Raw genomic sequence first — 133,311 nt, 5'->3', positions numbered from 1 at the left:
ACGGTTCCTAAGATATTAGCAAAAAATTAAAAAAAAAATTAAAGTTTTGACACCGTGTACCTCGAAAGTGAAAGTCCGGAGAGAAAAATGGAAGAGTAAAATAATGTTTCTTTTTTCAAGAGGAATTTACAGTTTTCCGTTGCGACATTTATTTAGGAACACCCTGTATACCACAAAAATAGTAATTTTTCCCATTTTTAAGGCAAACTTTCCAATCCTTTTGGCAGACAAGTATATTATTGTGTTATACATTTCAATTATTACAGAAAAAAATCAAAACCAGATTGCTGGTTATCACCGACCATGTTGTCGTTAAATCGACATCTTCGGGGCGTCGGACTGTAAAAACTTCTCAAGAATTTTGCCGGACAATAAGATACTTTAATTTCAAATCTTATTACCAAACCCTCCCAGAAAAATCAGCTTGCTGGTTGTCACCAACCATAATGTCACCAAATCGACATATTTGGGGTGGCGGGCAAACTCAAAATACCCAACATTTTTGTGGGACAAATTTTTTGGGGGGGTTTAAAAAGAATATATCTTTCATTTAAACTAAAAAAAGGTGCTGGTCATAACATTCCATGTCTATGCCAGATTGACATGTTTTCCTGAAAATCACGGGAAAACTTACCACTGTTGAATTTTCCTCGTAGTCAAATCTTGGGAGACTCGTCAAACTTAAGCTGCGCGCAAAGTTACAGCTTGCTGGTAATCATTTTTGTCTTTGTACGTGGGCCCGCGGACCCTATTGTATTCTCGAAACCGAGTGTTGCACTAAACCAAATTTGGAGAGGACATAGCTAATACAATGCGAAACATCGCCTTAATGTTAAAAATGTTGTCACCGCCGTTCTTGGGGTTGAAAATTCGAAATATTTGGAATTATTCAATTTTTGTTCATTTATGATTACTCTATCTCATGCTGAATTAATGGCAGTCAAACCGCTTACACCCTATCCCTATACACTACTCAAGGCTAGTAGTAAAGTTGTTATATACTAAGGATAGTAACAAAATTGATCGTAAAGTTAAAGCACCGAATAAGTTAACCGGTGTCTGAAGCTCGGGGGTGTCCAGAATGGATCTCACGGAGGCTCATCGAACATATCCAAACAGCGATACAACTGACGGAATAAGTTGTGGCTTCCGGGTGTACGGGTTATTCCGTTTTCTCCGGATCGGTAGCCATGATGACGGTTGAGCGAACAACAAGAAAATCGCCGCATGAATAACGATATCGGGATACATGTTACAGGTAAGTTTTATGTTGTAAAAATACGTTTTAAGGGGACAAATATGCTAGGATTTATTAATTGAATTAATTGTTTATAAACTTTTAGGTATAACTTGGGAATTTGTCAATGGGAATTTCTGAGAATTAAAACTACATTTATTATTATTATAAACGAATTTAAAGAAATATGTTAAATTTGCAAATCAAATGAAAAATATCGAATTTCCAAAATACTCAAATTAAAGAAAATGTTGAAAAAATTATTGATATAGAAATTTTGTATTTTAAGTACTAGATTTTTTTCTAGAAGTTGCGATTTTACATAGCTACAAGAAATACAAAATTCACTTAAAATCTGAAAAAACATTGTCGTAGGAATTTCATAGTTTTTGGGTCTATGCCTCCTGCTACCTCTAGCAAAATGCAAAATTTTTATGGCAATTATTATGTCATTTTCACAAAAAAAATAAATAAATCAATTAAATTAAATTGGAGGTTGTGGAAGATGTCCAAATTAAATTTTTCTGATGGGAATTAAATTTTGTACTTCTTTTCTGAATTGAAAAAAAAACATATTGTATACCTACCTACCTAATTATATTTAACATAAAAAGGAAGTAAGTAATACTGTTTTATTATCTTTTTATGATTGACTACCTAATAAATTATAAACAGCTGTTTTATTATTTTTTACAAAATTTAAATTTTCCTTAGTTTCTTCATAAATTTTGAAAAGTGAGATGTTTATAGGCATCAAATTAAAATTTACGAAAAAAATTTAAATAAAATAAAAAGACAGTGGCGATAAATTTAAATTGCGTGCAAGTACTTTTCACAAAAATGATTTGTTTTTGTTTTTACTATTGTCTTCTATGAACTGCAAATTTAGCATAGCTACTGGTAAATAATAAATGCAAAACTGTAAAGACAATAAGTAAAAATTAAATAAGTTAGTATATTTCTTACTCTATTTTAAAAATATTATAATTCAAACTCAAACAATTTTTCCTAAAAAAATGTATCAAAGTCAAACAATTTAGGTATTCAAAACGCATCTAAAAAACACTAAAGAAATTATTTACTTGTTTCGGCTCGGCCTATATCAGTAGACACCCCATGGAGTTGTTATAAGCAGTGGCGGCTCGTGGCTTTTTGAGATGGGTGGGCGAAATATTTTTTCTCTCATGTAACTTAATATTATATAATAATTGCAAATCTACGTTAGTCTGTTTACTTTTGAAAGTGTAAAAAACTTAAGAATTATGATAATAGTTAATATAAATATACCTGAAAAGTATATTAGTTATTCCAAAAGTATAATAGTGCAGCAAGAACAAACGAGAATGACATCACAGTGATTTCTTGCCAGGATAGGGGATAAGGCAAGGATTAAGGCATAGAAGGACATAAAAAATAATATAATTCTCTAAACAAATAGTAAAATTCTCTATCACTTTTATAGCAATACATACTGAAATTACTAACGATAAATTATACTAAAATTCTAATAAACCAAATCAATAAGGCGATTTACAATGTCTCTATTTTCGTCCACGATTTTATTATGTTTTAAAATATTCTCACGAAATGCACAATCAAAAGTTTGAATTTTTTGTTTTCCTAATAATTTAAATTTTAACGTTGAATATGTATGCTCCTCCGATCGCTCGTGTTTTTTTAGAGATTCATTTATATGTTTCAGATCTGAATATCCTAGATAATTCCACGGAGTTTTACTTTTTCATTAAACTGTAAGCAATTCCAACAATATAATTTGTTTCTGGATTCAGTACCACTCATATTTATTGTACCAATTTTTACTAAATGATCTGTTACTTCCGCAATTGTTTTTATTTATTAATTTTTTCATGTCAGGCGTAGATTTTAATTTTGAAATAAATAATTTATCATCGAAAGTTACATTACAAAATTTTTTATTTACTAAAAAATTATCCATTGCTACTCACCAATTCGCGATTTTCGTCTTGCCATTTTGCTTTACTCCAAACTATTAAACAATAAAAACTTACCTAAACCACTACTACTAACCCTAACCTAGAACTTACAAACAACCAAATCGTGAAGTACAAGGAATAAAAAATCTCTACCTATGGAATAAAACTAACATCAAACCGAAAATTACACGTAAGTAGTCCGAGTTATTTTATGTAATTATGTATATTCAAAAGATAATTTATTAAAAATCTGATTGAAATAAAAAAACATATTAAATAGAAGTTATTTTATTTTAAATCCAACAGTTTCTTTATAAATAAAAAAATAAATATGTATCGAATTTAAAAGTCCTAAAAATAATTTTCACTTCCATATTTACAAACTCGAATCTATTAAAGTATTGAAAATTTCTCAGCAATCACTATTAATTTAGTTTAACAGTATAACCTTAATAATTATAATTGTCAAAGAACATTTAACATAACAGCATAGATATTTATTTTTAATGCGATTTACAAATTATTATAAAACGGTTTATTTTCTGGAATACCTTTGCAGGGAAAAATTGTTCTAATGTTCAAAAATTCATTTAAAGAACAAAATTACAGCACATAAAAAATATACATATATTTCTAACCGCTGCTGGCTGGCTGTCGAAAAGCCGTCACTGGCCGATACAACGCTCGATGAGTATATGCGGGCTGTGTGCGGGCTCGCCCGACATGGGCCAGATTTTCTAAATTAGCGAACGACTTACGTTTCCGATTACTCTCTAGTCCTAGCCACAAAATATATCGATGCTTTAGTACGAAAACATGCTATCTTATATAACAACATTAACAACTATAACCAATTCCACATACCTTCAGCTGGTAGGGCAGAACTCTATATATTGTTATGATAATGTGTGGATGAATGTTTATGTTAGAGCCAAAAAAAATTTTATTGTGATATCAATTTGGTTTTGGTGTATTGGTGGTTGTATACCTTTGCCCTACCTAGCTCTAGACTCCTCTCAGTAGTCGGTTCTATTCACTATATGCTTTAGCAAGAAACCACACACAATCACAGCTATAAATACAAAAGGTTTATTAACAAATGAATTTATTATTGTTTTGTTATCTATATGTCAAAATTTGTCAATAAGAACTGTTAAACACAATAGTCAATATTTCACACTATTTACAAAACCTTAAACAAGATGTTATATCGATACGACCGTTATAATTAAATTTCATGTATGACTGGTTGTATACATTAAGACATTGACATTTTATCTTATAACTTCTTGTTTAACAAGTGGATATTTTTTTCTAAGATTAATATTTAATTTTACAAAGATTGGCCAATTTTGATTATGTCTGATATAGTTAAATAAATTTGTTTAATATGAAATTAGTGACTTACTAAACTTTTTATATACTAACTTCTTACTTTTGAAAATTTGTATCAATCTATTTCGTATACGAATTTTACTTTTATTATAAAGGTACCTTTTATACGTATTATCGATAATGACTTGTCGACTGATTTCTCTCCTTTACTTTGCTTGATTGTTTTCCTTAATTCTTGTCTATCCTATCTCGCTTCCTTTCAGGAACCTGTCGACTATGCTGCTTTCTTACTGGTCTCCTAGACCCTGCTACTGATATGCGGTTTTCTTACTGCTCTCCTGGATCCTGCTACTGATATTCCGTTTTCTTACTGGCCTCTGGAACCTGCTACTGCTATTCCGCGTTCTTTCTGTCTTCCTGGACCTTGTTTGTTGGTGCTCCGCTTGTCTCGTATTTCTTGGGTCACTTATTTTACCACTTGGTACTTTTAAATTCTTGATTTCTCCAACTTGAATCTTTTTACACTCTCTCGCTTATTAACTGCTTATATTTCTATAGGTTTTCTTTTCTTTCTTCAACAACTGTCGTTTTTCAAAATTATCTCTGTAACTAATCAATAATAATCTATTTTCTTTTTTACTATCTTGATTTTTCTTTTCCTTCTAAAGGCCTTTCCACATATCTTTTAACGTGCCATTTTCCTTTTGTAATTCATTTCACTTCACTTTCTCATTTGCACTTATACACCCTATTCTACTTTCTTTACAATCAATTTTGCCTTATACTTCAAAATATTTCTTATTTTATAATATTATTTGACCTTTCTAGTGACTACTGAATTCCTTGTGGATCCCACTTTAAATTTGACATTTTCTGACATATCCTTTTAATTAATCTACAAATTGTCTTTCGATTTTAATATCTTTTATTAACTCTTATTCTACCTTATTTTTTAACTATTTAATCAAACTGGCATTTTAACTTTTGTTTGCTATCTACCAATTCTGCATTTTAATTAATTTCAACTATATTTTTCTTATAACATCTTGGCATATGCTCCAATTAACTAACCTGATAATCAACTCAATAATAAATTTTGTAATAATCATTTCAACCATTGCCTTTACCGCATTGTCTTTTAAATAAATATTTAATTTAAATTTTACTTTTCTCTCGTTAATCTGATTTCATCTCAATATATTTCTCTTATCTAGGGGTAGAACGCCATCAATAGCGGCACACACCCATTCTTTTCCTAGAAGTAACCTAACCATTTGCATACCGGGAACAGGGAATTGTCCACAAACAATGCACAATAACACACACAATCACTGCACTGTTAGTTAATAAACTACAGTAATTAATTATTCGCAAGTAATACACAAACCATTACCGAAAAATCGACACCAATTCAACAGCAAATTAGTAGTGCAAAGACGCTAACTAGCCTGTATTTTTCAATTGTTTTTACTTCATCCAGTGGTAAGTCGGCTGCCTGCGGGACTTCCATTGGTCAGCGTGACGTCAGGTTCTTGTAGGACAGGTCCATTTTTTTCATTTCGGGTGAGGTAGGTTAGTTTTTAACATTATTTATAAATATTAAATAGATACGAATGAGCATCCATATTGACAAATATTTGAAACTTTCGGGATAATTAGAGACGTAGGTATTTTGTGTATACCTACAAAGACTTTTAACTTAATAACTTTTTCTAAATAGTTAAGTTTTTGTAGATAAATTTAACTGTTGTTTTTTTTTTATATTTGCAACTGACTAGTTCATCATAGTCATTTTTAAAATAGTACAATCAGATTACTTTAAAATATTATTTAGTATTTAAACTGATTCACTATAGATATATTTTACTTCGAAATATACTTTGTTTATTTAGTTTTTACGAAGCTTATTGGTCTTTAATTACTAATAATTTGACAAGTCATACCTATCCCGCTAATTTTGTGAGCTGGACTAAAAAAGGGAGCAAATACCTATAGGAAGATGGGCACGTTTTTTAAGCTGTCTTTATTCTTTACATATTTACCTATTTTCTAATTTATTAGTCGAAAATATTACAAAATATTAATTTATCTTCAATATTGTTAAGTCAAATTGTAATATTTCCTTATAGGCTATTGAATATATCCAAAAAAAACAGGGTTAAAAGGAACTATGACATTCAAGCAATTTTATTGCATGAATCGTTCAAAGGGTCATTTTAGATGAAAAAACCGCGGAGTGCTATTAAATTAGAGGGTGGAAATTGGAGATAGGGGTGAAAATACACCCCTTTCAGTTTTTTAATTGTAGCTCGAAAACGAAGCAAAATTTCGCTATAGTTCATAGGAAAAATTATTTAGAGAATTGAATTTCCCATGGAGATAGCTTATTTAAAAAATTTAAAAGGAAAATTTTATACAAAAAAATCGTTAATAAACTATTTGAAAAAAAGCAAAAAAATTCCATTTTCTGATTTTTTTACATTTTTGCCTCTAGTTTTTTTTTGAGTAGAGATAGGTATAGACATTGCTTCATAGAAAAAAAAGTAGATAAAATTTCCTTCAAAACAAGAGGTTGTAAAGTATTTTTGGATGAAAATTGACTGATATATGGCCACTCAAACTTAGCTAATTTTTCGATTTTCGTCGTGTTTACACTTATACGTTTTAATTATCATTTTTTTTTTGCAAAAAAGGGAGGAAATAAGATCTTGAAGAATTTTCATCACATTACTTGTTCGAAGGGTAATTAAAAATGAAAAAACCATGGGGTGCTATTAAATTAGAGGGTTGAAATTGGAGATAGGGGTGAAAATGCATCCCTTTCAGTCTTTTAATTGTAGCTCGAAAAAGAAGCAAAATTTCGATGTAGTTCATAGGAAAAATTTTGTAGAGAATTGAATTTCTCATTGAAATGGCTTATTTAAAAAATGTAAATGGAAAATTTTAAACAAAAAATCGTTAATAAACTATTTTAAAGAAAGCAAAAAATAAGATTTTTTGATTTTTTTTTACTTTTTTAATAAAATAATTTAGTAAAAACATGAGAATTTAAGTACAATAAAGTTTATTAATAATGTATATACAGTATGTCCAAGGATGGAGTTGACAAGAGGACAAACTCTTTTTGTTTTTGACTTTACCGAAAAATGTCACTCTTTATAAAAAGTTCTGCCCCTCGAAAAAATGAGACTTTCATACAAATATCTTAGATTAGATATACAGGGTGCTCATAAATTAAAGAAACACGAAAATACTGAAGAGAGAAGTACCATTGTTTATTATTTTACACAACATTTTTATAAAACAAACTTCAAATAATGTCCTAATACAAATTTTAAAATCAAAATTTCAATTTTTGAGGTCGGAAGTAGCTATACATATATAGAATAAGTCATAATTGAAATTTTTATTTTAACGATTCATGTAATAAAATATTTTGAATAGTTCCTTTTAAAATCGTGTATTCAATAGCCTATTATAAATGTGTATGGGTACATATCTAAGCCTTTATAAAGCTAAACTGCATTTGTCCAAGTAAAATTTTAATGTGATTGGTCAGAATTGTGTGGGTAGACAAACGGAAAATTTAAAAAGAAATGATTCTAAAGCGAAGACTTCCGCTAGCCTGTTTTGATGGTTGCAGGATATTGAGTGTACAGTGATAAATAGGAGAAAAAAGTCTCTTAATTATATTTAAATGTAAAATAAATCCTAGGCTAGATAATATCAGTAACAAAGGCTACGGTCAAGCTTGCGTAAAGACCTTTGAGAGATCCGTATAAATACATAATAATATCTGTTTGACTATCCCTATCCAAAGAATTAGAGATGAACTAAGTGGTCCTTATAAGGTTTGTTCCTGAAGATCGTCCACAAATAAATCCATTTTGAAAATATGTGCTTTTGCATGGAATAATGTAAATTTTATGATTATTTTGCAAAGTTATAAAGAATAACTATAGGTCTGTAATTTTCAATATTCATTTTGTCCCTTTTTTTGGAGATCAGGCATATTTTTGACCAAGTCCAAAGTCTTGATTTGCTCTCAGTCTTGACCAAAAAGAGAGCATAGATAGATTGAAATGTAAATTAAAAATAATACTGAGTGACAAAGCGAATATAGTTGCAATCTCAACAAAAAAAAAAGAAAGTTAATGTCTCTACATCAAATTAAGCTTTTATACCCAAACATCATTTGGGTTATTTGCGAGCAGAGACATTAAACCGTAAAATTGGCCCACGACTCCATTCATTAGTCAGAGTGCAATCGACATGATCAATCGAATCCCAAACATATTTCCACTATTTAATTAAACAAATCGCCGAATCATGGCCCTTATGTCGCGTGCGGCTACGCTGGCAGTGGTGTGTTTTGAATCTTGAATGCCTGGATTCGTCACATTACCTAATTCATTGATTGGTGGTGATAAATTATGTCCAACTCACAAGTCATGACTTATGCCGGCTCGAAAGGGAGAGGCTGAACGGTGAAAAATTGCCGATAATCTATACCTACAGGGTGAATTTGTGGGATTTGCCAATAAATTTTGTATCCAATTTTTAATTATATAATGTAATACGTATTAGTGGAGGCAAGATAGATTTTGAGTTCGCGAAAATTACTGGAAGAGAGACCTTTTTATTTTTCGCTTTGTAAAGTTGTCAGAAACAACATATAGAGTGTACGCTAAATTATTTATTTAAAAAATGAGTTGCAAAATTAGTTTTTGCAAAATATATAAAAAAATATAATTAAAAAAAAAAAATTAACTGCGCCATTCGAAAGAATAGGAAATTTTACATAAAAAATATTAATAAAGTTTATTTCTAAAATGCGTATTGAAGGCTGTAGAATTTTTTTCTAATGTACGAAAAATGAGACGGGCGGCCCCCAAGTATAGCAATCGAAGAGCGCGCGGCCCCGAGCGCGCTACACTAAATTTGTTATAACTTTTAATCTAATTGATCAAATCGACCTCACCAAAATTTAAATGAAAGAAGAGTCACCCGGCTATCAAAATTTTATGTCTTTAAACTTGAGAAAAAAAAATATATAGTACGTATACAAAGTTACGTCATTCTATAATTTTATACAATAATAATAAAATAGCTGTCATTCTTTTAATTTTTAAAATAAATATCTGTAACTTTCACAGATTACTCTTCAAATGACGATTGAAACAGTGAGCGATATGGAAAAATCTTAAAAATTTAATTTGAAAAATATTGAGCCCAACATATTCAATAATTTTAAAAAATCACAAATTTGACTTTTTAGGCCATACTTTATAGATCAAAAACTATAGTTGTAAATGTGATATTGAAACTTTATGAGATCACTTTTTAAAGCTTAAAATCTCTACTTTAAGATGGTGCATTTTATTTTTCTTAAAAAATTTAAATAGTCGAAAAAACAAAAAATAACAAAAAATAACAAAAAATAAAAATATTTCATGAAAAATCCGTGAAATTTATTGTTAAATAATGTTTAATAATGTACGTATATATGTATGTACGTAATAAATGTATGTATAATGTAATCCAGCGAAAAATATATTTTTTATTTATAGTAATAAGTGGAAAACTGTTATAACAGCAAAAAAATAACGTTTTTTGATTAATTGATTTACTATTCATTTTTAAAACGTGTCTGACATTGTGAATATAAGTTGTCTTATTGATGTAGACACAGATATGAGTCTAATATATATACAGGGTGTTCAAAATTTTGGAATCCCCCCTCTACCTCAGAAAATATTGCTCAAACAGAAAAATGAATAGGAGAAAAATTGGAAGGTTTTGAGTGAGCAATCCAACGGTGACCTTGACCATTACCTTGAAGGTCATTTAGAGGTCAAGTTGAATATTTAAAATGGAACCGTATACTTTTGATTTGATTGTTACTGTTTTATTTATTTTAAATGGGTTTTTCGTTTATAAGAATTAAATAATTATTATTGTAAATGGTATAAGAATATGATCTTTATGTTTTCGTGTAAGCTGCAGTTATCAGTGTGTTAAAAAGAGTATTATTTACATGTTTTGTCCATTTTGAGATTATACTCTCGTACACTTGTAATTCTTTAATGTAATATTATTACTTAATATTACAAATAATCTTCAGTTTGCATTTAAGGTATTTATATTCGTTTTCTTTTATGCTAAACCTGTAAATGTATGAGCTTAATATTTATACCTATATGAATATTGATAAATTTTTAAAATAATTAATTAATAAATAAATTATAGGGGACGTTGATTTTGATTTTGTAAATTTGTATTTAAAATCAAAGTGTTTTTTCAATTTTATTGGCTTAAAGCCTTAATTGCCCAGTTATTTTTTTAAGAAGAGCAAGAACTCGATGAGATTCAAAAATTAATTATTTTGTAATAAATTTGTTTTTTAAAAAATAAAATATATTTTCAATAAAACCTCTTTAGCCATTTATAATTTTAATTTTTCGAACCTCTATATTACAAATATGAGCGAATTTGATTTAAATTCGATAATTGTTAAATAAATTATTTAAAATAGTCGGCCATATTGGATTAGCCATTTTGAATTTTCATTTTCCCACATCATATTCTTGTTCAGCCACATCGAAAACCCCTATATTGTCAATTTGAAAGAATTCGATTTAAAATTTATTGAATTATTTTAAATGTTCTTAAAAAGACTAATTATTATTGTTTAAACAATTAAAAAACAATTAGCATACAAAAATAAGTTTATAACATTTTTCTAATACTTATCTCCAAGTAATTTCAAAAGGTTTTAGGAAAATCCACGCTTCCCATAATTATTTCGAAATAATGCGTAATATTAAGCTATCTTGACTCCACTACATAAGCAAATGCGTTTGACAACATGACAAGGTCATATTATGACCGTCATAAACATGCAAGTTTTGATCGAGGTGCATATTAAATCGTTTTTCCACACACGTTTTAGGTACATGACTGTACTTTATATCGGAAAAATTACTTATTTTACTAATTTAAGTACAAATCAATATAACACAGAATTCCAAAAATTTATATTGAGCCTGGCAACCCCAAATCTCATACCTTACCCAATACCAATATTCAATAAATCTAATCAAACTTATGGATGTCCTGACAAGTAGGTGGACTCTACGGAGTATTTACAAATCCCTTTTATAGCCCTCAAGTGGTGAACACATCGTTTATTTGTTCGATTCCTCATAATATTTCCATGACAAAAGGAAGACCCGACAGCGCCGAGTGTCATCTGCCACCCCTCTACCGTCCCCGTGACCCCTTAACGCGACACTGCAATTCATTCATTATATTAAATTTATTTGTCGGCGCGGAGGATGGAATGAAAGGTATCTGCTGAATATCCGAGATGCCGTTTGACGTACAAAAGTGTCTACTTATGCGCAGAATTGGAAAAATATTTACACAGGGCCTATTTTAATATCCCAAATGTAAAATAGGCCCGAATTACCATTAGGTAAATAATAAATTAATAAATATGTTTATTATTATATTATACTATTCTAGAAGACAATATTAGTCCAGGAAAATAGGGAAAAAATGTGCGGACTTTTTTACTCTGAGATTTGTTTATAGAAAAGTGTAGATTTTGAGCTCAAAAACGTTTTATAATTTCCCGAGGTTTGAATATTTATGAGTAGAGCTCGGGACTCGGTCGGATGATCATAGCTGTCGCGTCGGCCTTTCGCTACAGCACACCGTACGAAACCGGTAATAACGGCAATTATTGGTTCCGTGTTTGCTTCATGTACTTATATGTTTTAATATTCTAATAATATCGAACGCACCAAGGGGTAAAAAACGACATTTCGCTGTAAAGTACAAGTACAAATTTATTTATTTTTATTTATACCTACATGTTTATTTGTTGATTTACGACGAACACGCCCATGACTAGCATCAAACGTATCATTTGTAATATAATATAATTGAAAATTTAAATTTGAAAGCAACAGGAAATTAATTTTCTGGAGCTGCAAAGGTATAATAAAAAAGATTATATCAATATATATTATTTTATTCATTTATAATTAAAAAACTTTATTTATTATCTTTAACTTTTTTTTATGGACTTCGATATTTAGGTTTCTTATGTAAAACTACTGCATCGCTGTCGCAAAAAATTTTAAAGCACATATTTTTCTGGAAAAAGCGTATAATTAATTTGTAATGTACACAATTGAAAACTTTTTTCCAATTATTTTGTTACCTATTTAAAAATGAATTGACCATTATTTTGGTTCCATATTTATAATTTGCACATAATCTGTACTTAATTTAAAAAATATACAAGAAAACTATTGGAAATTTTTCATAGGAACAATTTTGTAGGAAATTAAATTTTGAACTTTTATTTGAAACTTTTTTTCGAAAGTGCATCTTCATTGAGATATTGGGTGTTTGTATTCAAAAGACGCGAAAAATCATATATTTATATCTATTAAGGTGGCCCAAAAAAAGCGAATATTTTTTTTCGTGTCTTGTGAAAATATGTTAGTTTATTATGTTTTAAGAACCCCCTCAAAAAATCAGCTAAAAAAAAAATTTTTTTAGATTTTTAAAAATTTCCAGAATCGTTAAAAATTGAATTTTTGTATTATTTTTTTCGTTATTTTTCATTTTTTGAGAAAATCTCGATTCTGAAAATTTCAAATCGATGTTTTAATTTCTAAAGGTTACTCAAAATTATTTTAACTTTAAAAGTAGTGTACCTAAAATGTTTAGTGTACCTAAAAATAAATATCAATGAACTAATTTTATTGAATATGATGAACAAAAGAATAGAAATACAATATCACAAGACACTTAAAAAATTTCTCAAGGTAAAATTTACTACCACACTGAGTATCAAATGTTTATAATTTTTTAATTTTTTAAAATTTAAGTGTCTGGTGATTTATTTCTATTCTTTTGTTCACCAAATTCAATATCAAAAAATTATTGGGGTCGCTCGAAAACAGGTACACTACTTAGAAAGTTAAAATAATTATGACTTATGAGTGACCTTTAGAAATTAAAACATCGATTTGAAATTTTCAGAATCGAGATTTTTTTCAACGTAGAAAATGATAAAATAACGAGAAAAAAATAATACTAAATAATTATAATATTAATAATAATTATAATAAATAATAATTTTTTTTGAGCTGATATTTTAAGGGGTCTCTTAAAACATGATAAACTAACACATTTTCACAAGAGGCACGAAAAAAAAAATCCTTTTTTTTCGGCCACCCTAATGTCTGTATCTCGAAACGCTATTAGGCCAACCAATAGAGATTTTTTAGCACACTTAAATATTACAGCAAATTTCATGTATTAACATTTGAAAAATACTTAGTAAATGAAAACCCAAGTGATTTCCCCAGCAAAGTCGTGAACAATTTTTTTTAAACAATAAAAACCAAAAAAAAATTAAATTTGTTTGGTTTTTGTATATATATATAACATCTCGATATCTCGAAAAATAATGATGGAATCGTCTTATTCTCTAGGACTTTTGCAGAGAATAAAAAACCTATAAAATAGTTTTTTGTGCAAACCGATCGGTTCATTTTTTACAGAGAAAATCCGGAAAAAACTAAAATAGACCTTTTTTCAAAAATTCATAACTTCGTCAAATTTGAAACTGGAAAAACAATCTTGCGGAAAATGACAGATAATAATATGTAGTTTAATTGTGCGCAAGATGGTTTCTGTCCGATGCATAGTTTTTGCACAGATGCATTATAAACAAATTAGGATCTTTTTGCACAGGGTGGCGATTTATCAAAAATGGTCCGATTTAAATAATTCTAAAAACGGCATCTGAATGTAGACGATAAAATCTCCAATTTGTATATCTCGGATTTTTGCATAGGTGATGGGAAAAATATGCTAAAAATGCCCTTGAATGTCGCCCGAAACGATCGAAAGTACGCTCGAGCCAGAGTCCTCCGCTCGCTTTGCTGGGGAAATCACTTGGATTTTAATTTACTAAATATTTACAAAAGTGTAAGTATGTGACACATGTTTTCCGATCTCAAAACCTACACTTTTCTATAAAAAAATCTCAGAGTAACAACTCATTTCGTCTTTTTATCTCTAACTTTCCTGGACTACATACAGATCTGATAACATACTGTTATTTAATTTTTCTAGGTAAAAAATATTCTCTCAGCAACTTAAAAAGGTCAACAATCATAATGTTGAGTTTTGGAGACTACTGATAAAGTGATAAAAATTATTTATGAAAAATGTTGAGATCTCTTAATTGATTTGCACTACTATCAAAAGTAATTAAAGAAAATCTCAATTTATTAAAAGAAAAGTCCAAAAAAGCTTGAAGGAACTGTTCCCAAAATTTAATGATACAATTTTATAACTCCCTCATGCTTCTGTTTACAAAAAGATAGGCGTAAATTTACCCAGGCATCCATTCCTAAATCTACTACCAGCGATAAGCTATATTGTCTGTGCTACTACGTTAGATACATAAATAAATGTTCTCTAATGAACCGTTTTATCCGCCGAAGGAAGCAATCCATTCCAGCAGCGGTTAATTGCATTTTTCACCTCCCCGCAATCAGCGCAGTTCTCCGCGGATGTATTTTTTATTCGCGAAACACGTACCGAAGAAGCGGGAAGCCCGAATTCCGTCTGGATAGCGGCCCGAGGAACGTGCGAAGGGCGCAAATACTAATAAATCTCGGTGATAAAAATTACACGTGTTAGATTAAGTCCGCTCGAACGCGTCCAGCATGCCTGGGTAATTTATTACCTCCATAATTTGCTTTTTGTGGAAACTAAATAGACGGACGAGGCGGCAGTTAAGATCGGCCTACCGGGATGCGAAGTGACACTGTCTCCGGTCCATATTCCTGTCAAAGTTGGGAGTCATTTACTTTTTGTATTCTATGGACGAAAAGTACCATTTTAATTCCTCATTTTATATCCGCAAAACGTCACTTTTAGTCACCCATAAGCTAAATTTGCTTTTAATCCTTTTAACAAAATCAAATGAAAATTTACTAAAATCCAAAAAAAAAGTGCAATAAGAAATCTGCGGATGATTGCTTAAAATTTTTTTCGCCGATCGACATCAAAAGCGTAGTTTTAGTGATAAATGTCAGGGACTAAAGTGTCACATTTACTGCCTAAGCATTAGAATCATTTTTATTTTAAAAAATTTAAAACTAAAATTTGTTTTTCAACAAAAGTAATGTTTTTATTGTAAACAGTTATATTAAAATTAGAACAGTCTGTGGGGGATATCCCTACGTAGAATGAACTGTTCACTAGTAGATGGTTTATGAACTATTGGATCCTCCAAGGTTATTGAATTATTTAAAACATCGCTTCCAGCATTTGATGTACTTGCAATAGGGATTTTTTTTTGCTAACAACTGATTTATTACGAGTTATGAACTCCTTAGTGTATAGCCTTCAGCTACCGTTGAAGATTTCCATCTACCATGTAGCTGAAGTTCTACGGAAACAATGTAAGCATCCTTCAATTTGAGAAATGCTACAACTTGTTTTGGCATTTTTCCAAATATATGAATTCCTATTCATTGGTTATATGCTTTGCAATTTGAAAATTTAAAAAATATGTTACTATCTATTTATTTACGTCTTGCGGTACTATATGTCAGATATATGTCTAGATATTCGCTTACAATATAGGATCTTTGTTTTTGTAGTTGGCAGAGTGATCAGCAATCTGTTTCTCATATCTTCAATATCTCCAATTTTTATTTGAAGTAATTCATCACAGATATGGCAAAAATCATTGCCACCTAAAATAATAACAGCTAGTATTCTTCGTTTACAAAAATATTGTGTTTATAATTATCTTTATACCTAAATAGGTATCATCAGGGACCTCAATTAGAAAGTTTTTAATTTGTTCATTTTCTAAAAGGTGTGATTTTTTAGCACGATATCCATCTAATTGCCGTTTCAAGATCTTTTTAATTTTAGATACTTTCCAATATCGATGTTGTTGTAGATATTCAAAGTACTAGCTCTAAGCATCGCATATATTGACCATAATGAAGAATATCTTCCACTTTTGCTTAATTAAGAAAAATATACCAATGGTACATTCTCTGACAAAGACATAGTTAATGCTATTCTCACCACGGTAATAAATAAATTTTTTATATGTTTCCTACCATATCTTCTTCGATTTTTCTGGTAATAAATTACACTCTATTTGCTTTGCTGATTTAATACTTTCTGGCGGAGTTAATATAAATTCTTCCATCTCAAATAATAAATATGTACTTACTTTTATGGATTTAAATAGGAAAATATGGCGATTACTGCGTACCTAAGTTATTTACTTAATAACGCTCGTCTCATAGGAATCACAGACGACCTGATGAAATTATTATTATTCATGAAATTAATCATACAAATTTTAATAATACACTAAGGGATATTAAAAAAATCTCAAAATTTTGGGTGATTTTCATAGAGCTGTAACTTGCAGGGAAATGGTCGTAGAGATAATAATAAAAAAAAAGAAATTGAAGATTCAAGTGTGTCGTTTTCAGATCTGCAGTTTAAATTTTTTTAGTCAGCAGTTTTTGAGTACTTATAAGAAAATTAACGAAAAAAAATTTTTGTAAATTTTTGCTTTTTTAAAAAAAGGGGTATGATGGACTTCAAAAAAGTTAATTTCATCATAAAGTTTTTTTAGATAATTTAATTCTCTTCAACTTGAACGATTCCGGTACGATTATTTGAGTTATGGTCGATGAAAGCAGAAAAATTATTTTTAATTTTTGGCAATCAATTACTCGGAAAATAATGGTCGTACAGAAAATCCAAGCAGGGTTTTGAAAACTGCAAAGTATTCTCTACAAGTCGTAATTATGGGTTTTTGATAAAAAAAAGTAATTTTTCACTTTTTATTAATTTTTTAAGTTAAAAATGTTTTTTTAGCAATAATCCACATTTTCTTCATCAAAAAACGTTCCTGATTCTAAAATAATGAAAAAAAAAGTTTTTTTTGAAAAATTATTTTTAACGTATCCATAAGATTCTCAAAAAATAAAAAGCTTTATTTGCTACTATCATAAAATTAAAATTGATCGGCGAAAAAATTATAGATTTAATGCCTAGGCTACCTATTGTACCTTCCTGTATAGTTAAACAAATAACTATTAATAATAACGTATCAGTTCATTCAGTCATGATACTTGAACAATAGCCGTCAAAGTGACGTTTACAAAAAGTCGGTATAGTTCTATAAAGATTCGTGGAAAATTTACTCTTTCTTAGGAAAATTTGCACGATTGCAAGTGTAGAACTGAGTGAAGGAATTAAATAGGACTCGGAATGGAATTTCGCCGACGGTAAAACCAAGTTTACGACAAAAACGAGCAACCGGTCAGCAGCAAACTGGCACAACACGAAATTATAATGCATCGCCAGTTCTGTGATCTCTGCTGAATCCAATACACTAATAGAATACCTCGCGCGCTTTTCTATTGTTGCCGTTGCCCGTACACCTGGTGCACACATCGATGCGCCCGCTCGTGAAATCACCGGAAAATTAAGGAAAAAACGCACACATTTTTGGGGTGAATCTGTAAAAGGCAATAAAATATGTCGGGCTACTCGGCCCACCGAGGGAAGCGGTCTTTGTCGCTTTGTTCGAGGCCCTTAACTGACTTCGAATACTACAAATTGCAATGTAGTGGAGCTAATTGTGGGTCTTGATACAAATACGTGTAACTAATACGCAGTCATTCACAGGGATCTCCACGTAAGCTTCACAAAGGATTGCGTAGTGGTGGTTTGTAAATGGGCACTCTTGGAAGTTCATTTATTTTGCTTAGGCAGCGACAAATAGCTATTATTAATTTCATTGTGTTCTGGTCGTATAGCGGAATGTGTAGTGAGAGTCTTACCTGCCTCTTGAGTAAAAGTATGTCATTGATACCCTCTTCTGCACGTAAAAAAGTATAAATAAAACCCGGGACAAAATAAAGATGTAAAATTAAGGAGAAGATCATGTACATAAAATGAACACAGAACGTTTTCCTAAATGAAATTCGATATAAAAAGTTATGTGACTAAGCATATAAACTAAGACCACAGACAAAATAGCGCGATAATCTATATTGTCTGTGCTAACACCAATAAATGGCATAATTATTTTCATTCACAATCACATTATAAATAAAAAATAAATAAAGATCTAAAAACTAAAATCTTAGAGCTTCAAAATGCTTTTTTTAATTCTCGATACGACCATTTTCACTTAAATACAGTCTGTCAAAAATCACGGAAAAATTTCGGAAGTTCTTTTGACCCTTTAATTGTTTGGTTTAGTGTATTTTCAATTTTTTACATCATAAATAACTATTAGAGCGTGTGCAATCGTCCAATCGACAAATCTAATTAAAAAAGCACATTGTTTCTTTTTACAATCCAAACGGATTACTGTTTAACTGAAATTATTTTGAACCATTGTTTAAATTATATTTATTGAACAAAACTATTCAAATCATTTTTTTTTTTTCAGCACGGCTACCAGTATTTAGGTACAGCTTTTAGCAATGCTTTTAATATATCCATTTTTGTTTTGGATTATACTTTGTCGGCAATTTTACTTAGGTATTTATAATTTATATCAATAAAAGCAGCAATGCTTTGCAATAAATTTTGTATACACAAAACGTTAAGCGAAAAGCTTTAAAATGTCATATAAATTGTAATACGGGGATATGAGCTCTACAAACTTTTTAAAATAAATCTCTGCTAAATAAAATCGACCTAATTCTGGGGCGCTGACCTTTCCACTGATACAGTAGGTTACGGAAAGTCAAATGTACACCGTTTTTCGCTTAATCAACAGAAATATCCAATTAATAATTCGATAATAAATCCATACCTCGCTGTATATCTCCCGGGTCCTGCCACTTTCCCTAGTAAATCCAATATTGTGCCTCGGTGCTGGCAAAATGGTAACGGGTAATAGGATACGCTATAGTGTCACAACAAGAAAGGTAGAAAAAATCCGCAGGGACGTATTCCCCCGATAGGATTGTTATGAATTGATATGACGGCGTTACAGTTTGGATTTAGGAATTGAACAGCGCCAGTGGATTTTTCCCAGAAAATGTTTTATTTATACGGAAAAGCATGTTTTCTGTAAAACCATAAATCTTTAAATATGTTGGCAGAGTATTGGTGGAAATAAAACTGATATTTTTCGCAACAGTCATCAATATTTTCTTATACGATATGACACTGTGCCTATAAGCGCTACCTTCTATTTTCTCCATTCTTTTACAATACTGGAGAACACGTCCTATGTTGTACGAACAGTTTTACTTTTTATCTTAGTTAAAACAACAAATTTAACCTCCCAATCATCAGTATACTAAAATATAGTGTTATGATATTCTAAGTTGAAACGTTAAATAAATAAATAACATAACGTAATGTTGAAAATTTGGGCATATTCACATTAGAAAAAGTAGAGAAAAACTGACGACAGGAATGTGAAATACTAGACATGAGAAACATATAGAATAATTTATTTAATAAAAAGGCAAAATCGTTAGATGAGTACATCAATCTGTCAAAATAAACTAAATAATGTAAAATTTTGAATTAAATAGGCTGTAAAAGGCAACAATATATAGTAAAAAAGTTAAAAACTCCAACAAAGTACAATTTTGTAACGTCATGTATCATATAGGAGTATTGGTTTGAGGAAATTTGAAAAAATTAAGAATTTGACACATAGATTGACGGAGAGAGGAGTTACACTTATTAATAAAATTCATGCAATAAATTAAGGCTATTATTAAAGTTTATCATACCTTTAGTCTATATTTATAAGTGGAATAAAAATTAAAGTTCTTTGTATAACTTCATATAGCGATTTTCGGAAAGTCAAAACGATGATTCAACACTGTGTAAAATTTGTGTGTGAAACAGATTAACATGCACATTTTTAATTGTTATCGCTTTATAATATTAAAATTCATGCATAATAATTAAATGTTTATGTGCATGTTTTTACCAAAGATTTATTTATTTCATTAAATTATGTTCTCTTGGTAGTTTCTTCTGTATATTAATGTTTTTTTGCAGATTTTTATTTTAATTAATTAAAGTTCTACACAAACTTATTTATATTTTGTCTGTGTCCTGTAACTGGCTTTAGAACCAAGAACAACAATCGAAATCAACATCAGGGCGAGCCTAACGCTTCTAGCAACTAGTCCGGCCCTATAGAACCTAGCCCGAGAACAGTAATGTAAGTCTGTAACTGGCGGGGACCAGGTACATTATGCCATAGCCTTAAAACCGCTGGATACGTATTTCAGTAAATAAATAAATAAACATATTAAAAAATTAAATGTAATTTCATTTCAGGAGGTCGTAGTTCTAGATTTGATCAATTCATTCCACTGCCGTTATCTGTGAATAGACCTACCTCCAACTAATTGCATCAGCAAGGTTCGTGTCAGCGAAGGAACACGACTTCTCCATTTTTTTTATTCATGTCATTCCAAATCAATTTCAGTTGCATTAATCTTAATCTGGTTCGACAGCTCACACGTGACATAAAATACGAATAAAAAGGATTTCGACGCAGTGTATTCTGTTTTCCGTAATCCGGGATTTGCTAACAATGTGTCTTGGTAATGTATTCAGTTTAATAGCAATTTTCTACACATATTGCCCTTTTCTGAGCGGATTAACCCTGCCATTGTTCTCTTCGTTCGTGTCGCTTGCGCCCAGCAGAACCGGACTGGCCTTTCTGGCAGATACGAGGGTAAAGTAACAGAAATTGAAACGAGACTTGAAACAGGAAATCGTCGTGGGTTTAATATAGTTACTGTTCCGAAATCATTGGTTTTTAAGTAGTTCTTTACGTGTTCGGAGTCAAAAAGGGTTTACGGAGAAGACAGGAGATCTGAGGCCATTCTCTAGTAGAGAAGGAGGTGCACAACATTCAGAATTACATTTTTTTAAAAATGTCTTTATACGAATGCTAGCTTCGTAATACTGGAATAGGAACAACTTTTTTTTATTTTTTTAGAAAATTTCTGACAAGTACGACCAAATCAAAACGATTTTTCTTTAAATTAAAAGAAAATAATTACATTGTAAATTGAAAATATCCGATTCAATTGTAACTTTGTTTCGCGAAAACTGAAAAAATAAACTATAGTTCTTTAAGTATCAAATTTTCAAGCGGAAATTTCTTTTATTAAAACAAAAATAACTAGGACCGCGTTCTAAAACGCTAAGTGAATATGCTATAAGCGCAATGTTTTTAAACAATAATGTCCTTGGTTATATCTTTCTCAAATTAGACATAGGCCAACCAAACTCTACAGAGTATCCCGGACTGGGTTAACTATACTTAACTCCAATTTAATTTTTCATTTTTAGCAAAAGGTTACTTTATAAAAAAATTAGTTTGCCTTGAAACTTCAAATTAAAAATTTTTAAAATATTGTACAGTGTTCAAAAAATGGCCTTATTTTAAGAGATACCTACCAAAAGAATGTCATAATAAATAAAATTTGTTTCTAATAGTAGGCAGAATTCAAATATTGACAAATTCTGTTGAACTTTAGATAACGTCAACTTTTTCCTCATGATGAGGACATAATTCTAATCAATGCGCAAAATCTTTCACTTCAAGCGTATGCGTGTACAAAGGGCTTACTTTTAAGTCATTCTGCTCATCAAATATTTTACCTAATGAGAAAAAAATAGCCATTTTATAACGTTTAACCGTATTCTGTTTAATTTTAGACAACTTTAATCAACATTTTTTGTGTCTGAAATATTTGAGATTTTCAATTTTCTGAATACCCTATACAAACTTTATTAATTGTAAGACTTTTTCATAGTTTCAAGAAAAGCAAACATTTTCATAAACAATGGCTTTTTGTCGAAAAATAAAATACAAAAGTATAATAAACCAAATTCAAAACGAATTCGTTATATCATATAGTACAAGAATTATTCTGATACCTTTAAAATAAAAAAAAAATACCGTCATGATCCCATACATTTTCCATATTTTTTAACATACAACTTTCTTCCAAGGCATTTCAAACTGCAATATTAAAATAGAGACTGAAGACTTTTTAGAAATGTCATACTGTGTATTATAATTATTGTTAAAAGTGTCAAATTAATTTTGAATTATTGATAAAAATAATGAAAGTAACCATAATACCCAAGTAAGAAATAAAATATTGTTTTTTTTTAAGGAGGTAAGTGGATTTTACCATAGAAGTGCGACTTCTAGTTATAAATGTATATTTTATGAACAAATAAATAGAAATATTTGATGAACATTACATTTTATTAATTATTATGAATGAATATATTTTTATTTTTTAGTAACATTTATAAATCTGGATAATACTCGCATTTACTAATTATCACATTTTTCTCAAATTATGTGTCTGATCCATTAAAACAGCATGATGACGTACTACCTGGAATTGAAGTGTCATTGTAAAGAATCCCGTTGACTATTTCTTTCTTGTTACTTAAACTTTCTGCAATTGTGGCTGATTTCCACCCACCATGTCTCTCGATTACTAATACATCAACTTCTGTATTAGCCAGTAAGGTTGCCGATGTTCTTCGGAATGAAGGGCCTGTATATGTTTCAGGATGTTCTAGTTTCAAAAACTGTACAATCTTATTAGGAATCATAGAAAGGGTATTCTTGCCGACTGGTTGGTTGTAATATCAACCTGCTTGATAGCGCATAAAAAACGGTGAAATTTCAGTTTTAATTTCCAATAAAATCTTGATATATTTCTTGAGAATTGTAAACGTACGTGACATACCGTTTTTAGAATCTAGAATTGTAACTACAGTAATGTCATCGAAATATTTGAAATTGACGTTGTCCAAAGTAAGGTTGCATAACTCATCAGAACGGCATGCTCCTGCACTTAGGAAACACCCAGTATATTTTTTAGACTTCAGCAAACAAGACTTAATTTCTTTCGAATTGTAACATTAAAGGCGACGTAATATGTTACTGCCTTTTCTTTATTCTAAAACCAGACACCGAAAATACTGTCGATAAAAGATCTTATTTTCTTAAACTGTTATTAAACTCTAAATGGTTTCGCTGTGCCGTGCCGTATGCAATAATTTTTAATAAATGTACCCATTCCGGATATACTTGTATGTAAAATTGTGAGAATTTCGCCAAAATTCTTAAATAAACGAACAATACCCAGGGCTGTATAGTCCATAAAGCGCTATTTACGGCGTTTCTGATATTTTCCGCAACATCTGCCAGCCCATATAATATGTTCAATAAACATGAAACCGTGCCCATTTATCCAGCATCAGAAGCGCAGTGAAGGAGCACGCCAGATTATATCCCCGAATTTTTAGGGTAAAACACGGCGGACGGAGGGAAAAAATGCAACCTTCCAAAAGCGCACCGTTTTTGTCCTGAAATTGCTGGTTTATTTCATAGTTGCGCCGACAACAAAAAAATACAATCGATGAGGTAAATGGAGTGACATTATCGCGGTGAAATAAGCGAGTCGACAATCGATACAGTTTTAATCCATTTAGTAATGGCAAGCGTGCGATGGTCTCAGTTATTGCTTGATATATTTTGCAACAGATTTGTGTTATATCGATAATTGGGAAAGGCTCTAAAATGCTTGTTAAACAAAATTGAACAGCAGTCTACTTAAAAATATATAAATATTCATGAAAGCAAAAAATCCTGTGTTGTTCACTGGCGTACATGATGTACTGCTGTAAACAATAAAATATTTCCAAGCGAAACTTTAATACCTAGTTTCCATTAGTCTCGTATTTTTTGTTTCCTTCTTTACATTGTTTTAATATTAGTACCCTCTCAAATATGAGTTATTATAAGTTAATCTAACATCTTGTTTTTGAATTTTCTACAAAAAATAATTATTTTAGGAGGTATATCGGGGTCCGAGGAAGTGTGGATCGCAGGGGGGGGGTCCTATGTATTTCTTATGGGACTAAAACCCGCTACCAACTTGAACAAATTAAATTCTATTGAAATTATTTGCGATAAACGTTATCTATATAGCAAAGAAATCTACTCAATATGCACATAACACACATATTGAAAATTAACAACATAAAAATATCATATTTAAGTAGTTTTAAATTATATTTAATGAACGCATAAAAACTATGTAGATGTGGCAACAGCGCTAATAATCGAGTGCAGTCGTACACACTGCGGACCTACAGACCTCGAACATCGGAGATATTGCGCGTCAAATTCGGGTAAAGTTGCGTACGCGTTCAAAAATGTATTGTGTGTAAACTATGTAAAATATTATTATTATATTAATATTATTATATACAAGATGATTCACAACTTATCCAAAAAAAATTGGGAATAGATGCAATATTGTAAAAAAATTTTTGTAAAATCCTTATAGTTTCCGAGAAAAAAAATATTGAAGTTATAGTACATTCAACCACTACATAGCTGGACAACTGTAGTCTCTAGCGTCATTCGCCACGTGGCCTCAGCGACTCCGAATACTGAGTTCGGATTTTGCAATCGTCGTTGGGATATTTACCTGTAATCTGTCGTGTTTACAATAGGTTTTTAGTAGTTAGTGTCAAAAGTGGGTAGTTAGTGTCAAAAATGGTTTGCGTGTACTCGGAGTTGATGGACATCGTTTTAATTTATGGTGAAGCATTTGTGTTATGGTGAAACAAGACAACATTTCGTAGAAACTGAGTACAACGGACCCAAATGTGTTTACACATTGGTGGATAAAATTTTGAACAATCGTTGTAACATCGGGTATGTCAAATGATTTTATTATTTAAAAACACAAATTAATTTTATTAATTAATAAAGGCAAAAGCAGTTTAGTTTGCCGATATAAAATAGGTGCGATAAAATTCTATTTACATATTTCTTTCCTTGCGAAAGTTTCTGCCCGTTTTTATCACACCGCCATGCCGGTCGCATTGTTCGAGGTCAGGTTTTACAGTGGACCAGTTTCCAGTGCCGTGCAGAAGTGTATTTTTAAATCATTTTCGAACTGCCCTTTTTGATTTTTTCTTTACAAAATTGTATTTGTAAGGATCCCTTGTACATCCAGAATTTTTTTTTTTAAAAGTTCTGAATCACCCTGTATAGCAAATGTATCGTATTATCCTCGCGAAGATTTGTATCCTTTATTTAAAATCCGTAAATCATGTGAACTGGTAAAACAACGAGAAAATAATTTTGATAATTTAGTTCTAAAGAAATGAAATGACACTCGCGCCCATCTCTCGTCCAAGTCAAAGAAAATGTTGGATGCAATTTTGAAGGTTCTGTGATATAAATTACATTAGTACTTACTGTTCGTGTTTTTCATGTCTATTTTAGTAATGTTACAAAAGTTTTGCAACTATAATTAATTTTTTAGATATAAAGTTTGTTGAGAAATATTTATGTTCCTTTGTTATTCGGTACAAATGCTTTTATCTCAAGTATTACTAATTATATTAATCAAGTAAAGAAAACTTTATGTAACCCTAAATATTGCTGGGTACGGATTACGATGTTTTTATAAACCATTAAATATATTAAGAGGATTTATGAACTGTATTTTTTATTCCAATAAATATATCACAGTTTCCTAGCCTTTTTAAATTAATTTAGGTTTTTAAAAACATTACAAAAAAATAAACTGTTGTGGATAATTTATTGTTGATAACAATATACATGGGATTTAGGAAAAATGTATATGTTTGAAATCAATTTCGTTTTTATCAAGTCTTTCAAATGTATTCCCTCCTTGCTGTCAGCTGATTGCGGCGTTGCCACATTAATCCTCAAGTCAGACAGAAATGCAATTACTGGTTTCTGTTTCTAATTAATACAGCATTATTATGTTCAAAATTTACATTAGTTTTACATCAAAAATAAGATAATACGGTGTACTATCTATGAAAAAGTATTATTTCACAATTTCTAAATTTTTTCTCAGTTATGGGTAAAAAGGAACCGCACCGTCCATCTTCGCCATATAAACCTATGTTAAAATGAACAACTTTCAACAACAATATCTCAAAATCTAGATTAAAAAAAATTTAAAAAATATATGACGCACAGAGGGAGCACTGGGTAATACGCTATATAAATTTCAAGTACATCTGTGCATTTCAGTAAACCGGATATACCTCATTAAATACTTAAATAATCTCGATGTAATAAAAAAATGCAACCAACACATGTAAACTATAATAAAATTTAATCGTTGATTTAATTTTAATTTAAAATGCCTAATATAAAAGTTTTCTCTATATATTTTCTTTTGCTTTGCTATTGTCGTCACTGTTCTTCATAAAGCCACCATAGCCTTACAGTACCTGACAGGACAAAAGGACCTAATCTTCGTTTTGCGCTGCATATGTTATTTGAATATCGCTATAACTCCATATCAAATCTCTAACATAAATAAGTATAAATTAGCCACATATTTCATAGACATCAAGGACAACTGTCGCCTATTTGCCCCCCGATCCTTCATTACCGTCGTTAGCTTTAAATATTCGGGATAATGGGAGAGCAAACATGTAATAAATATACTTGACTGCTGTCAGAAGAAACGTATAATCCCTGTTAATATCCGTCGGATTTGTTTGGCTAGAAGCTATAAACCTATCCGGAAAGCCTGACCGTTGGTAAGGGTCGTAACACTTTATTTGAACAGGGATTAATAGGAGATGGAACGGAGTAGTAGCGAGGATACTGGATAGTTTCGTTTGTAGAAAGACGGCACTAAATTGTTTCGGGTTACAAATAATTCAGTATACTATTATTTACCTTAAAGATATTGTTCTAATTCAGATTCATTCAAAAAAAGCTTCTTCGGGAGCTCAGTGACTTCAAACGTATCGTTCGAAATATGTAACGAGCGTTCAAACAAAAACGTGGTCGAAGTTGGCTCTGACACATTGGACGTAGGGAGTAGCTTATAGCGACCAACTTAACCTCATTTCTCAACGAGCTGTATAGCAGCTGTCAGTTTCAATAACGTTAATGACTATATAACTTTATTTTAAAGAATAATCGTGATAACAATAACAAACAATTAAAGGAGCTGCGGAAAGTGTCCCCCTCCTTGTTATAACAATAAATTAAGGCTGCTGCTGAAAGTGTCTCCCTCCTTGTTCCAAGCACTTTTCACACCTGTTCCTCAAAGAATTAAAGACATTTTCTAAGATGCTCGGGGTATTGTTAATTTCACGAATATTGTCTAGTCAGTTCAAAAATAGTGTTTTTAAGGTAAGGCCACAAAAAGAAATCACACGGCGTAATATCACATGACCTCGGTGGAAATTCATGTTCAGCATTGAGACTTATTAGTCGATTTTGGAAAACTTCCCTCAACATATTCATCGTCGAGCCTGCAGATGGTTTAAATCAGGAATAGGCAGTTCAAAAATAGTGTTTTTAAGGTAAGGCCACAAAAAAAAATCACACGGCGTAATATCACATGACCTCGGTGGAAATTCATGTTCAGCATTGAGACTTATTAGTCGATTTTGGAAAACTTCCCTCAACATATTCATCGTCTCGCCTGCCGTATGTGCCCTTGCGCCATCTTGTTGAAAGTAAAAGTTTGTAATTTCGTTTTCTTCCAGCTGGTTAACAAAAGGATCGATAATTTCTTCTCTATACCTTTGCGCAGTAAGAGTACCATTAAAAAAAATAGGTCCATAAATCCTCCTTCGATTGAGAGCACACCAAATTCCAATTTTTTGAGCGTGTAGAGGGCCCTCGACAAAAAAGTTATCTGGTTATTCAGAAGACCACATTCTCATATTCTGTGAGTTTACGTAACCACTTAAATGAAACCAGGCTTCATCAGAAAAAAAGGTGATATTATGAAGTTCACCGTAGTTGTTTAAAAACCATTCACAAAATACAGCCCGTCGCGGAAAATCAACTTCATGAAGTTCTTGCTGACAAGTTAAACGATAGGAGAACAAACGCAAATCTTTTTTTAACACTGTGTGGCAGGTACCGACTGATACTCCCACCATTTGTGATAAAACACGTACAGAAGTTCTTGGCGCATTTTCCATTATTTGCTGGACATTTTCTTTTAATTCTTCAGTCCGCTTTTTAGGTCGGCCGCTTCCTTCTTTTCTTGTTACACTGCCCGTTTCACGAAAAACATTAACACAACGCTGAACTGCACTTTGAAAAATTTTGAACTCAACAACGCCGGGAAATTGATTTTTAAATTCTATGAAACATTCCTCAATAGAATACTTCCATATTCCATCAATCTTGCGTCCATTTCTAAAGTAGGACTTTATGAAAAACACTTTTTGTTCTCGAGAAAACACCATTTTAAACGCTTTTTAAAACGAAAATATTCAAATTGATAGCGGCGATATAGCGCTTTGACAGATGACGTTTAAGTTCATTTGCTATACGCTACGCCCTACGTCCAAATTTTCAGAACCAACTTGACCACGTTTTTATTTGAACGCTCGTTATTTAATCTCCAGTTTTAATTTTAAAGTGTCCTCTGAAGAAGAGAGAAATGTTTCTCGAAACGTCAAAAACTCGAAACTGACGATTTGAACCACTGACAACTACTGTCACGGAAGCCTAACAAACTAGTATTTCTGCTTCGGGCGGACTGCTTCTTCATTAATTATTATTATTGTAGATGGAAGAGTTATGATGACTATGAGTTATCTACAGATCTTATTGAAAATGGTATAAAATAATATAAACTTCAACAGTTAATATTTAAAAAATTATTTAGGAAGACAACCCATTAGAATTTCAAAAACTACCTACTTTATTTTAAATGTTAAAAAATTGATATGTAATAGTCAGCTTTTTGAAGAACTTATGGGCTATTCTTGATGGTAAGTACATATTTAATATTGCAATCAAATATCAGCTCTTCACTACAAATTATTTCAATGTTGGAGTTGATTGTCATTCTTTTTAAAAAAATAGCATACAACACTGCTTCAGAACTTCTGCTCTAACTTAAGTAAACTATATTTCACATAATTCGTTGATTGAAATACTTGTCAACGCATAATTCTTTTCAACATTGAATTAAGATATTTGTTACAGTTACTCCATCTGCAGCTTAATTCTATATTTTATTTAATTCACGGCAGAGGAAACTCCTTTGTTATTTCTTATAATTAGTCAATTTTTACTATCATCTAACAGATGGCGATACTCTGCTACAGCCGTGCCGACGAAAACTTTTCAACCACTAGAATTCAGTACTTGTTGATTGCTTCGTAGGGTGTTCACTGCTCAGATAAAATTAAAACAGTGCCATCTACATAAAATCAATACCATGTATTCTAAATGTACAAATAAAACAGGAGCAGCCTACAGTTAGAATAGCATAGATGGCACCACAAGTATATTTCAAACCATAGAATGTATACTACATGGAAGGACAACGCGTGTTCAAAAGTGTAGACGCTCTTGATTTTATTTTAATATCACGAGAATAAACAAACAAAATCTATCACAACTTTTGTGCTTATACTAAAACCATTTTAAGATTGCCATTATGTCTGTGTTTATTAACAATTTTTTGCATAAAATTTTCCTTTTAATTAAGCCATTTCGATGGGAAATTCAATTCTTTAAATAATTTTTCCTATGAACTACAACGAAATTTTAATTCGTTTTCGAGCTACAATTAAAAAACTGAAAGGGGTGCATTTTCACCCCTACCTCCAATTTCCATCCTCTAATTTAATAGCTTTATCTAAAAAGTAGCAGCCATGCATGAATGTAGTTAAAATCATTTTAACTTAAAGCGGGAATATGGCCCAACGAAAAATGGGGTAAGGAATCGAGGGCGGTATAGCTCACTGATTGGTTGAATTAAGTGTAACGCGCTACAGTCGAAGTTCTGTGAACGAAGTATTAGCCCGCACTAGCTCTATCTCTCTCGCACACGTCTGTGCGATTGCCGTTTATATTGGTAAAATGACAGTTGGGCGAGTCCAGTAATTTATAAGGTCTATGCTTGTGACGCAATGGAAAAGATACAGCGGTTTTAGTGCACCTTTTTTTTACAAAAAAGGGGTAGTGATAGACAACTCGAAATTCTTATAAGAATGTTTTTACTTCAGAACTTACCAAAGTTTAGTACGGATATTATCCTAGGCAAAATTAGTTTCGAGTGTATAAGAAACTGTTTGGCCAAACATTAATACGAGGATCTGTTGTATGTACTTTTCATGCGACATATGTTATCCGTAGTATTTTTGCCTCCCGATCACGAATTGGTTGTCAGAATTGAGCTATCACCTCAAAAAACAGGTCAAAAATAGCAAAAATTCACGAAAAAGTGGTAGGAAAAATACAAAAAAATTTTTTTTCTACATTCACATGTTTACTTATATGTATGGTTAACACTCCGCCGAACGCGGTCAGAATTGATGGTTGTTTTTCTAACCTAAAAAAAAAACGGGTCAATTAAGGTCAGATATCACGAATTTTCAAAAAAAGCAAATTTGCGCCAAATTTGGTGTACAGAGGATTTCGGGGTCGCCGATTACGGATCCCAGGTAAATTTTGCAAAATTCAAGATGGTGGATCCAAGATGGCGGATCCAAGATGGCGGATCCAAGATGGCTGAACAAATTTTAAAAAAATTACACATTTGCGTCAAATTTAGTATACTGAGGTTTTCGGGGTCGCTGATCACGGATCCGAGGTTAATTTCGCAAAACTCAAGATGGCGGATCCAAGATGGCCGAACAAATTTTAAAAAATAACACATTTGCGTCAAATTTAGTATACTGGGGTTTTCGGGGTCGCTGATCACGGATCCGAGGTTAATTTTGCAAATTCAAGATGGCGGATCCAAGATGGCCGAACAAATTTTCAAAAATTAACACATTCGCGCCATATTTGGTATACGGGAGTTTTCGGAGTCGCTGATCACGGATCCGAGGTTAATTTTGCAAATTCAAGATGGCGGATCCAAGATGGCCGAACAAATTTTAAAAAAATAACACATTTGCGTCAAATTTAGTATACTGAGGTTTTCGGGGTCGCTGATCACGGATTCGAGGTAAATTTTGCAAAATTCAAGATGGCGGATTTAATATAGCCGACCAGTTTAAAAAAATAACACATTCGCGTCAAATTTGGTATACGTGGGTTTCCGGGGCGGCAGTTTGTAATATTTTTGTTTACTTTATAACCTAAATACCCAATCATGTTTTCACCTTTTTTCCGGCTAAATTTTTTTCTGTAAAAGATCTATTAACGGGTTTTCTACCTAATCTCAGGTAACAAAGTACATACATAGGTAATTGATAAAATTTTTAAAAACGAATTTTGTAAATCTGATATCGGATTCGTGATTAGTGACCCCGAAATCCCCCGTATCCCGTATACCAAATTTGATGTGATTGTGTTATTTTTTGAAAATTTAGTCGGCCATGTTAGATCCGCCATCTTGAAGTTTACAAAATTGAACTCGAATCCGTGATCAGCGACCCCGAAAACTCCCGTATACCAAATTAGGCGCGAATCTATTATTTTATGAAAATTCGTGATATCTGACCTTAATTTCCATTTTTTTTTTTTTAGGTTAGAAAAAGAACCATCAATTCTGACAGCGGATTCACATTCAGCGGGATCTTAACCATATAAATGAACTTTTAAATATAGAAAAAAAATTTTTTGTATTTTTTGTAGCACTTTTTGGTGAATTATTGCTATTTTTGACCTGTTTTATTTGAGGTTAGGAAATTCCTGTGATGTGATAGCTCAATTCTGACGCCGGATTCGTGATCAGGAGGCAAAAATACTACAGATAACATATGTCGCATGAAAGTACAGACAACTTTTCTTCTAAGCATAGAAGCTTGTTGAAATTATTAAAAACCTTGTCGTAAATTCTCCTTTCACAAATATATGGTGAGGTCCTGGGATACAAGCTCTATGCAGTCCCTCGTTGTAAAAAAAAAAATTCAAAACCAAGACTCTTTGGTTTGATTCTAAAAATAGATCTTGCATAGAGGCCGCTTGATCTTATGAGGCCCCGTAGCTGCCCCCTCCCCCCTTAATTCGGCCCTGGTAAGGATAGAAGAATAGAAGGTAATAAAAAAACAACTAATTACATAAATTTTTATTTGCAATAAATACATATACCAAAAATCTTACCAGATATTTTATAAATTTAGCTTTTCAACATTAACAAAAAATATGACTTTTTACAAGGAACATTAAACAATGTCTCTAGAAGCAATCTATTTAAGCCCAGCTAATATCATAAATAATATTTCCTATTGTACAGCACAGTAAAACTGTGCCTGAAACTTTACCCTTTCCAAAAATATGTCGCAAGAAATAAAAAGTGCGTCAAAATGCAGCGAAAAAAATTTAAAAGTCCTATACTTGAAATAAAAATCCTAACGGTAAAGTTAATAGAATTTTTTTCAAACCTTGTCTTCATTTGTATTAAATATATCTTGTAAGATTGCAGTTTAGGGCTACACAGTGTTATTATGAGGATATAGGTTTCAGATTTTTGCAAAGGTACAAAATGAGATAAAAGTTCAAAGAAAAACGGATGATTTAGATTTCGTTAGGAAAAATAATTAAGCCATACAATGTAATGTGCCTATGCTAGAAAAATATAGAATTTAGCAGCCCATACTGTGAAACCGATGACGCTATATTACAGATTTGATTTCGATTAAAATAAACGGTCAAGTGCACCATACCCTTCAATTAAACAACAAATAACCTACGAATCTACGTTATATCCACAAGTAGTAACTTTGTTTACAAATATTAGTTTTGACTAGATTCTGACTACTATATTACTCTTTTCAATGCATCAACATTCAGTCTCATTCAAACCTCTCAGTCCTGAGATAGCTTTTGATCATAATGCCGCAAAATACGTTAACAGAAGTCGATATTTCCAAGATCCCAGTACACTAATAGTTTTTGGTCGATTAACAATATTTTGTCTTCTCTACAAACTAAGACCCTAGATTTCTAGTTTGGAAACAATCTCTAAGGCAGATGGAATACTTACTTATCCCTTGGTCAACCTCTTAATATTTTAACTTCTCGATAAAAATCTGCTCAGTCTTAACTGGAAGATAAAATATTTGAATCTTGATATGGTACGTCAATATTGCACTCGTTTTCATTCAAGTCTTCGTCCTCTTCGTCGGCAAACTTGATGCCGTCCAGAAAGTCACCGTCCAGACTCGGCGACTTCTCAACCTTGGTTTCCTTCTCCATGTCCTTCCTCAACAGCTTCGGAGACGCCCTGAGCTTCTTGGGAAACTCGTGCAGTTGAATTGATACAGTTTTAGGCTGGTGAACCAAAGGCTGCACCTCACTGATAAACTTATTGTCCATCTTCTCGCTGCTCTCTTTGTGAATCAAGGGGTGGACTCTCTTGCATTTCGGTTTAAAAATCGGGGAACGTTTGGAGTTGTTGGCGCTGACGTCGCTCAGCGATCTTTTCCTACATTTAGGCAGTAACATTTCCTCTTCTGGCGATTCCTTATTGCTACCGGGGTCTATGTAGACTTTCGGTCTGATGTCTTCCATTTCGTGGTACTCTTGGTCTTCTTCCGGGAGGATCTCGCCGGATTCGTCCAGTGGCGGGATCCACACTAAAAATGCCGGATCCATTCCTAATTTGATTATTAAATAATAAGCAATTGTTAATACAATTTTAAGCAACTGATTTCTAGAACAAAATGTGAGAAGAGTTGAGTTTTTTGTGGAGTATATGTGGTTGAGAAGTGCCAGAAAAATATGATGTTTTTCCAAACGTAGTCAAATTGTGGTAAGGATGATTCGTATGAAGCTAAAGACAAGAATTGATTTAGTTTTTAAGAAATGGATAGATTCAGAGGTACTGAATGCAATAAGAAAGCAGCAACGACAAGAATGATATCCAATAATGCAGTATCAGAAGAACTGTTGAAACTTAATTATGTTATAAGGAGCGTAATGGAGAATTTGGTGCACAAGAAGTATTAGAAAATATCTAAGAAGGCACAAGTGTAAGATCCACAAAACAAATGAGGTGATATAAAGGAAGAGCTAGGCGACTGGAAGACCCTATGAAAGAAGCTAGCAAAGACAGATTACATTAATCTGAAGATATTTCTGGAATCACAAAACAAAACTCAAACTCACCAGATGTCTTGCACCCTTAAGGGTAAAAAACTTACGGATCAAGTATGTATCTGAAGTGTTTTGCGTAAAGCATGCGAACTATGTCTTTCTTTTTACCTAAGTATGATCCTGGTGCTGCTCCTGCATTTACAACATTGTAATCGTAGTAATCCATCTCCAAATCCAAATCTTGGGCCACTATTGAAAATTCCGAACCGGTCGGCCCCGCCAGGAGTTTCTCTCTGTTCCTTTTCTCTTTGGTCTCTTTGGCGTTTGTACTCCTTATGGTCGCCGTGCTTATCATGCTTGCTGCGGGAGAGTAGCATCCCTGGAAAAGAATACGAACTTCACACAAGCAGTCTTGGTTTCACTGTTTATTATTATTTTTTTAAATAATGCATTTATTTAAAGATTTTGGTCAGGGTGATTCAATCTCCTTTTAAAGGGAAAGCAAATTACCCCTTCGCATCACATTTTCTGATCAAGAACGCGCCGGCGGATCACAGAGCGTTCGAACGTTGAAGCGAAACAGCCAATTTCCTCAATCGCCCAAAATTTTGCAATTGGCTTCAAAATCAAAGTGCAGCGAATCCCAACTTTATTAACGAAGGTCTATGGGTGGATGAGTGTTGTTTTAGACGTACTGGCATTTTAAAATAAGTATGTACCAGTACTATACTACTGTTTGAAAAGCAATAAGTCACTAGGTATACGTACTACAAACTGAATTGAATTAATTGAATATAATACTAAAAATTCGTATTCATTTATAAAACATAGTAAAAACGTTAATAATATTAAAAACACTAAATTGTAATAACCTGACATTCGAAAACAATTAATATCCTTATACAGGGTGGGCAAAAAGTTTGGAACTCCCCCTCTATCTCAGAAAAAAATGCTTAAACAAAAAAATTATTAAGACAAAAGTTGCAGGGTTTTGAGTGAGAAATCCAACGGTGACATTCACATTGACATGACCTTGAAGGTCATTTAGAGGTTTTAATGGAACCGTATACTTTTGACCCCGGAAATGGTAAGAGCGGAAAATTTTACGTTCGAGTGTGACCTTGATCATGACCTTCAAGGTTATTTAGAGGTTAACCTGAAACTTTTAAATGGAATCGTATATTTTTGACTTCGGAAATGGAAGAAATGGAAATTTTTACATTCGGATATGACCTTGACCATGACCTTCAAGGTCGGTTACATGTCAAGTCGATTTTTAATAAATGACCCGATATTATTCGCGCTTTTCATTTCCAGGACCAAAAGTATAGGGTTCCACTTAAAATTTTCAACTTGACCTCTAAATGACCTTGAATGTCATGGTCAAGGTCACATTCGAACGTAAAATTTTTCATTCTTACCATTTCTGGGGTCAAAAGTATACGGTCCCATTTAAAATTTTCAACTTGACCTCTAAATGACCTTCAAAGTCATGATCAAGGTCACCGTTGGATTACTCACTAAAAATCCTGTAACTTTTGTCCTAATAATTTTTTTGTTTGAGCAGTATTTTCTGAGATAGAGGGGGAGGTTCCAAACTTATTGAACACTCTGTATATTTGTTTTTATTAACAAATAAATAATATATCTTATTCACTCATGTGTCTATGTAAACAGAGCTGTTTACTCTTTGTTGTTCGCTACGTATTAAAAACGCAATAAAAACTAGGTTACTGACCGAAAATGCGGTAGGTCAAGATTCACTCTCGATAAACCTTTGTGGGTCAGTGGTCAGGGCCGGCCCGAAAACGGGTTCAAATAATGATTTGAAAAGATTTTTATTCACCATAAATATACATTTTAAAATTATTTTAATCTCGTATTCGTTTTCTACCATTTTTTCCCTATCTTCCATTAAAATTAAAGAATTAATGACATTATGACTGAATCACCCTGTATATTAAATTTTCAATCTTAATTGATAATATTTTTGTTTTTCTTTTTTTTATGAGAATTACAGTGCTTCTAAAAGTGCTCTGGTGAAGGATAGGGGCTAATAAAACAATAGAACTTGTAAAGTGTAAAAGTGTAAAATTCACGCAATTGCCTTTGCATTAGCTATGTATGGGAAATGGGAGACTGCGGTATCTTTTACGGTGTCGCAAACGCAGGGACAGGTCTAAGTAATAGCGGCGGATATTATAAACTAAATTTATTGCTGTACTCAAAATAGTATGCAGTTTGCATTCCCTCGGAACTTCCGACCTACATTTCACGACAACGCAACCGACGTCTCTTTGAAGTCATGGCAAGTGAGTGGGTACGTGCTGAATATTCTGGTGTACGTGTGCTTTCGGGATGTCGAGTTAGGCGAGAGATTTCCATTTTGTTGCTAAGTGTCCTGCTTCAAGGAAAATAATTCATTACTATAAAGAGTATTTCTTTTAATGTGAATATTATTAAATATAAATTGTTTTTTAATTGCAATTACTGTTTTAATGTCATTTCCATCTCACATCAGAAGTGGGATTTTTATTATTGATGAGAGTCACAAATTTGGCGCCTAACGTGGGGCCAAATTAATTTAATTTTTTCTATTCATATCTAGCGACTACTATCCATTGTCCTTTCAGTCAGACGTAGTAACAAGCATGGAGAATCTACGGCCCATAAAACCTAACTAATAACTGTGTTCGTGAACGGTGCACGGTTGGGCAAGTAAACGACGAGAAAAGAAAATACTTCACCGGATCACTTCTAGAACAAATCTGAGACATCGCGCTCACATTTGTCAATGTGGCATTACTGACGTTGCTCAGCCTTCTAACGGCCCTTATGGCTTCTCTCCCCTTATTTCCTTTCGCCTCGTCCTTCTCGTTCGATCTGTCCTTCTCGCTGGTGAGCGTCGACGAGCGACGTAAGGTCCTGCAACACCGACAAGAATGATTAAAGCACGATGAAAATGTTTGGCGAATAGTTTACATTATTTCTTTGTTGTCGATGTAGGTTTTGAATGTACGTTTTTACTGAAGCATTTGTGTTGTTTCAATTATACATAAAAAGTGCTGTAGAAAATCAGTTACCACAAGTATTATGTATAATATAATTATTAACAGTGCATTTTTAAAATATTTTTTAATTTCTAATCCTCAAAGATCACACTAGTGCGAATTCGCACCACTGGTTTTTTTGAACCGCTGGTATTTCTCAGGTAGCAGTTTCTGAGGGTTCCCCCACCACGATAATTCTTTCTATAGCCCAAACAGTCGAGCCGTACCACAGCTGGCCTCAGTCTGTTATTGTCGGCCAAACTAGAGAGCCTGAAAAGTCCGATCGGTGCGAATTCGCACTAGTGTGACTTTAGTGTGGCTGAATTTGTATCCTATAATATACAAATAAAGTGAATTAAAATGCATTTTTTTACGTCATTTTACGTGTCGAATAGACTAGAACATTGTTTATTTAGTTATTGTTAATAATTATTCAAACATTTTTTTTCTTTAATAGTTTAATTGTAACATGTATTTGTCAATATTTATGGATAATATTTAGGGCTGTCAGAGAGAGCCGCAATTAAATGGCGTGCCAAGCCGGCCAACCGAGACATGCGCGAGCCGCTGCCTCAGAATGCTTTTCACGTTCACGTCACGTTAGTATACTGTTGCCTTTGTTATAGTGCGGATATTGCGTAATTAATTCCTATCCGTTGGTGTTTATGATGCTGTATTGAAGACAATTTAATTTGTTGCTTTTTAATAAATAATGCGTACGTTTATGTCCTGCGGCTCAGCTCTAATAATATTGTTTTAATTAATATTTTTATACAAAAGAGTGCAAAATAAACATCAATTTACAGGAAAGGAGTAAAAAATCACAATTTTAAAAAATGCCTACGTTCGAGATACCGGAAAAAATCATTTTATCAATATTGGGTATTTTTTTCTAAAAAATATAGACTTTGAACTTCAAAACCCTTTTACTTTTTCTCTAGCCTTATTTATAAAAAAAATACGAATTAGAAAAAAGTAATTTTTTGAAAAATGTTTTTTCTTTAAATCGTATTTTTTATTAATAAATTATTTTTTTTCGAACCTCGATTTCTCGACAAATTTTACCCCAGTTTTAATATAAATACGCTGTTTTCGTTACCAAATAAAGACATAAAAGTTCAAAGATGACAAAATCCCAACTCGCACTAGTGTGACCTTTAAGGGTTAAAAATGTCCCTTTAAAAATGTTACGGCACTGTAGTCTTTTGATATAATATGTAATTTTTAATTAATAACAACTATCTCTCCGTCATTAACAATAACAAAACCATCATTCATTGATACAAACCATAGAGCACGGACTAAGCACTGCGCGTTAAAAAATGTAGACGCTGTAGAGAGAAAGGGCGATAGTTTAGGTGTTCGCTCTCTCTTTGTCTCTAATCGTTGAGGAAGAGTGGGGAGATCCCGCCTTACCCCCGAGCGGTAACCAATCACGTGCCTGCGCGAGAGAGGAAGATAGTATCCATACTATCTCTTTCTCTCTCTGTCACTGTGACTTGTGTTTAATTTTGTAAAAAATTAATTCAAGCGATTCTAAAGAAGAGAAAAAGTGAAAGAAGCAACAGAAATTTTCCCATTTTTGTTAATTGCAATAAAAAAAAATGAATGCAGATTGAGATCCAACCGAGGTATTGAAGAAATACAAATAAAAAAAAAAAATTTCTCACTATGTGGCGGTTTAATCATTAATGCAGTGATTGCACACGTTAGGAGAAAAACTCTTTTGACGTTTGCAGAGCGACGGAACTAACCTTTTTTCTCCGAGTTGCGGAGAGCTGGGCAAACTACAGGTTAGCGCGGCCTCCTCTGTTTCGCTGGTGGTTTGCGGCAAAGAAGCGGTTTGAGTTTCTGGCTGTGTTAAAGTTGCAGTGCTGCTGGCGCTCAGGGAATCCTCTTCCTTCCTGCAAACAATTTTCAAATGATGCCGAGAGTTGTACCGAACTTCGAGAGGAATAATTAGGGAGCGTGATATTTCACCCTCGATTGATCGTCCGCATTCCGAAGCCGAGAAATTTAGCTGGAATAACTTTTAAGAAAAATAGTTTACATTATTCATAGAACGTCTCACCTGTTTCGATTTCTGATTGGCTAAAAAGCCCAAATAAAAAACCTTAAATATAGTTGGTTGGCAGAAATAAAAAGTTTTAATTTTTTTTTCGGGCCGTTACTACGATTCGCTCGGGCGCCTGAGCCTGGCTGAATTAGTTCACATCAAGAGATTCCGACCCTAGATTATAATTTTCTTTCCGCCCGGCAAAGTTCCAAAATATTATATAATTGCTGAAGTGAAAAGTTGAACCTTAAGCCTTTTCTTTCAATCCGAGAAACTCTCATAATTGAAGCCCATTGTGTTAAGCGCTGTTGAATAAAGGACTTTTCGAATTGGAATCGTCGGTTCGGACGTAAATCCTTTGAGAAGTTCAAAAAGTGCGACGCAGCAGTTGCCAAACAGGAAGCGTACCGACCGCTTTGGGTCAAGGTGAGCACTAGCGCATTCTCTCCGTCGCATGTGAGGACTGCATCACATTTAAAACATCAAAAGAACGGAAGTGGCGTTTATAGTGAACAAAATTAAAACTCCACATTTCTGATAAATAAATTATAACACTGTAGTTATAAGAATTAATGCAATATTTTGAAAGATTATTACAAAAATAAATGACGGTGTTCTACGTCAATTCATTGTACTAGAAATAATTCTCACACATAAGGAGCATCGGCTTATTGTACCTGCGGTTTGGATGACCAGTTTATTTTATTTTCTTCTATTGAATTAAAGGCGAAAGACTGTTCTTGCTTTCATAGGATAGCGGTGTATAATTTTTAACTATTTGTGCTATGTGGTGTTATTTATTATACAGAGCGTTAATGAACTTATGTCAAAAATTTAAAGAGTTGAAAAAGGAGTAAAAACTGAGTTAACTGATGTCACAAACTTGTATCGGAAGTTTAATATCATAGAGAAACAAGCTAATTAAAAATGTGTTTAAGACTGTTTTGGAACTGCTGAAATACATGTATTTTATCGCGGTGAGTACTTACAAAAAATTCTGTAACACCTTTTACGAATTTGTAGGTTTCTTATGAAGCAGGACTGTATTCGAAAGTCAGTTTGTAATACATTGTTGTAGTGATTGCTGTGATGTTTTTCGAGAGTACATTTAATAGTCGCATTTCCAAGTTTTCTGTTGAAAATGGTGCATTTATTTAGCAATCGCGAAGCTTGTGTATTCCACGGAAGTTCGTGACATCGACCAACTGCGACATCGTATTGCCAAAGCTTGTAATACGATTCGAGAGGACGTGGCAATGTTGCAACGCATGCGAGCGAATTGGATACGTCGCGCTGAAGATTGTGTGCAAGCAAATTGTGGGTACATTGAACATCTTCTATGAAAATCAGCAGTTATCAAAAGGTGGTTCCTTGCACGGTTGAGGTAAGTCAGATTTTAAAATTACACTAGAAAGGCAGGCAAAGTGCGCTTTCGCGGAGTTTGACCATTCTCTCGGGTCTTCGGCCCTCAGCGCGGCCCGAGCACCTCTCCACGGTGCTTTCCTCGCTGGTTAGTAGATATAACTTTTTTTGAAACACCCTGTACTTTGGTTTTTAAACACCCTGTATATAAAAGAACGTTTTTCCAAAAAAAAGTAGGCCCCGCTCGAGAAAAGAATAAAAAAAGATTCGCTTTGTCCTTAACTCTGAAGTGGATAATTTTGTGGAAAATCCAGTATAAACTTCCAAAAAAGGTATCTGGTTAGTAAATATAAAATTTTTCATCCAAAGACTACGTAGGTAAGGCAGAAATGGTAAAAAATAAGTTAATAAATATACAAATTTTCATTAAAAGACTGTAGTAAATAAAGACACAGTTAAAAGTGAAAAGAAAAAAAACTGCCCATAATTCAGACCTGGGTCAATTTTGTGGAACATCTTGTTACATTATACTCAACACAAGTCGGTGTATTTACCTCATTTTGACATAACGGACATGTGGCAAAAATGTTTGACATAAGTTCGTTAACATCCTGTAGAGATATGATCTTATGGACTTTAATGATAAGGAGCCAGTACAATCTTTCTTTGCATCGCTGTTCAAAATCTTGTTCTCGTTGTGGCATGATCCAATTTGTTGTATTGATTCAATCCAAAATATTTGCATAATAGTTTTCGTCTTTTTTATCTTCTCTCCTTATTAATAGGAGGATAGCCGAATCAGTAATTTTTTATTTAGGACCATATTAATGACTAATTTTTCTTTGTATACGTCAAACTTTTAAATTGTTTTCAGAAAATAAAACAGTATAACTTTTTGTATAAAAACCTTTTTCATTGTAGATATTTTTGAGAAGCTGTTATTTTAATTTGTTTTTGGTATAAACGCTTCACCCCGTACGTGTTCATTCAAGTCTGGCGCCTTACGTGGGGCAAAAATAAAATCGTATAAAACCGGTGTTGCGGAAGTAATATGAACTTAAGGCTTAAACATGACGAATTAAGGTAGGCGATGTTTGCACGAAAATTCTCTTCCCTCCCCTTTGAACTGTCCAACGTTGAGCAAATATAATGAATTATCAGAAAATCTGGCGGATGCAGCAGAACGCAATCCTAATGCTGACTGATGCCTGAGAAAATCCGAAATGTATCACCACCTCGCCAATTGCTGTCGCTGAGGATTCTGGGGATATAAATTTCGCAGCAAGTCTCCAGCTGTTCCTCTTATTGCTGCCAATAACTCAGGAAAAGGACGCTTTCCGTTACTTTGCTGGCTAGTCCGAAGTGATGAATTTTTTACAAACGCGGAACGAGATTACCAACGGTGCAGTATTCTGAAATTGTGAGATGCATCCGAATTTTCAGTTTTCTGATCAAAAAGAACTTTAATTTATTTTTGTTTTACTTTTTGTTGTTTTTATGGAGAGTCATATTCTAAAGTCCAACAGATACATGCTGTAACTTTGAGAGGGGGTCATATTTTTACAGAGGCTTCCTTTGACCTTTTTTTTCAAAATTCATCGTGAAAACTGAATTATTTTCTATCCTTTTTTTTTCGTAATTTTCTTATCCCGTCGCTAAACAAGCTAGTATAACTTCAAACTACGGCGAGCTTTAGTCGCAGAGCATGCGCAGTTAGGAACTGAGCTGTGCATTGTTGTCAAATCTTATTTTTAAAGGAGTTAATAAAAAGCAAATTTCCACATGACTCGCCGTGAGATTTGGCACGTTACTTTTGTTGAGGGGGTGTTCGCCGTTTAATTCTTTTAAATAATACAAAGTATATCAATATGTATCAACAATTTTTCAACGGTAAAAGTTGGAAAGCTTGTTTTCCAACAAACACTTTTTTAGACCGCTTACGTACTTTGTTAAAAACATTATTTCATTCTAAAAAAACACACAAAGATACCAAACACAACAGTAATGAGTTCATTCTCAGTTGTTTCAGTTATCACGTTCCCACGAATCATTAACCGAGCAATTCGCGATCCCCGAGCAAACGCCTTTCTACCGCTTTATGCCTCTGTTCGTATCCAATTTTAACAATTACTTTTTCATTAGCAAACGATCTAAATCCCGCCGAAGAAACCTACTACCCGGGGCGAAGACAAATACAAATGCAGTCTCTGATCCCGGTCGCGTTCCCAGTCATTAAGCGAACAACTTACGCTAATGCGATTTCGCTCTCGCTCCTCGTCGACCCGCAATCCATCGATTCCCTCAGGCGGGTGTGCTTGTTCCTGGCTTTGATGTGCGGCCGCAACTTCGTTAGTGATATCACCTCTGATAGCAGAGTCGCGCTCGACGACGCGCGCGTCGCCATCGGCAGGCTGGTGTTGGATCCTGAAACAAGAAGATAATTTACTCGAGATGATGGCATCGCATCGCACGTGGCTGAGCCTGCTTACATTATGGTCGTCCTCTAACTTTTAGCACTGGAAATGTTTATATACTTATACATTGAGTGAGTCATTTATTCAGTCAATTATTCCGGAAGAGGTAATTTCGTGCAAAAAAACCTTAATAAAAGGTGTTCGGTTTGTTGGGGGTAGGCTTGTGATGAACTTGACCCATCAAGGTTATTTGAAAGTCAAGTTAATTTTTTTAAATAGAGATGTCTATTTTTCACTTCAGAATTGAAAGGAGCGGACAATTTTACGTCGGTTTTTGGTGAGAGTGACCTTTAAAGATCATCCCAAGGTCAACTTCATAACATCTCATTTATAATTCAAAAGAATAAAGAAATGTTAACAGTGGTTCTGGTTAGAATCATCTGCTTCTGAGGTTGCGAACTTATGACCCTCGATTTAACCTTGACCTTTTCAAGGTCATTTTGAATGACAACTCATTTTTTGTAACAGAAAATACTATTTTTACTTCAGAAATGAAAATAAAGGAAAATTTTACGTCAAAATTCGGTTCGGTTCGGTTTTTGGTAAAAGTGACCTTTGAAGATCATCCCAAGGTCGAATCTTTGTCTCTTTTGTAAGTCGAAATAGTAAAAAACAACAACCCAAACAGATCTTGACTTTTCTTTATTATTCTTTACTAGATCGACCTTGTGATCTTCTAAGGTCACTTCCACCAAAAATTAACTATATATTCTGACGTAAAATTTCCCTTTATTTTCAAGTCTGAAGTAGAAATAGTCGTTTCTGATACAAAAAATTGAGTTACTATTAAAAATGACCCTGAAAAAAGAGTCAAGGACAAATCCAAGGTCAAACCCAAGATCGTAAGTTCACAACCTTTGCAGCAGATGATTCTAGCCAGAATCACTATTAACAATTCTTTATTCTTCTGAATTATAAATATCATGAAAAATTGACCTTGAGATGATCCTCAAAGGTCACTTTCACAAAAACCAAACTATGTATTCCGACGTAAAAATTTTGCACACTTTTGACTACTGAAGTGAAAAATAGACGTTTTTATTAAAAAAAATAACTTGACCTTCAAATGACCTTGATAATACGGGTCAAGGTCAAATCCAAGGTCTTCACGCGGCGACCCCCCCAATAAACCGAACAACTTTTGTTAAGGTTTACTTTCACGAAATGACCCCCCCCCCTCCGAAATAATTGGATAATAATTGACTAGTGAATAAATAATCGGTCGCGACCGCTGGGCGCAGGTGTGGTCCGATCGGAGAGCTTTTGATGTCGCTGTATAGGTTGGACTTTTCTGCGTCGAATATAAGTGGTCCCAGTATTACTTAGTAACGTAAAATTGAAGTACTAATTTTTCTTTTTCTACAAAAGACGGAACAAAAAAGCGGGTGCTCGCTATCTACGGCTATTTCTTATGTAGGGGATAAATCCAGAGGTTCTCAATAAGTTTTAACAATTTTGATTACTATTAATTTTATGCACTGTTTTGTAGTTTCAAAGGTTTTTTTTATTAAATGCTTATTCTTATTATTAACGCATTTTTCTCCTCACCATTAAATAATTTGTGTATAAGTTTATAAATACCATACTTGTTGCTCTGGGAATTTATATTTTTTAATATGGTCTTGACGAACTTGCTTATGTGCTGATAAGGGAAGTGGCAACACCGAACACTTACTGTGATGTGTCATTCCCTATCATCGCCAGCGGTTGTCAATATGTTCGTACTGTTTTAATTACGTGAGTATTTGTCTTTAAAAAACTATTTCCAATTCCGTAAACCCCTTTATAAATACTAATAAGTAATACTACTAATTTCCAATAAAGTACGTAATCATTATTAACTTTAAGATATTTGAAAATATATCGATTGTCCGCATTTCACATCCACCTTAATTGCGGCAAACCCAGGAACCCGCAAATAAGCAGAAGATAAATACGAACAAGACAATAAAACAGTCGAACAACCCGCATTTCCAATTTATGCCCTTTCTTTTACAACAATCGCAGAAACAAAAGTAATTATTACTTCACACAGAATCATTACGTCCTGAAACGTAGCGAGAAACCCATTTAAATTTAAAGAAACCTGGTCTCTAATCTGTCCTCCTGCGAGGACTTTGTTCGCGGATTGTAATTCGCACCGGAATAATATAATGAATTCGCAAGAAACGTTCGCGAGACGCTCAAAATAATAGGGAGAAGATTAATGGCTGATAATTAAATGTAAACAAATGGCTTTAATTAAAATTAAAATAATCGGAGCCTTGAAATTGCTGTGAAATAACATAATTAATGCATATGAATTAATTAATGGATGTGTTGCAATTATCCCGAAGTTGGTGAATTACAGGGATGCAGCGCGAAGGGGAAGGGAATAAAGCGTCTAATTTTCGAAATGCCCTTTCATTTCAATAATATTATCAAAGTCTCCTTGTCAATACACAAAATGTAAACGGGAGTTTTGTACTTTGTTAAAAATGTTAAAACATTATGGTCCCACAAAGGATTGTTTCGTTGGGTGTTCCTCAGGGAAGCGTTTTGGGTCCAACTTTACTTGCAATTTTTATCAATTATTTAGAAGAACATTTTAATACTGGCTGCTTGTCTTTTTTTGCTGATAATACAATCGTTGGTTCTAAAGCAAATAATGTAAAAATCTCATTTATTTGCCTAGAGTGGTATCTTGTTCTCCTCGCTCACCAGATTTGAATCTATTTCTATTTATAAACTTAGTTAGAATATTAAAAAAATCTGGTGTATGGAACATTGGAAATGGTCTGCAAATGAAACCAAAACATGTCTGATTTCTAACTCACCTTTGGGATCAGCTAATGAGTCCTGATCCTCAGCCTTAGCCACGTGGTATTTCCTGTACCGAAATAAATACTGGGCCCCCAGCAAAGCCGTGGCTATTAGTAGACCGCTAAGAAAAAAAATCGCCGCTATATGGACCGCCGTCAGCTTTAACGTCACCGCCTTCATTGCTCCCACGCTTTGGGCCACTACGATGCTGGTAATGTTGGGTTTGATGTTTCCTGGAAAAGAAAATGTAAACATTTGTAGCAAGGGTACCAGCAGCAAATTCGAAAGAGAAAGGCTCGTTTGGGTGCACGATCTTGGAGCTTTGAGCATCTATACTTTCCTGATCTATCACTAATTGAACTGATGACTGATTACGAATTTTCAATGATGGAATTGTAAAAGCTGCCAGGTTATGTAATCCCAGCTTCTTTGATCTACATTTTAACAATCTAAAAACTAGTAACTTCGCTTTAAAAATTAATATTATTAGGGCTGTCTGAACTGAGTCGCGGGACGTAGGCGTACGCATTATTTATTAAAGAGCAACAAATTAAATTTTCTAAAATACACCACCATAAACACCAATGGATAGGAATTAATTACGATGACAAAGGCAACAGTATACTAACGTGACATGAACGTGAAAAGCATTCTGAGGCAGCGGCTCGCGCATGTCTTGGTTGATCCACTTGACACGCCATTTAATTGCGGCTCTCTCCGACAGCTTTAATTATGATTCAAAATAGAGGATTTGAAAAAAATATATTTTTATTGTGGCCCCCAATAAAGAAAATTGTTTATGTGAGGGAATAAAATATATTAGAAGCCATAAACAAATATAAAATATGGGAACATCGACATACAAGAATGTAATAAAAACAGGCTAAAGACCGTTATTTGAGATATAAACTGTCCTCACAGACCCACAAAAAATGTACCGGATAAATTTTTTTACATGTTTTTCCTCTTTTATGCCTCTAGTAATGTCCCCTTATATTTTTTTTGTAGTAGAAATAAAAAATGTCAATCAAAAACAGCTGTAGGTATTGTAATATCAGAATAAATAAACAAGTAATGTCAATAGTAAGCAACGATCGTTTCCCCACATATACAAGATGTCCGCGGGATAAGTATATGATCAATATGTAACAGAATACAGGAAAGTAAACATAAAAGTTTTTTGCGACATTGGTCCTAAGTCTCTCCAGTTTCTTTAAATATTAAAAAGAGGCCTAGAGAGTTGTGTTGTTATTAGTTTTCAATCAGATAAATTTTATAAATCTCCGGGGATTCCTCAAAGGTCAGTTCATGGGCCAGTCTTCTCTGTAGTTTTTATTATTGATCTAAATAAATGCCTTAATGTCAATTATTTGCTCGACGCGGACAATTTCAAGTTGTTTTTGACAGATTGCAAGAATATCTTGACCAATTGGAAGAAAAGGTAAAATTATGTCCTACTGTCGATGCAAAACCACTCCAGATTTTGATTACAAAATTGGTGAACGTTTTTTGAAAAGAATTCCAATTTTTTTATTACATTTGTTGCTAAATTATCGCTTGTCGAGCAAATTCGCTAATTTTTTTAACTTAGACTTTATTTTCCATAGTTCTAAAGACTTTTACAATATAGAAAATTTAAATATAATTTCACGCGTTTCAAACAGTATGCGTATATTGTTTGGAGTCCCATTTATAAAATTTTCAATATCCCATAAGAAAAAGAGACATATAAAGACTTTATACATTTCATTAGTTCGTGGTAAATTTGATTTTTAATCTTTGTAGCTGTCAAATTACATTTTTCCTTTTTAATATTGTCAATAATACATTAAATTTAATCAGCACTTATACTATGAACATCTTGTACAACAAAAATGTCCCTGAAATAAAAAATACTAAAAAAGTTTTCCCAACAACTGCGCTGGAAGATAATGGCATGAGTTTCCAGGGATGCCTGTAAAGTTTCAACGCTTCCCGGAGGCAATCAAGAAGCAATGTTAGTCTTACTTCTCGAGTTAATTTTTAAAGTTTTAAGTACGAAATATAACCAAATAAAAATATAATTAAAACCATCAAACTAATTCCACCTTTCGCTAAAAAAAATTGTAAATAAATCAATTTCCACATACTTATCTGACTCGCGTGTGCCAAGAATCCTCCTCCGCAGATTTGCCTTGCTGACAAATTTTCATCGGAGAAGTATTCCAACAGTAAATTGGGCCCTGTGGAGTTGACCACGGACCTGGAGACATCGTGGCCACCTGATAAGTCCGCTAGGAGGTTGGAGGACAACGCATTGCCGTCGCGGATCTTCAGCCATTGGTTTCCGCAGGGTAAGTGGAACTGGTCTACCTTAAATTGGATGACGAAGTCTTCGTCGGCCTAAAAAATAATGGGGAAGCTAAGAGAAGCACTGTCGGTTCAATATAGGTTATTTTTGTCATGAAAATTGATGTCTTGTGTTGTGCAGAAAGAGCTTTGGAGTTCTGAAACTGATTTTGCACAACATCACGAATTTGGTCTAAGATAATTGGCAGTACATCCCCTGGGTCGACGGTTGAACGCGCTCCTTGTAGATTCCGCGAGCTTGCCTTCTTGGCACATCGCTTGGTGGCGATCGAAACTGGTGTCAGATTTTTTTGCCTTCAGGCCCTTCTGTCTGCGTCGTTATACTAGCTTTGACACCTCTTTTCTAGTCTCAGGAGTATGAGAAATGCTGCCTTAGGCAGTGTAGAAAACCCAACCAGTACGGCGACTTGGCTTAATTCGAAAGTATAGCGAAAATTTGTATTCTTCCACTGTTGTATCGCAGACTGCCTTAGTGGTCGTCGATAGCTTGAAATAGACTTAAGACAGTGGATGCAAATTTTGTGAAAATTCGATAGTTTAGTAAAAATTATCGAAAGGTAGACGGTTTTTGAGGTTGCTGTGGCTAGTGCTGTTACATGATTTAATACAACAGAAATTGTTTATTGTATAGTCGTCCATATATCAAATTAAAAATATATAAGAGGTACAGGGTGTTAAATGTAAAATATTATTTCAGTAGTTTTTTTAATTTATTCCTTACCAAATGCAAATATCCTCACAAAATTTTGGGGATTGGAGTTCTTTGAGTAGAGGAATTGAAATCTGTTCACATTTTGGTTAAAGTTCATAGAGGGCGCTAGCTGCAGTAGATTGAATGTGTTAAAAACGACATAACTTTTTTGTACTTTAAGGTATCTCATCTTTGGTAACCAATTCTTATTTTTCAACTTTTTTACACAAAAAGGTATATTTTTGTGTAAACGGTTACTTTCATAAAGTCTACCTTTTTTGTGTAAAAAAAGTTGGAAAATAAGAATTTGATACCAAAGATGAGATACCTCTAAGTACAAAAAAGTTATGTCGTTTCCAACACCTTCAATCTACGGCAGCTGGCGCCCTCTATGAACTGTAGCCAAAATGTGAACAAATTTCAATTCTTCTATCCAAAGAATCCCAAACCCCAAAATTTTGTGCAGACATTTGTATTTATTAACAAATAAATGGAAATATACTAAAATAATATTTTACATTTAACACCCTGTATCTCTTTAACTATCAACTTTTGGATTAAGGTAAGTTCGGCTAAATCGCAATATTTTTGCTTCGAGCCATGAATTTTGGCCCATTATCTCGGGACCAAAATTATTTTAATTCGAATATTTTACAAATTTCTTTTAAAGAACTAACCATTTTTTGATTACTTCTTTTCTATTCATTCCAATAAAATCATTAAAATATTCTACGAATTCTGATATGTAATTTTAATAACATACAAATATATCAATAGGTATCAAATCTATGTGTATTCTTCCTCTTATATTCCCGTGCACTTAGTGACATGAAACTTTGCAGGAATTTTGTCAGACGAGGAGAAATTATCCTTCAAAGTGCACCGGCTCGAAATTTGCATCGTCACGTACCAGCCATTCGTTATCGAGTGGTCTGGGTGGGATTGAAACCAAACCTGAATCGGGAGCCGCACTTTTACCATCCTGGCGAGGTGGAACTCGTTATAAAGAGGTTTGGGGAATTGAAATTCCCTGGATATCGTCGCGTTTTTACGAACTTTGGATTCTCTAGATCATGAGGTTTTGATAATATAACATTTTAGGGAAAATTCCCTGACATACGTTTTCAGCAAAGTCCTGATAAGAAAGTTTTAATTTCTACGACGACGGTATTGACGCTTCCTCGAGTTTCTTACAATGATACTACTCCTTGTGGCGCAAAATTTTGATGAATGAATGACATATTTTACGAGAGCAAAAATCTAACACCAGATTTTCAATTGGAAACTTCCGCGAATAATACAGCCCCACAAAAAAAAATTCTGTGCATCGGACTAGACCACTATATCTTTATAGTCCAGACGGTATCTGTTTCAAAGAGTCCATATTTGGGTGAATCGTATATCCACGGAGATTTTTGGATTTTTGACTTTCAAATAACACTAGGAATGAAAATTTTTCTATGCGCATAAAAAAACGTGGGCTTAACTTTTGGCGGCACAATATGTTAAAAAAAATTCCAAAAATGTCATGTTTTTCTTCATGTATCTTTTCAAGAGTTGATTTTAGGTTAAAATGGAAGAGGAAAAAAATTTTTGTAATTAAATTTTACAAAATATGACTAGTTACAAATGAATCATGATTATTATTGTAAAAATCGAAAAAATCGCCAAAAATTGGGTTAAGAAACATTATTTTTTAGGGATTTTTTTTGGGGTTTTTAAGTTGGGTATAGGACCTTCATACTTGGCTGAAGAAAAGTTCATGTTATGTAAAATCATCATACCAAATTTCATCAAAATCGGTTCTACAGATTTTGCATAATAATTTTGCAATCCAGATTTTGAAAAAAAAATTTGCAAATTTTCAAAATTTTGCACAGCAAAAACCAAGGCCCTTAGGCACTTGAAAATTTAGTCACACATAGAAGGGCTCTCAAGCTTTCAAACGCTTTTTGAAAAATTCGAATCCATCAATTAGGAGAGCTCTGGCTCTTGTTTATACATTGGTCGAATTTTTGTGCTATAATTTTGTATTTTTGTGATATAATGAGTTTAATTACTCATTTGCTTATATTTTAAACAGTAAATAATCGCAAGACATCGATTTAAAAGGAAAATCATAAAAATCGGACCTCTAGATGCTGAGATATTAAAAATTTTTAAGCGCGTCGCCGTTTGGAACTCGCCGATTGACTTTCGAGCAGGCCGGAGCGGTCGCGCTCTCTGCTTCCCCCACCACCACCACCCGTACGATTTTCTTGAATTTCTCGCTTGCATAAACTTTAAATTTGTTTTAAAGTAGGTTGCCAATGAAGAAAAGTATTGTAAACTTAGACCTGGTAAGGACTCGAAATACCAAAAGTATTTTTCGGAAAATTAGCCCGGATGTCCCAGTATATTTAGTGTAAATGACGGTTAACTTTTATCGGCTATAATTACGTAACTAATTGACCAACCGATCTGTTTTTTTTAAAAGCTTCTTTCCAATAACTTAAAACCTGCTTCCAATAACTTAAAACCTGCTTTAAAAAATTTAAATTTAAAATTAGTAATTAATTATTTAATATGATAACCAGGGTTGCCTCCACTATAGGGGGTTTTTCTCGGTTTGACCGTAAAATGACCTTTAACCTGACCCGACAAGGTCAAACGGACCTTGTATTCGGACTCAGGGACCTCGAAAACATGAGGATATAGTGCTCTAGTCCGATGCACATTAACTTTTTTCTGGGGTTGTGTAATCATTGTGGTTCGTAAGTGAACCGTACATGGCATAAACGCCAGGGGCGGATTCAGTACACCACATCACAGAAATTTTTCTAACAATACGAGCAGCATGAGTTAAAAAAAATTTGCAGAAAATATTATTTATGATCGCCAGTAAGATTTATAAACCCCTTCCCCCACTTGCGATGGTGCTACCTAGAAAATGTACCCACACCCCGTTTATTACACGCAGTTGAAAGATAGAGAGGCAGGTACATTTCCTTTGTAATGCGAACAGGAACGGCAAAGGAAAAAGTTTATAAAACAGCTTTTAAAGATTCATTTTTTTACTTGTGACTTGTCACTTAGTGATGCGTTCTCAATACAAGGTGTTTCTGCAATAAGTGCGTTCCATGAAAAGGGTGATAATTAGAAAAGAAAGAATAGACCAATTAGCTGTTTTTTCGGCCAATTTTCCAAGCAATTAAGAAGATATTAAATGAGATTGACTAATCCGCCCCGCAATTGCTACACGGAGTCACTAGAGGAAGGCTAAGATTACTTGTAAGTAAGTTTAGTTTCAGAATTATTTATATAAATGTAAGTCTAGTCTAGTCTAGTATAGTTATACCAAAGCGTCTCGATATTCAGGTCCCCGCCAATAAGATAAGGACAAAAACTTCCGGACCCAAGAAATGGGCGTGTCGAAGCGAGGTGTCGAATTCAGAAAAGATCTCGAAAAGGCAGTACTTCCTTAAGTTCCACATTGAGCAGTCGACTTAGTTTTAGAGTCTCGAGCTAGTTAATTAAATTTAAAAATGGATAAAGTTTTTTTTCCAAATTTTGCTATGGAGAGCGCATTTCTCATTCTCGGTACGCTGTCGCGTGTCACTAAAGTAATTAATAATGTTGTTCGAGCCATTGTGTTGTTATTTTGTTTGTTTGTTTTGTTTATTGTTTTTAAAACCCTTTCTGAAAGTTTTGGTGTTTCCTTTTGTTTCTCTCAACTTTAGTGTCACCCTGTACAGCCAGTCACTGGATTACATTCTACGTAAGTAATGGATGGTAAGTGCTTGAAATTCATTCTCTGAACATACAACATTTCTAAGTTCCCACGTATTAATTAAAGTTTAATGATAATTATAAACTCCCTTTCGAGAATTGAATAGTAAACTCTTTTGAAATCCAGACTCGTTATGATACAGGTCACAACGGTAAATAGATACTTAAAGAAATAACACCTCAGGTTACAATATACAAAGTGTTCAGGTATTAAATAACAATGAGTTTCAGCCCCGTGTGGAATTTGGCCCGTGGTTTCGACGTCAAATAGCACAAGATCCGGATTTTACAAGCAAGGCGCTTTTGACGGATGAATATTGTTTAATTGGAGACGGCATATTAAATTTTTACAACATTCAGTACTGGTGTGAACTTTGAACAATTTTTGTAGAGCATATTGTCTATTGGTAAGTAATTCGTTTATTCGTTTAATTTTTGTGTTACCTTTAAACGATATTTAAATGAATTTCAGTATTTTTTAACACAAAATATAAAGTAGCTTGTTCAACGCCATCACAGAAAGATAACTATTTATCTTCCATAAAATTGCGTTATTTTCATTCCCACTTGTTTAGTGTTAAAATTTCGAATCAAGAAACCCTGTTTTTCACAAAGTCCAACCCTGGATTGTACGGATGACCTGCGGACCTTACTAATTTATCAAGAAAAGGGTATAAATACCTGGATTAACCAGAAGGTTCTACCAGGACAACTTTGCGCCGACGTCGCCAGCAGCCTCTTGGGCTTGGCCTGACCCAGGTGAACGACACAACCGCATCTGCAGTAAGGCCCCACTTCGGCGATTACTTCTGGGGCTTCAGCAGCAGACTCTCCCACAAAAGCCCCGTTGCCGTAAAAACACTCCCAGCCACTCCCAATGTTCGTCCCACATTTCTCCGTCTCCACAGCAGGACCCTGTAAAAAATAAGTCCAGTTCTCTTAATTAATGGCCAGTTGGATTTACTTAGGAAGTAATTGGAGCAACTGTAAGAACTTAGTACTGATGAGGACTAATAACTCTGAAGAATCGCAATGTGAAAGGTGTACTTCTCACTGTTTTATGTCTTTGTGTATAGGAAAAGGCGAGGAATCGAGATAGCCGGGTACAAATCCATTTTTTATGTGTTATTGGAACAAGAAGTTGTCTAAGGGCGAACCTTACAGTTTATTTGGATGTGGGGGGGCCGTTCCGGCTTTAGGTGGATTTCTGCTGACAGGAATATAAAGGGATATGTTGGAGGTGAAATGGTTATTCTCGAGAAATAGAATTCAACGGATTTTCGGTTTTTATAAACAGGCCATATTTTATGTATCGTGTAAAAAGTCTCATGGAAAGCGTCAGCAATCCAGAACATTTCTGGAACAGAATTGTCTTTCCCAATCCAGCTAATTCCGCGAATAATTGCTGCCGCAGAGGAGTTTCGGCGTGAAATTCATTATTAACACGGTCTTTATTAATCCACGGCGCAGATTTTAATTGTTTCTGAATATTTAGTACTGGCTTGTTATGATTTAAATCATTCAGGATCGCTTGTTCCAACCGGCAACATATTAAATTACGGTGTAAGGAATAACAAGCGAATTACACCAATTTTGTACGAGGCATTTCTCATTACCTCACAATTTCGCTATTAAGAGAGAAGTTTGACAAACTGAAATTGAAAATTCACAACCAGCGTGTGTACTTTGGATTTTAATACTCTTGCGACGAATCCCAACAGGTGCTTTTCATTTTAAATTGATTGATTCACGAAATTAATTACAACATATCAACTCAAAGAAATCTTCTTCGTATATTTAAGTTTTCGCTACACATTTAAGCATTTCCCTCTGGAGGAGGCTGCTCTTCCTTTTCACCGTCTTCTGCAACAGGAGATTCCGCACCTTCCTTCTGCTCAGGCTGAGCGACTACTTCCGAGGTAACCCTCGAGACAGTCTCAGTAACACTCTTCTGGTCTTCGTCCTCCTCTACCGCAAATATATCAAATTCTCTACTGGCCTCGGACTGTTCCTCGGGAACTATCTCTGATTCGTCGAAGAACAATACCGATGGAAGTTTCTCCTCTAAATCTTTTAATTCTTCTCCTACTTCCGACTCGTCGTCGTCGTACGAAGTGATCGACTTCTTAGCAGTTCGTTGTCCCTCATCTTGAAGGAACCGTTCGAAACTGGTGGTCGTCTGACTCTCCATGTGTCTCTTTGTGGGGACCTTAGATCTTATTTCGACGACTTTAGGCACGAAACCTAGATCTCCTCGAGTGTAAGTTGCTTCTATGGAATCGACAGTCTCCAGAGAGGGCCGTCTGATTTTCTCGTCCTTCGCGGTGCTCAGTAAAGTGAACAGTGTGTTGAGGAGATTCTCCCTCTTAGTCGATCTGATCGATACGTCGCTTTCTGCACCGAGACACATAGCCTCTTTGATGCGTTGCACCCCTTCTAGCAAAATCTCCGTGAGACGTTCGTTCTCTTCTTTCAGGTACATCACATCCGTTTGTATCGAGTTTCTGTTGCATCGAACATTGTGCAAATTTTGTTCTAAAATTTTTATCTTGAATTCCAACTGTTTGTTCTGGTTGACGATTTCCTTCATCTCATTTCTGCTGGTGTACACTTCTTGCTCGTACCGCTTGTACTTTTTGATTTGATCAGCCATAAAGTTGTGGTCGTCTGTCAGTCTTTCTATGACCTTCAGTTGCACTTTCACTTTCCCCAGCGCCTTTTTCTTTTCGCCTTCCAGCAACTCGATCTGCTGCTTGAAATGGGTGTCTTTCTTCCGCAAGCCGTTGTTATCGTCGTACAGGTGTTGTTGCGTCGTCAGCAAAATGTCTAACTCGTTGTTAATTGCTATATTTTCTCTGATCACTCGGTGTGTGGTGGCCGCTATTCTCAGTTCCGTAGCGTCTTGGAATTCGGTGGAGAGTTGGAGGAGTTTGGCCTCCATGTCCTTCTTCAGCTGGTCCTTCTTGATGATGAACTTCCTCTCTATTTCGTACAGCTGTCTTTTGTGGCGTTTCTCTTGGTCTTCCATGGCTACTTCTTGGATTTCGTATTTCTTCATGAGGTCGTCCCTTTGGATGCGGAATTCCTCCAAAGAGTTCAACTTTCCTTAAAAAAAATAAAATCACTATATAAGGATATTTTTAATGTGCCTAACATAAATGTAGTTCATGAAAATATAATACCTTCTAGAAGCTTTACTTCCGAAGTTAGCTGCTCGTGCATCTCTGTGTATTCCGCCTTCATTTCTGAGATCTTCTGTTCGTATTGTTCAGTGGACACTTGCATGTTGTCATCTGCCCCCTTTATTCTTTCCTCCAGCTCCTTAGTCTCGTCCACTTTTTCCTGGAGGCTCCTCTTAAGGAAAATGATGATATCTGATCTATCCTCATCAATTTTCTCCACCTGTTGTTTTAATTCCTCGTTGCTCTCCTCCAACTCCTGCGTCAAACTTCTTAACCTGGCTAGTTTGCGATTCAAATCGGCTATCGTCAGTTCGTAGAAAGTCTTGTCCACTTCATTCAGGGCATTGGGGTCGATCACCACCTCTTTCTTCTTTTTCCCTTTTTTTCCTTTCTTGGGCGGCATTTCAAACGGACTTTAACACTATCACACGTAAAATAAAACGGAGTACTTCAAACTTCGAATTTGTTACGTTTCCTAGGATACCGGTTATCGATTTGCAGTTTGGCAGTAGCGTAGTTGGAGACGGCCTCGCAAGTTTTAAATGTCCTACCTGCAAACTTGGGAATAACCGGAAAAGTTGGCAGAAGTTCGGGACGGATTTATTTGATGTAATGAAGTTCTGATGGACTGTAATAGTTTGGAGAGGATGACATTCATAGATGGATGTGTCAGTAAAGACAATAATTGAAATCCTGCTTTGGCACATACTCTACAGGGTGTCCGTTAAAGAATGCGTCAAAATTAATGGGGAAAAGTCTTATACAATGTTGCTCACAAACTCCTAGTTTTCGAGATACAGGGTGTTGATGTTGAAAAAATTAAGAACATTTTCTTTAATATTCCTTGGTAAAGTGGTAAAGTTTGACCATTCTTTAACGGACACCCTGTACAGCTCTGTTTATATCCGAGAAAGTATAATTGAGACAAAATGTACTGAAATTAATAGACCAGTCGGGTTGTCATTTAACCGGGAAAAAATTAAGGACCACAATTTTATTGTTCTAACCTTTAGGGGGGGGGGGGGGTCAATAGTAGTGTGAATTCAGAATCGCGACTGAATTCCACCCCTGCGTCAGCCGCCATCTTGAATTTAAGGAAAAATAGTTTTTGCCCAATATCTCGGCCATTTTCAACTTTACAACAAAAATGGTAAGGACTTAAGTTGTTGCAAATGCGATTTTCTACAACTTCTTTTATTACAAATTTTATCGTGCGATCGATATTTTTCAAGTTAAGGGGGAAAATAGTGACAAAGTATAATTATTGAATTATCTCGTTTGTTATTGACTTTACGACATAAATGTACATAAACAAAGTTGGAAAGAATTATATTTCCTACAATTTTTATCTCTTTGATTTTTTCGCTATAACCAATATTTAAGGTCCTACGCTTGCGGTAAAGACGCGAGCGTAGGACCTTGCGGGAGTTGATTTCAAAGGAATTGTTTTTGCTCAATATCTCGGCCATTTTCAACTTTACAACAAAAATGGTAAGGACTTAAGTTGTTGAAAATGCGATTTTATACAACTTCTTTCCTTACAAATTTTATCGTGCCATCGATATTTTTCAAGTTAAAGGGGAAAATAATGACAAAGTATATTTATTGAATTATCTCGTTTGTTATTGACTTTACGACATAAATGTACATAAATAAAGTTGGAAAGAATTATATTTTCTACAATTTTGATCTCTTTGATTTTTTTGCTACTACCAAAATTTAAGGTCCTACGCCTATGGCAATCCTAACTAAACTCAAGGGATCAACATTCCATAGGCCTGACATCAAAATTGTAGAAAATATAATTCTTTCCAACTTTGTTTATGTACATTTATGTCGTATAGTCAATAACAAACGAGATAATTCAATAATTATACTTTGTCACTATTTTCCCCCTTAACTTGAAAAATATCGATCGCACCATAAAATTTGTAATTAAAGAAGTTGTAGGAAATCGCATTTGCAACAACTTAAGTCCTTACCATTTTTGTTGTAAAGTTGAAAATGGCCGAGATATTGAGCACAAACGATTTTTCCTTAAATTCAAGATGGCGGCTGACGCAGGTGTGGAATTCATCGCGATTCTGAATTTACACTACTATTGACCCCCCCTAAAGGTTAGAACAATAAAATTGTGGTCCCTAATTTTTTCCCGGTTAAGCCCTTTTTTTGTCTATCGCGACTGGAGTATAAGGATTTTTAATAGAACACATCTTTTTTTTCAACTGACAATTTAAAGATGACATTAAAATATTGACATATGAACACATTTAAAAAATAAATCATAAATTTTTTGCTAACCAGCTGTAAAAAGGGCAACCACTAGATTTTCGCCGCATAATATATTCTGATGTTTCAATGGAAAGCAAACCCACCGGGCTCTATTCCCTGTGCAGATAATGCCAAACAAAAAATCTTACCTCGCAAAACTTGACTCCATATCTGGGAGGTGGAGAGTCACAAAAACGATAGCGACTTCTCGTCCCTCCTATGCAGGTGCTCGAGCACTGGGTCCAAGCACTCCAGGGACCCCAGCTACCGCTCTCCTGGTCTGAAACAGGAGGTTGCGTTAGTGGAGAGTTTTTTGGAGCGTATGAAACGCCCCATAGAAAAGAAATTAAGCTGTGGCGAATACAGTAAGTGGATCTTAAAATATATCCGTGTTTCAGTTTAAAGAAAAAATGCGGAGCAAAACATCCTCCAAAATTATCGTCACTTATCGCGCGCGGCACTGTAAAATATAAAGCAGTTAATGGTCTACCTTTTATGCACCCTCTCACTGGGATTCAGTCCAGACTACATAAACCTAATCAGCTCGGAATGTAATCTTTTATCTTCTCTTTAACAATTCAAATCAGTCAAAAGGGACACATCTACATAGTAGTTGGATTTTAGACAAATTCAGTCGTTTACAGTTGTTTTTGCATTTAAAGCTCGTGGAAAGCTGCATTTTATTGCGTTTCAGCAGAGACAATAGGGATAATCCTTAAAAAAAAATGCAGGCACCTATTATTTGGTGACTACAGCTTTCATTATAAATAAAGGAATATTTTAAAAGTATGTTGGAGTTTTTAATCAATACAGTAAATAGAGGTAAGTATTGGGAACGTTCTATCCAAATATGTAAAATTATACAGGGTGTTCCATTTAAATTAACAAAGTCTGTATTTGTTTTTCTACTATCATTTTTTTCAAAAAATTCATAAAAAATCGTGCATCTTTTGTATTTCACATTTTCTTATAACTCTTAAAACAAAAAAGTTAAAGGGGGGTCAAAATATAGTAAATCACCCTGTAGATAGAGGGAAATATAAGAATATAACTACAAGCTTTTTTCTGTGATTAAAGAAATCGACTTATGTTTCAATGTCAATGTCACCGACACAAAACATTTGTGAGAAAGGCTTTCTCGAACCTCGAATAGGTCGATAAAAAGACCATCTGTCCAGCTTAGATGATGCATTGCCTTTGTAGCAATAAAACGGACCTAACCTGGAATTTTTCCACTTCAGTTTTTCTTTCATTAATATCAAATAAAGAGAAGAGGGCTTTATTATGAGTTTCTAATGTTTGAATTGAAACATAAATATGTATTAATGCAATTATAAAAATTTCTGTAACGAACCTAAAAACCAAACAAGAATACCTCAATCGACTATTGCACGAGGCTGCCTATAATACAGAATATTTAAAGATAAATGTAATAGTTGCATGTTTAGACTTCGAAAGGCATTCCATTGTGCCTAAGGAAATTTTTTAAAACGAAAGTTGAATAGTGTAGGTGTTAGGGAGATAGATAAATGGTTACATTTTTAGAAAATTCCGCAGACTGGCTGTTATTCATTCGGAAAAACATAAAGTAAATATTGGAACTTCTCAAAGAAGCGTTATTCCTGCGTTATTATTTTTATCTTTTATAAAAGATTTAAAATATTATCTGTGCGATGATATAGCATTGATGATATTTGCCGACGACAATACCATAAAAAATAAAATTAATACAAAAATAAATTCATACTGAATTCAACTAAAGCAACTTTCTTTCATGTTTTTCATGAACTTTTGATGATGATTACCTTAGAAAACATTGGAGGTTTGAAATATACTTTCATAATGTCAATTTGCCCTGAGTCGTAAAAATTTGGAGCAAAAGAACCTCACACATTCCTAATACTTCCGCCACTGTCATATGAATAAAAATTAAAGGCACTCAAAAGTAGCTAATGTTAATGGTCATACGTGTGCAAAATTTGAGTTCTATATCTCAAAAGGTTCCTGAGATATCGTCAAAAAACTAAAAAAAAAAATATTTTAAGACCCGAAAACGTTGCCTTTGCGGACCCATGTTAACATAATCTCTTTTTCTTAAATTGAGCCAAAGAATCACAACCTCCATTTTCCTACACATATTATATTATACTCTTACAAAATATTACTACTACCAAATTTCTGAAACAAAATGTATGTATTTAATGATACAGGGTGTTCTTTAAGTACGTACCAAACTTTAAGGGGTGATTCTTTGAGTGATTTTAAGATGAAAAAATTTATAAACATTGGGCCGGTGATGCTTCGTTTTGAAGAGACACCCTGTCTCTTCAAAACTTTTTTTAAAAAATAGTTTTTTCGTAAAAAATTTAATAATCCTTTAGCGATTTTGTTGAAATTTGGAAATGTTATTTATGGTAGAAAGGGGTAAGTAGAATAAAATTATTAAGGCCAGTGGCGTACCGGGGGGTACCTTAACCAATATTTCTGACAAAAAAAAAATGTGCGCCACAAACCTTTTTTTAACTTTTATATTTTTTTGCATCTAGCAACTAAAAATACAACTGTTTGTCCCTTGATTTTTTCGTATCTTGCTTCCTTTTTGGAGCACAAAAATAAAAATCACTTTATTGTATGTCCATGAACAATAAAAAAGCACTTTTTAATAATTAATAAAACACAAACGTTTTTTAGCTAGCATTAATTTTTATAACAATTTCTAAGACTATGACAGTTTGGTAGTTTTAATATTTTATTTTGTTGTCTCAAGGACATTGCAATAAAGTGATTTTAATTTTTTTCTCCAAAAAGGAAGCAAGATACGAAAAAAATTCAAGAGACAAAAAAGTTGTATTATTAGTTGCTTAATGCGAAAGATATTATAAAAGTTTTAAAAAGTCAGTGCGCACATTTTTGTCAAAAATATTGGTAAGGCGCCTGAACACCCAATGATAATATTACCGTTTAGTCAGCAATGATTTTCTCGAAAACGGTTCGTTGTATCAAAAATATGTAAAGGGTTAAAATTCAAGATCATTGCATTACTGATTAGATGGTGAATAAATTTTAAAAATTTTCACAGTAAATAGTTAATAAAATTTGAAAATATGGTGTGCATTTAACTCTTCATCAGCTAATATCTCAGAAATGGTTGGCCTGAGATTTCGACAAAGTATAAGTACTTTTTTTTGCCTAAAATTGATAAACGCATAAATACGAAACGCCAATATACAGGGTAGCAAAAAAGTTAGGTCCAATTTAATTCAAGCGTAGGTACCCTTATAGGTGTCGCCCTCTACAAACAGCGTCAAAACCAATGACATATTTTATGCCAACATTCAAATTTGTTTGGAACTTATTCCTAAAAAATGAAATAAACAAATAAATAAATAACTTTAACAACCTGTATATCGAAAACTAAGCATTTGTGGACCCACGTTTGTAGGAAAAAAAGTCTTATTTTGACCTCAAAAATACGCCCCTAAATTCTTTGTACTGAATTATGAATCACCCTGTATATTTTACTGCACACTCATCTGTGAAGCTGCTATTTTTGTTAAACGTAATTCTGATAAATTCTCTTCATGTGATACTTTAAATATTCACACTAATAGAAATACTAGTCGTATTTTTATTCAAAATTATAATAATTTAAGTACATTTAAGAGAATCATTCTTTCTCTGTTTAAACATTTACAATAAACTGTCTGTAACCATTAAATATTTTTGTATTTTACGGAAATAAAAAAATGCATGACTCATTTGTATACATGCTTTCTATTAAGTACAGGAATTCTTATGTTTCATTCCTAAATGTGTAAATAATTAAGTCACATTAATTCAATGTTTTATGAGTTATTGTATGTATTTTTTTATGGTTTGATTTTTAAAACATCATGTATTTGTAACATACTTTACTACGACTATGTTAGTGATGATTGTACACATGACTATGTGCCTCATGCCCTGGTATGGTTCTTGTGAACAGAACTAGTGTTGCAATATACAGGGTGTTAATTAAGTATGTACAATAAATTCAACAGACGATTATTTGAGTGATTTTATGACAAAAAGTTAATATAAACATTGGTTCGCAGATGCTTCGTTTTCAAGATAAAGGGTATTAAAATTCTGTAAAAAAATTACTATTTTGTAAATATCTTAAATACGCTTTACCCAATTTTGTTGTAATATTTGGCAGTGTTATTTGTACTTTATGTTATTTAGATGTTACACATGTTATTACTAAGAAATTATAAAAAAATATAATTTCCAAAAGAAACTTTCCCCATGTTTCTTGTGTGGTCCAGAGATATGAAATTAAGTGGATTCTATTTTTTTTCTACAAAAATTAATCAAGATACGAAAAACATTCAAGAGACAAAAAAGTTGTATTTTTAGTTGCTTAATTAAAAAAAAATATAAAAATTACAAAAAAGTGGCGTACATTTTTTTTGTCTAAAATATTCGTTAAGGTACCGCTTGGGACGCCACTGGACTTAATAAATCTAATCAAGTTAGGGTTAAATTGGCCCCTTAACACTACAAATAACACTGCCAAATTACAACAAAATTGGGTAAAGGGTATTTAAAATATTTACGAAATACCAATTTTTTTACAAAAGTTTAACACCCTGTATCTTGAAAACGAAGCATCTGCGGACCAACGTTTATATGAACTTTTTGTCTTAAAATCACTCAAATAAGCGTCTGTTGAATTTATTGCACATACTTAATTAACACCCTGTATTTATTAGTTTTTGCTTATATACCAATCAGTTTTCCTCATTTCATTTCATTTCATTTAAACCGAATTTATCCCAGTCAACTCAACTCTGAGAAAAATAAACAACTTCCGTCGTTCCCCCATTGTCCAGATTTACTCCTTTATTTAATAATTCAGAGTCCGGAACTCGGCAAAAGGCGTCGAATATTAATAGAACGACCCTTTCGCTCTCTGGCCTTCCAGGAAGATTTACGGAAATCCTATAATGTCACCATAATTTCATTAGCCGTGTTGATTTAGGTAAAAGAATTCAATTTAGGGATTTCCGTGGCAGTCTCTTTGTGTTCCGACGACGAGAGCTTGACTTACTGACAGACAAATTGACCAGACGAGTCTGACGCCTACCAGAAACAATTGCGAAGGAAACGTTGTAGGCCCAGTAAAATCATTTACATTTACTCATTATGTATTACATTTAACGTAAATTGTAATTGTTATAGTTGTTTAAAAAAGCACAATATATACATAATTTCGCCACTAAAGCTTTATATGGGCTTATGGTTATTGCGGCTATGAATTTTATGATCCAGAATTTGATAGATCCAGCTCTACGCGGCTTTGTTATTAATTCGGGTCATATCACAATGAATTAAAACAGAAAATTATAAATTACGGCTTGTTTTATTGCTACCGATTTGTTACACGGAGATGCTGCAATTATTTCTACTGATGCAAAAACCCACAGTGCTTTGTTCAACGGATCTAGTTTGCAATTTCAAATAATTTTAGTGGCGGCAAAATTACACAGCCACACAATAAAAAAGTTGGGTATACTTTTTATGCGACATATATTTTTCGTAGTAATTTGGCCTCCTGAACACGAATCTGGGGTCAGAATTGCCCCATCACGTCACAAATTTTTCCTAGCCTCAAAAAACTTGTGAAAAATAGTGAAAATTGATGAAAATTTACTGGGAAAATTTGGAAAAAAATTTATTTCCACATCAAATAGTGCATTGTTATGTAAAAGACTATGCTGAATTCAAATCCACTGTCAGAATTGAGCTAGAACGTGTGGTTTTTTTTTCTAACCTCAAAAAACCGAGCAGGAATCGCTATTTTCAAATTCTGAGCGGATTTTGACCAGATTTTGTATAAAGGGGTTTTTTGGGTCGCTGATTACGAATATGAATTCACATTGTAAAAATTCAAGATGGCTGATCCAATATGGCGGGTGTACTTTTTTGAAATCGACCGATTTCAGTAAAATTTGGCATCATAAGGATTGCTGGTTGATCTCACCTTCATTAATCACACATCTGGAGCCAGATTTTCATAAATCAAGGTAAAAGATTCCACTCCGTCAAAAAATGTGAGTTCGCTTAAAAAAATGACTTAAGGACTCTACACATGTAACGATGTGAGGTGTGATGTGCTTGTTTCCATGGGACAAGACAAAAAAGTTTCTACTTTATTCTTTCATTTATTTAGTCGTGCATGGGCTTATGGTTTTCCAATCAGATTTTTTTAACTACTATGCAGTTTTCCTATGGCATTTAGATGCTTTTATTTCTTAATAATTTTAAAGTTCAAGGAAAAGGACACATTACTGCCACACAGCACATCACTGCATCTGCTTATGCCTTCAATCTAAAAATGTGACTTTGCCGAAAAAATGCCGCCTACTCGGCCTAAAATGATTACTCTGCCTACAAATTTTACCTTGAATGAAGGTGAGATCAACCAGCAATCCTTATGATGCCAAATTTTACTGAAATCGGTGGATTTAAAAAAAGTACACCCGCCATATTGGATCAGCCATCTTGAATTTTTACAATGTGAATTCATATTCGTAATCAGCGACCCAAAAAACCTCTTTATACAAAATCTGGTCAAAATCCGCTCAGAATTTGAAAATAGCGATTCCTGCTCGGTTTTTTGAGGTTAGAAAAAAAACTACACGTTCTAGCTCAATTCTGACAGTGGATTTGAATTCAGCAGAGTCTTTTACATAAAAATGCACTATTTGATATGGAAATAAATTTTGTTACAAATTTTCCCAGTAAATTTTCATCAATTTTTACTATTTTTCACAAGTTTTTTGAGGTTAGGAAAAAAATGTGACGTGATGGGCCAATTCTGACCCCAGATTCGCGTTCAGGAGGCCAAATTACTACGAAAAATATATGTCGCATAAAAAGTATACCCAACTTTTTTTTTGTGTGGCTGTGTATTAATGTCTAGCAATGTTTTATTATTCGAAATGGAAATGCTGCATGTGGCGTTTTTGGAAAAGAAATACACAATATACACTATGTCCCAAAATGATGGAACAATATCTTTTTTCCAGTTAAAATTTAAAAAAATCGCTGAAACAGTTCAATTAGTAAATAGAAATTGTAACTTTCCTGCAATATATTCTATTTTTTTTGAGACATGTTCGACAGACCTATAACATTACCGACCATCTTTTTTAATAGAACGTTTTATATTTAAAGGTTAAAGATTGACGAACGCGAGTGCCAAAGGTCCGAGTCCAAAGGGCAGTGATCTCAAATCCTTCAGAACGTTTTGCTCTTCCGTCATTGGCCAATAAGATAGATTTTGAGAAAATATCTTCCGAGACCTTTTGAAATATTTACACGATATTTGATGAAGTATTTCGAAGTATTTTGAAGTATTCGAGATGTTTCAATGCAATTAGAGCATTTATTTAACTACAAGTGTTTTGGGCTGAACATAAATTGTTTGAAATATGAACCTAAAAGAGTCAAACTCACCTGAAACTGGCAAGGTAGGCACGCAGTCCATCCTAACGTCTGCCACTGCTCCGGAGATAGCCTGACTGACGTAGACGAAGCAGTACTCCACGTACCTTTCGGTGAAGAGGTCGCAATCAAACTGCAGGCTGTGCTGGTTCCTCACCACTCTTTGCTCGGCAACATACTCCAACGTGGTCGGTGGCGCTAAGGAGGCTACGTTAGCCCTAAGCCTCGCGAAGAGCCGGACTCGGTCTCCTTTGGCCAGGATGCAGGAAGGATATTGGAAGAGGACTGTCACACCGCCGTTATGGACGTCGCAGGGGAAGATGCTGTGGGCGTGCACGTTGAACACGAATTGCTCGCTCCAGTCGGCCTAGGGTACAATATTTGAATTATTGGACATGGTAATGCTGCAAAGAGATGTTTTTGGTCGCTCATTTTACTTGGGATTGTTTCATCAGGCAACTTTTCTTCTCGTTACAAACATTACCATAAAAAAAAACAGGCTGCTGTCATAGAAGAGAATATGTCAAATGGGAATGATGTAAGAAGCAAGGCGGTTGTGTTTCTGTTAGGAAAAATGACTCGAAGTTTTCATCTAGAAATTCATCATCGCATTTAAATGTCTCTCCGGACGGTTCCAATTACCGTCAATTGAGGGATGCATCCTCATCTGCAGCGACAACCTCTGCCGTATATGGTTTAATTGGAAATCGCCAACGGCCTGTGACAGACCATTAATCTCTACAAATCATAAATCAGGGAAACGATCCACAGGGCGTTATCCAAGTTTTTATTGTGGTTTGATGATAATTACGACAACATCTGGGTTGTGGGGATACCGGGACGGAACTTATTTCCTCGAACTCTGGACTAAACTACACTTAATTAAGGATTGTGACAGGTTTTACGTGGACAGACGCAAAAGTAGGCCGGATTTTTGTTCAAAGTGGAACGCGAGGGGCAATTAAATCGCTTTATTGATGTTTTTCTTTGATACAAGGCTTGGGAGTAATTAATCGGTTGTAATATCTTATTCACATTATTGATATTTCGTTTTATTTAATTAGCATTGTGAGGTGATTTCGTTTTACAAAGAAGATAGGTTCTGGATCAGTCGTTTGTTTTTTAATTAGAATAGAATTTAATTGAAGATGTCAAATCAAGAACAGGATTAAATAGCTCAAACATCTAAATTAAAACGGTGAAAGCATATAGCGGAAAACAAAATATCGATAATTTAAAACAACTACTTTTGTTGGTTAAAGTTATTTAATATACAGGGTGGTCCAGATTTTAATAGACAAACTTCGGGAAACTATTAAACAGCAAAAATTAACATCACTTTGCTCTATGAACATAGGCGCAGAAAGCTACCGTTTATGAGATACAGGGCGTTCAAATTAACAAAAATAAAACAATTTTTTTAAATATCTGGAAAATGGCTTTATCAAATTTATCCAAGTTTAGTACACATTTTTTTTCAAATATTTCCCCTAGTTTTGTATGCACATAGTCCAAATTCAAAGACCAGTGGCGGAGAAACAAGGATGTCGTTTACTTATTTAAAGTGAAACTTCTACGCCATTGAATTAATTGGTATGTTTCCGACTATTATAAAATGTATTCATATTACCAATTAATTCAGTGGCGTAGAAGTTTTACTTTAAATAAGGAAACAACGTCCATGTTTCTCCGCCACTGGTTTTTGGATTTGGACTGTGTGCATACAGAATTAACGAATAGAGGGAAAAACGGAGAGTAATGACAATAAATGAAGAAGTCATGCTATCGTATTTTTTAAATTTGAAGAAAAAATATGCAATTTCATCTATGTGGTCGAAGTATTCGATGTTGAAGGCACGAAGGAACGTAGTTCAATAATTTCTAGTTAAAAAATTCAAAATTGTAAAATACAAAAAGTTAGACAGATTTTTATATTGACAGGACAGTACAACTACCGCCCCCTAGACGTGACCCCAACACTATTTGCACATTCGTATATGCCTCCTCAAAAAACGTAGAACTACAAATTTTCAAAACAATCGGTCCATACATACTTAAAATATAGATAAAAAGGGAAAATATTTTTTCAACTTTAACACCCTGTAGAACGAAAAGGCATGTTTGGCTCAATCGCTATATTTTGACATTAACAATATGCCATTAAGCTGTGTACCATTATTAATGACTCACCCTGTATATAAAGAAAATAAAGTTCGTACTTTAAACATGATTCCAGATAAATGAAACGATTATCCTGATTATAATTATAAATCTTTAGATACTTTACGACATGTTATATTACAATGCGGTTTTAAATATAAAAAACTTGACAATCGTATGGTAATTATGGAATCACGACGTATAGTTGCACTTCGGGAAGATTATTTACAAAAAAAATCGAGAATATCGTCAAATAAGTAGGAATATAGCTCGGAATATAGTATTTCTAGACGAAACAGGACAAAATTTTTCTGGACGCCTATGGATTCCGTAGAGTTTACGAGTTAAATGTTTTTATGCGGTTCCAACTGATATCGTAACGACTATACTATAAATGTAAATGTTAATGTTAATAAGTAAATAAATTAAATTTGATTTATTATAGATTTATTATTTTTTTTATACTACTAGTGAAACAAAGTTACTTTCTATCACGCGAGCTCGCTATGGGACCTATAGTGTAGGGGGTTAGGTGCACTGGAAAGTGCTAGATAGTACAACAGCATCTAGCACTTCCCAGTGCACCTAACCCCCTACACTATAGGTCCCATAACGACTCGCACTTGTGATAGAAAATAGTATGTGCATCTCGTTCGGAAAAGTTGCCATAGCGCCACTTGGGCGCTTTCCGCACTCGCTTCGCTAGTGCGTCAACTGCGTCCTCGTGGCGCTATTGGCAACTTTTCCCCACTCGTTACACAATGTACTATTATTATTCCACTAGTGGATAAAGTATCACTTTAGATGGTTCATATGTGTGGATAAAAGTTCGCATTTTTTAATAGACTGTTATTTTTTTTTATTCGTACCTGCTAATCGATATTAACATGACAGTATAAGCGTACAAGTGGATTTATCGCTACCCCGACTGCTGAAAGTAAATTAAAAAATACAAACATCACAACTTACAATCTGGCCTGCAGTGAGAGCTAGTTATTCTGATTTGTCTTTGACAAATAAATAACCCGATACTGTTTTCTGTTTTTTAACAAAAGAAAATGAAATATTCGCTATTTGAAGTTGGCAACACGCTGTTATAAACAACTGCTGGATTCAATATGGGAAGTGTGCTGCAAACAAACAAATTTGGCACATGTGTCTATTATTGATTGCTGCTGCTATTCAAGCTTATTTCCAAAATTAAATCCCTCAGAAATATACGCTACACTGTTTCGACGAACAGAAAATATTCACTTTTCGATTTATTATTGAACCACTAAATTGCCAATGTTGTTTACCCAGTAAGAATATAAAAAAAAAGTATGTATATCCAATGCGATGAAAATATTGTTAGTAAAAACCAACAAGCAAAAAAGTAAGTAGTAAGTTTGATTCCCTGACATATCTCTGTAAGAGCTCAAACCCTCAAACCCCTCGCGACTCAAACCCCCCGCGCGGGGGGCAAATATCGACCCCTGAGGCACACCAGACAGCTTAATCCCCCCGATCCCATCTCACCTTTAGCTGGCCATCGCAATCACTCCTAATTACCTTGACGTAGGCGGCCGTGTGGGGTAGCGCCGGCGAGGGGGTCGTGGGCCTCAGGAACAACGCGTAGTGGCCGGCGAGTCCGAACAGCTCGCAGCGCAGGATGTAGTCCTGTTTGCCGGGAAAACCGCGCACCTGCTCGGAGTAGAGCACCTGACAACAAAACGGACTAATTAGTAGTGGATAAGGGACGGGACAGCGCGCAGAGATAGGCCTAGCGGTATATTTGAGGAGATTTATGATGGGCGTCGGGAAACGCTTTCTCTTCGCTGACTAATATTTAAATAAGTCTTAATAATCTCGCAATCAGAGAAAACAAACATTTCTGTTTTAATAATTTTGTTTGGACTAAAAGTCCTTTAAAAAAAAAGTTCATGTAAACATAACGAGCGTTCAAATAAAAACGTGGTCGAAGTTGGCTCTGACACATTGGACGTAGGGAGTAGCTTATAGCGACCAACTTAACCTCATTTCTCAACGAGCTGTATAGCAGCTGTCAGTTTCAATAACGTTAATGACTATATAACTTTATTTTAAAGAATAATTGTGATAACAATAACAAATAATTAAAGGAGCTGCGGAAAGTGTCCCCCTCCTTGTTCCAAGCACTTTTCACACCTGTTCTTCGAAGAATTAAAGACATTTTCTAAGATGCTCGGGGTATTGTTAATTTCACGAATCTTGTCTATAAGTCGAGCCTGCAGATGTTTTAAATCAGGAATAGGCAGTTCAAAAATAGTGTTTTTAAGGCAAGGCCACAAAAAGAAATCACACGGCATAATATCACATGACCTCGGTGGAAATTCAAGTTCAGCATTGCCACTTATTAGTCGATTTTGGAAAACTTCCCTCAACATATTCATCATCTCGCCTGCCGTATGTACCCTTGCGCCATCTTGTTGAAAGTAAAAGTTTGTAATTTCGTTTTCTTCCAGCTGGTTAACAAAAGGAGCGATAATTTCTTCTCTATACTTTTGCGCAGTAAGAGTACCATTAAAAAAAATAGGTCCATAAATCCTCCTTCGATTGAGAGCACACCAAACTCCAATTTTTTGAGCGTGTAGAGGGCCCTCGACAAAAAAGTTATCTGGTTTTTCAGAAGGCCACATATATCATATTCTGTGAGTTTACGTAACCACTTAAATGAAACCAGGCTTCATCAGAAAAAAAGGTGATATTATGAAGTTCACCGTAGTTGTTTAAAAACCATTCACAAAATACATCCCGTCGCGGAAAATCAACTTCATGAAGTTCTTGCTGACAAGTTAAACGATAGGAGAACAAACGCAAATCTTTTTTTAACACTGTGTGGCAGGTATACCGACTGATACTCCCACCATTTGTGATAAAACACGTACAGAAGTTCTTGGCGCATTTTCCATTATTTGTTGGACATTTTCTTTTAATTCTTCAGTCCGCTTTTTAGGTCGGCCGCTTCCTTCTTTTCTTGTTACACTGCCCGTTTCACGAAAAACATTAACACAACGCTGAACTGCACTTTGAAAAATTTTGTACTCAACAACGCCGGGAAATTGATTTTGAAATTCTATGAAACATTCCTCAATAGAATACTTCCATATTCCATCAATCTTGCGTCCATTTCTAAAGTAGGACTCTATGATAAACACTTTTTGTTCTTGAGAAAAAAAACATTTTAAACGCTTTTTAAAACGAAAATATTCAAATTGATAGCGGCGATATAGCGCTTTGACAGATGACGTTTAAGTTCATTTGCTATACGCTACGCCCTACGTCCAAATTTTCAGAACCAACTTGACCACGTTTTTATTTGAACGCTCGTTATATGTATAGATGCGTCGTTTTCGATTTACAGTGTTCAAGTTTAAAATGAGAATTGATTTTTTATTCGTAAAACGAAAACCCCTTTTGAGACTTTGTTGAAACTTGGCAACTTTGTTTGTAATAATAATACTCATTTTCTCACATAATTTAATTTGTCCTATTTTCTCCAGTGGCGTCACAACAACATACCAGCTTGATAAAAATAGAAAAAAATATAGTACGCCACTGCTTTTTGGTAAGTTTGAAATTTTTCTCAGATTTAGCTATCAAAAATACAACTTTTTTTGTTATTTAATTTTTTTCCTATCTCGCTTTGTTTAATCAGAAATAAAACATTTTCATGAATAGGTTCGAGATTTGCTTAATTTATATATTTACTTGTTACAAAGTGTGCCGTGGATATATCTGTTTTTGAGTTGCCAAGGATTTTTTGTTGGGACCTTACATCCTACCCAATAGATTAAGCGGTCAATTATTTCTTGAATTTTTAACTACCCAGCATGATAACATGCTAGACGATGTTCCTTTTCAACAAAGATAGACTCGTTTTTTCAATTAGATAGATGCCCTTCGCAGTACTCTTTGGTTGTACGAAACTGGCTGAATACAGAGTATCCACAGAGATGGGTGGATCGTGGAGGTCCAGTTGGGTGACCTCCCCGATCGCCTGATCTTTGGATTTTTTTGTTTGGGGATTTATTAAGGATGCAGTTTACTCTACGCCTGTTAACTCGCAAGAGGAACTTGTACGACGAATCCAGAACGCTGCTCTCAGAATAACTCCACATCATTTGAGAGACGTTAGGCGGTCTTTAATACGTCGCTGTAATTTGTGTGTAGGACGAAATAAATGGTGGGCATTTCGAACAGCTCCTTTGAGGTCTATTTATACAATAAGTTGTTTTTCCATACCGTGTTGTTTATTTTTTTATTATCTTACAATAAACTGTGTGAAACAAATAGTTTTATTTCTGTCTAAACAAAGCGAGATAGGAAAAAAAAAGTAAATCACAAAAAAAGTTGTATTTTTGATAGCTAAATCTGAGAAAAATTTCAAACTTACCAAAAAGCAGTGGCGTACCATATTTTTTCCTATTTTTATCAAGCTGGTATCTTGTTGTGACGCCACTGGAGAAAATAGGACAAATTAAATTATGTGCGAAAATGGGTATTATTATTACAAACAAAGTTGCCAAGTTTCAAAAAAAGGGGATTTCGTTTTACGAATAAAAAATCAATTCTCATTTTAAACTTGAACACTCTGTAAATAGAAAACGACGCATCTATACATATATGTTTACATGAACTTTTTTTAAAGGACTTTTAGTACAAGTTGTAAAAGTCCTGCTACAAAAATCGCGGACACCCTGTATGTATCGTCTTCATCAATATTATTTTATTTGTTGTTATTATGTGATGTTTTGTTTTTATTATTTTTACTATTTTTTGTTTTTTTTTTTCATGTATTTATCTCTGTATTTTATTTATTTTAAAATTAGTCAATTAAGTAAATAAAATCTATTTCGATAAAATGACCTGCTTTGGCGGTAAAATTTGTAAAAAAATAAATAAAGCTGCAAAAAATATTTTTTTAACATATGTATATCAAATAATAAACAAATAAACTAGTTTGTACTCCTTTTTTTGTAAACTATATACAGGAAATAGTGTACAATTTTCCGGATTTTGAGAACGGAAAGCAAAAAAGAACCGTTAAGAGTTTATATAATTTTTTTTCGACTCACCCTAGTGATTAGTTCTTGTTGAGAAATGAAAACTAATTTTTCGTTATAAATTACTTATTTTTCATTAAATTTAGATAATTATTGGGAGAAAGATTTGTTATTTGAAGCAATTTTTACTATATACAGGGTGTCCTTCTGGGTTTTGATTAAGGGGATAAAAACAAATCGAAAATAATCAATTTTCTGATTGTTTTTCTTTGCTGAGTTATTCAAAAAACTAAAAGTAAACATTTGGGCTGGGTTATTAAATAATTATGTAGTTCAGAGCTGTATTTGCTGCAGCTGTAAATGAAAACTTACCATTGTCATTGCTGGATGACGTTCCGTTAGTAGTTAGAGTAAATTATTGGTTTCAACATGATGGAGCTCCATTACATTATGGTTTACGAGTATGAAATTATTTGAATCGAAACAACTTCCCAGACAGATGGATTGGAAGGAGTGGACCCATAGCAGGGCCTCCTAGATCACCAGATCTGAATCCCCTAGATGTTTCTTTTGGGGTTATTTAAAAGGAAAAATTTACAGCAAACCTGTTCTAAATCCAGAAAATGTAGTAGCCCGTATACACGCTGCTGTCGCGTTAATAGACCAAGAAATGCTACAAAGGGTTCATGCTTCAATGTTGAATCGTGCCAATCTTTGTCTTGAAGTAGAAGGCAACTTATTTGAACACCTTTTGTAAAAACAGTTTCTATTATTTAAGCACATTATGGTTTTAGTTTCTTCCTTTCCATTTTAAAATTGTTTCATTATTAAAATGTTTTTCTTTATCCTTTTCAGGTTAAAATAATTCTTACCTACTATTGGTTATAAATTATTTGTCTTGGTCCCCATAAGGACATACCTCAGTTTTGAGACAAAAAATTGAATTTTCACTTTTTTAGTTTCTTTTTTTTTTTGAATAACTCAACAAAGAAAATCAATTGGAAAATGTTCAATTCATTTTTTATTTCTTGAAAACTCGCGAAATGTGAGGTTGTTGCTGAAATAGATAAAATTATATTCTGAATTTCATGACCAATATTCGTCTGTATTGTATATACGTAAATTTGAGTATACCTGATTTAACCAAATATCGGACAAATATTATGAATGTTTCTGCGTTTTGATTGGTGAAAATTGCCGAAAACGCTAGATATGGAATACTTGTAGTAGAAATGATTGAATTATTAAAATCGAGTACCTCTATTGACTACACATGCAAATACGTTTGTTCGACCCAAATCCATGTAGATAACTAAATTAATCACGTCCATTTCGAAACAGCGCTGTTGGATTTAATCAATCGGAATAATTCATTTGTTGTTTTGATTAATTATGTTTGTCATTTTAATAATATGATTTTTTCTATTTGTAATTTATTTAATGGTTAGTTTTATCCTCAAAAACTAACCACTTTTTATCCAATACAATAAAATAAATTGTTCATAGGATGAACACAAAAACAAACAGCCGCATCTGAAAAAGTAAGTCGACTTCATAAATGTGACTAGTAATTTTGTTCGGAATAACAATTTGTTTCCGTCATGGCAATTAACGCAAAGTTTAGGGACTTTTAATTGACAGTGTCAATTGTGCAATGTTGGTTGCCTAAGCTTGGCAGTCACGTGAGTTTTGCTCGGTATAAACAATTCTTGTGAAATCTTGATGATGTTTCAACAGTTGTATTTGAATTAAAAAAGCGCATTCATTTCTGTAGAAGCTTCTAAAACATCTAAGAATGCTTAGAAATCTTTCAATGCTATGATCAGACTTCCTCAAGGATCCATACTTAGCCCTATCTTTATTATATTGAGAAAAAAGTTTATTTCTCTTGTAAGATTCTATTTCCACGTTTAAGAGACAACTGAAGAGATCGATTTCTAAAAAATTTTTACCCACCTGATTTCCGGTCTTATTCTGATCGTCTGGGGGATTATCACAGGTAAGCAGAGAGTGCCCGCAGTAGTGCAGCTCCAACCAGAATTCTGGGATAGCACTGGCTGGACTGTCAGCCACTGGCGGACAAACGACCTCCGGGAATTCGACGATGGCCGTGACGGGACTTTCCGGATACGTTTGGATGTGCTCCGGGGTCACAGTCAGCTGAGGCATAGGCCACCGAACGTCCAAACTCCGCGTGATCACCGAAGTGTCTTGGTTGTCGAGGGTTGTAATGTTACTTGAACCTGAAACAACAGAATAGTTGTCAAAGACCGACAGGAGTGATTTTTTTCTTCTTTGACTTACCTACTGGCTTCTTCTTGACTAGGATGTAGTACTGGCCACCTTTGGAGAAGTACCCGCAAGGTATTTTAACTATGGTGGAGTTCTTAGGTGGGGCGCTAGCGTTGGAGAAGACTGGGAACGTCGTCAGGGGCTGCGCTAGGTTGCCTTCCAAACGAGAGAGTTGGAGCAGGAGTGGGGTGAATGACGTGAAGGCTATTTGCACGTGCAAGTCGCCGCTGAGAGCCACGTGCGACGGTGGCATGGAAATTTCCAGGCCTGGAATACCACCCCCTGGAACAAATAAAAAGTTAAATGGAGATATATTGCATTTATTTATTTATTATTTTTGTTGCACCAAGCGTTTATTTTGCATTTAATTATTACGCCATGTTTGGCATCACAGTAGGTTCAGTGGCGAAATAGAGCAATTTTTATTTTGTAGTCAAGGAAAATCAGTTTGGCAACAATATACGTTGATAAATAAAATGTTAAATAAAAAGTTGATATACAACAAAAAAATTATCAAAAAATACAGTCCACTTTTTCAACACAATCATTCCCGAGCTGCAAGAGCCCTACAAGACGGGTTTGTAGACAACATTTATTGGTCCTTCGAGCCGGATCATCAGCAGGATAGTATCAGCAAAGAGGATATACAAATTTTTACGCAACATAGTAAGAAACGCCGACAAAGCAGCAGATAACACGAACCATATCTGGTGATAAAGAGTTATAAAAAAAGCTTCAGGTCTCAAGGTGGGTCAATTCCTACTATATTACCCTATATTTAACCCAACAGTGATAAACAGCTATAAAAAAATAACAACAAACAAATTCTCGTGTTCTTTATACCAACAGAGTCATTTTATACATTTTTATAACATTTGATTTCGGCTGTTTGAACTGTTATCTTTAGTGACAAATCATTTATAAACGTAATAAAAAATCAAAAGCCCTAAATTAGGTCCTTGCGGTATTCCTGAGGTAATATTGAAAATATTGTATGAGACATTTGTTAAAAGTGATTTTATTCTCTTCGTAGTATTGTTCCACTCGCTACACTTGTTCCGCAATATTCTCCACTCACAAAATAAAATGTCACTTTTAACACTTCTATCATAAATAACTATTGTGTTTAATTTTATAGTACTGCCACTAGATGTCATCATGCATGTTTTACTAACAGTAAACTAATGAGAGAACAAAGTAGTCTTATAATACCACCAGATGTCACCACTTATTTCTCATTAACACTACTTCAAATATTTGTATTATATTAAATTAAAGTGCAATGAGAAGATAGGACGGTTTTATAATACCACCGCAAGATGTCACAAGTTATATCTCGCTAATGGTAGTTCAAACATTTAAAATATATCAACAAGGTGATATTAGAAGAACGAAACAATAACAGACTTGATTCATACTCGACATTGGCATCTCCAGTGCATTGATTGTAGAATAAAACCAAATCTCAGAGAATTAATTTGTTTTGTTTCTAAGTAACGAGCGTTCAAATAAAAACGTGGTCAAAGTTGGTTCTGAAAATTTGGACGTAGGGCGTAGCGTATAGCAAATGAACTTAAACGTCATCTGTCAAAGCGCTATATCGCCGCTATCAATTTGAATATTTTCGTTTTAAAAAGCGTTTAAAATGTTTTTTTTCTCAAGAACAAAAAGTGTTTATCATAGAGTCCTACTTTAGAAATGGACGCAAGATTGATGGAATATGGAAGTATTCTATTGAGGAATGTTTCATAGAATTTCAAAATCAATTTCCCGGCGTTGTTGAGTACAAAATTTTTCAAAGTGCAGTTCAGCGTTGTGTTAATGTTTTTCGTGAAACGGGCAGTGTAACAAGAAAAGAAGGAAGCGGCCGACCTAAAAAGCGGACTGAAGAATTAAAAGAAAATGTCCAACAAATAATGGAAAATGCGCCAAGAACTTCTGTACGTGTTTTATCACAAATGGTGGGAGTATCAGTCGGTATACCTGCCACACAGTGTTAAAAAAAGATTTGCGTTTGTTCTCCTATCGTTTAACTTGTCAGCAAGAACTTCATGAAGTTGATTTTCCGCGACGGGATGTATTTTGTGAATGGTTTTTAAACAACTACGGTGAACTTCATAATATCACCTTTTTTTCTGATGAAGCCTGGTTTCATTTAAGTGGTTACGTAAACTCACAGAATATGATATATGTGGCCTTCTGAAAAACCAGATAACTTTTTTGTCGAGGGCCCTCTACACGCTCAAAAAATTGGAGTTTGGTGTGCTCTCAATCGAAGGAGGATTTATGGACCTATTTTTTTTAATGGTACTCTTACTGCGCAAAAGTATAGAGAAGAAATTATCGCTCCTTTTGTTAACCAGCTGGAAGAAAACGAAATTACAAACTTTTACTTTCAACAAGATGGCGCAAGGGTACATACGGCAGGCGAGATGATGAATATGTTGAGGGAAGTTTTCCAAAATCGACTAATAAGCCTCAATGCTGAACATGAATTTCCACCGAGGTCATGTGATATTACGCCGTGTGATTTCTTTTTGTGGCCTTACCTTAAAAACACTATTTTTGAACTGCCTATTTCTGATTTAAACCATCCGCAGGCTCGACTTATAGACAAGATTCGTGAAATTCACAATACCCCGAGCATCTTAGAAAATATCTTTAATTCTTTGAGGAACAGATGTGAAAAGTGCTTGGAACAAGGAGGGGGACACTTTTAGCAGCTGCTTTAATTTATTGTTATAACAAAGAGGGGGACACTTTCCGCAGCTCCTTTAATTGTTTGTTATTGTTATCACGATTATTCTTTAAAATAAAGTTGTATAGTCATTAACGTTATTGAAACTGACAGCTGCTATACAGCTCGTTGAGAAATGAGTTAAGTTGGTCGCTATAAGCTACTCCCTACGTCCAATGTGTCAGAGCCAACTTCGACCACGTTTTTATTTGAACGCTCGTTATATTATCCGTATGTCACATGATTATTTCAATATTTCCTTCAATATGCTTAGTAGACAAATTAGAGCAAAATTTCGCGAACACTAAGTCACAGAGTTTTGCAAAAACATGGTTTATTAGACGGCGGGAGCTCTACCAACATGTGCGTTTCTAATTAGAGTGATCTACTGTAGCTACGGGTACATTAGCGTCGCGCTTATCATTAGAGCGGCGACGAATACGTTCAGATATTCCCCATAAAGTAACTTAATTCTCGTAGGTTATTAATTAATACGAAACTAGTCGCCATTAATTACAGCTGTAGCAGATCGGAGATTGCTTTCCAAGTTTACTGATCGCATAAATCAGACTGGAAGGAACTAATTCGGAATTTTGCGGAATTTAATCGCATGTTCCTTAAGCCGACTGTAATAATTTTTTAATTGACAGCTGCGTATTGTTGCCAAAGAACGACCCGAAAAGTGTTAAAAACCGAGGTAGTACTTTGTGCTGCCATGCCCAGTGTTAGAACCTCCAGTTGAGGAAGTGGTAGCAATGATTGCTACTTATTTTCCTCTTTTTAAAAGCAGTTGAGATTGTTTCGTTGAAGTATGGTACTCAATAATTTGACTGAACACTACTTGTCATGTTCGTTTTAATTTTGTTTATTGATTTTATAGTATGTAGTAAATACACTGTTGGAAGATAGAGTATTATTAATAAAATGATGTATGTATAATCCATAGATCTGATAATGTTATATCATTATTAATTTTTGCAGAATTCACGCTCGGCCACTTATGTTAAACGTTTCAGACGCTTTCCCGTGCCGGCCTTATTAAACTGGCAACGAGGGCGAGCAATTTTCCAACAGGAGAGAAAAACCATAAAGACAGACGTAACATCTTGTTAAAGGAAATGCGCCAGTCTGATAAATTCAGCGGCGCTAATAACGTAAATTTTCCGGCCACTTCGCTCGAGCGCAGGACGCCGTGCGCCAAATTGATCCCATATAAGATAAAATGCTTTATCGAAGTTATGATCCTTACAAAATCCGGCTGCAGCTACAGATTTGCCCGTGCACAGTCGGTCGCGATGTGTCGCAAATGGACTTCACGCTCAATTTCACCCGTCAGGCACATCATAGAGCTGTTCTCTTTTTTCTTTCTCTCGAGCTCGTTCTTGTTTAATCTCTTTTAAGCTTATTTTCTTTAATTACAAGCAAGGAGATAAATTCCCCAGAACATCGCAGGAGAATAACATTTCTCATGCTCCTCCGCGTTTCGTGAAATATATTATCTGGGTAGAATTTTAAATTGCTGCTTATCCCGTCCTAATTGGATTGTGTATGTGCGTTGCACTGAGATAACTGTAATTGCAGATTATAAAAAGTATATTGGCTACTTGGGAGAGGAAATCTTATTTGCAGTAATTATTATGATAACTGAAACTTTAAGGAACAAAATAAATTTCACAAACGTTAGAAGCAATAAAAGTACAATAATACAATTCGCTTTTAGGCAGTGGCGGCTCTTCACTTCTATACCAGGGAGGGCGGAAAAATTTACGCGAAAGAAAAACCAAATAGAATTGGGTAGTTTTATTTTAAGTACCTACTATTGAAATATAGGGAAAATGTACTCGACATTATTTTTTATAGTGTAAGTCCGTTATTCTGCTTTTGTCCGAAATAAACTTCTCAGCAACTTTTTCATTAAAGTTTGGTATTTCTGACACCATTAATTTTTGCAGGTGCTACAATCAATGTAAGCTTTTACAATTAAAAAAAAAACACAAGAAACAAAATGTAAGTAACAAAAATCTTATACCACACCTGAAGAAATTACGTTTGTTAAGAAAAAAGAGCGGTGAATAGCTATTACTTGGTTATATTTATATTATACGGTTTTTTTATTTATTTTAATGTACCTATTCTATCGTTTGATAAAATTAAGGCAGTCAAACATCACTTTCAATGACATCCTGTATATTACAGTATTTACGTATTTATCTTCTTTACCTCTACTACTAAATCTAATATCTCTATGTCTGGCTAGATGTAAATAATTTATGAATACGATTTTAGTTTTGCTTTTCCATAGAAACGGTTGCTGAGAATTTTGCTGTATTGAATATTATGCTTCCTATTGATAAAAGCTGAAGTCGCTTTACAAAACAAAACAAGCGTAGAACGTTGGATTTTAGCCAGTAAAATGGACGAAACTCCAGTGCCGCTATATTTTAACATGTCTATTATCTGAAAATGTCATAGAATAGCAACACTTATCTGATACAATTCCAGTTAAAATGGAGGTAATTTTTCAGTCTTATTCCTGCTGTGGAAAGATAAAACGTCAGTAAATATTAAATATTTTTAACACATTTCTAAAAAAAACATTGTTTCATTATTTTAATACAGAGTGAAATGTGTAACTGCAACAAATTCTGTACCTTAATAAATAAACAACCTACCGTTGCATTAAAAAAAATTTGGGGGTTGCTGCAACCCCTCACATAATTAAAAAAGGAACAAACCTCTTTGTAATATGTCCTATTGAACATACAAATTGACCTTTATTTATTAAGTTACAGAAAACTTTCCACTTTGTATAATCATTTTGCCATATGATTTCTTGTCGATACCACTCCTGATATATAATTCTTAAAACTACGAATAATAGGTTATCAAATCGACGACACCTATAAATATATGTGAGACTTAATATAGAGCTCGATCAATACCTTGCCACATAATATGGTATTCATCTTAGTCAAATACAGAGAACCTTAACGGCTAAGCCAATACTTAATAATGCATGCTCTAAGGGGCATTTTTCACAATTGTGACAGGTGGGGTGGAAAATTGGAGGAAGCATTCAAACCAGATACGAAATGGGTTCGAGATTTTGTCAGTACCATGTCTTACTATCGAGAAATATTGTCTTACTTCTAATGTTATGTGCATGTACGTTTGTAGCCAGTAGAAAGCGAATAATTAATATTTTTGACTTGGTAGTACACAAAAAGAACTCCTTTCTTCAGCTATGCTGATGGAAAGTATCTTTCGCATAGTTGAATGTATAATTGTCTATTGAGACTTTAGATTTTCTTTTCAATCTTCCTAAAAAAAAAATTAATTCCATACAGATAGTATGGAAGAAAACAGTAGTGTAGAACTGAGGGAATCAAATCAATTTCGGCAATATCTGACGTTCCTCAGGGCTCGAAACTGGGTCCCTTCTTGTTTGTAATATTTACTAATGACATTGTCGTTGATCTAGATGTGCAATGTTTGCTATTTGCAAATGATACAAAACTTTATTGAAGAATACAATCTACAAAAGATTGTTTCAAAATAACTTGAACAAAATCCAAGAATGATGTCTCCGTGCTTTTAAAAACTTTATTTTTGTTCTCGTTGAACCGAAATATGCCTCCCCGCAATCAATATTTCCTTATTCTCCGCTGTGACAGTTCCCAAAATTGTAACCTAACCAATTCCCCGGGCAGGTTGGGCGACAACTATTCCTCCGTGTCGCAGTGTCAGCCCAACAATCCGGCTCGAGGTTTGTAACGGCGTCAGCTGAACTTCGCGAGAGAACTCGGAATCGTGCTTAATGTAGCCTTCGTTCTCTCGTCAGACCGATTGTTAATTCCCCACGCATTGTACCAACTTCGTAATAATGTTTTAATGATTACTTAGTCGGGGCGGAATAATCGGCGAGTCTCAAGAAATAGATTAGAGCGACTGTCATTAAAGTTTGAAAATTTATATCCGTCTATTTATTCCGCGTAAGTGCAACAAAAGATGGCTGATGGCTTTGTTTTAGCCGGAGGCTTGAGAAGAAAAAGGGATAGTGCCAGAAAAAAGTGTAGACTAATGCTGGGGCTACACAGAGCGTTATGCTAGCTATATTCGGCACGTTCGCTACACACGTTAAAAAAACAGCGCTGTTAGCTGTGCTTTGCTAGGATCACTGTGTTTATTAACAACAGTTATCTCGTTTAACATTAACGACGTACAGAACAGTACGCTGGTTAGGTTCGCTGCATTAGCTATGTTCGTTTAAAATAGCTAATATTGCGGTCATACAGAGCGTTGTGCTAGCTGAGTTTACTAACACCACTGTATTTAAAAATAATTGTCGTTGTTAATGTTAAGCGCTAGGTTAACTGTGTTCGCTACATTCGCTATGCACTTTGAAAACAGTTAATATTATACTCACACAGAGAGTTATGCTAACTATATTAACTAATGTCACAATGTATGAAAAGCTGCCATCATTGTTTAATGTTAAAGACGCAGAGAATTCTATACTAGCTATATTCGCTACATTCGTTACGCTTGTTTATAATAGCTGCGTTTTGCTAAGATCAATGTGTTTATTATCAATAGTCGTCTTGTTTAATATTAAAAACGTACAGAGTATTACGCTGGTTATGTTTGCTACGTTAGCTATGTTCGTTTAAAATAGCTAATATTATGGACATACAGAGCGCAGTGCTAGCTGTGTTTGCTAACGTCAATGTGTATTAAAAATAGTTGGCGTTGTTTAATATTCTATGTTCGCTACATTCGCTATGCGCGTTAAAAATAGCTATTACTACGTTCGCACAGACCACTTGAAAGCTGCGTTTTGCTCAGATCAATGTGTTTATTAACAACATTCATCTTGTTTAAGAGAGTGCTATGCAGGTTATGGTCGTTACATTAGCTATTTTCGTTTAAAGTAGCTAATATTATGGTCATACAGAGCTGTGTTTGCTAACATCACTGTGTTTAAAATAGTTGTCGCTGTTTTATTTTAAGCGTCAAGTTAACTATGTTCGCTACATTCACTATGTACTTTAAAAGTAGCTAATATTATGCTCACACCGAGAGTTATAATAGCTGTGTTAACTAACGTCAGAATGTATGAAAATCAGCCATCATTGTTTAATGCTAAAGACGCAGATAGTTCTATGTTCGTTACATTCGCTATGCGCGTTAAAAATAGCTATTACTAGTTCGCACAGACCACTTGAAAGCCCTGTTTTGCTCAGTGTTTATTAACAACTTTCATCTTGTGTAATATTAACAACGTACAGAGTGCTGTGCTGGTTATGGTCGCTACATTAGCTATGTTCGTTCAAAATAGCTAATATTTCGGTTATACTGAGCGCTGTGCTAGCTGTATTTGCTAACATCACTGTGTTTAAAAATAGTTGTCGCTGTTTAATTTTAGGAGTTAAGTTAACTATGTTCGCTACATTCACTATGTACGTTAAAAGTAGCTAATATTATGCTCTCACCGAGAATTATACTAGCTGTGTTAACTAACGTCAGAATGTATGAAAAGCAGCCATCATTGTTCATTGCCATCATGCTAAAGGCACAGAGAATTCTATGCTAGCTATGTTCGCTATAATCGCTATGCGCGTTAAAAATGCCACAGTCACTATGTACGTTAAATGTAGCTAATATTATGCTCACATAGAACATTATGTATTAACTGACGTCACAATGTATGAAAAACTGCCATCATTGTTTAATGCTAAGGACGAACAGAGCTATGTTGACTATGTAGCTACATTCACTATGCACATTAAAACAGCTAATATTATGCTCACACAGAACGTTAATCTAATTGTATTTGCTAACATCATAGTCATCTTTAATGGTAGGGATGCACAGAGCGCTACGATAGCTATATTCGTTAAATTAATTGTAGACATTGAGCTGCGTACACTTTGTAGGTTATATCTCAAGACTGCAAGACAGCAACGATGCTAATAAACACTTTGAACAAATCACACAATAACTGTTATTTACGTGAAGATCCTGCCAGTTAAAATTTATATAAGACACGATCTCGCTCCTTCGCGTACTTCCCAGATCTAACGACTGTAATAAAAGATAAATAATAATAAAAAAGGGACAAAAGCGGCGGATGGAAAGTTGAAGTAACTGCTCCTTTATCCGCGGTAATGCGGCACATATAGGATTAGGAGCAAGGTGTACATAAAAGATCTCATAAGATAAGGAGCGGAGAGGTAATGGACTAGAAAAGCGAGAGTGAGGGACACCCAAGCACCGTATAAAGGGGACGTGGTCCAGGAGTGTGGGGCCGATCGAGGCCATGAATTTTGCAGGAAGACGGGAAGAGACCATTCTTGACCCCTGTTTGGGTTATTGAACGACGTATTGGAAATTGCACAATGCCAACGGTAAAAATATATTGAGATTGTTTTTGCAAGATTGGGATGCTTGGAATTGTTGAGCGTCGGCTGAAAAAATACCGGAAATAATCTACACAATACCTGAATCGTAAATTCTCCTTATTTTCGTTTCGTATTACCGACAAATTCATGTATTACAATTTGTTAATTAATTTTGTTCGTTTTCTTGCAACTAATTGTTTAATTACTAAACGTTAACATTAGAAGTTAATATTGTAGATATAGGTTCTAATTGATCCAAAGAAACGTTTAGAAAAAGGAAAATTTCAAAAAGTTGAAATTAATTTAACCTTTACAACCAACAAAGTACGACGTGCAAAACAGCGTTATAAACAAGTTGTTCCAAGGTCAGGCAAAATCCGCTCGAGAATTCGCTCTTTTTGTATTAAACAGAGCTTATTTTTACGGTAATTTTAAAAAAAAGAGAAATCACCTACGCCTCTTTGTTCCCAATATAGCTTCTTTTTTATAACGTTAATTGTTAATTAACTATTGTACGTATCGGACCGGGATTTTAAAGACAATTAAAGAAAGGGTTAAAGTTTTATTTTCAGAAGGTTTTACATCGATAGTTCAAGTAAAAAACGCGCTAGCAACAGTAAAAGTTAACGTTAATGAACAGCCTGCACGTGCGAGAAGGAGCGCCGAGCCCGCGCATGCGCGTGAACGTCGCTCTCGGTCGCCCGCGAAGTTTTTGACTGGAACGTTTCAAATTTGGTTCAAAAATGCGCGATAAAATGTCTACTAATAATTTTTTAACGTTCAAACTCTAGAGTGGCGCTATGTAATTGTTTAAAAATACTCTGTTGATCCCTTGTTGACTAATATACACCTGACGACATGAAAATTTCCTATATATTCATTATTAATTAAATGTTCCAAAGAACTAACTTTGTGAATAAAGACATCTGCGGTTCTTCCAATAAAGCACTTGCAAAAAAGTCGAAATTTCACAAATAAATTTGGTTAAGTCGGCGGAAATAGTCGCTAATTAACCGTGCAATAATGAGGGAAAGCCGGTTAATTTCCTGAAGAGAATTTTAAACTTCTCCGGCAATATTTTCCAGGTCTAATTAAAATTAATTAATCATCGTTTTTAGTAACTGTTACGAGGCACGGGGCCTGTTATTATTCATGGCTAGTGAGGCCGAACAAATTTGGGGAACGTGGTCGTAGGCAGAGTTTGGAGATTTTCCTATAACATCATTAAGGGTATATTTATAAAAGTTTGTAGTTTGTTTTTCAGCCTGGCTCTGTTCGAAAGATATAATAATGCCCTACAGGTTCGTTCACGCAAAACGCGCAGGGATTTTTTTACTGGGGAGTTTCATCGGTTTTGTGAAAACAGAAAAAGTTGTGTGAGTATAAGAGAAACTTTTATCAAATGATGAAATTTCTGCATACAGTAACAATAGACAAGGATATAATCAACAAATCGAGCCGATGACGAAAACTGTGAGTTATAAACAGAGCCAGTGGTTCCCAACATTTTTCTTCGCATTATCGTAGTAAGTCAATAGGTATTATCCAAAAGAAATTTTATAAAACCAAATTAATGTTAAATATTAATCTAGCAATCTATTTGAAAGAAGTATGGCTTTTACAACGTTATTCCTTTTCCAAAGACTGAGTACATAGTCAGATGTGGTTTCATTATTATCTGAAGATTTACGGAGAACATCTACTTGCGAAGTATGCTCCAATTTATCAGGAACTAATGTATTCTCTCTCATGACAAGGCAGCAGCAGATTGTGGCTTCATTCCAGTGATTTGTATCTTTTCAGGACGATAGAAAGCCATCTCCAATGATAATGAATATCTGAATAAAGCATTCCTATCTGTTTTCCCTAGACAAATTGAAAAAATAATAGTATAATAGCAATTTTCATACGATTACGTTGTTTTTGTTCTATGACTGACGAACTACTGTCACTGAAACATTAATGATACTTACATGAAACTTGATACTTGAACATGAAACATGATACTTACAGGAAACTACATCTTGCATCTTTCATTAGCATACTGGTAATATATGGCAGTAATTTGAAAATGTAATATCCGCAGAAAAAAAAGGCTAAGGGAAAAACGACATAAAATATGTTTAACTGCGAAATGAGGGGAGTGAACCAGATTTAAAGAGCCCTAATTGTCCCCATACATATTTATGCGTTCGGCGGAACCTTTTCTGGAGGAATTTTCACATTCTGGGTGGTTATATAGAAACCAGCTTTTATAAAGCAGAATGACCGGCTTCAATATACACAAATAAGGACTGGAAATGTAGGGAAACTACCGAAAGAGATATAAAAAGTACGTAGATCGCCCATTTCACCACCTACACTTTGGTACGTGTTCATTTTTGCTGTAAAATGGAAAGAGGGTATAAAATTTTAACGAACGCAATAGTCGCCTTAAATATGTATGCTCTCAGCGAGTTTTTTTCAGCGAAGAGCGGTATTAAGTTAGAATTGATTTGCCTTTTAACGTCTGTACTCTAAAAATTATAATTTGGTGGAGATAGAACTATTCCAAGTGAACCTCAATCGTTAAGGGAAGTTTATGGAAGTCATGATAGTCCAGGAGAATTACACATTGACATGGCTGTTGCTTGACGTAACTTGGATATTAGTAAAAGTCGGTCGAAAATAATTTATACAATGAAATTATAAGATTGCGCCAAGAAAAAAAGTTGTGCTATTTGCAAAAAAAATTAAAAACTGCAAAAATACTCAAAAATGACGTGTTTACAGAAAAAACTATTCCTGGTGAAATTGTTTGTTATGAAATTTGCTACAAGATAGAATTGTTTTAATACCTGCGCATATCATATTTTTGTTGCTAAATATCCAAAACAACGTAAGAAAGTGATGAAAATCGAGGTAATTTGGAAGAGTCAAACTGACAGGCAAGAAATTGTCCAATTCTACTATAAATGTAGATGTAAGTACTTTAAACGATTATAAAACGAAATTCCAAAACCCGATCCAAATCGGTGTGATAGTATTGGTATAAGACAATTTGTTACTAAATTTCAGCGCGAAATGTCGTTATTTCTTTATGTGAGTGCTGGGATTAAAGTTAGGCATTTTAATGTGCGCTGATTTTTTTACACTTACTTGGACCCCTTAACAATCATATAGAATCGTTAGAATATCAATTTTCTTTTTTTGGATAATTTTTGGAGCGAATTTAAAAGTTAGAAAAATTTTGACTTTATAAACAATTACTTTCGTGAAGCGGTTTCGCGGGTTGGAAAATATACCAAAGTACTAAAAAACAGTTCTCTTAAAGACGCTTAACTTGAAAAAAAGAACGTTCGAATCGGTCGTATAAGTTCCGAGATATCGAGTGTCAAAGTCAACAAACGTTAGCTGCAAAACTATACATAATGTAACAACAACAAAATATGAATTTGGTAGGTTTTTTAAGAACTTTTCGTATGTGCTTTTATAAATATTATCACACGTGTGCCTTTTTTATGAAAATTCAATGAATATCGCCAAGCCGACCATTTGAGCCGCAAAACCGGGAGGAGGGGATGAATGATAGAAATTGAAATTGCGCGTTCAAAAAGAGCGAGCCTTCTTCGGCGTTCAATATCTCGGCTTTTACGGCTCCGATTTTGATGATTTTTTTTAAATCAATATATCATAATGAGAGGAATTCAATTATCAAGATTTCATTAAAATATTATAAAGCCCTATCAGCCTATTACGACTATTTAAATTTTCACACATTTCATTGTTGCTGTATATTCATGTAAATAATAATATCGATGGTAGATATACATAGTCCATTGTTAATAGTTATTAGTTTTAATTCGCAATAATGTTTAAAACCTTGAAATTTTTATTTAATATGTAATTTATTTATTTGATATTTATAAAACGTATCAAGTATTCCGCTTTTTTACAGCATAGTTGCTATTTTCGCTCTCAATTTCTTCTACAGGCTGTCATACGGTGACGGCCCATTAGAATATTTCGGAGACTACTTCGATTTGAATTTTGAAAATTTGGGACCTGATGGTTTTGGAGGTTTTATTTAAAAAGAGTTTAAATAAAATAATGCCATTGTTGTAGTACTTCCGGTTATACCGGTAGTCGCCCCATCTATTTGCTTATTATAAATGGAACATCCTATATATTTTTGCATATTTGGATTCTACGCGTAATTTTAGGGAAATTTTATAAGGCTTCCCTATATTCATCTCTAATGGTCTAATGGTCTTCGACCTATTTCAGTTTCATATTTATTGTCGCATTTGATTGACCGAACCGCCAAAACTTGGTTTTTCTAAATTAGACACCCTATATATTTAATCAAAAATTTATTTAATTAAAATCTGTTGGAAAAATTTACTCTATATCTGTCCATATTACATCTCCATATTATCTTTTAATTTTTCTGTTTTGACGGTTTTTGTGATAAATAAAATGATCCAATTTCTTGCGAGGATGGCTATGAAATTGCTATCAAATTTAAAAAATCAAATTAACCAACCATAACCAACCATAAGTCATCATTTGCTGTTAATCTGACAGTGGTACGTACTTACAATTAATTAAACATTGATTTGAAAATAATGGAAAACGGTACTTATTCAAATGCTGATATTATAACTGAAATCAGCAATGATGTAAAAAAGTGAAAAACTTTAATAATACGGTGATGATGAAAATATAATAAACACGTTTTATAAACATAAATAAATAATTATTTGTATCTATATCTTTTTCTATATTCTATGCATACAATAAATAAATTACATATTAAATACAAATTTCAAGATTTTATTTAAACATTATTACCACGTAATTATTAAAACTAATACTTATTAACAGTGGATTATGTTCCTATATCCTACCATCGATATTATTATTTACATGAATATACAGTATAACAAATGTGAGAAATTTTAGGTACCTAGTCGTAATAGACAGAAAAGGGCTTTATAATATATTAATGAAATCTTGATAATTGAATTCCTCTCATTTTGCTTTATCGATTTAAAAAAATCATCAAAATCGGAGCCATAGAAGCTGAGATATTGAACGCCGAAGCGCGTTCAATTTCTATAATTCATCCCCTCCCCTCGGTTTTGCGGCACAAATGGTCGGCTTGACGGTATTCATTGAATTTTCATAAAAAGGCACACGTGCGATCATATTTATAAAAACACATACAGAAAGTTCTTGAAAAAACCTACCAAATTCAATTTTTATTGTTGTTACATTATACATAGTTTTGCAGCAAGCGCTTGTTGACTTTGACACTCTATATCCCGGAACTTATAGGACCGATTTGAACGTTCTTTTTTTCAAGTTAAGCGTCTTTCCGAGAATTGTTTTTTAGTACTTTGGTATATTTTCCAACCCGCAAAACCGCTTCACGAAAGTATTTGTTTATAAAGTAAAAATTTTTCTAACTTTTAAATTCGCTCCAAAAATTATTCAAAAAAAGAAAATTGATATTCTAACGATTCTATATGATTGTTACGGGGTCTAAGTATGTGTAAAAAATCAGCGCCAATTAAAATGCCTAACTTTAACCCTAGCACTCACGTAAAGAAATAAAGACCTTTCGCATTGAAATTTAGTAACAAATTGTCTTATACCAATACTATCAGACCGATTTTGATCGGGTTTTGGAATTTCGTTTTATAATCGTTTAAAGTACTTACATCTACATTTATAGTAGAATTGGACAATTTCTTGCCTGTCAGTTTGACGCTTCCAAATTACCTCGATTTTCATCACTTTCCTACGTTGTTTTGGCTATTTAGCAACAAAAATATGATATGCACAGGTATCAAAACAATTCTATCATGTAGCAAATTTTATAACAAACAATTTCGCCAGGAATAGTTTTTTCTGTAAACTTCATATTTCAGAAGTTATGTTGGAAAATGTTAGAAACACGTCATTTTTGAGTATTTTTGCAGTTTTTAATTTTTTCTGCAAATAGCACAACTTTTTTTGTTGGCGCAACCTTATATTTTCATTGTATATATTATTTTCGACCGATTTTTACTAGTATCCAAGTTACGTCAAGCAACAGCCATATCTCGAAGGTTTTGAGTTTAATTCTCTTGGACTATGAAGGAATTCTAAAACGATATGTAAATTCATAGACAGCGAAAAACTGAGGGTTAAATTATACACTGAAATAACGTTCATATCTGCTGCATAGGGCAGCATCTGTACAAGCGGCCTCATCTCCTAGGAAAATAAGATCAAACCTCTTCGGAACACAGTCAAACTGTCACGCTGGCTTCCTGCGAAAGCAACAGCCCACCCCGGCGGCGTCCACATCTATTCCAACTTAATATTTCCTCCCAGTGCCGTTGTTACGCCGCGTCATTAGCATAAAATGGATGTTTGCACAATAATTAACCCCGCAATTTATATAGCTGTATTATGCCGTTTCAGCGAGGGGCGTATCATTGTTCGCGAGGGTACGTAGCCTACTTGGACCGTTACTTGAGTTTTGTAGTTGACTCTCTGGGGCGCCGTACAACACCTAACAACTGGGGGAGATAGGGACCCAGATTCGGTTTATCATTCCTTAATTACTTGACGTCGGTTGTGTGTGGAATGACAACCGGAAACAAGTCGAAATAATTTAAGGGTGATGTAAATCCGTAGGTATTCCTCCGTGGTCTACATTATCTTCCCAATAATTCACATTAATAAATTGATATAAAAACGATCCCGATCACAGTATTGATAACTCGTAGTTGTACAAGTTACTGGTTTTCGTCTGTCTAATAAAGTCATTAATGATTACTGAAAATAGTAACGGTACAGAATTAGAACCCTGAGGCACACCACATTCAATCTGGTGAGATGATAGTAATAGACGACTAAGACAACACTTTCAACACAACAAATTAGATGGATAGTGTTTACAGTATGAAACAATATTTTACAGGGTGTCTTCTAAATTCACATATTAATTTTAAAATGTTCTTTCTTTAATTATTTTAAACCGAAAAACCTTAACGAATAAAGGGTTAGCAACGATTTACGTCGTGTTGAATCACTGAAGATATTTAGGCAAGTTTATGGAACTTGAGGTAAGGACTTGTATAATTAAATTGTATAATACTTATTAAAATAGAGAAATCTTAATTTGTATACATATTAGCAAACACTCAAAAGTCACATAGGTAATATTAACACAATTTTTAATATTACCTAGATTAAATTCATCAGGGATATGGAAACCTATAGGTGGCGTTATTTCTAAAGAATGACGTTTCATGGATTTTTCTCAAGAATTTTAAATGCAATGCTATAGTTCTATTTACATAAATAAATTCAGCACAAAAAATTGATGAATATATGTAGTATAAGTTTGAAATTTCTAACGAAGGTGTTGTTTATTTATTGGTGCTAAATATTTATCCAAGTTTAGGTTGTTACACGATTTCTTAAAAACGTGAAATAGCAGAATAAAACTTTTTATAAGTTAGTTTAAAGAGCATAAAAATAGCTACATTTTCACGCCGAAAACGGTTCGATATCTTTTTTTGTTATCAAGTTATTCGCAAATTAGCGAGCAAAAAATAAATAATGATAATGAATTGAGGAACACGACGCTAACGAAAATGTATTTAATTATCAAAACAGAATACGTTTATAAATGAACCTACCTAAACCTACGCAAATGAGTAAGTCAATAACAATCTTGAAAATAATAACAAAAACAATAACAAACAGATATTGATATTATGTAAAGAAAGAACAATTAAATTTTAACAAAAGTAAAGATGGTTATAAATGCTAGAAATGCATACCATTATTTTCAATGCAGGAATTTAACCTTTGCTGCATATTTTAAAATATCAATATTTAAGGTTTTTTCAGGAAGTCATAACAATAATTAATTTACATTTTATTCCTAAGCTTTATTAATGTAAACAATGCATTTTTATTTTCTTTATTTATATAATATACTTCTTATTTTCACATATTATGTATATATATTATTCTATTTATAAATATCTTACATACTTATAAAATAAAGAAGATAAATTATTGTGATAGCCTTTTATATAGGTTATTATAACAATATTTTATTTAGATTCAAACATAAAATTATCAAAAATCTAATTGCAATACATAAAAAAATGTTTTAATGTTTAGACAAATTATTCAATTATTTAAATGTTAATTGATTAATAAGAAAAAAATTGAACCTATATCTATAACTTCCCGTCAAAATAACTCCGAAAATGTTGATAATTTAGAATTTTTTGTTAAATGTTTAAACAAAATACTTAGTTATTTGCAATATTAATTTATTAAAAAATGATATTTAATCATTCGTATAATGTTCCATTACAAAAAATTACAAAAGATGATGTTTTGCAAAAAAAAAATGTTTTGTTAATGTTTAAACAAATTATTGGATTAATTTAAATTTTTATTTATTAACAAAATGCATATTTGTGATGTATGCAAGAAGGTAACCCAAATTAAAAAAAAAAAACATCAAAATCGGTCAACAAGTTCCAGAGATATAACTTGCTTTATCAATTTGCTCGTGGATTTGTAGGTTCCCCATCCACTGACTCACAGTCATCTTGTATCGAAGTCATTATTTGCAGCATTCTCAGAGATGCTGTTACAAAGCTATCGTCCTCAAATATTTCACATAGAAACTTTAGCTCTTTATCTTCGAAATGGCACTTATTAGAAGTCTTATTTGTTATAAACAAAGTAGCTGTGATTTAAAAAAAGAAGTGTCTAACTTTGCTCCAAATTAAGTTAGAGCAACTTATTTGTTTTAATTTGTGTAAAATTACCAGCTTTACGAATATAGAAAAATAGTCTATCTAAATATAATAGCTACAAATTTATTCTAATTGTTTATAAGACAAAAATGAACAAACATGACAGAACAAAAATGACAGTGTTGTGTGGTACGTTTTTGTAGTTGCAAAAACAATTTTTTTTGCAAAAAATAATTTCTTCCAATACCTAAAAGCAGTCTTTCTCTTTCATATGACACCCGCAGAAATAAAATATCTTTGTAACTTTGCGTGTCAAGTTGTTGCAAAAATAATGCCTCTGGGATAAACATTTAGAATTTTGCAAAAACTATTTGATGAATCGGTCTGAAATTTTAATCACATATTAAGGACTATAAAAGCCAACTATTTATGCAATATCAAAGTCGTAGGTTGACTTTTGCAAAACTTATTGTTTATTTAGTAATAATCGAATTTTGACAGTTTTTTTGCAATTTGCCGAGCAACAAATTATCGTATCGTATTTTAAAAACCGCCATTTTAAAGGTTTTTTATTCTCTACAAGTTGGTTGCTTTCACATTATAATAAAAAATATCGTTTTTTTTTCTGGTAGGCAAAAAAGTGATATTTTGGGTTATTTTAGACATTTTATTGTTAATTACAAAAAAAACTCACCTGATGGTGTGTGGGTTTTGCACATATTATACTAAAATTCACCCAAATTTTATGAAAAAATTTACAGATCCTTGGCTACTCAACGGTCACCACCAGGTCATTTATTTTCCTCATATCCCTGGACTATTTGTACTAACTAATATACCTGAATAGGAAACATTCTCGAGAAAAATTCAACTTTATGTTTTGGTATGTGGATTGTGCCCCCAAGCGGCCGAGCTACGAACCTGAAAACTATTTCCAGCGGTTTCTCTTGGTTGATTTATTCATCAAAAGTTTTTCCATAATATGGTGATTCGCCGACCTTAGTGGGACACCCTGTATAATCACACAATTGAATAAAGTTAAATAACTTAAAATTATTCGTTTTCCAAAAAAAAAGTGTATGATAATTTCGTACAAAATACAATTTATAATAATCAAAATTTAGAAAAATCAATGCTGTAGAAATGTAAAAGAATTGAGCTATGATATTTCAGAAAATTAAAAACAATACTGTCCCATTTCATCAATCAAGATTACTTTTCAGAGATATTTCAGCAAATTTTTAAACTGCCACACTCTGTATTTCGAAAACAAAAACTTCTAGGTCCTTAATTAGGTAAGGTTTCCCCAGCTACAATAATCCAAGGAACAACCACTTGCAGTTATGACATTGACGAAAAAACACCCTGTATATTCTTCATTTCAAATTAACCTTTCTTTCTGTCACAATCTATGTCATGCTCTACACACTATAATCATTTAATTTAATTTGTCCGACTACCTGCATAAATGTAATGAATCCCGTACTCTTTGTGAAAGTTTCTATCTCTATCTTTAGTATCTCTATGTACGACGAGAGGTTATCCACACTTTTTGTCTTTGCGGTCCTGCACTCGTCTCTATTCCGCGTTTTTATAAAGAACAACACTCGGAGGATCGGCGGCTTTGAGGAAATAGATAGCCGGGATTTGTAAAGCGATGCCGTAACAAACGAAACAACTCCTATTTTTTTGTATTCGGAGACTTCTTTATAAATTAGAAGCACGTTACTTCGGGGAGTTTTAATCTTTTTAATCAAGTCGTTTAGGAAAGTCTTCCGGAAATTAGATCGTTAGATTTAGAATTGTTCGCGTTCGCGCTTTCTGTTTAATTGAAAAATTTTAATTTTCATCGAAGGGAATATAAGTATAAACGGTATCAATAAAGCTTGTTTTCATTAATTAAAGGGGTTAACTTTGAGTACGTGAAAGAAAACTATGGAAGTTTATAGAGACTAGTCCTTGGCTAAATTCCATGTCATACGTAGATTTCAGTTGTCGACAAGGAGTCTGTGCAACATTGATTTTAATTTGAAATCTAGTACACTGCGGAATTGGATCTTACGATTTTGGTTTACATTTCAATAACAGTAAACTATTTGTCTTTTATTTTAGTGGCTCTTCCAAAGTAATAATGCCGTAAAATGACATGATTTATTACATTTCATTGAGATACATTAAAGGATATTATTCAATGTGTCCAAAGCTTTTAAAAATATTGCTTGAGTCATCGAGTTTTGTATGTTTTTATTATACTTTAATATTTTTGGTACCTATAAATAAAGTTATAAAGGAAATAATGTCATAATTTAGTTCTTTGCATTGGTATTACTTTGCGATATTTTTCTATGTATATCAAAATAATGTCACAAAGTAACATTCTGCATCGGTTACTAAATCAAAATGCACAATTGGAATAGTCCTGAATTCTTTTAAATTATAATTAAAATACATGAAAAATAAAAGGACATTTTGGTGTTAAAAAAATTATTTATTTTCCACTGATCTTTCAAAGGATTGATAGTGGACGTGAAAATTACTATTTCCATTAAGCAACCTGTGATTTAAAATGTTGTGTTCCAGAAAATTAATGAAGAATTATTACGCGAAACTTGGGCCGATCCTGCATCGCCCCGCTTAATCAACTGCTTACAATGCTGTAAGGAGGTTAGTTTCAGTGTGGAAAATTGCTGTATCTCAAATTTTTTGTGATTTTTACATGCCAATTTTCCTCATAGATCGATACAATGCAATATGCCTAGCATTGTCCAACATGAAGTCCTGATATGAATTATCTAGATTTTTTCATTTAGAGATGTATTAAACAGAGTGTGTATTGAACATCCATTGCCACCGCCGTGCAGTGGGAAATATAAATATAAATTTCTTTTTTTTTTCTTCAAATATGCATAATTTTAAGATTCTAGGGCGATAATTTGTTATATCTACAGGGTGTCCGCAAATTTCACCGACAACGTTTGACTGCATATTCACGACGATAAATAAATGCGATCTACGAAAAAAAATGAAATAAAATTTTTTTAATTTTTGAGTTACAGGCCTTTAAAGCTATCAAAAATATTTTAATGAATAACTTCATAACCCTTTTACCGATCGCGTTGAAATTTGGGACATTTATTTGGACTATTATGGCGTATTGTTTCTTAAAACTTTAGTCAAATCAACATACTGGGTGATAGTTTTCTCCGGTTACCTTTCCCTTTTAGCGGTCAAAACTTTTACAGTGGTCGCATTTTTTTAAAACGGGCAGCAACATTGAAAAGGTTGTTTTATTTAAAAAAAAATATATTAAAAACCGAAATGTAGAGATCTGCAAATAATGCCATTTTTCTCAAAAATGGCTTTCTGTAGGTGATTTTCTCAGGAGACAATATATTTTTTTAATAAAACGACCTTTTCGATGTTGCTGCTCGTTTAAAAAAAAATACGACCACTTTAAAAGTGTTGGCCGCTAAAAGGGGGAGATAACCGGAGAAAACTAACATCCAGTATATCGATTTGACTAAAACTTTAAGAAATAATATGCCATAATGGTTCAAAAAAATGTCTCAAATTTTAACGCGATCGGTAAAAAGGTTATGAAGTTATTAATTAAATTAGTTTTATTTTTGACAATTTTGAAGGCCTGTAACTCAAAAACCAAAAAGTTTTTATTTAACTTTTTTTTGGTGGATCGTATTTATTTATCGTCGTGAATATGCAGTCAAACATTGTAGGTGAAATTTGCGGACACCCTGTATATAGGAATTTCTTAAATCTAGTAAGAACCCATCAAAAATAGTACCTAATTCGGTAATGAAAAATAAAAAAATCAAAAATTTCATATCCGAGGTTGATTAAACAACGAAAATAATCATGTAGCTTCACAATACTTTCCAACCTTAAACCTGAATTCAAGAACATAACCTCAAATTCATCAAACCTAACCTCAAAGTAATACATATACTCTTTTCTAAATCTATGGATATCATTACTTGAAAACTATATCTTTGAGCTTATATTTCTTAACTTTAAAGCCATAAACCTACACCCATAAAAACCTAACCTCAAACCTTTCAAAGCCTAACCCCAAACTCTCAAAACCCAACTTCAAATTCTATAGAGCTAGAAATTCATAGAATGTATATGTTCCACATCAAAGAATAAAAGTCCTTGAAAACTATTTTCTGAAACTTATATTTTTTATTTTTGTAGCCTAACCCCAACTCTCAAAACCCAACTTCAAATTCTATAGAGCTAGAAATTCATAGAATGTATATGTTCCACATCAAAGAATAAAAGTCCTTGAAAACTATTTTCCGAAACTTATATTTTTTTATTTTTGTAGCCCCTAACCTCGATTCTTAAACATCTAACCTCAAATCCAAAAATCTTTGGTGGAAAGTCAAACGGAGTATATTTTTCAAACTAAAGAATGCGACTCCTTGAAACCTCTATTTTGGAGCTAAGATTTTGTACTTCTATGTATATCCAATACATAGATAAAATTTCATTCGATAAATTATAAAAATTTCAACAATTTCAGTTAAAAACTCAGACTCAAAATCTATATTATTTACCGCAATTATTCGATGGACTGCATTTAATTATCTTTATTTATATAAGACATAAGCCCTTTTACCGCGTTAAGTCTTTAAAACGGTTGTTTTTCTGTTTTTTTACTTTTATTTATTTGTTTTTTTCTTTTTGATTTTTTTGTTTGATTTTATTTTTTCCTACTTCTAATTTTTATTCAGTATTACCAAAATTTTCATTTTATTTTTAAGGCGACGCCGAATACTTTTGTGTACAGTCGATGAAATTAATTAGACCTAGAACACGCATGTAACATAATTTTCATTGCTGTTTGGAGGCACAGAGAAATATTTCAATGGCAAAAAATGTTGCACCAGACGACGTCCCTGAAATTCTTGCATGTACTCTACATACCAGGTTTTAAAATTATCTTCTGCATTATTTTTAAGTAGAAATATTCTGTATTTACTTGCTGTCACATTTCGTTATACTTTCAAATTTCCGCCCGACGCGTTTTGAACACTTGTTTTTACTAAAATTAATCATTTTTACAACCCGACCCGTCGTCTACGACAAGATCCGCAAATTGAATAACAATATCTGGCCTCATGTATAAAAGATAAGCAACTTTATTATTTCCGGTCCATTTTTTGTATGCCTCCTGCATCATACACATCAGCATAATATCGTACCGGACTCCATTAATCTTCTAGAGTATAGTTATTAGGCGCCGCAAAACCCAGGAGAAATTCCACAAAAACCCACACACACACACATACACACATTTGAGCAGAGAATGCGGTAATATAATAAATGTCCTGCGACCAATTTGAATCGCCGGTCACAAAAGATTGACCACAGACCAACAAAACCCCCAACAATGCCCTCCATCACGGACGTCAAGAGGATAGAAGGGATAAAATAACTCATAAAGTTTTAGTGGTGTTATATATCTAGCTACATTATATTACACTTCATGAACTAAAGGAATAGTTTTTATCTTGGGGAAGAAATATGCGGCGCGAAACCGCGCACCTCATTTATTTCGTCTTTATGTTGTACAAAAAAACACAAAGGTAATAGTGAAAATAAACTAGCTTTGGCTTCTCTAAAATTGCACAGCGAAGAAGTTCATACACTTGTTTAAATTCACGAAGTAGTACAAGCACAATAAATAATTATTTCATTATGTTGTTTATCTTATTTTATTTATTTTTAAAAAACAAAGTCTTTTAACCATACACCCACGCACATCGAAATGCGCAAAGCAAAAAATGAAAATTTCGCCGATATTTTGAATATTTTCCAAACTTCCCCTACGGAGCCCCGATTTCCGCCAAGCGCCATCAGTCGTAGCAGGGATGGTAACAAAGCATTCAGCAGTTGACACACCGCCGACAAAGCGCAAAGACGCAGAAATTTTCGACTTAGTTCCGAATTTTTGGAAAATGAAACATTTCCAAATATTATAGAGCAAAAAAATTCATATAAAATTAAGAATAGGTCTTTACTAACTGTCATCTTGGGATACCTCAATGACCTTGAACTCATGATCAATTTATAACCCTTAATGTACCTAAATCTTATGCTAAATTACAATATTTTAAGTACTCCCTTATGCATACAAGACAGGACACCCTGTAGATAAGTAGTAGAGAAAAAAGCTCTAACAAAAATTTTTAAGTGGGAATATTCTTAATCAGGAATACAAAATACCAAGAATAAGTTAATAAAAATTGATTCCTTGCCGACTTACTCGAAAGCAGCTTTGTGCGGAAGGAAACAGGAATTCCTTGAACAAAATACTACATAATGAAATTGTTCAATTATAATCCAATTTGTTACCATACAAAGACCCGGTGCTTTTGTCTTTGTCTGCAAATAGTTCTTTTCAACTTGACTAAAAGCTCCTCAGGACTTCTAAGAAATACCTTTGAAAGATCTAATCCAATGTTAGCGACAAAGCTCATTACGTCCAATCAAATAAACCATTTATTTTGTGTATAAACTTGGCTATTTTTCGATGAAACAGATTTTAAGTAAATATTAAATACATGCCCAAAAAACCAAATTTAAAGATCTATTTCAGTTAAAAGCTTGACACAAGCTCATGTGAATTGGTTTGAATATCTTTATTATCTCTTATTGACGACAATGCGAAGGTAAACCAACCTTTAAAGGAGTTGCTGTTTGTATACCTTATAAGGAATAGCAAACACATTAAAAGCGGAAACAGGAAAAGCTTTTCAACAAACCATAGAAGGTGATAGTTCTGTCTTTGAATGACGTGAGCGAGTATACGGACTGTGTGAAACTAATATCCCCCTTTGAATTGATTTTATCTCTTCACAGGTGTTTCTGTTAGAAATACGAATAACAGAAATAAACATACCGTTGCCTCGGGGAAAATGTATCTCTTATGACGTTTATCAAATGCTACGTCATTTGTGCAGTGTCCAACCGTGTTTTAGATATTGGCAGTACGAAGACCAAACAACAAATTTCTGTACAGATTGGTAGATTGGCGGTTGTGATGATATTCTCATTAGGGAAAATAAGCAGGATACAACACTAAGCGCTCTGCTTGAATTGAAAATACTATTACTAACTCCTATATTCAAATTTCATTTCAATTAGACGATACGAGCATAAAACCCACCTGCATCTCCGTACTCCGCCAAGTAGAACAGCAGGAGGAACAGGGGAAACGTCGTAAAGTGAAGGTGTGTAATATTCTTCATATCCGGTGCATAGCTCATGCCACATTTTGTACGCCTTTATGATGCCACTTCCTGCAAACTTCCCCCGGAAACGACCTTCTGGATACACATCTGAGGGTCCGCGGAGTCACTCTAGGCGGATTAAAACCTGGAAAAGAAAAGGAAAGGTTTATATGTATCCAAAACATAATATAATAATGGAAAATAAAAATGTGAAAGAGAAAGTAAATGTACTTTAACTCGTCGTGGATGAAACGCAGTAATTTGTTTTTATTTTCAGAAAGTGAAGTGTCAAATTTGATACTGAAGATGTAAATATTGGAGTATTGCATAAAAGGGCCAGATTTAGTCCCTATGTATTCCTGCACTTTGTGGATTTAAAGTGCTATTTTGATCGTTATTTTTAGTCAATAAAGTGCTAGTTTCAACACATAGAGTTCAATTACGTTTTTGACGTTTTGTGGGTTTAAAGTGCTAATCTTTATTTTTCGTCAATGAAAAGTCACTTTTAATCAAAAAGTATTGAATTTACGTCTTGCACTTCATGGATATAAATTAGAGCCATTTTTATTTTGATAGGGAATAAACTTGTTTCGACCTTTATTTTTAAACAGCAAAGTGCCAGTTTTAATACCTATGTATGGATTAAGATAAAATGTTTGCACTTAATGTATTTAAAGTGCTATTTTAGTCTTTATTTTTGGATTATAAAGAGCTATCTCAAATCTCTAGAAATAAACTTTACTTAATAGAAACACAGTTGTTTTGATTATTGTTGTTAAGGAATAAAGTGTCAGTTTTAATGCTTAGGGGTTAAACTTATCTTTTTGCACTTCATTGATTTAAAGTGCTAGTTTAATCTTTAATTTATACGGAAAAGTGTCAATTTTAATCTGTAAATTTACTTTTTTAGAACTTGATGGGTTTTAAAAGCATTATTTTTATATACATTACTTTTATATATTTTTTTTATGTTAGCTAGTAAAGTGACAGTTTTAATCTATAGGTGTTACATTTATTCTTTCATTCTTTACAGATGTAAAGCACTATTTTTATATTTATTTTTGGGAACAAAATCATTATTTTCAGATTTTCAGACACTTCATGAATTTAAAGTGCTGTGTTTTACTTTAATCAATTTGTTTAAAGTACATTTTTGCATTCCTTTAATTAGCATTGATAAAAGCGAAGTACCAGTTTTAATCCTCAGCGAATTTATGGTATTGTTTTTATAAATCTTCACTTCAAATTAATAATTAATTTGTAATACTATTGAAACACATTCTGTATGTTTCAGTTCTAGTTAAAGTGCCTTTTAACGGTGATTTAAAGATGCACTTTACAATCCAATTATATTTTATATTACAAGACCTGGTAACGTGGCAACTTTTTTGCTCGACTTTCGATTCCACTTTATCCTGAAATTATAAAATATTAAATATCTGACACCGAAACACTCGGAACTGACGGCGCGGTACGAAATTTGAATTTACGGCCATTTTAATGAGCGGCTGATGCCGGCTGAAGCGCCTCCCGCTGAAAACGGTTATATTTCAGTCCTTTACAGCCGCGAGCCATTCTTTTCCCAAAGCGCAGCGTAAGATCTCACCGTCATCTCGGGCTTACGGCGCTTTACTTCATAATAGAAGGTAAATTACCGCAAAGCCTCTCACTTATCCCCGAGTTTAGCGATGTGTGCAGCCGTTCAGTCGTTGTCGACTTCGCGCAGCTCCTCAGGATAAAATTAAATTAAGGAAATACCTACTTTATTACGTTTCGCATTCCTCCAGGCCAACTGCGAGGACTCGAGTGGGTCGGCTCATAGATAGCTGAAAGATGTAAGTTTAAATTGCATTGCTCATCCTCTGAAAAGCCGATGAGAGTCGGGGAAAATTAATAAAGGTCGCTTGTGACGGAAGACGCCTCGTTCCGATCGGTGTAGTTCCATAGACGCAGATCTGCGGGGTGTTTATGGACTTGGAAATACAGGATATCCGGAAAAGTCATGTCAGAAATGAAGGGATATACAGGGGAGGTCAAAATAGTTGTAATACTTCATAAAAAAATTTTTCCTATCGGTCTTCGTTGTGGAGTTATTTGCCTTCAAAGAAGTTTTAAAAACAAATTCCAAATCAATTATAACATCTGCGTTACCATGACAACAATGAAATATGGATTATACAGGAGCAAACGAAATTATCCATTGAAATTTATACATCTTTGACAGCGTTGCAAAATTTGGTACTTTTTTTTTATAGTTCGATTCCTCTCTCACTTTACTAAAAAAGGTGTACTCGATATCTTGTACCGTTTTTGAGAAAATCCAATTTTATTAACAACGTACATGTATTGTATCAAAAATGCGATATTAACATTTTTGTAAAAATCTTAGTTTCTTTATAAATTGAGATGACTGTCAACATAATTAGCAGTTAAATATTTGTCATAAATCACATGTCATAAATACCATTTGAAGAGCACAGGGGAAAAAGGGGGAATGTTACTTTTACATGTTTGTTCAGAATAAGCTTTTTAAACTTTGCAATTGTGTACATATTTGTTATATAAGTATATAAAGTTTTTAATTTCAAAATTACCTTAAAAAATCTACGATTAAAATAATGTTCGCAAATATTATTTTAGTAAAAAAAATATGTTGAATTAGTAACAAACTCACAAAATACGACTGAAAACGGTGGAACGTCACAAAAAATTTATTAACATAGGTACAACTGAAAAATGGGGAATGTTCAAAGAAAGATAGGTCAGTTGTTACAAAACATAAGAATATTCTTACAGATAATTTAATATCTAATATATATAATATTGGTTAGAAAAGGGCAATTGGGTATAATAATATTATGCTGCAGATGAACAAAAGCCCTTAAGCTCTTGTAAGTTTTTATATTTCTCTTCAGATATGGGTAGAAGATCTAAAAGATGGCAATTAATAAAAATAATATGAATGTTTATTACTTTTGAAATTATCTAAATATTTACGTTGTACGTATACTACCTAAACAAGTCTCATTTCTAGTTCGTCCGTTATGGACATTCCCCGTTTTTCCCTTGGAGGGTATGGACCGTTTTTTCAAAGTACATATATATTTGAACTCATTTATTTTTGTGACCATGCTACATTTTTATACAGGAGACTTACTGATTATCAAGTTTGAACTATTCTCTAACAGATGCCACCACTAACTCAATTTGGACTAATTTGTGACATTCCCCCTTTTTCTCCTGCTCCTCATTTGCTGATTCAATATCATGGAGAATTTTAGCTATGAATAATTTACAGATATTTATCTAATGTACGAACTTGTAGAATGTAATGCTTCTGAAGCTGTTCAGATTTACGCCAACCGCAAACAGAATTTGCATATTTGAAGTGACGAAAACCCTCATTCAGACAAAACGCCAACAAAAATTTATCATTAATGTATGGATGGGAATAATTGGAAACTACTTAGTATGATTGATGACACTTTAAATGGGGATAAATACCTATATTTACTGCAAGAACACCTTAACCCGTTATTGGAAGACGCTTTAAATATTTGAGATAACAAGTGGCTTAGGTATGGCCAATGGTGCACCAACCCATTTCATCAGGGCAGTAAGGGCTTATTTAAATACCACATTTCCCGATCGATGGATCAGTCGAGGTGGTCCTTTTCCGTGATCGTCTCGGTCTCCCGATATTAATCCTCTCGATTTTTTTCATTGGGGCCATCTTAAAATTCTTGTTTATCAAACTTCTATAAATAGTAGGGAAGAATTATTAAATCGCATAATTACATAAGCCGGTGTCATTAGAAGTGATCATCACATGTTATTTCGAGTACAGCAGCGGTGATTGAGCAATTTCAGAAAATGCATTGAAATTGAAGGTGCACATATTGAACATATTACTTAACAGTTCTCTTTTTTCTTTTAATTCTATATAATCCAAGATTTTTACAAAAATGTTAGTATCACATTTTTGGTACAATAAATGTACGTTGTTAATAAAATTCTTGCCCCCCCCCAATGTTGTACATAAATTAAATTAACACTATGATACCTGATATCTAACATTGTACGCAGATAATCAATCTTTGATTTTTTTCGTAAGATTTTGTGATCTACAAAAATATGTCTAAATTTAGATATTGGTTCAAATTACAGACAAAACAACCGTTAAGCAGCGATAATATTATAGTTTTTGAAGTATTAATGGATGAATGTTTCAGCTGAAAACCGCATTGTAAACATCTAATTTCAAAACTAAACTCAGTGGATTGTCTGTTAGTTATTTCTTTGTTTTTCCTTTTTTATTGGGAATTCTTCCACCTGTGAAAAAAATAATTAAAAATTATAAGTCGGATCCAGACTACGATATGGCGTATGCATATGACCTAATTCTACCTTATCATCGAATGTTTCAGCCACGCCAAAGAGAGTTTTCAGAAGCTTGGTAGGTATTAACAGTACTTGTTCTTAAGCATCTTTAAAAAGATTTAAAAATGTTGACTGTTATTTCTGTGTCAGTTTATTAAATGTATATGTGTTTTTGGTAATAACATTAAGTTTTTACAAATTTTGATAAGCAAAATAAGTCGGTTGGTTCCAAAATGAAAGTATAGTGAATCCCAAATTCATAAAGTGTTATGGACAGATGAGTGAATGTTTTTTCAGCTACACATAATACGATATACGTACTATAAACTGAATAATTAGTTGAACATAATAATAAACACATATACTCCAGTCGGCAGAGGCTGAAAAGTTACTGTTAGTGACATTTTCTTGATAACTCGGAAATAACTGCAGTAGATAGGCTACCTTCATACGACGCCAAAATCCCATGTATTTTCTTATGAAGGTTCATATTAGCAGTTTTTGACTAATTTTACCCCCACTCCTCCTCCTTTTCCCTTCCCCCTCCTCTTCCCCGCCAGCTAATCAAAGCGCAGCAATTTTGGCGGGAAAAATGGCGGGAAATTCAATATGTAGTCACCTAGGGCTTTGACCCCACCTAGGGCTTTGCCCCACCTAGGCCCCCATACAAGTATCTCCACGTAGGTATGTAGGATTCGCCCACGTAGACAAGAGTATTGTGCGTAGGCCTCCGCGTAGGTATAGCTAAATTATGTAGGGCTTCGCCCCGCCTAGGGCTTCGCCTCGCCGCCGCGGGCACCAACGTGATCGAGCGGTGACGTAGACAGTAGCCGCGATTTTCATTTCGCAATAGTAGTTCATAACGCGGCCTAGCGGGTATCCGTAGATGGCGCGGTAAGTGGAGCGCGGTAATGTAATCGTAAATGCCTGCATATTTAATTATTACAGACTACGGCTAAAAAAATATTTACTGGAATTTACTTTAGGAATNGACGCTAAAGCCGAAAATCAGGAGAGCAAAACTTTTTGTTCTATAAGGTGTTATACATTCATCGGCATCTGAAACTCGAAACTTTGCCAAATTTGTTCGAAGCTTTGCTGACACTTGAAATTTGGTACACACATAGTGTAAATATGCAGAAACCAAAAGCAATTTGCAAAATTCAAGTATCTTAATTTTTGCAGTTTTGGTAAGATTTTATACGTCACCCTAGTTTTATACGTCACAGTTTTTTTTTTTAAAATGGACGTATATTTATGTATATTTATAAAATATTCAATTACGGTAGATTAGCCAGCATAATTACCTACAATTTAAAAAAATATATATTTTCATCGTTTAGATCCTAAGCTACTTAACATTTTTTTTCACGATTAAATTGTTAATAACTTTTTTTCCTGATAAAATACTTTGTCAGCAAATTAGCCTGTTATTGTACTCATCATTTAAAGTAGACCTGTGTAGTTATTTCCGGGTTATCAAGGTTTGACACACGCTCAACCTCTACCAACTGGACTAATAGTCAAACACAGTGAAAACAGTTATTATCATTATTAATTTGTTTTTATGAACAAATATTAAAAAAATATCAAGGTTAGTTACATTATGAATATGTAATTTCGAATATACTGAATTTTCAACTTTGATTTTGTAAAATTAAATTGTTAAAATATTTGTTTGAATAAGGATTTTTTTAATTACTTTCTCGTGATTTTTCATATTTCTTTCTTCTCTATAGCGTACTGCAAAGTAAGTATTGAGTGCCTAATGCTTTTTAAATATAAATAATGTACATCACCATGGCACTGCAGGTAATAATGCAAGTGGAGTAGTTAATCCCCTCAAAGGAAAAAATGTATGAGACAGCACTGCTAATGCAGTCATTTTTTGTTTCTTTATTTTATTATCCGTTTTGTACCTAACTGTAGAAAGCATCTTCTACCCTATTTTATTTATCACACGCTTCAGATCATCGGTTAACATGTTCTAAAGAAATCTTAAAAAAAAATTAAATTGAAATCATTTGTGTTAGTATAAATTAACCATATTTTTCTGTTCTACAGTTATGTATTTAATATAAAAAGTTATTTTCAAGACCCAGCTTACCAAATAATAATACGCCTGCCCTTCCTCCGTTCAAAACTATTTGAAAGCGAACAACGTTAATAATTCAGTACCAGTTTAAAGGTAGAACGAAGATTGAATAAAATTTTACAACCACGTTTTGTAAAAGTCGTGTTAAATGGCGAATCTCCTGAACCTATTTTATTCAACACAACTTGCCCGTTGGTCGGGAATAATCATTTGTAATTCAATTAGTTCGAGTTCGACGCAAGTAATTACAATTCAAGCGCAGCAATCTCTACCGAATTGGCAGTGGAAGCAGGACGACAGTAATAAAATTGGGGCGGTAACCAGCAAGCGGTCAGGTAAACCGGGGATTCTGAGGTATGGCAACGGAATACAAGAGAGTCTTAATATAATAAGTTTTTTTTTAAATGAAAATGTATTGGATATAACGAGAAATTCTTAACTGTACATAACATTTAATAAATTGTGTCAGAATTTAAAATCCAAACATTTATACAAGAAGTTCCTGATGAATAATTTTTATTAATGAAGGTAATTCTCGTATTCTATAGTGGAGGCTAGCCTCCTCTGCGTCTTGTAGGCGTTCGTATCAGAGATCGGATTCTGCCTATTGCGATGTTTCCAAACAAATTAATAACAGCATTGATGAATTAATGAAACTATATCGCAGAGTCCAATTTTGTATTGTAATTAGAGTCCAATTTTGAATATTAATAGTCTTCTAATCTTCTAATTACTATCTACTATACTGCTGTACCTTCATCTTATTTGATAATATGAATGAGATTGAGAATGATTAAAAAAAAAACAAAAAATCTGGAGCTAGTTTTATATTTACAATTTCTTCATGAATAATTCATTATCATCAATCAATTGATTATAATTTTGTGTATTACTCATAATAATGAATTAGCGGAAGAAGAAGAAGAAGATAAAGAATGATCAATTTCTTTGACTGTGTAAACCTGCTATTAGATTTAAACTGCAGGGTATAGCGTTGATTATTTGGTTGCGGGTAAATTATAGAAAATTGTTTTAATATAAATTAGGCTTTGTTACGATTAAGTAGTATTTTACTTTTATTTTGTAATACGTAATACCTACACTGTAAAAAAAAATCAGTGTGAGTGAAAACAATAAAGAGACGGAGTCAATCCATTGGTGAAATTATTGAGTACATTTTCACTTAATTTTACTGATTTGTGAAAATATTTGAACTAAAACTGAATACTTTCACTCAAATATCATATTCACTCAACACATTCAATAAATTCTGTAGATAAACTAGTATTTGCTGCTAAATCGGAGAGTACATGTCCTCATTTTTGAGTGACCCCACCCCATTCTATGGTTGCCGTGCGTTGTCTTTGTCTATTCCCATCGTCCCATTAGATCATCTCGTGGCGTGGTGTATGGCGTGTAGTGCGGACAAATATACGTTTATCCGGTTATTTTGATGAAAATTATGTTTAATCGCAGTGGTTTGATTACAATAATTAAAAACAATAACATATTGAGTCTAGATTAATATTTAGTTAAATAAAGGATAGTTAAATTGTTACCTATACTTACTTACGTATCTGTAACGTACAATATAGGTCATGGCAATCTTTTCGTTCGATCAATTAACCAATTCCTTTAGTCGAGACCTAAACTATTATCTCTAAAACAGATCTGTGTATAAACCACTGTCGCAGCTTAGTAGTTTATGACTTTAATACAATGACATATAAAGAGAATATAAAGTGGTGCAAAACCACTTCAGATTCAACTATTCAATTTTCTTGGCTGAAAAAATACATAGGTATTGAATTTTCGAAACCGAGAGAGTTGCATTAACCAAATTTGGACAGAACATAGCTAATATAATGCGAAACATCGCCTTAATGTTAAAAATGTTGTCACCGCCGTTTTTGCGGGTGAAAATTCGAAATATTTGGAATTATTAAATTTTCTTGGCTGAAAAAATACATGGGTATTGAATTTTAGAAACCGAGAGTTGCATTAACCCCCCTCAACACCCAAATTGAAGTTATAATGAATTGTAAATAAAAATTTCTACTGTCAGTATCTATGGAAATATTTTATATATTTATATATACAGGGTGTCTCACATTTAAATAGCAGCACTTCAGGAATCAGTAGAAGACCTCATTTTGAGTCTAAAAGTTCCTATATATATGGGTCCTAAAACGCTTAGTTTCTGAGATACAGGGCGTTCAATTTTATTTNTTTTTACGAGCTTTCGAATGGTGTATATAACTTCTTTCAAAAGTTAAAAACTGCGGAGTTATTTTATTTGATTATTAGGGAAAAAAGTGCCTTCTATTTGGTAACACTTATATTAACTAAATTTGATAAAAAATAATTTATTTTTTAACTAGAGCATACTTGGTGTCCTTTCGAATAAAATGAGCCCAAAAAGAATGTTTTAGTCATAATCCTGCCCCCGGAATAGTCATTCATGGGCAAAAATGAGGTAAATAAATGGAATTTTGCAAAAACTATTTTACCGATCGCGTCCATCTTTTGCACATCTATTAAGGATATAAAACCTCACATTTTGGGAAAGTTTGGTAAGATTTTATTAATTATTTAAAAAGTTATTAACAATTAAAGAAAAAGCACTTTTTCCGTTTAATTTTGCAATAACTTTTTTGTTTATAAAGCAATTTTAATTTATAAAGTGTCATTTTAAAGATGAGTTTCTGTAGATCAAATCGTCTGTTGAACTTTTTTGTTAAGATTAATAGTTTTTAGTAGAACGAAAAATTACGAATTTTTGACCTATTTGTTGATAAAAAACAACGATGCTATACTTTTTTCATGACCCATTTCATGAGACGCCTTTTGTATTATCATTCCCAAAACTTTCCAACAATAAAATCACGCCCAGTAGTTAATAAATTTCAAAATGTTCCCTTTCCTGGTCTATTATAATAATACAAAATTACTCAACAATTGTTAAATTTTAATCATATTAGAGAAAAAGTAATCTCTTAATTGGTTTAATATACCCAGAATAGAGTCAAAAATCCTTACTTGATAGTTAGCAGAAACTCACTTCTGTTGAAATAGTTTCACTCATAAAATTTTAGTTGTACTCATATTAATAGAGTGAAAATTTTACTCAATCAGATGTGGACAGAATTGATACATTAAAATTGAGTGGATTTTTTTTTAAATGCAGTATAGTAGATTATATATATTTTATTATTCACTATTTCAATAGCGAAATGGAAATATCACTCAATTTAACACACTAAATTTAGTTCTAATGAATCAGAGGATATTTATCGTAAATGAAACATTTTAGGACTTTCAAAAACCATTGAGATTAGACAAGTTTATAAGACAAAGTACCACTATTTTGGGACACCCTGTACTTTATAAAAACTGTTGCTTTCGCCTGCAATAAAAACTTTCCTTTAATTAATGGAAAAACAAGTGACTATCGCTGTACTGAACCCCACACCGACTTCACAACGTAAACAATCGAGGAAATAAAAACTTTCCAGCAAGGCAGGAAGCCTGACAACAATATTCTTATCCAATTTGCGAACTCCACGGCTCCCCGGCTTTAATAAGAAAGACACCCGAGTTTGAAATTTTTCAAATTTAAAACACACCGCGGTAATGATTAAATTATTTTGCCGGCGCTCAGAATGTTTCCAATATAGCAGTTATTCCGCGAAAAGGTGTTTCTTGCTGCCTACCAAGAATTTCATTATAATTTCCCCCAAGTTTCTCTTGCCTCACAATTCCGATTATGCTACATTTGTTTCATGATATGCCCTTTCTCTCAGCGCCCCAGCGTCTTCGGGAGAAATGCCTTGTTTTCATGCCGCGTGGGAGGTATATTGGAGTTTTGTCGGTTTTTACGGGGCACGTCGAAGTGGCTCGTGGAATTGAGTTCGACAGTTGAAGGAAATCTAAGTGAGATGTTTTGAAATCATTTGGACTGTGTACTACGGCGCTTAAAAGTTATGACAGGCAACAAGGAGATGATGTATTTGCAATATTTCTTTGGTAGTTTGTTTTTTCTTTGGATATCAGTCAGTAAATAAAAAAAATGCAGAGCAGTAACCATGTGTTACGAAATCTCAAATAAGTCCAGTCAAATTAGAGTTTGAACGCAAACAAATTATTAATAGACATTTTATTACACTTTATGACGTGGTGGGTATGAAGGAAGGGTTAGAATGGTAATATCAAAAAAGTAACTCGAAAAAAGTGGCGTCAAGTTGGAAAATTGAAATAAGTGGCAAAATTACGTGTTTTTGCACTTTTTTTACTGCCTTTAACAAAGTAGGACGTACAAAACAGCGTTATAAGCAAATTGTCCCAGGGTCAGGCAAAAGCCGCTCGGGAATTCGCTCTTTTTGCATTAAATAGATCTTATTTCTACGGCTAGGTATTAAAAAAAAATAAATCACCTACGCCTCTTTGTTCCAAAGATAGTTTTTTTTATAACGTTAATTGTTAATTAATTAACTTACTACGTTCAATATTCCGGCAAGCATACTGGCTTGTATTTATTCTAATTTCTGCGCGTAACTAGTTATATTTTGACTAAGATACGTAAATTGCTAGCTAAACTTGTAAAATGTGACAGAGAAACACATCTAGATATTGTTACGAAATAAATATTACATGTTGAGGTAAATATTTCAACTCGCACAGTTTTTTTTTTTGTTTCGAGTCGTTTCAAGTTACTTTTTAATAGCGATTTGAATTTATTTCGTACCAAATCCAGTTTAGTTCAGAGAAATTTTATTTATTTGCTCCCCATTGATATTGGCCAAGTCGACACATTTGTTCCAGTTTAAAATGATCCAGCAATCCTCTAGTTAATGAAAAAAAAATTCTTGGGAGGAGTTCAAGTTTTTGGAAGAGGTGAAAAATGGAGAGGTGAAATTAATTCAAGTAATTTTTTGAGTACATAGGTATTTTCACAAGCAATGGAATTTTTTATATTATAGTTATATACTCATCAGGAATGGTTATAGAAATATTTTTAATTTTTTGTTTTCAACATACAGGGTGATAAATGTCTTAAATGTACCGCTTCAAAATATCTAAGTATGAACAAGGTAGGAATTTTAAATTTTGACCACAGTATTCTTAAAAAAATAAATCGTATTTTTAATGTCTTATTGATTTACGCCCGACTAATAATTATAAAATAATTAATTAGCGTCTTCAGATAAATTATACAAAAAATACTAGATTTTGACAAGGTTACAATTTTTTTGCAACTGAATTAGCGATTCAGAAAACGTACAAAAAAATTATATAAGGTACTTAAAAGATTTAAGTAGTAATATGTATGGGGGCCAACCCTATTCTATGCTCCGGAATTGTAGTAGAACCTTCAAATTTACGCCCTCAAATTTCATAAGAATATTATTATCCAAATTTCAAATTTGTATCTTGTTTATTTTTAGAGACATGTAATCGACATAATCTGAAGTGTTACATTTATTACACTGTTTGCGAAAACGAGGTATGTATACGTAGTTGAAGTTTTAGCATTAAAACCTGAATCACCCTGTATAAAAAAACATTATTTTAATAGTCTTCTAGTAATTCTTGTAATAGTTCAAAACTATTTTATCATATTAGGCAAATAAATGAATTTGAATTATCACGAATCAATTGAAAAAGTTTCAGTTATTTTTCACTGTAACAAAAAGAAGACTATAAAATTACAAATTCCTATATAACCTAAAGAAAAATCTAAAATATTTCAATAGTCTTCGATTGAAATTTGCTTGTTAAAAATATTGAATCATTATTATAGGTATGGCATTATGCTTCAAATACTTACAAGTCTCTAAAAACAATTTTGAATATGTCTTTCGTGTTACAGATTTGACAATATTACTTGAAGGAAATATGTAATGCAAAAGTCGAGAAATGCAATATTTGACTGAATCTGGAAGCTGGAATGTATTTCGTGAACAAAAGTTCCCTCGCTTATTTCTTAAACACGTTCATACTACTCAAATCGTTTACAGAAATGTTGCATTGCAGTATGACACAAAATCTAAATCTAAGTTTGCTTTGTAAAGAGACAGTAGTAAATATGCTTAAGAGAATTACAATAATTTTATAGTTTTACAAAGAAATGTAACAGGAAAATTTTCACTTATAATCTCCCTAATGCTTGAGAAATTTCCGGACATTAATTCAAGGACGTGGGGGATTCGGTAAGAAAATTTTACAACCAAAATTTATTTTAAAAATTTTACATGTTTCATTTTGAAACTTATTTCGCCAAAATAAAATTGGCTTGACAGGTAAACATTGTTTTGTGTGCATGACATAATTTTATCTTTTTAAACATAATTTAATCGCATTTCACGCGTTTTTTTAAATTCAAAAATGGCTCGTTTTGGAAATGAATATTCCGAAAACATAAAAGTGGCAAATTTAACTCCCCAAAATACGAAGAAGTCGAAATTAAGCGTATGGAGGCAGTTTCTAGTTTTTCGTGCGGAAAGATCCTTCAATGTTGAAGATCCAACAATATCGATGATTGCGTGGTATCAATTTTTGAAGATTGTGCGTTTAACATGAAAAAGAAAAATTCTGATGATTATTTTTGAATTCAAATATTTACTTTGCAATACAATTCACTTAGTTACTAAAATAAAAGGAAAGTAAGTTTTTGTAGAAAAGCGATGTCTATGGCAGTTTATCAAAGATTCTTATGAAAACATAAAAAAACACATTCCTTTCACTTTAGTAATAAAAAAGGCATTTAATTTTTTAATTTAAATATTTATCATTGCAACACAATTCACTTGGTATTACTAAAATAGAAGAAAAGTAAGTTTTTGTGGAAAACAGATGTCTATGGCAATATATCAATGGTTTTTAAAAATTCATAACTGCAATCAAGTAGGCTTAGGCTTGTGATGTCAAAATCGTCTTCGCTATACGTCACGTTGACAGTCATTTTCTCTAGCTTCTAATTGTTTACAATTAAATCATGGCAGTGAACAACCAAAAAACTAATTTAAAACCTTATAGTATATGTAATTCTTGCACCAAAATAGGGGATATTCTTATGTCTCATACAAATTTAAAGTATTTGCCATATTTACTAAAAAGAACTGGAATCAATCCGCATCAAGAAAACCTTTTCGCAGCTATTCAAAAGATTTTGGAGGAAGATATCCCATTTTTTTTACGTAAAACCAGGGCTCAGCAGAACAAAATTTCATCAAATTATTACATATACTTTATGAAACACAGTCATCTGATGGAAATGAAAAATAAAGGTAATAATTGTGCTTCTCGTTACTCTCCATTGCGAAGAGAAGAGTTCCAGCCAGAATTTCAAAAACATTTAGCGTTAATAGAAGAAATCTCGGAACAAATATTTGGTAAATAATTATTTGTATCTATTTATTATTTTAAAATAAATAAAAACATTACAAAGCAAAATTCTGGATAGGTACTGATTTTTGAACCATATAATAGGTGTCAAAAAAAATTTCCACTTATTAATTTTGTTTGCCTAGGAGGAAAAAAAAAATTTGAAGGTTGCCATGGGCAACTGTCGAAATTACAGTATGTAATTGGCTTAAAATGGCAGGTGTAAAATTTTCAGTATAATATTCAGTGATCTTATTATGTAAGTTTACGAAATTTTTCTAACATATCAGGAAATTTTGCTGTATTTTAAGGCACACAAAATTCTCTTTACTAATATGGTTTCTTCAAAAATCAAGCTTAAAAAAATCATACTAGACACATTTATATTCTGTAGATGCATTAAAAAATCCTGCATATATGTATAAAAAATAGTAATCGATATTGTAAAAAAGTTGATAAAGGTGTTCTGGATCAAACTAGAACACCCTGTATATGTAAAATAATAGAAGAAAGTTTATCCTATTCTTATTTATAACAACTACATCACTTAACCTATTAATTAACCTATTTCTGCATTTTAAATATAATGAATTTGAAAGGTGTTCTTAAAAATGAAGACATTAAAGAAAAATATAGTATGGAATAAATATCTTTACTTCTGTGATAACCCCGTATAATGCCGGACTCAATCGGAAGCCTTAAATAATGTATTCCCGGGTTGTTGAACAAATGAACGGAATCCTGGCGGATTAAACGGACTCCATACTAAAACAAAAATTTTGATTAATGCAGAATTATGGGGCCGTGGCTGTTTCGCAGGAAGTGATTAAGTATTCATTTCCAGTTTTTCGGATGAGAAAACAAAAGGGCCATAATTCATATGTCTGGTGCTTTATCGCGTCTAGAGGCTCCGCCCGCCTTTATAACCATCGCATCAGCGCCTCCACCATATTTTACTATCAACATTCGCGCTTGCCTGTAACTTACTTTGTTCATAAATCAACTATCAAACCGGCATATATCTTGTCGCTGTCTCTCTCACGCAAAATAGTATTGGTTTTGGATAAAATCTTTGCGGGTGACGTGCGGATCCTAACAAATATCGCGGTAGGTGTTTCGATCTGTCTTTGTCGCAACTAAATCGTCGAAAAAATCGCAACACTTTCCATATGTTAATTATACTTCTATTCAAATGTTTTCTGCAGGCTGTAACAGTAGCGTTCTGGTCCTCTGGTCAAAATAAACAAAACAAAAAACAAGAGTACTTAACATATTTATTCGTTTATTTAACCAAGTATTAATCGAGACCCAATATATTATTGCTTTTAATTATTGTAATCAAACCACTCCACTTAAATATAATTTTCACTAAAATTACACTTGTCCAACATTACACGCCATACGCCACGACCTGACCTAATGGGGACGATGGGAATAGACAAAGACAACGCACAACAACCATAGAATGCGTGGGATCAATCAATAATGAGTACATTTACTCCGATTTAGCTACAAGTGTACCAAATACGAGTTTATCTGCAGAATATATTTAACAGGTCCCTTATATTTGAGTGAAAGCACTCAGTTTTAGTTAAAATATCATCACAAATGAGAAAAATTATCAAAATACCCAATATCGTGTGAAAATATACTTTGATGTAAAATTTTAACGAATATAATATATTATTTCAGTCTCTTCTATTTAGTAAACAGCTATTTACACACAACATTAGAAACTATTTTTTATTGTAATTGTTTTTTTTTTTTTTGTAATACTGATTCGACATAATGTACATTTATTTATTCCACATTACCTTTATTAATAAACTAACTGTCTTGTCGACTGTTTTATTGATCCTAATAAAAAATCAGAAACAGTTTTCTACTCACGTAAGGAGAAAATAATCCTTATGATATTGTATTTGCTAGACACAAAAAAACTCAATTTCTTTTTACTCGGAATTGGATATATGATATTGAATTGAAGTAAAACGTTTCTTTCTTCGTATTATATCAGTATTCTGAAAAAAATCTCTATGCCTATGTAATACTAAGTAATTCAATTTGATTGAAACGGCAGATTATTGGATGACTCCTCCAAATTTATGTGGTTCTATTTTTAATGAAATAAATATATAGGGGAAAATCAGTGTCTTTGTTATATTTTTTGTGTCGTATTTCAAATTAATAAGTATATCGTCGAAAATGAGTTGATTTTATGTTTTTTATTATTAGTTGCCTCTTTACTGGCAAATTTCAATAAAAGCTCTTTTATTTTCTTAACATTTTTAAAAAATTTCACACACAATGTCATGAAAATGTTTTTTGTTATAGAAACAGTGTTCAATAGAATTTAGACCAACGTATTTAAAATAAAATTTTTATTTTACTACCCCTGACAGTGTACATAAAATATTTCAATATTTGTAGAAATTAATCAATTGAAACACTAATAATATAATTCGTCAAAGTAATTTGTTTAATTTTTTAAATAAAGCTTATAATATTTTTCCTATAACTGACAATGACAAACTATTCTTTAATGCTTCCAAGAACTTTTGATCTTCTGAGAAACAACACTTTTTTCTTTAACTGTGGAATACAGAGCAATTTACTTATATAAAATTAATCCTACAAAAAAACTGGAAAAGACACAAATCAATATACCACTTGTCGTATCCTGTTACAAAACGAGAAAAATATACAGATATCCAGGGTGTTCCTAAATATCGTGTACATAAGGGAGGGGGTAATTCTTTGGCTTATTTCATGACTAAAAGTTCATATAAACATAGGTCCGCAACCGCTTCGTTACCGGTCTACAGAGTGTTGAAATTTTAAGATTTTTTAGCTTTTTCTCTATAGCTCCCACAGTTTTTGAGATATTTAGCTCAAATTTGGAATATAGGTTACACTGTAGGGCTTACATCATTGGACATGCCAAATGGTTGTGATATTCTATAGAGTGATATTTTTTCGGGGATCATGTCCCCTTTTCTTCCTCTGAACTTTTGTGCGGTGCGCCGCTGGTAGATTCTAAAATCAAAATTGGATTTTATGTATTGTTGAGAAACTTTTCTGCCTCTTATGATTTTTTCGTAGCTGCGACCGTTATCGAGAAAAAAAAAATAAAAAACGATTTTATGTAATTCGTTAGATGAAATTTAAATTCTTAAAATGGTCCAGTAGGCTCTGGCTTTATTTAGATAATCTCTTGTTTCTATTAATTTTGGCACACTTTTCAACCCTGTGCTAAAAAAATGATAAAAAATTACGTTTTAAATCTTGGAATGCTATAATTGCGCAATAATTTAAAATAAAAATTCCCTTATATTGTTTATGAAATAATATTTTTATTATAATCGATTTTTAAATATAATCAATCATAAAAAAATTGCTACGCTGCATATAAATAATCACACTAATTTTTTTTACTTATTTTATTTGTATAATATAATATATAAAAATGAGAAAGCCTATTTTGCTCCGAAAAAATGTCATTGGTTTTTTAACCATAACTCGGTTAATTTTGGAGCTATAGTATCCTACAAAAAAGCATTTTAAAGATAATTTCAAGAGCTGTAAGATCGTTTGCATATAAAACCTTTTAAGTCCTTCGTTTAATAAAGGGAAAGGGTCGAAAGGCTCGAGACAGGTCTTTTTTTTACTAAAATGAATACTTCAAGCGGCGATATCTCCTTTATTTTTTATGCTATAGGAATAAAAAAAACAATATTTGTTGAAAAAAAAGCTACATTTTTGTTGTCTATCATTTTTTACGTATCTTTCATAGTTTCAGAGTTATTATATTACTTAAATAAGGCAATTTTTTTGAATAATGAAAAATACGTTTTCAACTTTTACCGTACATTATTAAAAAAAATACGCATTCTAAACCAGTTTAACTTCATGATCGTATGAAAAACACTAAAACAAAACTAATTGTAAAGGGTCTACGATTAATTTTAATTCTGATGGAAATGGTACAGCGTTAATGCTCATTTTTCCTTAAAAAATATGCGCAACCCATCTGTTTTTGACGATTACTCCTTCAATTTTGCTCTAATTAACTTTTATAAGTGCTCATTTTGAAGGTCTTTTTAAGTACTACAAAAAACTCCAGAAGTGTTATACACGTAAAATTAATCCTTTTTCCGTTATTTGACGTTGAATACATCGATTGGAGTATTCCCCCCAAAACAAGTCCCCTTTCACTAACCATATTTCGCTTTGTATATGACGTACAACACTTTAAAACTATGTTCTTTGTTTATTTATAAGCTACATTTTTGTTTATTACACTTTTTTAAATAAAATGCGTAGTTTTTGAGTTATTCGAGAAAAATACTTTGAAAAAAATTTTTTTTTCACTCAAAATTACAAGTTTTCAATCGTCAATAACTAAAGAAACTAATGATTTCTCGAAAAAATTCTTGAAATATTTTTTGCTCAAAATTTGAGTCTCTATCGATTTCCAGCGTTATTTTTGAAAACAAATTTCCACCCCCGAGAAGCGGAACAGGGTGGAAGCGTCAATCGGCGCTATGTCACTAATGTTCATTGACCTTTTCTCTAACTATCTGCCACATTTTAAGTCAATCGGTTCAGTTTCAAAGAATGATCTAGATGATCTAGATGATCTATCTTCAAATGCTCTATAGAATATAAGTCGCGAAAAATGCAAATTTTCTAAAATTATTTATAAGCCACCATTTACACACAGATGAAATTCAAGAAATGTTGATAAACAATATAATAGGTACATTAATTATTATTCTTTAATTTTGTCGACATCAGAAATTCATTTTTCGATTGCCCAAATATAAATTACCCAAAAACTAAGCCGTCAAATCTATATCACTCTCAACCCGTCGTCGGCCCTGACATTAATATTTTTTTATTATCATAACGGACGAACGAAAGGCACCAAAAATTAAAATTCCAAACGCCAGCCGTCCGCGTTACATCATTAAATTCTATAATGCAGACAATAAACTAATCGCCCATATCAGAATAATAATTGCCCAGCCATGGCAGGGCCGTCAATGTTGATAACATGATGGCCGTCGCGACATATTACCCATAACGTATTCGTGGACGTGTTCGGTGTTGTATGAATATTGTGCGGCCGAAGGTTTTGTATCAACGTGAAACAAGCACCCGTCAATCAATAGATACCTACGCTCCGGAAAATATCGTCTATATATGCGAATTATTAAATGCGTGCAAAAATTGCCCAAAAATTCAAGAACAAACGCATGATTTATAGTTTATATTAGACGAAGTCCTGGCGAATAATAGTTTTTTTTTACAATACGTCAGATTATTTATTTGCGGAAATCTCTCGTCTCTACAAATAGAGTTAAAATCTTTAAAAATTCCCCACGGAATTAACTGAATCTCTCGAGCCATTGTCTGCTTCCAAACTGACTCGTTATTTCCATATAAATAGCTTCCAAATTGCATTTCCCCCTCTACATTGTCGAAGTTAATGAGAAAACTTCATAAATTGTTAAATTGTAGCCAACATTAGTTTCCCATCAACCGTCAAGCTTACGTGGAACTCATATTAGGCACCTTTGATGTCGTGTGGACTTCTGAAACTGTTGTTTTAATAAGCTGTACATACTGTATATTGCTTGTTATTCAAATTTATGTGATTTAAATCTACAGCTTAGCTACTAAGTATATTTATATTCCAAACTATATTTTCCTTCTCTCCCATCGTAGTAGTAGTAGTAGCTGTGTAACAAATTACCTGACCATGCAGGACGATAATTTCTATAAATAGATGCTACAACAATAGAAAAACAGAAGGCTATTCGTTTTTTACACAATAATAACCAACGCCACTTTTTTACAAATGTTAATATGCAATGTTAATATGCAACACCCCTTTTTGGTGTAAATCATTACGATAAAAGCTTTTCTCCTTATGATTTCCGATCATGCTTCAATAGACTTGCTTGTGCGTGCTTGTGTACGTGAATTTTTAGATTATGCAAGCTCAATATTTCATAACGTGGTATAGGTATCCCTCCTTTAATATGGGTATATACACTCTCTGTAAACTTCAGGAAGTAAGGCAAAAAAAATAAAAATTTTTACTATCTTGTACGTCATGATTCAAGGTTTTAATAATTCAAACAGCAAAAGCAATCAACTTAATTTAACTTAAAGAATTCTGTTCCATTTTACAACTTTGTTGTATCTCCACATGACAATTCTAAACTGATACAATACAATTTTTATAAGTGTAATTTTAAAATTTAATCTAAGAACTCTAAAACAAAGTTTTAGAGTTCTTAGCCAGAGCGTGTCCAGAGCAGAGTAACCCCAATGCACTTAAAATTCAAAACGCGAACGGTTTTAAGTGACAATAAGACCTCGGCTAAATACAACCTTGACGTAGATGTCCCTTAAATTTAATATCAGACGTCTTTTCCGTGCTGATAGCTACAAGTAATCCGCTCGTTTCGCTAACGGCCGTGGTCAACGACCTTCATTTTAAATCTATACCGCACACGTCCATCCATTCCTTCCTAGACGCAAAGTAAGCCGGCAACCCCACACCCCACGGAACGGACAAACAAGGATAGATTTCACATGAAATCGCGATAGGACAAAACCGAGTGGTTTGCAGGAATCTCGTAGCGAGTAGCTAAATAAATGGTGAAAGGGATGTATTGGAAGTGCTACGTAAACACTCTAGTTCTTGTATACTAGGGGATTAGAAAATAAAAGGAAACGGTGAACAAACACTTAAAAAAATTGGCATTGTAGTAATTTCCGCAAAACTGTAGAAAACAAATAGCCGACTGGGTTGTAGAAGTTCCTCTTACGGGTACTTAGTTACAAAAAAAATAGACATCAAAATCCTATGTTCCTATTAGGTTAAATCATACAGGGCGTTCATTTTACTACAACCCTTTGTGAATATTCTTCTGTATTCTACACAAAAAATACCAATCAAAAGTCGAAGTCGGTTATGAAGATATTACAGAATATATTTATTAACACATAAACCAACTTTTTTGGAACTAACTACGTATTCATAAGAATATGACAATTTCTATAAGTTACTGTCAACTTTGTGTTTTGCAAAAGTTTGTTTCTGAAAATGCCTCGTCACAATGAATTTACGAATTATGAAATGACAGACATGATAGTGGCATATGTATAGGAACATTTTGGTGGTCGCGCTGCTAAAAGAACATATGAAGAACTTTATCCAAATCGCAGACAGCTTTCTCATACATTGTTTGCTTTTTTATTCACCAAATTAGGAGTAACTAGAAAATTTCGATCTAATTCACGAAATGGAAGGTACGTTCAGAGAAGGGTACAAGATGAAGAACAAATTCTAGAAAGAGTAGACGAAATTAGTATTCGTCGTTTGACGACAGTCACAGGAGTTGGCCGCAAAACCGTTTCAACTATACTCGACACGCAGCAGTCGCAATGTTTCCATGTTCATCCTGTACAAATTTTGCTTAAACCAGACGTCCCGCTGAGATTACCATTTTGCCAACGATTTCTCGTTGCATAACAGGGATCACACTTTTCTCGGGAGAATTGTCTTTACAGAGGAACTGTTGGATTGGTGGGGTAGTGACTTTCCTTAGCCTTCTCGCTGTCCGGATTTTAATCCGTTAGACTTTTACTTTTGGGATAATTTGAAAGGAATTGTTTACAACCCTGTAACGCCTAATACGGGAGAAAAAATTTGGGATAGAATAAAAGGCTCTGTACAAGTTAGACGAACGTATGATCTATCTATTGTTCTCAATAGTTTCATAAAACGTTTAACGCTTCATTAAAACGTGTCAAAGAGAATGGGGAACACGTAGAATATTTATTATAAATTAGTAGACTTTTTGTTACTACCGCCTTTCGGTTTATTAAGTTGTTAATCATGTTTATTATGGATACGTAGTTATTTCCAAAAAATATGGGATGTGTTAATAAATGTTTTCTGTAATATTTTCATAACCGAGCATAATTTCGACTTTTGATATACAGTTTATGTGTAGAATAGAATTCACTACCTATTTATTATAATTGCGTGTAAAAATTTAAACGTACAAAAAAGTTACAGAAGAATATTCACAAAGGGTGTAGTAAAATGAACGCCAGGTATGATTCAATCTAACAGGAACATAATCACTGCATACTTCATGAACAGAAACTAAGTAACACCATATTTTGCTCAAATTGGTTAACTGGGTCCTGAGTTAAGGAGAAAACAAGAAATAAAAAAGAAACTTTAACATCCTGTAACTTTTTTTTTCATCATTTTTCATTGAGCAAGTTTGGTTAAATCGATACCATTTGGGTTCTAGATTATAGGTACTGTTGAAGTATGTAACATTCGTTAGGTGGTACCCTGTGTATAACTGATTTGAATGAAATTTGGTACAACTTATAAGAGAAGGGATTTTAGTAAATTTGGGACCATAGAAGAAAAATTCTACTATTCTCTACCACTTCCCAAAAGAAAGTAATCTTTTTTCTACTAACTTTCATTTAGATCCGATTATAGAATTCTAGCGAAAGATATTTGACACGATTTTTTAACTTCAACTGCCTCCTGATACAAAACTTGCAGCAAAACTTTGTAGAACAAACGACACTTATTTTCCAATAAGAAATCCATCCCTGTAATTTCACAGTTTAAAGTGAAACCACCGTGTAGATTTTCGTTTGTCACTCTATAAAAACCTATTAAAACCGAACGTGTTGTTTTCTAAAAATCTAGAATGGAACTGTTATGTTCTACTTCCTCCAGATAAAATGCTAGGTACGTAGCAAACGTTTCATTCTTCCTTATGCGTGGAGCGGAATATTGGGTTCAGTAAAATCCGGTTATACGACAAGCTGCCGGATAATTTGAACCGATGCATCCACGCGACTCGCCTTTAACAGAAATGGACAGCGATGCTCATTGCAGCGTCGCATTTTAATGAGGTTAAAACCCTTAGTAATTACGGAAAAGGTAATGAAACCGGGTGTTCGTCCCCATTGATTTACAAAACGTTCGCGTGAGCTAAGCTGCTTTCGCTGCTCGCACCCTTTCCTAGAAGGATAAGTCTGCAAAATGCTCTCTAGGATGACGCTGGGAGATAAATATGCAAATTTATGTCGGAGGACTGTTTGTTTAAAAAATCCCCTGAAAGGAGTCTTACTGCACAACCAAATTACAGCTGGGTACATAAGCTTGAAATTTATTCAATTAGTGCATCCTTGTGATGCGTATTTTGTAGTAAATAAACAACTTTGGGGTACTACTTTTTGCAAATAGGTAAAAAAACTCACTTTGTCAACTGAAAATTTTACTAAAATGTCGACTTTTGATGACAGTTTCCGAAAAAACATAATTTGAAAAAATGTGGACAGGTTAAACGTCAATACAAACGTCAAATTAAATACCCCTGGTCAAAAATAAAAGGGGAAATGTCAAACCGAAAGTCAAAGTTTAAGGGTTAATGAGAAAAAGTAAAACGTCAATTACAGAAGGTCAAATATCAATGACTGGAGGTCAATTACCTTAAACGTTAACGACAAAATGTCACAGGTCAGTGACTGGGTCAACTGTTAAAAGTAAATGCCCAAGAGGAAATGTCAATAGTAGGTAGAGGTCAAAGGTCAATGGCTGAAGGATTTCGAAGGATTTTAAAGCATCTTCCTAGTTTTTAAATCTTTAAGTGCCTGTTTATATTGTAGATGTACGAATTGCCATTAAAAAATATACTTAAATATTAAGCTAAACTCTCGAGTAGTTGTTTCACCGTGAAGCAGGAAACCCAGCTCGCAGTTATTTTTAAAATGCTTGTATCTCCACAGTTCGGCATCCGACAGAGATAAACCTACCCCCCGGCCAATTTGAGTTCCCCAAACTCGCCGTAAAGAAGGGCATGTCCGTAAATTACCCGGAGCAATTCCAGTCGCGCTGGGGAAGTGGAAAGGTGGCGGCAAAGGTAAGGAGCCGAGATGAAGCCGTAAAACCGGCAATTTGCCGGCCGCGTAATAGAGATTGGGCTCGCAGGGGGAGTGCCAACGACCAGCTTAGGGATGTCGAACGGCCTGTCCCGTCTGCAGGCCGCGTCTTTGTCCTGACAGCCGTCAGACGCTTGATCGATACAAGCTGCATTCGTTTGTTTTGATGTTAATGGGAGGCGACACGCCACCACTGAGGAAATAAGTTGAAATCGAGGAGAGAACAAATTGGCCAAAAAATGTAACCCACATTTTCTCCCTAAATTATTGAAAATTCTTAGTAAATTTTTAGTGAGTATCAGCGTGGTGTAATCCAATAATAGTTGAGACATGTAATCTATGGTCCATAGTGGTTTTCCGCAATATCAGCATGTAACAAAAGCCGGAACTCGTGATAGTTTATTTGTTAGTTCTCGGAACGGATGGGTCAACTCAGTCAACAATAATTATTGAAAAGTTAATGGTTTTCAAGTAGGTGTAGCGTCGTCATATGGTCGTTGAGAAACTGGTGCCTCTTGTCACCGGGAGTAATAAATTTGCAAAGCTCGACCATCGCAGCCCTCCACAGAAGGCCTCATGAAATTTAGGAATGTTTTCAACATTAGACTTAGATCGTCGGGGCCATGTATACATTCGAAAAGGCGTAGGAATTCAAAGATGCTTAATTAATAAATTGTTAGAATGTTGTGAGGAAAATAATAACAGATCAAATAGTTGGTTTTTAGGCGGATTTTCCAAGCTAGAAGAATAGATTAAATGAGAATGACAAATCCGTTTCGTGTTGCTATACGGAGTCACAAGAGAAAGGTGTAGGGTTACAAATTCAGTCAATTGGGTATTAACATGGTATAGTTAAGCCATTCTAACCTCTGATATTCAGGGATTCCGCCAATAAGATAAGAACCTAAACTTCTGTACCCAAGAAATGGGCGTGTCGAAGAGAGGTGTCGAATTCAGGGGAAATCTCCGAAAAAAGGCAGTTTCCCCTTGGATTCCAAACTGGCAATTTTCTTAATTTTAGTCTCGAGTTAATTTAATAATGGATAGTCTTTCCAAATTTTGCTTTGAATTCGCGTTGGGTTCCCTGAATCTAAATTAATTTAATTAATCAATAATGTTTGTTCGAATCCGCTGTGTCTTCGTTATTTTGTTTGTGTTGTTTATTGTTATTAAAAACAATTCCTGGAAAGTTTTGGGGTTTTCTTGTTCTCTCAACTTAAATTTCACCCCAAACAACCAATCACTGAATTACATTCTACGTAAGCAATGGATGGTAAGTGCCTGAAATTCATTCCCTGAACGTACAACATTTCTAAGTTCCCACGCATCAATTAAAGTGTAGATGATAATTATAAACTCCCTTTCGAGAAGTAAATGGTAAACTCCTTTGCAAGTTAATATCGTTATGATACTGGTCATAACGGTAGATGGTTAAATAAAGAAATAACCCCTCAGGTTACAAGCAGTTAGCAGTTTTGTCTGTGCACACCTAGATTTCTGGTGTCGAAGAACAATGTTTGATTTCATTTGATAAAAATTTTAAAAATTATTTTTTTGAATTTATTTGGATTAGCTTTACCATTAAAAAAGAGTAAAAACATGTTAGAGCTAATAATAGAATATACGTATTTTTGTAAAAAAATGTATTCCAGGAATTAATTGAATTCTCCTTAAATCCTCATACATCTCTTATATATTTTTACCATCATGTGAGATTTATAAAATTAAAAAAAAAAAGAAAAGTTCAAGGTTCAAGGTCGATGTTTGTCAGGCAAATGGGGTACGAGATTTTACTCGAAAATTGTAAATGTCGTCGAAATCCGAGAGCTCCTTTCTTTTGCGAAAAACACAAAAATTTTAAATTTCATAATAAAATTTAAAAAAAAGATACCCACAAAAAATTGTGATAATTGTTATCCTTAGCTCACCAATATTTATCTATTTCCAAGTCAACATGTAGAATAATTCTTTAAAATGAATAAAAATTGGTTGCAAGGATATGAATATTGCTACGCTTCAAAACAAAACAAATGAAAATATCGAATATATGATTTGAGAGTAGAGTTTTTCTGAAAATCGAACTTAAGAATATTTTTTCTGTCTTCAATTTCATTGAATTCTGTTCATTCAATATATGACCTTCGGGATTTTTAAGGTGACTTAATATTGAGTTAAAGCTTAGCATAGTCCAACTTTTTTCTGTACTTATAATCACCTGACTCGAAATAATTAAATTAATTTGATTATATAAGTAAAAACTTCTTAAAAGATCTGTCACTGATCATAAAACATATTCTGTTATTAAATTAAGTTAATAGAGAAATAATAACTAGTTCAAGGCTGTTTTGTTTATTAGCTATTTAATATTTTTATGTCACCTACAAAAACAAAATAAAAATCAAACACTGGACAAATCAAACCAAAGAAAATAAAACAAAAATATATCTGACAGAAATAAATATTCTTTCATGTAATATTTCCCAATTTATATAATTATTTTACCTTGTTGCATCATTTGCAAAACGAAACCTTAATACAAAACCATGCTCTACAAAATTGCAGGTTTCATAATATTTCATATACAGGGCATTTCTAAATTTGCCTCCATTAATTTTACAGCTTTAAATAAGAGAAAAAGTTTACTTGCACACAGAAGTAATATTGTCTTAGAGAATATAGCCCCTTAACGGTGAGTCCCAAAAAGTTGTTTGTTGTGGATATATTCGAAATTGTTCAAAATAAAACACTGAAACTTGAAAGTGTGTGGGGTTTCAAATATTATCAATCATTTTAAATTTTAATAACTGGCATCTTTGATGATGATTTTACTGTAAAATAAGCTCAAGTATCATCTCGAAAGAAAGGATGCTTTCAGATTGAAGCTGATTTAAATAGCGTTTAAAAATATATATATTTTATTATTAGCTCTCGCGTTTTTTACTCTGTTTTAAAGATATTAACATCCTTAGTACAGGCGTAAATGTTCAGAACGAATATCTCAATATCGGTAAAATCAGAATAGAAATTTTGATTTTTTTACTTCTTTCGATTCACCTTATTTTTTCCTTTGCCTACTATAAAGACAAGAAAATCTCGTTGTTTATATAGATCTCTTTTCATAGTGCTATATATTTCCTTTCCTTAACAAAAATTAAATTTAATTAAATTATAGTTAAATAGAAACAAAGTATCTAAGTAAAAATAATGTATAGTGGAATTAGTCATTACCATTTATCTAAAATAAAATATAATGAATATATTTTATTAATTAGATAAATAAACAAACTAATTAATAATTAATGCAGGAAAATAGAACTATAACACTTGTTGTACCAGCAAACAAAGCAATTCTTATTGAGGAAAGGCTCTAATGTCATAAAATTATGAGATGAAAGTGGAAATTTCACGAAGAATTTTAGGTAAACGTCATACTTCATATTTTATTTGGCAGAAACGTTGTTATTCTTGAAATAAGACCTGTTTCACGACTTTCGATTGTCTACTTCTATTTGAGTAATGACAGATGCTAACCATGTGTAAAATAAAACAAATGAGACCTCCCTCCTTTTTTATTATATCATTACTGAAATGACGACCTCGTCCTATTATTACGTATCTCAAATTCCAAATCACCTTGTTACCTAAGATAATTTTTCCCTTCAAATAAAAGACGTTCTTTTCGCATAATGAGGAATTTTATGCTTTTCCACACAATGCCTCTTGCTGATTTTCGGGCAGATACGTGTATATAATATTAATAAATCAAGCTACCTGCAAATCTTGCCGGTGACAGGTCACGCAAATATTTCGCAATTTCAGGAAGATCATAAATATGCATACTGGTATTTCCTCGTGTTTTCCAGGGATATATTAGCACGATTTTCATATGCCTCGGAAAATTAAGTAGAGAAACTTCCATCCACCTTTTTATATACGTACGTTTCTCATTTTTATGTCCATGGATTTTGTAATAAATATACAGTGTGTCCCAAAATGATGGGACAAAATTCGTATTGTTTTCCAGTTTAGATTTAAAAAAATCGCTGAGACAGGTCAATTAGTAAATAGAAATTGTCACTTTTCAGCAATATTTTTTGTTTTAATAAGACGCCCTATATTTTATAGTATAAATAGATAGCGTTGTATACATGCAGTACTTTTATAGAAATCTAAACAAGCTTTACCAGTTACAAGTAAGTACTTTTAATTTAATTAAATTTCTTTTATTATTATTACCTAATATTTTTGCCGTGAAAGGCAGATGTTAAAACTTTCCACCGTTCAATAAAGATGCTATTTTTAGATTATTGTTTGCAGTATTTACAATTTTAAAGGATTCCTCTTGGATTCCTGTACAAGCAAAAGTTCACAAATCATAAATATTTACACCAACTTTGAATTTCTTGATTTCCCGGCATATAGATTATTGTAATGTTTCTTTCCTTCGACTGGATTAATTAACTGGTTCTTGGTTTCCGTCGAATTCGCCGTCTTTCCCAAAGATGTTTTCAATTTGCGGAATTAGCATATTCATTTGTATAAAGAACGAGTTCATAAATTCAGAAGTAATTCCGTTGTTTCTATTTAGTATCCGGGAAATAACGGGAACTTTGTGCAGTTAAACTCGAATCTTGGGAAAAAACATATTCTACAGAAACCAATATTTCCATTTATTTATAATTATTGTGGGTGGGAGAAATAAAACAGTTGAATTAAAAAACATGTTTTTGATTTTTATACTCAATAAAACAATTTTAAAATCACATTAAATTGCAATTAATTTCGCTTAAAGAAATATGTTTGTTATAACTGATTTCGACTGAAAATATTTATTTCAATATACTTTGTTGGCTTTTTGACTTGATTATAGGTACCTGTCATTGTTTATAATTTTATGATTGCCGAGTGCTTTTGTTTCGATAGTAGAATTGTAGCTGGCCTGAGTCTCAGTTCAAAACAATGTTTACATAAATACATGTGCACAATTTCAAATTATTTCACTTACAAGTTTTTAAATTATTTAAAAAATTTTTTAAAACATTTTGAAGTTTACAAGATGCAGGGTGTTTCTTTTTAACAAAGCGTTCTAGATGAAAACTTTATAGAAAAGACCCTTAAAATTCACCAAAGAATACGAATACGTTTCACTTTTGGTCACCATTTGTGAATCACCCTGTATATTTAGCAAATTTTAATTCATTACCGAAAATTTTATTTTCTCATCATTATTTACATATTTTTTTTAATTTTCCTACGAACAGTTTTACAATTGCTACACCATAAACGTGCAAGTTTTAACACTAAATAATTACTTTCTAAATTCATGTTCCTAACTTTTGTATTACTGTTTGTTAGGAAAATGCTGTTGAATAATAATCACAAAGTCTTCAAAATTGATTTCCATAAACCGTTTCTCACCTAATAGCTGAAATCTGAAAGAATCCTTCCAGAATGAGCGTGAAAATATCGCTAATAATTCCCCAACGATCCTGATAGACCCCAGGGAGCATATTAAGAGTAGATGACTGGCTGAAAGCCGTTTCATTTTTCACGCTCGCGAATGTTTTCAAGGGGGAGATATGAGGTACTACAAAATACAGATAGACCTTGTTTGATGTACAGCTATTTATCTTTATCTGCACCTCTTCATGAAAATTTGGTTTAAATAAACAAGATGAGTATATCGCTTTTTAAACGAAAATTTGTTTGAGTGTAATCTCAGTTAAACTGAGATGGTTACAAAAAAAGACCAAGAACAATTTATTTGTCAACAAATTCGAATTTTATTCGCGTTTATCCTTGAATTGCGTTTTTAAAAAGCATTTGGAAAATATTATCAAGAATATCTCTAAAGTCCTTGATTTTCAAGTTTATTCCTGTAAAAAAATTTAAAGTACGTGCGTAGATAAACATAAAACTACTCACTCCGTCTTATTTACTAGGAATTTTTCCAACAACCTACGCTAATAACATCGTCATGTTATTATTCTACCAACGTCCATCATATCCTTGTTTATTGACACAGGTCAGTGTTCCTTATACAGCACAAATATTATTCTAAGGTCCTGTTTATCGTGTCAGGGCCGTAATATTTACCTTCGATACAGTTAATAATCTTCCAAACAATAACATGTTAGGGCGAGTATATATAAAAATAATTAAACTATTTGTCGGGTCAGTGTTAGAAGTACCTTTGCGAAAACGAAAATTATGATGTGGTTCACTGTTATACTTTGTGTAACTTTAGTTTCGATAAGTTACGGAGGTTTAGTTTATAGTCCAGGCTACGCGAACGTAAAGTACCAAGGACTTTCCGAAGACAAATCAGAGTCTGATTCGCGAGATAGGAAAGAGGAAGGTATGAGTTTATTGAATTTTATCTCGCGTATGACTTGAAGCGACTATATTAGCAGGATGCTGCCTGTAATGTTTTCTTGTGCCTTTGCAGGACTTTATATTAAATCCTGCTGCTTCTATTCAATCGTTTTTCTTGTTGCCTTCATTCCTTTACTAGAAGTAACAAATTACTTTGAGAAAAATTTAGAATTGCAGTTTTTCTATGTTTCAATATTATAACTGAGTATTTTTCGTGGAAGATAAAAACATACAGGTTTTTTTAAATAATTCTTTACTATGTTCTTATAAACATATTTTTAAAACAAATAACGCCCTGTATAAAATTACGCTATTTCTTGATTTTATATTTATATTTGTAAGTAAATAACAGTCATCTTTAAAGTTTAGTTTTAACGATTAGTTTTGGAATTATTCTAATTAAATCATTTCTTCTTTCAGTCACTGTTCTTCCTACCTTCTGTGGCGTAAATCCAACCCCAACCGTCGACAATGACACGGTCACAGAACCAGATTCCGAGACCGTGAATGCCACGACAGTTTACCGAGGACCAAAGAAACTTCACGAACGAATAGAGCTATCCGAAGAGCTCGAGCCTACTCAAGAGCCAGATCTAGAACCAACAGAACTAGAACCGGCAGATGTGCCAGTAAAGGAGGAGCAAGGGGTTTACTACATCGTCCACCCCAACGGTCTTTTACAAAGGATTGCCTTTTCGACCAAGGACGATCTTGCAAATATGGAGTATCAGGCTAATTTCAACTACCGGGATGTGGAGCCTATTGCGGATCCTATTTATACTTACGACCCGAACACTTTGCTATTTCAAACCTTGCAATGAAGCTTAGTTTAGTTTAAAAAGTTTTAATTGTGTGGTGTACATTGAGATTTAGACTTTTGTGGAAGGGGTGGTATTAGGGGTGGTTATTATTATGTAAAGCTATGCCAAAGAACTTGAAAAATATATATTGTTTGTAAACAATTCAAGTGTCAACGCTTTATTAATTCAAACCTTATAAAATCACTTGAAAATACCATAAATATAATAAAAAACAAAGAGAAATTAAACAATTGCTTTATATTTATATACAGGGCGTTCCTTAATGATATGCGAATATTTAAGGATGTGATTCTACATGAAAAAAATTAATGATAGTTTGCTTTATAAACTATGGTCCAAAAATTTTCTGTTGCGAATATACGGGGTATTAAAATTTTAGGAACAAAAAAAGGAAATTAATTAATATTTTCGAAAATGCTTAGATATTTCAGTGATATTTAGTACGTAGTAAACATAATTTTTAGCTTTAACAGTGGCGTGCGTACGAGCACTGCCTTCTATATTTTTAAAGAAAAAAAATATTACGTCATTGGTTTTTCCCAAATAAAATTATTTTTGAAATCTCCGTTCAATTCGAAAGATAAGAGCTCTCTCGAGTGTTTGTCCTGTCTATCATTAATTTTCCATGTACAATTATACCCTTAAATATTCGCATATCATTCTCTGTATAGTGTTAATATAGTCTTAAATAATACAATTTCCAATCGTCTGAGCCATAATTAATATTTTCCCTTCAAAATAAGTTTAAAAAAGTGAATCAATAAAGCTTTTTTTACTTGTTTTTTAATAACAAATTTACCCTCTGAGACAATTTTTTAAGGCACTGAATTTTATTCTAAAAGTATAGTCGAGCAGCAGGGCATTCTCCTAGCAGAGCGCCTCTATTTTTCGCAATCTCAAAAGAGCAAGTAATAAATAAAGGACAATTTTACAGTGAGTGGAAACCAGTCGAGTGAATTGAGGTCATGGATTGCCATGGATAGCTTTAAGGGGTGGGGGACTTATACCATACATTAAAGAACTGAGTTTCGATTCATAATGTCCTATTACCAAACGGTAAATTAACTGAAATGGAATATGCACGCAAAAAAAAATCATTTGATTTTAAGATATCGCACGTTTATATATGTTTGTATACGCAAGAAAATATTTTCTTCTTTCAAGAAAATTATCTATTTATTTAAATACTTTAAATGTCTAACCGGAAATATAATTTCTTACTTTAAAAATAGGCAGCATTTAAAATAAATATGTGATACTTACGGTTAAACGAATTCTATTCTTAATTTTACATAGATTTATTAGAAACATGCTTTCTATTCATAGACCACTTTGTATTGTATATTAATGTACATGTACTATTTGTTTAATACAAAATTGAGTAGTTTTGGTCAAATGATTGTATATACTTATTTTAAGAATATATTTGGATATAAACATTTCTCAGTAATAAAAAAT

The 133,311-nt window shown here is 33.2% G+C and overlaps 1 protein-coding gene across 3 annotated transcripts; it reads right to left on the bottom strand.

Annotated features, from left to right (window-relative positions):
* Positions 1–32,728: 32,728 nt before the first annotated feature.
* LOC108909578 lies at positions 32,729–100,931 on the bottom strand. 3 transcript variants are annotated; one of them, XM_018713959.2, is made up of 14 exons: positions 100,740–100,931; positions 75,660–75,929; positions 75,312–75,598; positions 69,883–70,032; positions 66,184–66,538; positions 58,830–58,960; positions 53,909–54,142; positions 48,549–48,801; positions 46,434–46,652; positions 43,393–43,567; positions 39,480–39,629; positions 37,423–37,600; positions 34,844–35,054; positions 32,729–34,236 (listed from the first exon to the last, which is right to left on the bottom strand). In XM_018713959.2, the coding sequence occupies exons 1-14, from the start codon at positions 100,837–100,839 to the stop codon at positions 33,680–33,682; spliced, it is 3,270 nt and encodes a 1,089-aa protein (XP_018569475.1). In that variant the 5' UTR covers positions 100,840–100,931; the 3' UTR covers positions 32,729–33,679. The 3 variants fall into 3 exon arrangements, with proteins under 3 accessions (XP_018569475.1, XP_018569476.1, XP_018569477.1); XM_018713960.2 differs by having other exon boundaries at positions 32,729–34,215; XM_018713961.2 differs by having other exon boundaries at positions 37,462–37,600.
* Between the last annotated feature and the right edge of the window lie 32,380 nt (positions 100,932–133,311).

Source organism: Anoplophora glabripennis, unplaced genomic scaffold (assembly GCF_000390285.2).
Source record: "Anoplophora glabripennis isolate ALB-LARVAE unplaced genomic scaffold, Agla_2.0 scaffold340, whole genome shotgun sequence".
Taxonomy (NCBI): Eukaryota; Metazoa; Arthropoda; class Insecta; order Coleoptera; family Cerambycidae; genus Anoplophora; species Anoplophora glabripennis.
This window is presented reverse-complemented; position numbering and strand designations above follow the sequence as displayed.

Excerpts from the sequence above, each read along its gene's own strand:
- LOC108909578 (XM_018713959.2), bottom strand. The coding sequence starts at position 100,839 with ATGAGCTATGCACCGGATATGAAGAATATTACACACCTTCACTTTACG. Across the intron at positions 66,539-69,882 it reads ACACGGCCGCCTACGTCAAG|GCCGACTGGAGCGAGCAATT; the intron begins GTAATTAGGAGT and ends ATTGTACCCTAG. Across the intron at positions 46,653-48,548 it reads GGCACACGCGAGTCAGATAA|GAAACATCAAACCCAACATT; the intron begins GTATGTGGAAAT and ends TTTCTTTTCCAG.